Raw genomic sequence first — 144,179 nt, 5'->3', positions numbered from 1 at the left:
TATTACCTTTGTCACTGTAATGTTAATTGAGCTATGAAGTATCTAATTGCAGATTTCCAGAAAACTGTGCTAACAAACTGATCACGAAGGGAAACGTGTAACTCTGTGAGTTGCATTCACACATGGCAATGCAGTTTCTCAGAAAGCTTCCCTTTAGTTATTATGTGAGGATAATTCCTTTATCACCATGGGCCCCAATATTCTCCCAAATATCACTTTGCAGATTCCACGAAAAGAGTGATAGCAAACTGCTTCTTGAGGCAGAGGTTGTAACTCTGTGAGATGAACTCACAGATCAGAAAGAAGTTTCTCAGAAAGCTTCTTTCACGTTTTGAACGGATGAAATTTCCTTTATCAGCGTAGGCCTCAATGTGATCCAAAGACGCCCTTCTCAGTTTTCCCAAAAACAGTGTTAAAGGACTGCTCCATGAAACATAAATGTTACTCTGTGAGATGAATTCACACATCATCAAGAAGTTTCTTAGAAAGCTTCTTTCTAGTTTTCATCTGTGGATATTTCCTTTGTCCCTGGAATGTTCCTTGCGCTATGAAGTATCTAATTGAAGATCTCCAGAAAACTGTGCTAACAAACTGGTCACTGAAGGGAAACGTGTAACTCTGTGAGTTGCATTCACACATGGCAATGCAGTTTCTCAGAACGCTTCTCTTTAGTTATTAAGTGAGGATATTTCCTTTATCACCACTGGCCCCTATAGGCTCCCAAATATCACTTTGCAGATTCCACGAAAAGAGTGTTAGCAAACTGCTCCTTGAGGCAGAGGTTGTAACTCTGTGAGATGAACTCATAGATCAGAAAGAAGTTTCTCACAAAGCTTCTTTCACGTTTTGAACGGATGAAATTTCCTTTAACAGCGTAGTCCTCAATGTGATCCAAAGGAGGCCTTTTCAGTTTCCCCAAAGACAGTGTTAATGGATTGCTCCACGAAACATAAGTGTAACTCTGTGAGATGAATTCACACATCACCAAGAACTTTCTAAGAAAGCTTCTTTCTAGTTTTCATCTTTGGATATTTCCTTTGTCACTGTAATGTTCATTGCGCTATGAAGTATCTAATTGAAGATCTCCAGAAAACTGTGCTAACAAACTGATCACTGAAGAGAAACGTGTAACTCTGTGAGTTGCATTCACACATGGCAATGCAGTTTCTCAGAAAGCTTCTCTTTAGTTATTATGTGAGGACATTTCCTTTACCACCCTGTGCACCTATAGGCTCCCAAATATCACTTTGCAGATTCCACGAGAAGAGGGTTAGCAACCTTCTTCTTGAGGCAGAGGTTGTAACTCTGTGAGATGAACTCACAGATCAGAAAGAAGTTTCTCAGAAAGCTTCTTTCACGTTTTCAACGGATGAAATTTCCTTTATCAGCGTAGGCCTCAATGTGATCCAAACAAGCCCTTCTCAGATTCCTCAAAGACAGTGTTAATGGACTGCTCCACGAAACATAAGTGTAACTCTGTGAGATGAATTCACACATCACCAAGAAGTTTCTAAGAACGCTTCTTTCTAGTTTTCATCTGTGGATATTTCCTTTGTCACTGTAATGTTCATTGCGCTAGGAAGTATCTAATTGCAGATCTCCAGAATACTGTGTTAACAAACTGATCACTGAAGAGAAACGTGTAACTCTGTGAGTTGCATTCACACATGGCGATGCAGTTTTTCAGAAAGCTTCTCTTTAGTTATTATGAGAGGATATTTCCTTTATCACCCTGGGCCCCTATAGGCTCCCAAATATCACTTTGCAGATTCCACGAGAAGAGTGTTAGCAAACATCTTCTTGAGGCAGAGGTTGTAACTCTGTGAGATGAACTCACAGATCAGAAAGAAGTTTCTTAGAAAGCTTCTTTCACGTTTTGAACGGATGAAATTTCCTTTATCAGTGTAGGCCTCAATGTGATCCAAAGAAGTCCTTCTCAGATTCCTCAAAGACAGTGTTAATGGACTGCTCCACAAAACATAAGTGTAACTCTGTGAGATGAATTCACACATCACCAAGAAGTTTCTAAGAAAGTTTCTTTCTAGTTTTCATCTGTGGATATTTCCTTTGTCACTGTAATGTTCATTGCGCTATGAAGTATCTAATTGCAAATCTCCAGAATACTGTGCTAACAAACTGATCACTGAAGAGAAACGTGTAACTCTGTGAGTTGCATTCACACATGGCAATGCAGTTTCTCAGAAAGCTTCTCTTTAGTTATTATGTGAGGATATTTCCTTTATCACCATGGGCCACTATAGGCTCCCAAGTATCACTTTGCAGATTCCACGAAAAGAGTGTTAGCAAACTGCTTCTTGAGGCAGAGGTTGTAACTCTGTGAGATGAACTCACAGATCAGAAAGAAGTTTCTCAGAAAGCTTCTTTCACGTTTTGAACGGATGAAATTTCCTTTATCCGCGTAGGCCTCAATGTGATCCAAAGAAGCCCTTCTCAGTTTCTCCAAAGACAGTGTTAATGGAATGCTCCACGAAACATAAGTGTAACTCTGTGAGATGAATTCACACATCACCAAGAAGTTTCTAAGAAAGCTTCTTTCTAGTTTTCATCTGTGGATATTTCCTTTGTCACTGTAAAGTTCATTGCGCTATGAAGTATCTAATTGCAGATCTCCAGAAAACTGTGCTAACAAACTGATCACTGAAGAGAAACGTGTAACTCTGTGAGTTGCATTCACACATAGCAATGCAGTTTCTCAGAAAGCTTCTCTTTAGTTATTATGTGAGCATATTTCCTTCATCACCATGGGCCCCTATAGACTCCCAAATATCACTTTGCAGATTCCACGAGAAGAGTGTTAGCAAACTTCTTCTTGAGGCAGAGGTTGTAACTCTGTGAGATGAACTCACAGGTCAGAAAGAAGTTTCTTAGAAAGCTTCTTTCACGTTTTGAACGGATGAAATTTCCTTTATCAGCGTAGGCCTCAATGTGATCCAAAGAAGCCCTTCTCAGATTCCTCAAAGACAGTGTTAATGGACTGCTCCACAAAACATAAGTGTAACTCTGTGAGATGAATTCACACATCACCAAGAACTTTCTAAGAAAGCTTCTTTCTAGTTTTCATCTGTGGATATTTCCTTTGTCACTGTAATGTTCATTGCGCTATGAAGTATCTAATTGCAGATCTCCAGAAAACTGTGCTAACATACTGATTACTGAAGAGAAACGTGTAACTCTATGAGTTGCATTCACACATGGCAATGCAGTTTCTCAGAAAGCTTCTCTTTAGTTATTATGTGAGGATATTTCCTTTATCACCATGGGCCCCAATATGCTCCCAAATATCACTTTGCAGATTCCACGAGAAGAGTGTTAGCAAACTTCTTCTTGAGGAAGAGGTTGTAACTCTGTGAGATGAACTCACAGATCAGAAAGAAGTTTCTCACAAAGCTTCTTTCACGTTTTGAACGGTTGAAATTTCCTTTATCAGCGTAGGCCTCAATGTGATCCAAAGAAGCCCTTCTCGGTTTCTCCAAAGACAGTGTTAATGTACTGCTCCACGAAACATAAGTGTAACTCTGTGAGATGAATTCACACATCACCAAGACGTTTCTAAGAACGCTTCTTTCTAGTTTTCATCTGTGGATATTTCCTTTGTCACTGTAATGTTCATTGCGCTATGAAGTATCTAATTGCAGATCTCCAGAAAACTGTGCTAACAAACTGATCACTGAAGAGAAACGTGTAACTCTATGAGTTGCATTCACACATGGCAATGCAGTTTCTCAGAAAGCTTGTCTTTCGTTATTATGTGAGGATATTTCCTTTATCACCATGGGCCCCTATAGGCTCCCAATATCACTTTGCAGATTCCACGAGAAGAGTGTTAGCAAACTTCTTCTTGAGGCAGAGGTTGTAACTCTCTGAGATGAACTCACAGATCAGAAAGAAGTTTCTCAGAAAGCTTCTTTCACGTTTGGAACGGATGAAATTTCCTTTATCAGCGTAGGCCTCAATGTGATCCAAAGAAGCCCTTCTCAGATTCCTCAAAGACAGTGTCAATGGACTGCTCCATGAAACATAAGTGTAACTCTGTGAGATGAATTCACACATCACCAAGAAGTTTCTACGAAAGCTTCTTTCTAGTTTTCATCTGTGGATATTTCCTTTTTCACTGTAATGTTCATTGCGCTATGAAGTATCTAATTGCAGATTTCCAGAAAACTGTGCTACCAAACTGATCACTGAAGAGAAACGTGTAACTCTGTGAGTTGCATTCACACATGGCAATGCAGTTTCTCAGAAAGCTTCTCTTTAGTTATTATGTGAGGATATTTCCTTGATCCTATTGAGCCAAAATAGGCTCCCCAATATCACTTTGCAGATTCCACGAGAAGAGTGTTAGCAAACTTCTTCTTGAGGAAGAGGTTGTAACTCTTTGAGATGAACTCACAGATCAGAAAGAAGTTTCTCAGAAAGCTTCTTTCACGTTTTGAACGGATGAAATTTCCTTTATCAGCGTAGGCCTCAATGTGATCCAAAGAAGCCCTTCTCAGTTTCTCCAAAGACAGTGTTAATGCACTGCTCCACGAAACATAAGTGTAACTCTGTGAGATGAATTCACACATCACCAAGAAGTTTCTAAGAAAGCTTCTTTCTTATTTTCATCTGAGGATATTTCCTTTGTCACTGTAATGTTCATTGCGCTACGAAGAATCTAATTGCAGATTTCCAGAAAGCTGTGCTGGCAATGCAGTTTCTCAGAAAGCTTCTCTTTAGTTATTATGTGAGGATATTTCCTTTATCACCATGGGCCCCTATAGGCTCCCAAATATCACTTTGCAGATTCCACGAAAAGAGTGTTAGCAAAATGCTTCTTGAGGCAGAGGTTGTAACTCTGTGAGATGAACTCACAGATCAGAAAGAAGTTTCTCAGAATGCTTCTTTCACCTTTTGAATGGATGAAATTTCCTTTATCAGCGTGGGGATCAATGTGATCCAAAGAAGCCCTTCTTAGTTTCCCCAAAGACAGTGTTAATGGACTGCTCCACGAAACGTAAGTGTAACTCTGTGAGATGAATTCACACATCACCAAGAAGTTTCTAAGAAAGCTTCTTTCTAGTTTTCATCTGTGGATATTTCCTTTGTCATTGTAATGTTCATTGCGCTATGAAGTATCTAATTGCAGATTTCCAGAAAACTGTGCTAACAAACTGATCACTGAAGAGAAACTTGTAACTCTGTGAGTTGCATTCACACATGGCAATGCAGTTTCTCAGAAAGCTTCTCTTTAGTTTTTATGTGATGATATTTCCTTTATCACCATGGGCCCCAATAGGCTCCCAAATATCACTTTGCAGATTCCACGAAAAGAGTGTTAGCAAACTGCTTCTTGAGGCAGAGGTTGTAACTCTGTGAGATGAACTCACAGATCAGAAAGAAGTTTCTCAGAAAGCTTCTTTCACGTTTTGAATGGATGAAATTTCCTTTATCAGCGTAGGCCTCAATGTGATCCAAAGAAGCCCTTCTCAGTTTCCCGAAAGACAGTGTTAATGGACTGCTCTACGAAACATAAGTGTAACTGTGTGAGATGAATTCACACATCACCAAGAAGTTTCTAAGTATGCTTCTTTCTAGTTTTCATCTGTGGATATTTCCTTTGTCACTGTAATGTTCATTGCGCTATGAAGTATCTAATTGCAGATCTCCAGAAAACTGTGCTAACAAACTGATCACTGAAGAGAAACGTGTAACTCTGTGAGTTGCATTCACACATGGCAATGCAGTTTCTCACAAAGCTTCTCTTTAATTATTATGTGAGGATATTTCCTTTATCACCATGGGCCCCAATAGGCTCCCAAATATCACTTTGCAGATTCCACGAAAAGAGTGTTAGCAAACTGCTTCTTGACACAGAGGTTGTAACTCTGTGAGATGAACTCACAGATCAGAAAGAAGTCTCTCAGAAAGCTTCTTTCACGTTTTGAATGGATGAAATTTCCTTTTTCAGCGTAGGCCTCAATGTGATCCAAAGAAGCCCTTCTCAGTTTCCCCAAAGACAGTGTTAATGGACTGCTCCACGAAACATAAGTGTAACTCTGTGAGATGAATTCACACATCACCAAGAAGTTTCTAAGAAAGCTTCTTTCTAGTTTTCATCTGTGGATATTTCCTTTGTCACTGTAATGTTCATTGCGCTATGAAGTATCTAATTGCAGATCTCCAGAAAACTGTGTTAACAAACTGATCACTGAAGAGAAACGTGTAACTCTGTGAGTTGCATTCACACATGGCAATGCAGTTTCTCAGAAAGCTTCTCTTTAGTTATTATGTGAGGATATTTCCTTTATCACCATGGGCCCCTATAGGCTCCCAAATATCACTTTGCAGATTCCACGAGAGGAGTGTTAGCAAACTTCTTCTTGAGGCAAAGGTTGTAACTCTGTGAGATGAACTCACAGATCAGAAAGAAGTTTCTCAGAAAGCTTCTTTCACGTTTTGAACGGATGAAATTTCCTTTATCAGCGTAGGCCTCAATGAGATCCAAAGGAGCCCTTCTCAGTTTCCCCAAAGACAGTGTTAATAGACTGCTCCACGAAACATAAGTGTAACTCTGTGAGATTAATTCACACATCACCAAGAAGTTTCTAAGAAAGCTTCTTTCTAGTTTTCATCTGTGGATATTTCCTTTGTCACTGTAATGTTCATTGCGCTATGAAGTATCTAATTGCAGATTTCCAGAAAACTGTGCTAACAAACTGATCACTGAAGAGAAACTTGTAACTCTGTGAGTTGCATTCACACATGGTAATGCAGTTTCTCGGAAATCTTCTCTTTAGTTATTATGTGAGGATATTTCCTTTATCACCATGGGCCCCTATAGGCTCCCAAATATCACTTTGTAGATTCCACGAGAGGAGTTTTAGCAAACTTCTTCTTGAGGCAGAGGTTGTAACCCTGTGAGATGAACTCACAGATCAGAAAGAAGTTTCTCAGAAAGCTTCTTTCACGTTTTGAACGGATGAAATTTCCTTTATCAGTGTAGGCCTCAATGTGATCCAAAGAAGCCCTTCTCAGATTCCTCAAAGACAGTGTTAATGGACTGCTCCACGAAACATAAGTGTAACTCTGTGAGATGAATTCACACATCACCAAGAAGTTTCTAAGAAAGCTTCTTTCTAGTTTTCATCTGTGGATATTTCCTTTGTCACTGGAACGTTCATTGCGCTATGAAGTATCTAATTGCAGATTTCCAAAACACTGTGATGGCAATGCAGTTTCTCAGAAAGCTTCTATTTAGTTATTATGTGAGGATATTTCCATTATCACCATGGGCCCCAATAGGCTCCCAAATATCTCTTTGCAGATTCCACGAAAAGAGTGTTAGCAAACTGCTTCTGGAGGCAGAGTTTGTAACTCTGTGAGATGTACTCAAAGATCAGAAAGAAGTTTCTCAGAAAGCTTCTTTCACGTTTTGAACAGATGAAATTTCCTTTATCAGCGTAGGCCTCAATGTGATCCAAAGAAGCCCTTCTCTGTTTCCCCAAAGACAGTGTTAATGGACTGCTCCACGAAACATAAGTGTAACTCTGTGAGATGAATTCACACATCACCAAGAAGTTTCTAAGAAAGCTTCTTTCTAGTTTTCATCTGTGGATATTTCCTTTGTCACTGTAATGTTCATTGCGCTAGGAAGTATCTAATTGCAGATCTCCAGAAAACTGGGCTAACAAACTGATCACTGAAGAGAAACGTGTATCTCTGTGAGTTGCATTCACACACGGCAATGCAGTTTCTCAGAAAGCTTCTCTTTAGTTATTATGTGAGGATATTTCCTTTATCAAAGTGGGCCCCTTAGGCTTCCAAATATCACTTTGCAGATTCCACGAGAAGAGGGTTAGCAAGCTTCTTCTTGAGACAGAGGTTGTAACTCTATGAGATGAACTCACAGATCAGAAAGAAGTTTCTCAGAAAGCTTCTTTCACGTTTTTAACGGATGAAATTTCCTTTATCAGCGTAGGCCTCAATGTGATCCTAAGAAGCCCTTCCTAGATTCCTCAAAGACAGTGTTAATGGGGTGCTCCACAAAACATAAGTGTAACTCTGTGAGATGAATTCACACATCACCAAGAAGTTTCTAAGAAACATTCTTTCTAGTTTTCATCTGTGGATATTTCCTTTGTCACTGGTACGTTCATTGCGCTATGAAGTATCTAATTGCAAATTTCCAGAACACTGTGCTGGCGATGCATTTTCTCAGAAACCTTCTCTTTAGATATTATGTGAGGATATTTTCTTTATCACCATGGGCCCCAATAGGCTCCCAAATATCACTTTGCAGATTCCAAGGAAAGAGTGTTAGCAAACTGCTTCTTGAGGCAGAGGTTGTAACTCTGTGAGATGAACTCACAGATCAGAAAGAAGGTTCTCAGAAAGCTTCTTTCACGTTTTGAATGGATGAAATTTCCTTTATCAGCGTAGGCCTCAATGTGATCCAAAGAAGCCCTTCTCAGTTTCCCCAAAGACACTGTTAATGGACTGCTCCACGAAACATAAGTGTAACTGTGTGAGATGAATTCACACATCACCAAGAAGTTTCTAAGTATGCTTATTTCTAGTTTTCATCTGTGGATATTTCCTTTGTCACTGTAATGTTCATTGCGCTATGAAGTATCTAATTGCAGATCTCCAGAAAACTGTGCTAACAAACTGATCACTGAAGAGAAACGTGTAACTCTGTGAGTTGCATTCACACATGGCAATGCAGTTTCTCAGAAAGCTTCTCTTTAGTTATTATGTGAGGATATTTCCTTTATCACCATGGGCCCTTATAGTCTCCCAAATATCACTTTGCAGATTCCACGAGAAGAGTGTTAGCAAACTTCTTCTTGAGGCAGAGGTTGTAACCCTGTGAGATGAACTCACAGATCAGAAAGAAGTTTCTCAGAAAGCTTCTTTCACGTTTTGAACGGATGAAATTTCCTTTATCAGTGTAGGCCTCAATGTGATCCAAAGAAGCCCTTCTCAGATTCCTCAAAGACAGTTTTACTGGACTGCTCCACGAAACATAAGTGTAACTCTGTGTGATGAATTCACACATCACCAAGAAGTTTCTAAGAAAGCTTCTTTCTAGTTTTCATCTGTGGATATTTCCTTTGTCACTCGAATGGTCATTGCGCTATGAAGTATCTAATTGCAGACTTCCAGAACACTGTGATGGCAATGCAGTTTCTCAGAAAGCTTCTCTTTAGTTATTATGTGAGGATATTTCCTTTATCACCATGGGCCCCAATAGGCTCCCAAATATCACTTTGCAGATTCCACGAAAAGAGTGTTAGCAAACTGCTTCTGGAGGCAGAGTTTGTAACTCTGTGAGATGTACTCACAGATCAGAAAGAAGTTTCTCAGAAAGCTTCTTTCACGTTTTGAACAGATGAAATTTCCTTTATCAGCGTAGGCCTCAATGTGATCCAAAGAAGCCCTTCTCAGTTTCCCCAAAGACAGTGTTAATGGACTGCTCCACTTAACATAAGTGTAACTCTGTGAGATGAATTCACACATCACCAAGAAGTTTCTAAGAAAGCTTCTTTCTAGTTTTCATCTGTGGATATTTCCTTTGTCACTGTAATTTTCATTGCGCTATGAAGTATCTAATTGCAGATCTCCAGAAAACTGTGCTAACAAACTGATCACTGAAGAGAAACGTGTAACTCTGTGAGTTGCATTCACACATGGCAATGCAGTTTCTCAGAAAGCTTCTCTTTAGTTATTATGTGAGGATATTTCCTTTATCACCATGGGCCCCTATAGGCTCCCAAATATCACTTTGCAGATTCCACGAGAGGAGTGTTAGCAAACTTCTTCTTGAGGCAAAGGTTGTAACTCTGTGAGATGAACTCACAGATCAGAAAGAAGTTTCTCAGAAAGCTTCATTCACGTTTTGAACGGATAAAATTTCCTTTATCAGCATAGGCCTCAATGAGATCCAAAGGAGCCCTTCTCAGTTTCCCCAAAGACAGTGTTAATAGACTGCTCCACGAAACATAAGTGTAACTCTGTGAGATTAATTCACACATCACCAAGAAGTTTCTAAGAAAGCTTCTTTCTAGTTTTCATCTGTGGATATTTCCTTTGTCACTGTAATGTTCATTGCGCTATGAAGTATCTAATTGCAGATTTCCAGAAAACTGTGCTAACAAACTGATCACTGAAGAGAAACGTGTAACTCTGTGAGTTGCATTCACACTTGGCAATGCAGTTTCTCACAAAGCTTCTCTTTAATTATTATGTGAGGATATTTCCTTTATCACCATGGGCCCCAATAGTCTCCCAAATATCACTTTGCAGATTCCACGAAAAGAGTGTTAGCAAAATGCTTCTTGACACAGAGGTTGTAACTCTGTGAGATGAACTCACAGATCAGAAAGAAGTCTCTCAGAAAGCTTCTTTCACGTTTTGAATGGATGAAATTTCCTTTATCAGCGTAGGCCTCAATGTGATCCAAAGAAGACCTTCTCAGATTCCTCAAAGACAGTGTTAATGGACTGCTCCACGAAACATAAGTGTAACTCTGTGAGATGAATTCACACATCACCAAGAAGTTTCTAAGAAAGCTACTTTCTAGTTTTCATCTGTGGATATTTCCTTTGTCACTGTAATGTTCTTTGCGCAATGAAGTATCTAATTGCAGATTTCCAGAAAACTGTGCTGGCAATGCAGTTTCTCAGAAAGCTTCTCTTTAGGTATTATGTGAGGATATTTCCTTTATCACCATGGGCCCCTAAAGTCTCCCAAATATCACTTTGCAGATTCCACGAGAAGAGTGTTAGCAAACTTCTTCTTGAGGCAGAGGTTGTAACTCTGTGAGATGAACTCACAGATCAGAAAGAAGTTTCTCAGAAAGTTTCTTTCATGTTTTGAACAGATGAAATTTCCTTTATCAGCGTAGGCCTCAATGTGATCCAAAGAAGCCCTTCTCAGTTTCCCCAAAGACAGAGTTAATGGAATGCTCCAAGAAACATAAGTGTAACTCTGTGAGCTGAATTCACACATCACCAAGAAGTTTTAAGAAAGCTTCTTTCTAGTATTCATCCGTGGATATTTCTTTTGTCACTGTAATGTTCATTGCGCTATGAAGTATCTAATTGCAGATCTCCAGAAAACTGTGCTAACAAACTGATCACTGAAGAGAAACGTGTAACTCTGTGAGTTGCATTCACACAAGGCAATGCAGTTTCTCAGATAGCTTCTCTTTAGTTATTATGTGAGGATATTTCCTTTATCACCATGGGCCCCTAAAGGCTCCCAAATATCACTTTGCAGATTCCACGAGAAGAGTGTTAGCAAACTTCTTCTTGAGGCAGAGGTTGTAACTCTGTGAGATGAACTCACAGATCAGAAAGAAGTTAATCAGAAAGCTTCTTTCACGTTTTGAACGGATGAAATTTCCTTTATCAGCGTAGGCCTCAATGTGATCCAAAGAAGCCCTTCTCAGATTCCTCAAAGACAGTGTTAATGGACTGCTCCACAAAACATAAGTGTAACTCTGTGAGATGAATTCACACATCACCAAGAAGTTTCTAAGAAAGCTTCTTTCTAGTTTTCATCTGTGGATATTTCCTTTGTCACTGTAATGTTCATTGCGCTATGAAGTATCTAATTGCAGATCTCCAGAAAACTGTGCTAACAAACTGATCACTGAAGAGAAACGTGTAACTGTATGAGTTGCTTTCACACATGGCAATGCAGTTTCTCAGAAAGCTTCTCTTTAGTTATTATGTGAGGATATTTCCTTTATCACCTTTGGCACCAATAGGCTCCCAAATATCACTTTGCAGATTCCACGAAAAGAGTGTTAGCAAAGTGCTTCTTAAGGCAGAGTTTGTAACTCTGTGAGATGAACTCACAGATCAGAAAGAAGTTTCTCAGAAAGCTTCTTTCACGTTTTGAACGGAAGAAATTTCCTTAATCAGCGTAGGCCTCAATGTGATCCAAAGAAGACCTTCTCAGTTTCCCCAAAGACAGTGTTAATTGACTGCTCCAAGAAACATAAGTGTAACTCTGTGAGATGAATTCACACATCACCAAGAAGTTTCTAAGAAAGCTTCTTTCTAGTTTTCATCTGTGGATATTTCCTTTGTCACTGTAATGTTCATAGCGCTATGAAGTATCTAATTGCAGATCTCCAGAAAACTGTGCTAACAAACTGATCACTGAAGAGAAACGTGTAACTCTGTGAGTTGCATTCACACATGGCAATGCAGTTTCTCAGAAAGCTTCTCCTTAGTTATTATGTGAGGATATTTCCTTTATCACCATGGGCCCCTATAGGCTCCCAAATATCACTTTGCAGATTCCACGAGAAGAGGGTTAGCAACCTTCTTCTTGAGGCAGAGGTTGTAACTCTGTGAGATGAACTCACAGATCAGAAAGAATTTTCTCAGAAAGCTTCTTTTCACGTTTTCAACGGATGAAATTCCCTTATCAGCGTGGGCCTCAATGTGATCCAAAGAAGCCCTTCTCAGATTCCTCAAAGACAGTGTTAATGGACTGCTCCACAAAACATAAGTGTAACTCTGTGAGATGAATTCACACATCACCAAGAAGTTTCTAAGAAACCTTCTTTCTAGTTTTCATCTGTGGATATTTTCTTTGTCACTGTAATGTTCATTGCGCTATGAAGTATCTAATTGCAGATCTCCAGAAAACTGAGCTCACAAACTGATCACTGAAGAGAAACGTGTAACTCTGTGTGTTGCATTCACACATGGCAATGCAGTTTCTCAGAAAGCTTCTCTTTAGTTATTATGTGAGGATATTTCCTTTATCACCATGGGCCCCTGTAGGCTCCCAAAAATCACTTTGCAGATTCCACGAGAAGAGTGTTAGCAAACTTCTTCTTGAGGCAGAGGTTGTAACCCTGTGCGATGAACTGACAGATCAGAAAGAAGGTTCTCAGAAAGCTTCTTTCACGTTTTGAACGGATGAAATTTCCTTTATCAGCGTAGGCCTCAATGTGATCCAAAGAAGCCCTTCTCAGATACCACAAAGACAGTGTTAATGGACTGCTCCACGAAACATAAGTGTAACTCTGTGAGATGAATTCACACATCACCAAGAAGTTTCTAAGAAAGCTTCTTTCTAGTTTTCATCTGTGGATATTTCCTTGGTCACTGTAATGTTCATTGCGCTATGAAGTATCTGATTGCAGATCTCCAGAAAACTGTGCTAACAAACTGATCACTGAAGAGAAACGTGTAACTCTCTGAGTTGCATTCACACATGGCAATGCAGTTTCTCAGAAAGCTTCTCTTTAGTTATTATGTGAGGATATTTCCTTTATCACCATGGGCCCCAGTAGGCTCCCAAATATCACTTTGCAGATTCCACGATAAGAGTGTTAGCAAACTGCTTCTTGAGGCAGAGGTTGTAACTCTGTGAGATGAACTCACAGATCAGAAAGAAGTTTCTCAGAAAGCTTCTTTCACGTTTTGAACGGATGAAATTTCCTTTATCAGCGTAGGCCTCAATGTGATTCAAAAAGCCCTTCTCAGTTTCCCCAAAGACAGTGTTAATGGACTGCTCCACGAAACATAAGTGTAACTCTGTGAGATGAATTCACACATCACAAAGAAGTTTCCAAGAAAACTTCTTTCTAGTTTTCATCGGTGGATATTTCCTTTGTCACTGTAATGTTCATTGCGCTATGAAGTATCTAATTGCAGATTTCCAGAAAACTGTGCTAACAAACTGATCACTGAAGAGAATCGTGTAACTCTGTGAGTTGCATTCACACATGGCAATGCAGTTTCTCAGAAAGCTTCTCTTTAGTTATTATGTGAGGATATTTCCTTGATCCTATTGAGCCAAAATAGGCTCCCAAATATCACTTTGCAGATTCCACGAGAAGAGTGTTAGCAAACTTCTTCTTGAGGAAGAGGTTGTAACTCTTTGAGATGAACTCACAGATCAGAAAGAAGTTTCTCAGAAAGCTTCTTTCACGTTTTGAACGGATGAAATTTCCTTTATCAGCGTAGGCCTCAATGTGATCCAAAGAAGCCCTTCTCAGTTTCTCCAAAGACAGTGTTAATGCACTGCTCCACGAAACATAAGTGTAACTCTGTGAGATGAATTCACACATCACCAAGAAGTTTCTAAGAAAGCTTCTTTCTTATTTTCATCTGAGGATATTTCCTTTGTCACTGTAATGTTCATTGCGCTACGAAGAATCTAATTGCAGATTTCCAGAAAACTGTGCTGGCAATGCAGTTTCTCAGAAAGCTTCTCTTTAGTTATTATGTGAGGATATTTCCTTTATCACCATGGGCCCCTATAGGCTCCCAAATATCACTTTGCAGATTTCACGAAAAGAGTGTTAGCAAAATGCTTCTTGAGGCAGAGGTTGTAACTCTGTGAGATGAACTCACAGATCAGAAAGAAGTTTCTCAGAATGCTTCTTTCACCTTTTGAATGGATGAAATTTCCTTTATCAGCGTGGGGATCAATGTGATCCAAAGAAGCCCTTCTTAGTTTCCCCAAAGACAGTGTTAATGGACTGCTCCACGAAACGTAAGTGTAACTCTGTGAGATGAATTCACACATCACCAAGAAGTTTCTAAGAAAGCTTCTTTCTAGTTTTCATCTGTGGATATTTCCTTTGTCATTGTAATGTTCATTGCGCTATGAAGTATCTAATTGCAGATTTCCAGAAAACTGTGCTAACAAACTGATCACTGAAGAGAAACTTGTAACTCTGTGAGTTGCATTCACACATGGCAATGCAGTTTCTCAGAAAGCTTCTCTTTAGTTTTTATGTGAGGATATTTCCTTTATCACCATGGGTCCCAATAGGCTCCCAAATATCACTTTGCAGATTCCAAGAAAAGAGTGTTAGCAACCTGCTTCTTGAGGCAGAGGTTGTAACTCTGTGAGATGACACACAGATGAGAAAGAAGTTTCTCAGAAAGATTCTATCACGTTTTGAACGGATGAAATTTCCTTTATCAGCGTAGGCCTCAATGAGATCCAAAGGAGCCCTTCTCAGTTTCCCCAAAGACAGTGTTAATAGACTGCTCCACGAAACATAAGTGTAACTCTGTGAGATGAATTCACACATCACCAACAAGTTTCTAAGAAAGCTTCTTTCTAGTTTTCATCTTTGGATATTTCCTTTGTCACTGTAATGTTCATTGCGCTATGAAGTATCTAATTGCAGATCTCCAGAAAACTGGGCTAACAAACTGATCACTGAAGAGAAACGTGTAACTCTGTGAGTTGCATTCACACACGGCAATGCAGTTTCTCAGAAAGCTTCTCTTTAGTTATTATGTGAGGATATTTCCTTTATCACCGTGGGCCCCTTAGGCTTCCAAATATCACTTTGCAGATTCCACGAGAAGAGGGTTAGCAAGCTTCTTCTTGAGACAGAGGTTGTAACTCTATGAGATGAACTCACAGATCAGAAAGAAGTTTCTCAGAAAGCTTCTTTCACGTTTTTAATGGATGAAATTTCCTTTATCAGCGTAGGCCTCAATGTGATCCTAAGAAGCCCTTCCTAGATTCCTCAAAGACAGTGTTAATGGGGTGCTCCACAAAACATAAGTGTAACTCTGTGAGATGAATTCACACATCACCAAGAAGTTTCTAAGAAACATTCTTTCTAGTTTTCATCTGTGGATATTTCCTTTGTCACTGGTATGTTCATTGCGCTATGAAGTATCTAATTGCAAATTTCCAGAACACTGTGCTGGCGATGCATTTTCTCAGAAACCTTCTCTTTAGATATTATGTGAGGATATTTCCTTTATCACCATGGGCCCCAATAGGCTCCCAAATATCACTTTGCAGATTCCACGAAAAGAGTGTTAGCAAACTGCTTCTTGAGGCAGAGGTTGTAACTCTGTGAGATGAACTCACAGATCAGAAAGAAGTTTCTCAGAAAGCTTCTTTCACGTTTTGAATGGATGAAATTTCCTTTATCAGCGTAGGCCTCAATGTGATCCAAAGAAGCCCTTCTCAGTTTCCCGAAAGACAGTGTTAATGGACTGCTCCACGAAACATAAGTGTAACTGTGTGAGATGAATTCACACATCACCAAGAAGTTTCTAAGTATGCTTCTTTCTAGTTTTCATCTGTGGATATTTCCTTTGTCACTGTAATGTTCATTGCGCTATGAAGTATCTAATTGCAGATCTCCAGAAAACTGTGCTAACAAACTGATCACTGAAGAGAAACGTGTAACTCTGTGAGTTGCATTCACACATGGCAATGCAGTTTCTCACAAAGCTTCTCTTTAATTATTATGTGAGGATATTTCCTTTATCACCATGGGCCCCAATAGGCTCCCAAATATCACTTTGCAGATTCCACGAAAAGAGTGTTAGCAAACTGCTTCTTGACACAGAGGTTGTAACTCTGTGAGATGAACTCACAGATCAGAAAGAAGTCTCTCAGAAAGCTTCTTTCACGTTTTGAATGGATGAAATTTCCTTTTTCAGCGTAGGCCTCAATGTGATCCAAAGAAGCCCTTCTCAGTTTCCCCAAAGACAGTGTTAATGGACTGCTCCACGAAACATAAGTGTAACTCTGTGAGATGAATTCACACATCACCAAGAAGTTTCTAAGAAAGCTTATTTCTAGTTTTCATCTGTGGATATTTCCTTTGTCACTGTAATGTTCATTGCGCTATGAAGTATCTAATTGCAGATCTCCAGAAAACTGTGTTAACAAACTGATCACTGAAGAGAAACGTGTAACTCTGTGAGTTGCATTCACACATGGCAATGCAGTTTCTCAGAAAGCTTCTCTTTAGTTATTATGTGAGGATATTTCCTTTATCACCATGGGCCCCTATAGGCTCCCAAATATCACTTTGCAGATTCCACGAGAGGAGTGTTAGCAAACTTCTTCTTGAGGCAGAGGTTGTAACTCTGTGAGATGAACTCACAGATCAGAAAGAAGTTTCTCAGAAAGCTTCTTTCACGTTTTGAACGGATGAAATTTCCTTTATCAGCGTAGGCCTCAATGAGATCCAAAGGAGCCCTTCTCAGTTTCCCCAAAGACAGTGTTAATAGACTGCTCCACGAAAAATAAGTGTAACTCTGTGAGATGAATTCACACATCACCAAGAAGTTTCTAAGAAAGCTTCTTTCTAGTTTTCATCTGTGGATATTTCCTTTGTCACTGTAATGTTCATTGCGCTATGAAGTATCTAATTGCAGATTTCCAGAAAACTGTGCTAACAAACTGATCACTGAAGAGAAACTTGTAACTCTGTGAGTTGCATTCACACATGGTAATGCAGTTTCTCGGAAATCTTCTCTTTAGTTATTATGTGAGGATATTTCCTTTATCACCATGGGCCCCTATAGGCTCCCAAATATCACTTTGTAGATTCCACGAGAGGAGTGTTAGCAAACTTCTTCTTGAGGCAGAGGTTGTAACCCTGAGAGATGAACTGACAGATCAGAAAGAAGGTTCTCAGAAAGCTTCTTTCACGTTTTGAACGGATGAAATTTCCTTTATCAGCGTAGGCCTCAATGTGATCCAAAGAAGACCTTCTCAGATACCACAAAGACAGTGTTAATGGACTGCTCCACGAAACATAAGTGTAACTCTGTGAGATGAATTCACACATCACCAAGAAGTTTCTAAGAAAGCTTCTTTCTAGTTTTCATCTGTGGATATTTCCTTGGTCACTGTAATGTTCATTGCGCTATGAAGTATCTGATTGCAGATCTCCAGAAAACTGTGCTAACAAACTGATCACTGAAGAGAAACGTGTAACTCTCTGAGTTGCATTCACACATGGCAATGCAGTTTCTCAGAAAGCTTCTCTTTAGTTATTATGTGAGGATATTTCCTTTATCACCATGGGCCCCAGTAGGCTCCCAAATATCACTTTGCAGATTCCACGATAAGAGTGTTAGCAAACTGCTTCTTGAGGCAGAGGTTGTAACTCTGTGAGATGAACTCACAGATCAGAAAGAAGTTTCTCAGAAAGCTTCTTTCACGTTTTGAACGGATGAAATTTCCTTTATCAGCGTAGGCCTCAATGTGATTCAAAAAGCCCTTCTCAGTTTCCCCAAAGACAGTGTTAATGGACTGCTCCACGAAACATAAGTGTAACTCTATGAGATGAATTCACACATCACAAAGAAGTTTCCAAGAAAACTTCTTTCTAGTTTTCATCGGTGGATATTTCCTTTGTCACTGTAATGTTCATTGCGCTATGAAGTATCTAATTGCAGATTTCCAGAAAACTGTGCTAACAAACTGATCACTGAAGAGAAACGTGTAACTCTGTGAGTTGCATTCACACATGGCAATGCAGTTTCTCAGAAAGCTTCTCTTTAGTTATTATGTGAGGATATTTCCTTGATCCTATTGAGCCAAAATAGGCTCCCAAATATCACTTTGCAGATTCCACGAGAAGAGTGTTAGCAAACTTCTTCTTGAGGAAGAGGTTGTAACTCTTTGAGATGAACTCACAGATCAGAAAGAAGTTTCTCAGAAAGCTTCTTTCACGTTTTGAACGGATGAAATTTCCTTTATCAGCGTAGGCCTCAATGTGATCCAAAGAAGCCCTTCTCAGTTTCTCCAAAGACAGTGTTAATGCACTGCTCCACGAAACATAAGTGTAACTCTGTGAGATGAATTCACACATCACCAAGAAGTTTCTAAGAAAGGTTCTTTCTTATTTTCATCTGAGGATATTTCCTTTGTCACTGTAATGTTCATTGCGCTACGAAGAATCTAATTGCAGATTTCCAGAAAACTGTGCTGGCAATGCAGTTTCTCAGAAAGCTTCTCTTTAGTTATTATGTGAGGATATTTCCTTTATCACCATGGGCCCCTATAGGCTCCCAAATATCACTTTGCAGATTCCACGAAAAGAGTGTTAGCAAAATGCTTCTTGAGGCAGAGGTTGTAACTCTGTGAGATGAACTCACAGATCAGAAAGAAGTTTCTCAGAATGCTTCTTTCACCTTTTGAATGGATGAAATTTCCTTTATCAGCGTGGGGATCAATGTGATCCAAAGAAGCCCTTCTTAGTTTCCCCAAAGACAGTGTTAATGGACTGCTCCACGAAACGTAAGTGTAACTCTGTGAGATGAATTCACACATCACCAAGAAGTTTCTAAGAAAGCTTCTTTCTAGTTTTCATCTGTGGATATTTCCTTTGTCATTGTAATGTTCATTGCGCTATGAAGTATCTAATTGCAGATTTCCAGAAAACTGTGCTAACAAACTGATCACTGAAGAGAAACTTGTAACTCTGTGAGTTGCATTCACACATGGCAATGCAGTTTCTCAGAAAGCTTCTCTTTAGTTTTTATGTGAGGATATTTCCTTTATCACCATGGGTCCCAATAGGCTCCCAAATATCACTTTGCAGATTCCAAGAAAAGAGTGTTAGCAACCTGCTTCTTGAGGCAGAGGTTGTAACTCTGTGAGATGACACACAGATGAGAAAGAAGTTTCTCAGAAAGATTCTATCACGTTTTGAACGGATGAAATTTCCTTTATCAGCGCAGGCCTCAATGAGATCCCAAGGAGCCCTTCTCAGTTTCCCCAAAGACAGTGTTAATAGACTGCTCCACGAAACATAAGTGTAACTCTGTGAGATGAATTCACACATCACCAAGAAGTTTCTACGAAAGCTTCTTTCTAGTTTTCATCTTTGGATATTTCCTTTGTCACTGTAATGTTCATTGCGCTATGAAGTATCTAATTGCAGATCTCCAGAAAACTGGGCTAACAAACTGATCACTGAAGAGAAACGTGTAACTCTGTGAGTTGCATTCACACACGGCAATGCAATTTCTCAGAAAGCTTCTCTTTAGTTATTATGTGAGGATATTTCCTTTATCAAAGTGGGCCCCTTAGGCTTCCAAATGTCACTTTGCAGATTCCACGAGAAGAGGGTTAGCAAGCTTCTTCTTGAGACAGAGGTTGTAACTCTATGAGATGAACTCACAGATCAGAAAGAAGTTTCTCAGAAAGCTTCTTTCACGTTTTTAACGGATGAAATTTCCTTTATCAGCGTAGGCCTCAATGTGATCCTAAGAAGCCCTTCCTAGATTCCTCAAAGACAGTGTTAATGGGGTGCTCCACAAAACATAAGTGTAACTCTGTGAGATGAATTCACACATCACCAAGAAGTTTCTAAGAAACATTCTTTCTAGTTTTCATCTGTGGATATTTCCTTTGTCACTGGTACGTTCATTGCGCTATGAAGTATCTAATTGCAATTTTCCAGAACACTGTGCTGGCGATGCATTTTCTCAGAAACCTTCTCTTTAGATATTATGTGAGGATATTTTCTTTATCACCATGGGCCCCAATAGGCTCCCAAATATCACTTTGCAGATTCCAAGAATAGAGTGTTAGCAAACTGCTTCTTGAGGCAGAGGTTGTAACTCTGTGAGATGAACTCACAGATCAGAAAGAAGGTTCTCAGAAAGCTTCTTTCACGTTTTGAATGGATGAAATTTCCTTTATCAGCGTAGGCCTCAATGTGATCCAAAGAAGCCCTTCTCAGTTTCCCCAAAGACAGTGTTAATGGACTGCTCCACGAAACATAAGTGTAACTGTGTGAGATGAATTCACACATCACCAAGAAGTTTCTAAGTATGCTTATTTCTAGTTTTCATCTGTGGATATTTCCTTTGTCACTGTAATGTTCATTGCGCTATGAAGTATCTAATTGCAGATCTCCAGAAAACTGTGCTAACAAACTGATCACTGAAGAGAAACGTGTAACTCTGTGAGTTGCATTCACACATGGCAATGCAGTTTCTCAGAAAGCTTCTCTTTAGTTATTATGTGAGGATATTTCCTTTATCACCATGGGCCCTTATAGGCTCCCAAATATCACTTTGCAGATTCCACGAGAAGAGTGTTAGCAAACTTCTTCTTGAGGCAGAGGTTGTAACCCTGTGAGAAGAACTCACAGATCAGAAAGAAGTTTCTCAGAAAGCTTCTTTCACGTTTTGAACGGATGAAATTTCCTTTATCAGTGTAGGCCTCAATGTGATCCAAAGAAGCCCTTCTCAGATTCCTCAAAGACAGTTTTACTGGACTGCTCCACGAAACATAAGTGTAACTCTGTGTGATGAATTCACACATCACCAAGAAGTTTCTAAGAAAGCTTCTTTCTAGTTTTCATCTGTGGATATTTCCTTTGTCACTCGAATGGTCATTGCGCTATGAAGTATCTAATTGCAGACTTCCAGAACACTGTGATGGCAATGCAGTTTCTCAGAAAGCTTCTCTTTAGTTATTATGTGAGGATATTTCCTTTATCACCATGGGCCCCAATAGGCTCCCAAATATCATTTTGCAGATTCCACGAAAAGAGTGTTAGCAAACTGCTTCTGGAGGCAGAGTTTGTAACTCTGTGAGATGTACTCACAGATCAGAAAGAAGTTTCTCAGAAAGCTTCTTTCACGTTTTGAACAGATGAAATTTCCTTTATCAGCGTAGGCCTCAATGTGATCCAAAGAAGCCCTTCTCAGTTTCCCCAAAGACAGTGTTAATGGACTGCTCCACTTAACATAAGTGTAACTCTGTGAGATGAATTCACACATCACCAAGAAGTTTCTAAGAAAGCTTCTTTCTAGTTTTCATCTGTGGATATTTCCTTTGTCACTGTAATTTTCATTGCGCTATGAAGTATCTAATTGCAGATCTCCAGAAAACTGTGCTAACAAACTGATCACTGAAGAGAAACGTGTAACTCTGTGAGTTGCATTCACACATGGCAATGCAGTTTCTCAGAAAGCTTCTCTTTAGTTATTATGTGAGGATATTTCCTTTATCACCATGGGCCCCTATAGGCTCCCAAATATCACTTTGCAGATTCCACGAGAGGAGTGTTAGCAAACTTCTTCTTGAGGCAAAGGTTGTAACTCTGTGAGATGAACTCACAGATCAGAAAGAAGTTTCTCAGAAAGCTTCTTTCACGTTTTGAACGGATGAAATTTCCTTTATCAGCGTAGGCCTCAATGTGATCCAAAGAAGCCCTTCTCAGTTTCCCCAAAGACAGTGTTAATGGACTGCTCCACGAAACATAAGTGTAACTCTGTGAGATGAATTCACACATCACCAAGAAGTTTCTAAGAAAGCTTCTTTCTAGTTTTCATCTGTGGATATTTCCTTTGTCATTGTAATGTTCATTGCGCTATGAAGTATCTAATTGCAGATTTCCAGAAAACTGTGCTAACAAACTGATCACTGAAGAGAAACTTGTAACTCTGTGAGTTGCATTCACACATGGCAATGCAGTTTCTCAGAAAGCTTCTCTTTAGTTTTTATGTGAGGATATTTCCTTTATCACCATGGGTCCCAATAGGCTCCCAAATATCACTTTGCAGATTCCAAGAAAAGAGTGTTAGCAACCTGCTTCTTGAGGCAGAGGTTGTAACTCTGTGAGATGACACACAGATGAGAAAGAAGTTTCTCAGAAAGATTCTATCACGTTTTGAACGGATGAAATTTCCTTTATCAGCGTAGGCCTCAATGAGATCCAAAGGAGCCCTTCTCAGTTTCCCCAAAGACAGTGTTAATAGACTGCTCCACGAAACATAAGTGTAACTCTGTGAGATGAATTCACACATCACCAACAAGTTTCTAAGAAAGCTTCTTTCTAGTTTTCATCTTTGGATATTTCCTTTGTCACTGTAATGTTCATTGCGCTATGAAGTATCTAATTGCAGATCTCCAGAAAACTGGGCTAACAAACTGATCACTGAAGAGAAACGTGTAACTCTGTGAGTTGCATTCACACACGGCAATGCAGTTTCTCAGAAAGCTTCTCTTTAGTTATTATGTGAGGATATTTCCTTTATCACCGTGGGCCCCTTAGGCTTCCAAATATCACTTTGCAGATTCCACGAGAAGAGGGTTAGCAAGCTTCTTCTTGAGACAGAGGTTGTAACTCTATGAGATGAACTCACAGATCAGAAAGAAGTTTCTCAGAAAGCTTCTTTCACGTTTTTAACGGATGAAATTTCCTTTATCAGCGTAGGCCTCAATGTGATCCTAAGAAGCCCTTCCTAGATTCCTCAAAGACAGTGTTAATGGGGTGCTCCACAAAACATAAGTGTAACTCTGTGAGATGAATTCACACATCACCAAGAAGTTTCTAAGAAACATTCTTTCTAGTTTTCATCTGTGGATATTTCCTTTGTCACTGGTATGTTCATTGCGCTATGAAGTATCTAATTGCAAATTTCCAGAACACTGTGCTGGCGATGCATTTTCTCAGAAACCTTCTCTTTAGATATTATGTGAGGATATTTCCTTTATCACCATGGGCCCCAATAGGCTCCCAAATATCACTTTGCAGATTCCACGAAAAGAGTGTTAGCAAACTGCTTCTTGAGGCAGAGGTTGTAACTCTGTGAGATGAACTCACAGATCAGAAAGAAGTTTCTCAGAAAGCTTCTTTCACGTTTTGAATGGATGAAATTTCCTTTATCAGCGTAGGCCTCAATATGATCCAAAGAAGCCCTTCTCAGTTTCCCGAAAGACAGTGTTAATGGACTGCTCCACGAAACATAAGTGTAACTGTGTGAGATGAATTCACACATCACCAAGAAGTTTCTAAGTATGCTTCTTTCTAGTTTTCATCTGTGGATATTTCCTTTGTCACTGTAATGTTCATTGCGCTATGAAGTATCTAATTGCAGATCTCCAGAAAACTGTGCTAACAAACTGATCACTGAAGAGAAACGTGTAACTCTGTGAGTTGCATTCACACATGGCAATGCAGTTTCTCACAAAGTTTCTCTTTAATTATTATGTGAGGATATTTCCTTTTTCACCATGGGCCCCAATAGGCTCCCAAATATCACTTTGCAGATTCCACGAAAAGAGTGTTAGCAAACTGCTTCTTGACACAGAGGTTGTAACTCTGTGAGATGAACTCACAGATCATAAAGAAGTCTCTCAGAAAGCTTCTTTCACGTTTTGAATGGATGAAATTTCCTTTTTCAGCGTAGGCCTCAATGTGATCCAAAGAAGCCCTTCTCAGTTTCCCCAAAGACAGTGTTAATGGACTGCTCCACGAAACATAAGTGTAACTCTGTGAGATGAATTCACACATCACCAAGAAGTTTCTAAGAAAGCTTATTTTTAGTTTTCATCTGTGGATATTTCCTTTGTCACTGTAATGTTCATTGCGCTATGAAGTATCTAATTGCAGATCTCCAGAAAACTGTGTTAACAAACTGATCACTGAAGAGAAACGTGTAACTCTGTGAGTTGCATTCACACATGGCAATGCAGTTTCTCAGAAAGCTTCTCTTTAGTTATTATGTGAGGATATTTCCTTTATCACCATGGGCCCCTATAGGCTCCCAAATATCACTTTGCAGATTCCACGAGAGGAGTGTTAGCAAACTTCTTCTTGAGGCAGAGGTTGTAACTCTGTGAGATGAACTCACAGATCAGAAAGAAGTTTCTCAGAAAGCTTCTTTCACGTTTTGAACGGATGAAATTTCCTTTATCAGCGTAGGCCTCAATGAGATCCAAAGGAGCCCTTCTCAGTTTCCCCAAAGACAGTGTTAATAGACTGCTCCACGAAAAATAAGTGTAACTCTGTGAGATGAATTCACACATCACCAAGAAGTTTCTAAGAAAGCTTCTTTCTAGTTTTCATCTGTGGATATTTCCTTTGTCACTGTAATGTTCATTGCGCTATGAAGTATCTAATTGCAGATTTCCAGAAAACTGTGCTAACAAACTGATCACGGAAGAGAAACTTGTAACTCTGTGAGTTGCATTCACACATGGTAATGCAGTTTCTCGGAAATCTTCTCTTTAGTTATTATGTGAGGATATTTCCTTTATCACCATGGGCCCCTATAGGCTCCCAAATATCACTTTGTAGATTCCACGAGAGGAGTGTTAGCAAACTTCTTCTTGAGGCAGAGGTTGTAACCCTGAGAGATGAACTGACAGATCAGAAAGAAGGTTCTCAGAAAGCTTCTTTCACGTTTTGAACGGATGAAATTTCCTTTATCAGCGTAGGCCTCAATGTGATCCAAAGAAGACCTTCTCAGATACCACAAAGACAGTGTTAATGGACTGCTCCACGAAACATAAGTGTAACTCTGTGAGATGAATTCACACATCACCAAGAAGTTTCTAAGAAAGCTTCTTTCTAGTTTTCATCTGTGGATATTTCCTTGGTCACTGTAATGTTCATTGCGCTATGAAGTATCTGATTGCAGATCTCCAGAAAACTGTGCTAACAAACTGATCACTGAAGAGAAACGTGTAACTCTCTGAGTTGCATTCACACATGGCAATGCAGTTTCTCAGAAAGCTTCTCTTTAGTTATTATGTGAGGATATTTCCTTTATCACCATGGGCCCCAGTAGGCTCCCAAATATCACTTTGCAGATTCCACGATAAGAGTGTTAGCAAACTGCTTCTTGAGGCAGAGGTTGTAACTCTGTGAGATGAACTCACAGTTCAGAAAGAAGTTTCTCAGAAAGCTTCTTTCACGTTTTGAACGGATGAAATTTCCTTTATCAGCGTAGGCCTCAATGTGATTCAAAAAGCCCTTCTCAGTTTCCCCAAAGACAGTGTTAATGGACTGCTCCACGAAACATAAGTGTAACTCTGTGAGATGAATTCACACATCACAAAGAAGTTTCCAAGAAAACTTCTTTCTAGTTTTCATCGGTGGATATTTCCTTTGTCACTGTAATGTTCATTGCGCTATGAAGTATCTAATTGCAGATTTCCAGAAAACTGTGCTAACAAACTGATCACTGAAGAGAAACGTGTAACTCTGTGAGTTGCATTCACACATGGCAATGCAGTTTCTCAGAAAGCTTCTCTTTAGTTATTATGTGAGGATATTTCCTTGATCCTATTGAGCCAAAATAGGCTCCCAAATATCACTTTGCAGATTCCACGAGAAGAGTGTTAGCAAACTTCTTCTTGAGGAAGAGGTTGTAACTCTTTGAGATGAACTCACAGATCAGAAAGAAGTTTCTCAGAAAGCTTCTTTCACGTTTTGAACGGATGAAATTTCCTTTATCAGCGTAGGCCTCAATGTGATCCAAAGAAGCCCTTCTCAGTTTCTCCAAAGACAGTGTTAATGCACTGCTCCACGAAACATAAGTGTAACTCTGTGAGATGAATTCACACATCACCAAGAAGTTTCTAAGAAAGCTTCTTTCTTATTTTCATCTGAGGATATTTCCTTTGTCACTGTAATGTTCATTGCGCTACGAAGAATCTAATTGCAGATTTCCAGAAAACTGTGCTGGCAATGCAGTTTCTCAGAAAGCTTCTCTTTAGTTATTATGTGAGGATATTTCCTTTATCACCATGGGCCCCTATAGGCTCCCAAATATCACTTTGCAGATTCCACGAAAAGAGTGTTAGCAAAATGCTTCTTGAGGCAGAGGTTGTAACTCTGTGAGATGAACTCACAGATCAGAAAGAAGTTTCTCAGAATGCTTCTTTCACCTTTTGAATGGATGAAATTTCCTTTATCAGCGTGGGGATCAATGTGATCCAAAGAAGCCCTTCTTAGTTTCCCCAAAGACAGTGTTAATGGACTGCTCCACGAAACGTAAGTGTAACTCTGTGAGATGAATTCACACATCACCAAGAAGTTTCTAAGAAAGCTTCTTTCTAGTTTTCATCTGTGGATATTTCCTTTGTCATTGTAATGTTCATTGCGCTATGAAGTATCTAATTGCAGATTTCCAGAAAACTGTGCTAACAAACTGATCACTGAAGAGAAACTTGTAACTCTGTGAGTTGCATTCACACATGGCAATGCAGTTTCTCAGAAAGCTTCTCTTTAGTTTTTATGTGAGGATATTTCCTTTATCACCATGGGTCCCAATAGGCTCCCAAATATCACTTTGCAGATTCCAAGAAAAGAGTGTTAGCAACCTGCTTCTTGAGGCAGAGGTTGTAACTCTGTGAGATGACACACAGATGAGAAAGAAGTTTCTCAGAAAGATTCTATCACGTTTTGAACGGATGAAATTTCCTTTATCAGCGCAGGCCTCAATGAGATCCCAAGGAGCCCTTCTCAGTTTCCCCAAAGACAGTGTTAATAGACTGCTCCACGAAACATAAGTGTAACTCTGTGAGATGAATTCACACATCACCAAGAAGTTTCTACGAAAGCTTCTTTCTAGTTTTCATCTTTGGATATTTCCTTTGTCACTGTAATGTTCATTGCGCTATGAAGTATCTAATTGCAGATCTCCAGAAAACTGGGCTAACAAACTGATCACTGAAGAGAAACGTGTAACTCTGTGAGTTGCATTCACACACGGCAATGCAATTTCTCAGAAAGCTTCTCTTTAGTTATTATGTGAGGATATTTCCTTTATCAAAGTGGGCCCCTTAGGCTTCCAAATGTCACTTTGCAGATTCCACGAGAAGAGGGTTAGCAAGCTTCTTCTTGAGACAGAGGTTGTAACTCTATGAGATGAACTCACAGATCAGAAAGAAGTTTCTCAGAAAGCTTCTTTCACGTTTTTAACGGATGAAATTTCCTTTATCAGCGTAGGCCTCAATGTGATCCTAAGAAGCCCTTCCTAGATTCCTCAAAGACAGTGTTAATGGGGTGCTCCACAAAACATAAGTGTAACTCTGTGAGATGAATTCACACATCACCAAGAAGTTTCTAAGAAACATTCTTTCTAGTTTTCATCTGTGGATATTTCCTTTGTCACTGGTACGTTCATTGCGCTATGAAGTATCTAATTGCAAATTTCCAGAACACTGTGCTGGCGATGCATTTTCTCAGAAACCTTCTCTTTAGATATTATGTGAGGATATTTTCTTTATCACCATGGGCCCCAATAGGCTCCCAAATATCACTTTGCAGATTCCAAGAATAGAGTGTTAGCAAACTGCTTCTTGAGGCAGAGGTTGTAACTCTGTGAGATGAACTCACAGATCAGAAAGAAGGTTCTCAGAAAGCTTCTTTCACGTTTTGAATGGATGAAATTTCCTTTATCAGCGTAGGCCTCAATGTGATCCAAAGAAGCCCTTCTCAGTTTCCCCAAAGACAGTGTTAATGGACTGCTCCACGAAACATAAGTGTAACTGTGTGAGATGAATTCACACATCACCAAGAAGTTTCTAAGTATGCTTATTTCTAGTTTTCATCTGTGGATATTTCCTTTGTCACTGTAATGTTCATTGCGCTATGAAGTATCTAATTGCAGATCTCCAGAAAACTGTGCTAACAAACTGATCACTGAAGAGAAACGTGTAATCTGTGAGTTGCATTCACACATGGCAATGCAGTTTCTCAGAAAGCTTCTCTTTAGTTATTATGTGAGGATATTTCCATTATCACCATGGGCCCTTATAGGCTCCCAAATATCACTTTGCAGATTCCACGAGAAGAGTGTTAGCAAACTTCTTCTTGAGGCAGAGGTTGTAACACTGTGAGATGAACTCACAGATCAGAAAGAAATTTCTCAGAAAGCTTCTTTCACGTTTTGAACGGATGAAATTTCCTTTATCAGTGTAGGCCTCAATGTGATCCAAAGAAGCCCTTCTCAGATTCCTCAAAGACAGTTTTACTGGACTGCTCCACGAAACATAAGTGTAACTCTGTGTGATGAATTCACACATCACCAAGAAGTTTCTAAGAAAGCTTCTTTCTAGTTTTCATCTGTGGATATTTCCTTTGTCACTCGAATGGTCATTGCGCTATGAAGTATCTAATTGCAGACTTCCAGAACACTGTGATGGCAATGCAGTTTCTCAGAAAGCTTCTCTTTAGTTATTATGTGAGGATATTTCCTTTATCACCATGGGCCCCAATAGGCTCCCAAATATCATTTTGCAGATTCCACGAAAAGAGTGTTAGCAAACTGCTTCTGGAGGCAGAGTTTGTAACTCTGTGAGATGTACTCACAGATCAGAAAGAAGTTTCTCAGAAAGCTTCTTTCACGTTTTGAACAGATGAAATTTCCTTTATCAGCGTAGGCCTCAATGTGATCCAAAGAAGCCCTTCTCAGTTTCCCCAAAGACAGTGTTAATGGACTGCTCCACTTAACATAAGTGTAACTCTGTGAGATGAATTCACACATCACCAAGAAGTTTCTAAGAAAGCTTCTTTCTAGTTTTCATCTGTGGATATTTCCTTTGTCACTGTAATTTTCATTGCGCTATGAAGTATCTAATTGCAGATCTCCAGAAAACTGTGCTAACAAACTGATCACTGAAGAGAAACGTGTAACTCTGTGAGTTGCATTCACACATGGCAATGCAGTTTCTCAGAAAGCTTCTCTTTAGTTATTATGTGAGGATATTTCCTTTATCACCATGGGCCCCTATAGGCTCCCAAATATCACTTTGCAGATTCCACGAGAGGAGTGTTAGCAAACTTCTTCTTGAGGCAAAGGTTGTAACTCTGTGAGATGAACTCACAGATCAGAAAGAAGTTTCTCAGAAAGCTTCTTTCACGTTTTGAACGGATGAAATTTCCTTTATCAGCGTAGGCCTCAATGAGATCCAAAGGAGCCCTTCTCAGTTTCCCCAAAGACAGTGTTAATAGACTGCTCCACGAAACATAAGTGTAACTCTGTGAGATGAATTCACACATCACCAAGAAGTTTCTAAGAAAGCTTCTTTCTAGTTTTCATCTGTGGATATTTCCTTTGTCACTGTAATGTTCATTGCGCTATGAAGTATCTAATTGCAGATTTCCAGAAAACTGTGCTAACAAACTGATCACTGAAGAGAAACGTGTAACTCTGTGAGTTGCATTCACACTTGGCAATGCAGTTTCTCACAAAGCTTCTCTTTAATTATTATGTGAGGATATTTCCTTTATCACCATGGGCCCCAATAGGCTCCCAAATATCACTTTGCAGATTCCACGAAAAGAGTGTTAGCAAAATGCTTCTTGACACAGAGGTTGTAACTCTGTGAGATGAACTCACAGATCAGAAAGAAGTCTCTCAGAAAGCTTCTTTCACGTTTTGAATGGATGAAATTTCCTTTATCAGCGTAGGCCTCAATGTGATCCAAAGAAGACCTTCTCAGATTCCTCAAAGACAGTGTTAATGGACTGCTCCACGAAACATAAGTGTAACTCTGTGAGATGAATTCACACATCACCAAGAAGTTTCTAAGAAAGCTACTTTCTAGTTTTCATCTGTGGATATTTCCTTTGTCACTGTAATGTTCTTTGCGCTATGAAGTATCTAATTGCAGATTTCCAGAAAACTGTGCTGGCAATGCAGTTTCTCAGAAAGCTTCTCTTTAGGTATTATGTGAGGATATTTCCTTTATCACCATGGGCCCCTAAAGTCTCCCAAATATCACTTTGCAGATTCCACGAGAAGAGTGTTAGCAAACTTCTTCTTGAGGCAGAGGTTGTAACTCTGTGAGATGAACTCACAGATCAGAAAGAAGTTTCTCAGAAAGCTTCTTTCATGTTTTGAACAGATGAAATTTCCTTTATCAGCGTAGGCCTCAATGTGATCCAAAGAAGCCCTTCTCGGTTTCCCCAAAGACAGAGTTAATGGAATGCTCCAAGAAACATAAGTGTAACTCTGTGAGCTGAATTCACACATCACCAAGAAGTTTTAAGAAAGCTTCTTTCTAGTATTCATCCGTGGATATTTCTTTTGTCACTGAAATGTTCATTGCGCTATGAAGTATCTAATTGCAGATCTCCAGAAAACTGTGCTAACAAACTGATCACTGAAGAGAAACGTGTAACTCTGTGAGTTGCATTCACACAAGGCAATGCAGTTTCTCAGATAGCTTCTCTTTAGTTATTATGTGAGGATATTTCCTTTATCACCATGGGCCCCTAAAGGCTCCCAAATATCACTTTGCAGATTCCACGAGAAGAGTGTTAGCAAACTTCTTCTTGAGGCAGAGGTTGTAACTCTGTGAGATGAACTCACAGATCAGAAAGAAGTTAATCAGAAAGCTTCTTTCACGTTTTGAACGGATGAAATTTCCTTTATCAGCGTAGGCCTCAATGTGATCCAAAGAAGCCCTTCTCAGTTTCCCCAAAGACAGTGTTAATGGACTGCTCCACGAAACATAAGTGTAACTCTGTGAGATGAATTCACACATCACAAAGAAGTTTCCAAGAAAACTTCTTTCTAGTTTTCATCGGTGGATATTTCCTTTGTCACTGTAATGTTCATTGCGCTATGAAGTATCTAATTGCAGATCTCCAGAAAACTGTGCTAACAAACTGATCACTGAAGAGAAACGTGTAACTGTATGAGTTGCTTTCACACATGGCAATGCAGTTTCTCAGAAAGCTTCTCTTTAGTTATTATGTGAGGATATTTCCTTTATCACCTTTGGCACCAATAGGCTCCCAAATATCACTTTGCAGATTCCACGAAAAGAGTGTTAGCAAACTGCTTCTTAAGACAGAGGTTGTAACTCTGTGAGATGAACTCACAGATCAGAAAGAAGTTTCTCAGAAAGCTTCTTTCACGTTTTGAACGGAAGAAATTTCCTTAATCAGCGTAGGCCTCAATGTGATCCAAAGAAGACCTTCTCAGTTTCCCAAAGACAGTGTTAATTGACTGCTCCAAGAAACATAAGTGTAACTCTGTGAGATGAATTCACACATCACCAAGAAGTTTCTAAGAAAGCTTCTTTCTAGTTTTCATCTGTGGATATTTCCTTTGTCACTGTAATGTTCATAGCGCTATGAAGTATCTAATTGCAGATCTCCAGAAAACTGTGCTAACAAACTGATCACTGAAGAGAAACGTGTAACTCTGTGAGTTGCATTCACACATGGCAATGCAGTTTCTCAGAAAGCTTCTCCTTAGTTATTATGTGAGGATATTTCCTTTATCACCATGGGCCACTATAGGCTCCCAAATATCACTTTGCAGATTCCACGAGAAGAGTGTTAGCAAACTTCGTCTGAGGCAGAGGTTGTAAATCTGTGAGATGAACTCACAGATCAGAAAGAAGTTTCTCAGAAAACTTCTATCACGTTTTGAACGGATGAAATTTGCTTTATCAGCGTAGGCCTCAATGTGATCCTAAGACGCCCTTCTCAGATACCACAAAGACAGTGTTAATGGACTGCTCCACGAAACATAAGTGTAACTCTGTGAGATGAATTCACACATCACCAAGAAGTTTCTAAGAAAGCTTCTTTCTAGTTTTCATCTGTGGATATTTCCTTTGTCACTGTAATGTTCATTGCGCTATGAAGTATCTAATTGCAGATTTCCAGAAAACTGTGCTGGCAATGCAGTTTCTCAGAAAGCTTCTCTTTAGTTATTATGTGAGGATATTTCCGTTATCACCATGGGCCCCAATAGGCTCCCAATATCACTTTGCAGATTCCACGAAAAGAGTGTTAGCAAACTGCTTCTTGAGGCAGAGGTTGTAACTCTGTGAGATGAACTCACAGATCAGAAAGAAGTTTCTCAGAAAGCTTCTTTCACGTTTTGAACGGTAGAAATTTCCTTTATCAGCGTAGACCTCAATGTGATCCAAAGAAGCCCTTCTCAGATTCCTTAAAGACAGTGTTAAAGGACTGCTCCACGAAACATAAGTGTAAATCTGTGAGATGAATTCACACATCACCAAGAAGTTTCTAAGAAAGCTTCTTTCTAGTTTTCATCTGTGGATATTTCCTTTGTCACTGTAATGTTCATTGCGCTAGGAAGTATCTAATTGCACATCTCCTGAAAACTGTGCTAACAAACTGATCACTGAAGAGAAACGTGTAACTCGGTGAGTTGCATTCGCAGATGGCAATGCAGTTTCTCAGAAAGCTTCTCTTTAGTGATTATGTGAGGATATTTCCTTTATCACCATGGGCCCCAATAGGCTCCCAAATATCTCCTTGCAGATTCCACGAAAAGAGTGTTAGCAAACTTCTTCTTGAGGCAGAGGTTGGAACTCTGTGAGATGAACTCACAGATCAGAAAGACGTTTCTCAGAAAGCTTCTTTCACCTTTTGAACGGATGAAATTTCCTTTATCAGCGTAGGCCTCAATGTGATCCAAAGAAGACCTTCTCAGATTCCTCAAAGACAGTGTTAATGGACTGCTCCACGAAACATAAGTGTAACTCTGTGAGATGAATTCATACATCACCAAGAAGTTTCTAAGAAAGCTTCTTTCTAGTTTTCATCTGCGGATATTTCCTTTGTCACTGTAATGTTCATTGCGCTATGAAGTATCTAATTGCAGATTACCAGAAAACTGTGCTGAAAATGCAGTTTCTCAGAAAGCTTCTCTTTAGTTATTATGTGAGAATATTTCCTTTATCACCATGGGCCCCAATAGGCTCCCAAATATCACTTTGCAGATTCCACGAAAAGAGTGTTAGCAAACTGCTTCTTGAGGCAGAGGTGGTAACTCTGTGAGATGAACTCACAGATCAGAAATAGGTTTCTCAGAAAGCTTCTTTCAGGTTTTGAACGGAAGAAATTTCCTTTATCAGCGTAGGCCTCAATGTGATCAAAAGAAGACCTTCTCAGTTTCTCCAAATACAGTGTTAATGGACTACTCCACGAAACATAAGTGTAACTCTGTGAGATGAATTCACACATCACCAAGAAGTTTCTAAGAAAGCTTCTTTCTAGTTTTCATCTGTGGATATTTCCTTTGTCACTGTAATGTTCATTGCGCTATGAAGTATCTAATTGCAGATCTCCAGAAAACTGTGCTATAAAACTGATCACTGAAGAGAAACGTGTAACTCTGTGAGTTGCATTCACACATGGCAATGCAGTTTCTCAGAAAGCTTCTCTTTAGTTATTATGTGAGGATACTTCCTTTATCATCTTGGGCCCCTATAGGCTCCCAAATATAACTTTGCAGATTCCACGAGAAGAATGTTAGCAACCTGCTTCTTGAGGCAGAGGTTGTAACTCTGTGAGATGAACTCACAGATCAGAAAGAAGTTTCTCAGAAAGCTTCTTTCACGTTTTGAACGGATGAAATTTCCTTTATCAGCGTAGGCCTCAATGTGATCCAAAGAAGCACTTCTCAGTTTCCCCAAAGACAGTGTTAATGGACTGCTTCACGCAAAATAAGTGTAACTCTGTGAGATGAATTCACACATCACCAAGAAGTTTCTAAGAAAGCTTCTTTCTAGTTTTCATCTGTGGATATTTCCTTTGTCACTGTAATGTTCATTGCGCTATGAAGGATCTAATTGCAGATTTCCAGAAAACTGTGCTAACAAACTGATCACTGAAGAGAAACGTGTAACTCTGTGAGTTGCATTCACACATGCAATGCAGTTTCTCAGAAAGCTTCTCTTTAGTTATTATGTGAGGATATTTCCTTTATCACCATGGGCCCCTATAGGCTCCCAAATATCACTATGCAGATTCCACGAGAAGAGTGTTAGCAAACTGTTTCTTGAGGCAGAAGTTGTAACTCTGTGAGATGAACTCACAGATCAGAAAGAAGTTTCTCAGAAAGGTTCTTTCACGTTTTGAACGGATGTAATTTCCTTTATCAGCATTGGCCTCAATGTGATCCAAAGAAGCCCTTCTCAGATACCTCAAAGATGGTGTTAATGGACTGCTCCACGAAACATAAGTGTAACTCTGTGAGATGAATTCACACATCACCAAGAAGTTTCTAAGAAAGCTTCTTTCTAGTTTTCATCTGTGGATATTTCCTTTGTCACTGTAATGTTCATTGCGCTATGAAATATCTTATTGCAGACTTCCAGAAAACTGTGCTGGCAATGCAGTTTCTCAGAAAGCTTCTCTTTAGTTATTATGTGAGGATATTTCCTTTATCACCATGGGCCCCAATAGGCTCCCAAATATCACTTTGCAGATTCCACGAATAGAGTGTTAGCAAACTGTTTCTTGAGGCAGAGGTTGGAACTCTGTGAGATGAACCCATAGATCAGAAAGAAGTTTCCCAGAAAGCTTCTTTCACGTTTTGAACGAATGAAATTTCCTTTATCAGCGTAGGCCTCAATGTGATCCAAAGAAGCCCTTCTCAGATTCCTCAAAGGCAGTGTTAATGGACGGCTCCACGAAACAGAAGTGTAACTCTGTGAGATGAATTCAAACATCACCAAGAAGTTTCTAAGAAAGCTTCTTTCTAGTTGTCATCTGTGAATATTTCCTTTGTCACTGTAATGTTCATTGCGCTATGTTGTATCAAATTGCAGATTTCCAGAAAACTGTGCTAACAAACTGATCACTGAAGAGAAACGTGTAACTCTGTGAGTTGCATTCACACATGGCAATGCAGTTTCTCAGAAAGCTTCTCTTTAGTTATTATGTGAGGATATTTGCTTTATCACCATGGGCCCCAATAGGCTCCCAAATATCACTTGGCAGATTCCACGACAAGAGTGTTAGCAAAGTTCTTCTTGAGGCAGAGGTTGTAACTCTGTGAGATGAACTCACAGAGCAGAAAGAAGTTTGTCAGAAAGCTTCTTTCACGTTTTGAACGGATGAAATTTCCTTTATCAGCGTTGGCCTCAATGAGATCCAAAGAAGCCTTTCTCAGATTCCTCAAAGACAGTGTTAATGGACTGCTCCACGAAACATAAGTGTAACTCGGTGAGATGAATTCACACATCAACAAGAAGTTTCTAAGAAAGCTTCTTTCTACTTTTCATCTGTGGATATTTCCTTTGTCACTGTAATGTTCATTGCGCTATGAAGTATCTAATTGCAGATCTCCAGAAAACTGTGCTAAGAAACTGATCACTGAAGAGAAAGGTGTAACTCTGTGAGTTGCATTCACACATGGCAATGCAGTTTCACAGAAAGCTTCTCTTTAGTTATTATGTGAGGACATTTCCTTATTCACCGTGTCCCCCAATAGGCTCCCAAATATCACTTTGCAGATTCCACGAAAAGAGTGTTAGCAAACTTTTTCTTGAGGCAGAGGTTGTAACTCTGTGAGATGAACTCACAGATCAGAAAGAAGTTTCTCAGAAAGCTTCTTTCACCTTTTGAACGGATGAAATTTCCTTTATCAGCGTAGGCCTCAATGTGATCCAAAGAAACCCTTCTCAGATTCCTCAAAGACAGTGTTAAAGGACTGCTCCACGAAACAGAAGCATAACTCTGTGAGATGAATTCACACATCACCAAGAAGTTTCTAAGAAAGCTTCTTTCTAGTTTTCATCTGTGCATATTTCCTTAGTCACTGTAATGTTCATTGTGCTATGAAGTATCTAATTGCAGATTCCCAGAAAACTGTGCTGGCAATGCAGTTTCTCAGAAAGCTTCTCTTTAGTAATTATGTGAGGATATTTCCTTTATCACCATGGGCCCCAATAGGCTCCCAAATATCACTTTGCAGATTCCACGACTAGAGTGTTAGCAAACTGCTTCTTGAGGCAGAGGTTGGAACTCTGTGAGATGAACTCACAGATCAGAAAGAAGTTTCTCAGAAAGCTTCTTTCACGTTTTGAACGGATGAAATTTCCTTTATCAGCGTAGGCCTCAATGTGATCCAAAGAAGCCCTTCTCAGATTCCTCAAAGACAGTGTTAATGGACTGCTCCACGAAACATAAATGTAACTCTGTGAGATGAATTCACACATCACCAAGAAGTTTCTAGGAAAGCTTCTTTCTAGTTTTCATCTGTGGATATTTCCTTTGTCAATGTAATGTTCATTGCGTTATGAAGTATCTAATTGCAGATCTCCAGAAAACTGTGCGAACAAACTGATCACTGAAGAGGAACGTGTAACTCTGTGAGTTGCATTCACACACGGCAATGCAGTTTCTCAGAAAGCTTCTCTTTAGTTATTATGTGAGGATAATTCCTTTATCACCATATGCCCCAATAGGCTCCCAAATATCACTTTGCAGATTCCACGAAAAGAGTGTTAGCAAACTGCTTCTTGAGGCAGAAGTTGTAACTCTGTGAGATGAACCCACAGATCAGAAAGAAGTTTCTCAGAAAGCTTCTTTCACGTTTTGAACGGATAAAATTTCATTTATCAGCGTAGGCCTCAATGTGATCCAAAGAAGCCCTTCTCAGTTTCTCCAAAGACAGTGTTAATGGACTGCTCCACGAAACATAAGTGTAACTCTGTGAGATGAATTCACACATCACCAAGAAGTTTCTAAGAAAGCTTCTTTCTAGTTTTCATCTGTGGATATTTCCTTTGTCACTGTAATGTTCATTGCGCTATGGAGTATCTAATTGCAGATTTCCAGAAAACTGTGCTAACAAACTGATCACTGAAGAGGAACGTGTAACTCTGTGAGTTGCATTCACACATGGCAATGCAGTTTCTCAGAAAGCTTCTCTTTACTAATTATGTGAGGACATTTCCTTTATCACCATGGGCCACTAGAGGCTCCCAAATATCAGTTTGCAGATTCCACGAAAAGAGTGTTAGCAAACTGCTTCTTGAGGCAGAGGTTGTAACTCTGTGAGATGAACCCATAGATCAGAAAGAAGTTTCCCAGAAAGCTTCTTTCACGTTTTGAACGGATGAAATTTCCTTTATCAGCGTAGGCCTCAATGTGATCCAAAGAAGCCCTTCTCAGATTCCTCAAAGACAGTGTTAATGGACTGCTCCACGAAACAGAAGTGTAACTCTGTGAGATGAATTCACACATCACCAAGAAGTTTCTAACAAAGCTTCTTTCTAGTTTTCATCTGTGGATATTTCCTTTGATACTGTCATGTTCATTGTGCTATGAAGTATCTAATTGCAGATTTCCAGAAAACTGTGCTGGCAATGCAGTTTCTCAGAAAGCTTTTCTTTAGTTATTATGTGAGGACATTTCCTTTATCACCATGTCCCCCAATAGGCTCCCTAACATCACCTTGCGGATTCCACGAAAAGAGTGTTAGCAAACTGCTTCTGGAGGCAGAGGTTGTAACTCTGTGAGATGAACTCACAGATCAGAAAGAAGTTTCTCAGAAAGCTTCTATCACGTTTTGAACGGATGAAATTTCCTTTATCAGCGCAGGCCTCAATGTGATCCCAAGAAGCCCTTCTCAGATTCCTCAAAGACAGTGTTAATGGACTGCTCCATGAAACATAAGTGTAACTCTGTGAGATGAATTCACACATCACCAAGAAGTTTCTAAGAAAGCTTCTTTCTAGTTGTCATCTGTGGATATTTCCTTTGTCACTGTAATGTTCATTGCGCTATGAAGTATCTAATTGAAGATTTCCAGAAAACTGTGCTAACAAACTGATCACTAAAGAGAAACGTGTAACACTGTGAGTTGTATTCACACATGGCAATGCAGTTTCTCAGAAAGCTTCTCTTTAGTTATTATGTGAGGATATTTCCTTTATCACCATGGGCCCCAATAGGCTCCCAAATATCACTTTGCAGATTCCACGAATAGAGTGTTAGCAAACTGCTTCTTGAGGCAGAGGTTGTAACTCTGTGAGATGAACTCACAGAACAGAAAGAAGTTTCTCAGAAAGCTTCTTTCACGTTTTGAACGGATGAAATTTCCTTTATCCGCGTAGGCCTCAATGTGATCCAAAGAAGCCCTTCTCAGTTTCCCCAAAGACAGTGTTAATGGACTGCTCCACGAAACATAAGTGTAACTCTGTGAGATGAATTCACAGATCACCAAGAAGTTTCTAAGAAAGCTTCTTTCTAGTTTTCATCTGTGGATGTTTCCTTTGTCACTGTAATGTTCATTGCGCTATGGAGTATCAAATTGCAGATCTCCAGAAAACTGTGCTAACAAACTGATCACTGAAGAGAAACGTGTAACTCTGTGAGTTGCATTCACACATGGCAATGCAGTTTCTCAGAAAGCTTCTCTTTAGTTATTATGTGAGGATATTTCTTTATCACCATGGGCCCCTATAGGCTCCCAAATATCACGTTGCGGATTCCACGAGAAGAGTGTTAGCAAACTTCTTCTTGAGGCAGAGGTTGTAACTCTGTGAGATGAACTCACAGATCAGAAAGAAGTTTCTCAGAAAGCTTCTTTCACGTTTTGAACGGATGAAATTTCCTTTATCAGCGTAGGCCTCAATGTGATCCAAAGAAGCCCTTCTCAGATTCCTCAAAGACAGTGTTAATGGACTGCTCCATGAAACATAAATGTAACTCTGTGAGATGAATTCACACATCACCAAGAAGTTTCTAGGAAAGCTTCTTTCTAGTTTTCATCTGTGGATATTTCCTTTGTCACTGTAAAGTTCATTGCGCTGTGAAGTATCTAATTGCAGATCTCCAGAAAACTGTGCGAACAAACTGATCACTGAAGAGAAACGTGTAACTGTATGAGTTGCATTCACACATGGCAATGCAGTTTTTCAGAAAGCTTCTCTTTAGTTATTATGTGAGGATAATTCCTTTATCACCATATGCCCCAATAGGCTCCCAAATATCACTTTGCAGATTCCACGAAAAGAGTGTTAGCAAACTGCTTCTTGAGGCAGAGGTTGTAACTCTGTGAGATGAACTCACAGATCAGAAAGAAGTTTCTCTGAAAGCTCCTTTCAGGTTATGAATGGATGAAATTTCCTTTATCAGCGTAGGCCTCAATGTGATCCCAAGAAGCCCTTCTCAGTTTCCCCAAAGACAGTGTTAATCGACTGCTCCACGAAACATAAGTGTAACTCTGTGAGATGAATTCACACATCACCAAGAAGTTTCTAAGAAAGCTTCTTTCTAGTTTTCATCTTGGATATTTCCTTTGTCACTGTAATGTTCATTGCGCTATGAAGTATCTAATTGCAGATCTCCAGAAAACTGTGCTAACAAACTGATCACTGAAGAGAAACGTGTAACTCTGTGAGTTGCATTCACACATGGCAATGCAGTTTCTCAGTAAGCTTCTCTTTAGTTATTATGTGAGGATATTTCCTTTATCACCATGGGCCCCAATAGGCTCCCAAATATCACTTTGCAGATTCCACGAAAAGAGTGGTAGCAAACTGCTTCTTGAGGCAGAGGTTGTAACTCTGTGAGATGAACCCACAGATCAGAAAGAAGTTTCTCAGAAAGCTTCTTTCACGTTTTGAACGGATGAAATTTCCTTTATAAGCGTAGGCCTCAATGTGATCCAAAGAAGCCCTTCTCAGTTTCCCCAAAGACAGTGTTAATGGACTGCTCCACGAAACATAAGTGTAACTCTGTGAGATGAATTCACACATCACCAAGAAGTTTCTAAGAAAGCTTCTTTCTAGTTTTCATCTGTGGATATGTCCTTTGTCACTGTAAAGTTCATTGCGCTATGAAGTATCTAATTGCAGATTTCCAGAAAACTGTGCTGGCAATGCAGTTTCTCAGAATGCTTCTCTTTAGTTATTATGTGAGGATATTTCCTTTATCACCATGGGCCCCAATATGCTCCCAAATATCACTTTGCAGATTCCACGAAAAGAGTGTTAGCAAACTGCTTCTTGAGGCAGAGGTTGTAACTCTGTGAGATGAACTCACAGATCAGAAAGAAGTTTCTCAGAAAGCTTCTTTCGCGTTTTGAACGGATGAAATTTCCTTCATCAGCGTAGGCCTCAATGTGATCCGAAGAAGCCCTTCTCAGTTTCCCCAAAGACAGTGTTAATGGACTGCTCCACGTAACATAAGTGTAACTCTGTGAGATGAATTCACACATCACTAAGAAGTTTCTAAGAAAGCTTCTTTCTAGTTTTCATCTGTGGATATTTCCTTTGTCACTGTAATGTTCACTGCGCTATGAAGTATCTAATTGCAGATCTCCAGAAAACTGTGATAACAAACTGATCACTGAAGAGAAACGTGTAACTCTGTGAGTTGCATTCACACATGGCAATTCAGTTTCTCAGAAAGCTTCTCTTTAGTTATTATGTGAGGATATTTCCTTTATCACCATGGGTCCCAATTGGCTCCCAAATATCACTTTGCAGATTCCACTGAAAGAGTGTTAGCAAACTGCTTCTTTAGGCAGAGGTTGTAACTCTGTGAGATGAACTCACAGATCAGAAAGAAGTTTCTCAGAAAGCTTCTTTCACGTTTTGAACGGATGAAATTTCCTTTCTCAGCGTCGGCCTCAATGGGATCCAAAGAAGCCCTTCTCAGATTAATCAAAGACAGTGTTAATGGACTGCTCCACGAAACATAAGTGTAACTCTGTGAGATGAATTCACACATCACCAAGAAGTTTCTAAGAAAGCTTCTTTCTAGTTTTCATCTGTGGATATTTCCTTTGTCACTGTAATGTTCATTGAGCTATGAAGTATCTAATTGCAGATTTCCAGAAAACTGTGCTGGCAATGCAGTTTCTCAGAAAGCTTCTCTTTAGTTATTATGTGAGGATATTTCCTTTATCACCATGGGCCCCAATAGGCTCCCAAATATCACTTTGCAGATTCCACGAAAAGAGTGTTAGCAAACTGCTTCTTGAGGCAGAGGTTGTAACTCTGTGAGATGAACTCACAGATCAGAAGGAAGTTTCTCAGAAAGTTTCTTTCACGTTTTGAACAGATGAAATTTCCTTCATCAGCGTAGGCCTCAATGTGATCCAAAGAAGCCCTTCTCAGTTTCCCCAAAGACAGTGTTAATGGACTGCTCCACGAGACATAAGTGTAACTCTGTGAGATGACTTCACACATCACTAAGAAGTTTCTAAGAAAGCTTCCTTCTAGTTTTCATCTGTGGATATTTCCTTTGTCACTGTAATGTTCATTGCGCTATGAAGTGTCTAATTGCAGATCTCCAGAAAACTGTGCTAACAAACTGATCACTGAAGAGAAACGTGTAACTCTGTGAGTTGCATTCACACATGGCAATGCAGTTTCGCAGAAAGCTTCCCTTTAGTTTTTATGTGAGGACATTTCCTTTATCACCATGGGCCCCTATAGGCTCCCAAATATCACTTTGCAGATACCACGAGAGGAGTGTTAGCAAACTTCTTCTTGAGGCAGAGGTTGTAACACTGTGAGATGAACTCACAGATCAGAAAGAAGTTTCTCAGAAAGCTTCTTTCACGTTTTGAACGGATGAAATTTCCTTTATCAGCGTAGGCCTCAATGTGATCCAAAGAAGCCCTTCTCAGATTCCTCAAAGACAGTGTTAATGGACTGCACCACGAAACATAAGTGTAACTCTGTGAGATGAATTCACACATCACCAAGAAGTTTCTAGGAAAGCTTCTTTCTAGTTTTCATCTGTGGATATTTCCTTTGTCACTGTAATATTCATTGCGCTATGAAGTATCTAATTGCAGATCTCCAGAAAACTGTGCGAACAAACTGATCACTGAAGAGAAACCTGTAACTCTATGAGTTGCATTCACACATGGTAATGCAGTTTCTCAGAAAGCTTCTCTTTAGTTATTATGTGAGGATATTCCTTTATCACCGTGGGCCCCAATAGGCTCCCAAATATAACTTTGCAGATTCCACGAAAAGAGTGTTAGCAAACTGCTTCTTGAGGCAGAGGTTGTAACTCTGTGAGATGAACTCACAGATCAGAAAGAAGTTTCTCAGAAAGCTTCTTTCACGTTTTGAACGGATGAAATATCCTTTATCACTGTAGGCCTCAATGTGATCCAAAGAAGCCCTTCTCAGATTCCTCAAAGACAGTGTTAATGGACTGCTCCACGAAACATAAGTGTAACTCTGTGAGATGAATTCACACATCACCAAGAAGTTTCTAAGAAAGCTGCCTTCTAATTTTCACCTTTGGATATTTCCTTTGTCACTGTAATGTTCATTGCGCTATGAAGTGTCTAATTGCAGATTTCCAGAAAACTGTGCTGGCAATGCAGTTTCTCAGAAAGCTTCTCTTTAGTTATTATGTGAGGATATTTCCTTTATCACCATGGGCCCCTATAGACTCCCAAATATCACTTTGCAGATTCCACGAAAAGAGTGTTAGCAAACTGCTTCTTGAGGCAGAGGTTGTAACTCTGTGAGATGAACTCACAGATCAGAAAGAAGTTTCTCAGAAAGCTTCTTTCACGTTTTGAACGGATGAAATTTCCTTCATCAGCGTAGGCCTCAATGTGATCCAAAGAAGCCCTTCTCAGTTTCCCCAAAGACAGTGTTAATGGACTGCTCCACGAGACATAAGTGTAACTCTGTGAGATGAATTCACACATCACCAAGAAGTTTCTAAGAAAGCTTCTTTCTAGTTTTCATCTGTGGATATTTCCTTTGTCACTGTAATGTTCATTGCACTATGAAGTATCTAATTGCAGATCTCCAGAAAACTGTGCTAACAAATTGATCACTGAAGAGGAACGTGTAACTCTCTGAGTTGCATTCACACATGGCAATGCAGTTTCTCAGAAAGCTTCTCTTTACTTATTATGAGAGGATATTTCCTTTATCACCATGGGCCCCTATAGGCTCCCAAATATCAGTTTGCAGATTCCACGAAAAGAGTGTTAGCAAACTGCTTCTTGAGGAAGAGGTTGTAACTCTGTGAGATGAACCCATAGATCATAAAGAAGTTTCTCAGAAAGCTTCTTTCACGTTTTGAACGGATGAAATTTCCTTTATCAGCGTAGGCCTCAATGTGATCCAAAGAAGCCCTTCTCAGATTCCTCAAAGACAGTGTTAATGGACTGCTCCACGAAACATAAATGTAACTCTGTGAGATGAATTCACACATCACCAAGAAGTTTCTAAGAAAGCTTCTTTCTAGTTTTCATCTGTGGATAATTCCTTTGTCACTGTAAGGTTCATTGCGCTATGAAGTATCTAATTGCAGATTTCCAGAAAACTGTGCTGGCAATGCAGTTTCTCAGAAAGCTTCTCTTTACTTATTATGTGAGGATATTTCCTTTATCACCATGGGCCCCAATAGGCTCCCAAATATCACTTTGCAGATTCCACGAAAAGAGAGTTAGCAAACTGCTTCTTGAGGCAGAGGTTGTAACTCTGTGAGATGAACTCACAGATCAGAAAGAAGTCCTTCAGAAAGCTTCTATCACGTTTTGAACGGATGAAATTTCCTTTATCAGCGTAGACCTCCATGTGATCCAAAGAAGCCCTTCTCAGATTCCTCAAAGACAGTGTTAATGGACTGCTCCACGAAACATAAGTGTAACTCTGTGAGATGAATTCACATTTCACCAAGAAGTTTCTAAGAAAGCTTCTTTCTAGTTTTCATCTGTGGATATGTCCTTTGTCACTGTAAAGTTCATTGCGCTATGAAGTATCTAATTGCAGATTTCCAGAAAACTGTGCTGGCAATGCAGTTTCTCAGAAAGCTTCTCTTTCGTTATTATGTGAGGATATTTCCTTTATCACGATGGGCCCCAATAGGCTCCCAAATATCACTTTGCAGATTCCACGAAAAGAGTGTTAGCAAACTGCTTCTTGAGGCAGAGGTTGTAACTCTGTGAGATGAGCTCACAGATCAGAAAGAAGTTTCTCAGAAAGCTTCTTTCATGTTTTGAACGGATGAAATTTCCTTCATCAGCGTAGGCCTCAATGTGATCCAAAGAAGCCCTTCTCATTTTCCCCAAAGACAGTGTTAATGGACTGCTCCACGAGACATAAGTGTAACTCTGTGAGATGAATTCACACATCACCAACAAGTTTCTAAGAAAGTTTCTTTCTAGTTTTCATCTGTGGATATTTCCTTTGTCACTGTAATATTCATTGCGCTATGAAGTATCTAATTGCAGATCTCCAGAAAACTGTGCTAACAAACTGATCACTGAAGAGAAACGTGTAACTCTCTGAGTTGCATTCACACATGGCAATGCAGTTTCTCAGAAAGCTTCTCTTTAGTTATTATGTGAGGATATTTCCTTTATCACCATGGCCGCTATAGGCTCCCAAATATCACTTTGAAGATTCCACGAGAAGAGTGTTAGCAAACTTCTTCTTGAGGCAGAGGTTGTAACTCTGTGAGATGAACTCACAGATCAGAAAGAAGTTTCTCAGAAAGCTTCTTTCACGTTTTGAACGGATGAAATTTCCTTTATCAGCGTAGGCCTCATGTGATCCAAAGAAGCCCTTCTCAGATTCCTCAAAGACAGTGTTAATGGACTGCTCCACGAAACATAAGTGTAACTCTGTGAGATGAATTCACACATCACCAAGAAGTTTCTAGGAAAGCTTCTTTCTAGTTTTCATCTCTGGATATTTCCTTTGTCACTGTAATGTTCATTGCGCTATGAAGTATCTAATTGCAGATCTCCAGAAAACTGTGCGAACAAACTGATCACTGAAGAGAAACGTGTAACTCTATGAGTTGCATTCACACATGGCAATTCAGTTTCTCAGAAAGCTTCTCTTTAGTTATTATGTGAGGATAATTCCTCTATCACCATATGCCCCAATAGGCTCCCAAATATCACTTTGCAGATTCCACGAAAAGAGTGTTAGCGAACTGCTTCTTGAGGCAGAGGTTGTAACTCTGTGAGATGAACTCACAGATCAGAAAGAAGTTTCTCAGAATGCTTCTTTCACGTTTTGAACGGAAGAAATTTCCTTTATCAGCGTAGGCCTCAAAGTGATCCAAAGAAGACCTTCTCAGTTTCCCCAAAGACTGTGTTAATGGACTGCTCCACGAAACATAATTATAACTGTGTGAGATGAATTCACACATCACCAAGAAGTTTCTAGGAAAGCTTCTTTCTAGTTTTCATCTGTGGATATATCCTTTGTCACTGTAATGTTCATTGCGCTATGAAGTATCTAATTGTAGATCTGCAGAAAACTGTGCAAACAAACTGATCACTGAAGAGAAACGTGTAACTCTCTGAGTTGCATTCACACATGGCAATGCATTTTCTGAGAAAGCTTCTCTTTAGTTATTATGTGAGGATATTTCCTTTATCACCATGGGCCCCTATAGGCTCCCAAATATCACTTTGCAGATTCCACGAGAAGAGTGTTAGCAAACTTCTTCTTGAGGCAGAGGTTGTAACTCTGTGAGATGAACTCACAGATCAGAAAGAAGTTTCTCAGAAAGCTTCTTTCACGTTTTGAACGGATGAAATTTCCTTTATCAGCGTAGGCCTCAATGTGATCCAAAGAAGCCCTTCTCAGATTCCTCAAAGACAGTGTTAATGGACTGCTCCACGAGACATAAGTGTAACTCTGTGAGATGAATTCACACATCACCAAGAAGTTTCTAAGAAAGCTTCTTTCTAGTTTTCATCTGTGGATATGTCCTTTGTCACTTTAAAGTTCATTGCGCTATGAAGTATCTAATTGCAGATTTCCAGAAAACTGTGCTGGCAATGCAGTTTCTCAGAAAGCTTCTCTTTAGTTATTATGTGAGGATATTTCCTTTATCACCATGGGCCCCAATATGCTCCCAAATATCACTTTGCAGATTCCACGAAAAGAGTGTTAGCAAACTGCTTCTTGAGGCAGAGGTTGTAACTCTGTGAGATGAACTCACAGATCAGAAACAAGTTTCTCAGAAAGCTTCTTTCGCGTTTTGAACGGATGAAATTTCCTTCATCAGCGTAGGCCTCAATGTGATCCGAAGAAGCCCTTCTCAGTTTCCCCAAAGACAGTGTTAATGGACTGCTCCACGAGACATAAGTGTAACTCTGTGAGATGAATTCACACATCACCAAGAAGTTTCTAAGAAAGCTTCTTTCTAGTTTTCATCTGTGGATATTTCCTTTGTCACTGTAATGTTCATTGCGCTATGAAGTATCTAATTGCAGATTTCCAGAGAACTGTGCTAACAAACTGATCACTGAAGAGAAACGTGTAACTCTGTGAGTTGCATTCAGACATGGCAATGCAGTTTCACAGAAAGCTTCCCTTTAGTTTTTATGTGAGGACATTTCCTTTATCACCATGGGCCCCTATAGGGTCCCAAATATCACTTTGCAGATACCACGAGAGGAGTGTTAGCAAACTGCTTCTTGAGGCAGAGGTTGTAACTCTGTGAGATGAACTCACAGATCAGAAAGAAATTTCTCAGAAAGCTTCTTTCACGTTTTGAACGGATGAAATTTCCTTTATCAGTGTAGGCCTCAATGTGATCCAAGGAAGCCCTTCTCAGATTCCTCAAAGACAGTGTTAATGGACTGCTCCACGAAACATAAGTGTAACTCTGTGAGATGAATTCACACATCACCAAGAAGTTTCTAGGAAAGCTTCTTTCTAGTTTTCATCTGTGGATATTTCCTTTGTCACTGTAATGTTCATTGCGTATGAAGTATCTAATTGCAGATCTCCAGAAAACTGTGCGAACAAACTGATCACTGAAGAGAAACGTGTAACTCTATGAGTTGCATTCACACATGGCAATGCAGTTTCTCAGAAAGCTTCTCTTTAGTTATTATGTGAGGATAATTGCTTTATCACCATGTGCCCCAATAGGCTCCCAAATATCACTTTGCAGATTCCACGAAAAGAGTGTTAGCAAACTGCTTCTTGAGGAAGAGGTTGTAACTCTGTGAGATGAACCCATAGATCATAAAGAAGTTTCTCAGAAAGCTTCTTTCACGTTTTGAACGGATGAAATTTCCTTTATCAGCGTAGGCCTCAATGTGATCCAAAGAAGCCCTTCTCAGATTCCTCAAAGACAGTGTTAATGGACTGCTCCACGAAACATAAGTGTAACTCTGTGAGATGAATTCACACATCACCAAGAAGTTTCTAAGAAAGCTTCTTTCTAGTTTTCATCTGTGGATAATTCCTTTGTCACTGTAATGTTCATTGCGCTATGAAGTATCTAATTGCAGATTTCCAGAAAACTGTGCTGGCAATGCAGTTTCTCAGAAAGCTTCTCTTTACTTATTATGTGAGGATATTTCCTTTATCACCATGGGCCCCAATAGGCTATCAAATATCATTTTGCAGATTCCACGAAAAGAGTGTTAGCAAACTGCTTCTTGAGGCAGAGGTTTAACTCTGTGAGATGAACTCACAGATCAGAAAGAAGTTTCTCAGAAAGCTTCTTTCACGTTTTGAACGGATGAAATTTCCTTCATCAGCGTAGGCCTCAATGTGATCCAAAGAAGCCCTTCTCATTTTCCCCAAAGACAGTGTTAATGGACTGCTCCACGAGACATAAGTGTAACTTTGTGAGATGAATTCACACATCACCAAGAAGTTTCTAGGAAAGCTTCTTTCTAGTTTTCATCTGTGGATATTTCCTTTGTCACTGTAATGTTCATTGCGCTATGAAGTATCTAATTGCAGATCTCCAGAAAACTGTTCGAACAAACTGATCACTGAAGAGAAACGTGTAACTCTGTGAGTTGCATTCACACATGGCAATGCAGTTTCAGAGAAAGCTTCCCTTTAGTTTTTATGTGAGGATATTTCCTTTATCACCATATGCCCCAATAGGCTCCCAATTATCACTTTGCAGATTCCACGAGAGGAGTGTTAGCAAACTTCTTCTTGAGGCAGAGGTTGTAACTCTGTGAGATGAACTCACAGATCAGAAAGAAGTTTCTCAGAAAGCTTCTTTCACGTTTTGAACGGATGAAATTTCCTTTATCAGCGTAGGCCTCAATGTAATCCAAAGACGCCCTTCTCAGATTCCTCAAAGACAGTGTTAATGAACTGCTCCACGAAACATAAGTGTAACTCTGTGAGATGAATTCACACATCACCAAGAAGTTTCTAGGAAAGCTTCTTTCTAGTTTTCATCTCTGGATATTTCCTTTGTCACTGTAATGTTCATTGCGCTATGAAGTATCTAATTGCAGATCTCCAGAAAACTGTGCGAACAAACTGATCACTGAAGAGAAACGTGTAACTCTATGAGTTGCATTCACACATGACAATGCAGTTTCTCAGAAAGCTTCTCTTTAGTTATTATGTGAGGATAATTCCTTTATCACCATATGCCCCAATAGGCTCACAATATCACTTTGCAGATTCCACGAAAAGAGTGTTAGCAAACTGCTTCTTGAGGCAGAGGTTGTAACTCTGTGAGATGAACTCACAGATCAGAAAGAAGTTTCTCAGAATGCTTTTTTCACGTTTTGAACGGAAGAAATTTCCTTTATCAACGTAGGCCTCAAAGTGATCCAAAGAAGACATTCTCAGTTTCCCCAAAGACAGTGTTAATGGACTGCTCCACGAAACATAAGTGTAACTCAGTGAGATGAATTCACACATCACCAACAAGTTTCTAAGAAAGCTTCTTTCTAGTTTTCATCTGTGGATATTTCCTTTGTCACTGTAATGTTCATTGCACTATGAAGTATCTAATTGCAGATCTCCAGAAAACTGTGCTAACAAACTGATCACTGAAGAGAAACGTGTAACTCTGTGAGTTGCATTCACACATGGCAATGCAGTTTCTCAGAAAGCTTCTCTTAAGTTATTATGTGAGGATATTTCCTTTGTCACCAGGGGCCCCTATAGGCTCCCAAATATTACTTTGCAGATTCCACGAGAAGAGTGTTAGCTAACTGCTTCTTGAGGCAGAGGTTGTAACTCTGTGAGATGAACTCACAGATCAGAAAGAAGTTTCTCAGAAAGCTTCTTTCACGTTTTGAACGGATGAAATTTCCTTTATCACTGTAGGCCTCAATGTGATCCAAAGGAGCCCTTCTCAGATCCCTCAAAGACAGTGTTAATGGACTGCTCCACGAAACAAAGTGTAACTCTGTGAGATGAATTCACACATCACCAAGAAGTTTCTAAGAAAGCTGCTTTCTAATTTTCATCTTTGGATATTTCCTTTGTCACTGTAATGTTCATTGCGGTATGAAGTGTCTAATTGCCGATTTCCAGAAAACTGTGCTGGCAATGCAGTTTCTCAGAAAGCTTCTCTTTAGTTATTATGTGAGGATATTTCCTTTATCACCATGGGCCCCAATAGGCTCCCAAATATCACTTTGCAGATTCCACGAAAAGAGTGTAGCAAACTTCTTCTTGAGGCAGAGGTTGTAACTCTGTGAGATGAACTCACAGATCAGAAAGAAGTTTCTCAGAAAGCTTCTTTCACGTTTTGAACGGATGAAATTTCCTTTATCACCGTAGGCCTCAATGGGATCCAAAGAAGCCCTTCTCAGATTCCTCAAAGACAGTGTTAATGGACTGCTCCACGAAACATAAGTGTAACTCTGTGAGATGAATTCACACATCACCAAGAAGTTTCTAGGAAAGCTTCTTTCTAGTTTTCATCTGTGGATATGTCCTTTGTCACTGTAAAGTTCATTGCGCTATGAAGTATCTAATTGCAGACTTCCAGAAAACTGTGCTGGCAATGCAGGTTCTCAGAATGCTTCTCTTTAGTTATTATGTGAGGATATTTCCTTTATCACCATGGGGCCCAATACGCTCCCAAATATCACTTTGCAGATTCCACGAAAAGAGTTTAGCAAACTTCTTCTTGAGGCAGAGGTTGTAACTCTGTGAGATGAACTCACAGATCAGAAAGAAGTTTCTCAGAAAGCTTCTTTCACGTTTTGAACGGATGAAATTTCCTTTATCAGCGTAGGCCTCAATGTGATCCAAAGAAGCCCTTCTCAGTTTCCCCAAAGACAGTGTTCATCGACGGCTCCACGAAACATAAGTGTAACTCTCTGAGATGAATTCACACATCACCAAGAAGTTTCTAAGAAAGCTTCTTTATAGTTTTCATCTGTGGATATTTCCTTTGTCACTGCAATGTTCATTGCGCTATGAAGTATCTAATTGCAGATCTCCAGAAAACTGTGCTAACAAACTGATCCCTGAAGAGATACCTGTAACTCTGTGAGATGATTTCACACATGGCAATGCAGTTTCTCAGAAAGCTTCTCTTTAGTTATTATGTGAGGATATTTCCTTTATCACCGTGTTCCCCTATAGGCTCCCAAATATCACATTGCAGATTCCACGAGAAGAGTGTTAGGAAATTTCTTCTTGAGGCAGAGTTTGTAACTCTGTGAGATGAACTCACAGATCAGAAAGAAGTTTCTCAGAAAGCTTCTTTCACGTTTTCAACGGATGAAATTTCCTTTATCAGCGTAGGCCTCAATGTGATTCGAAGAAGCCCTTCTCAGTTTCCCCAAAGACAGTGTTAATGGACTGCTCCACGACACATAAGTGTAACTCTGTGAGATGAATTCACACATCACCAAGAAGTTTCTAAGAAGGCTTCTTTCTAGTTTTCATCTGTGGATATTTCCATTGTCACTGTAATGTTCATTGCATTATGAAGTATGTAATTGCAGACCTCCAGAAAACTGTGCTAACAAACTGATCACTGAAGAGAAACGTGTAACTCTGTGAGTTGCATTCAAACATGGCAATGCAGTTTCTCAGAAAGCTTCTCTTTAGTTATTATGTGAGGATATTTCCTTTATCACCATGGGCCCCTATAGGCTCCCAAATATCACTTTCCAGATTCCACGAGAAGAGTGTTAGCAAACTTCGTCTTGAGGCAGAGGTTGTAAATCTGTGAGATGAACTCACAGATCAGAAAGAAGTTTCTCAGAAAGCTTCTTTCACGTTTTGAACGGAGGAAATATCCTTTATCAGCGTAGGCCTCAATGTGATTCAAAGAAGCCCTTCTCAGTTTCCCCAAAGACAGTGTTAACGGACTGCTCCACGAAACATAAGTGTAACTCTGTGAGATGAATTCACACATCACCAAGAACTTTCTAAGAAACCTTCTTTCTAGTTTTCATCTGTGGATATTTCCTTTGTCACTGTAATGTTCTTTGCGCTATGAAGTATCTAATTGCACATTTCCAGAAAACTGTGCTAACAAACTGATCACTGAAGAGAAACGTGTAACTCTGTGAGTTGCATTCACACATGGCAATGCAGTTTCTCAGAAAGCTTCTCTTTAGTTATTATGTGAGGATATTTCCTTTATCACCATGGGCCCCAATAGGCTCCCAAATATCACTTTGCAGATTCCACGAAAAGAGTGTTAGCAAACTTCTTCTAGAGGCAGAGGTTGTAACTCTGTGAGATGAACTCACAGATCAGAAAGAAGTTCCTCAGAAAGCTTCTTTCACGTTTTGAACGGATGAAATTTCCTTTATCAGCGTAGGCGTCAATGTGATCCAAAGAAGCCCTTCTCAGATTCCTCAAAGACAGTGTTAATGGACTGCTCAACGAAAAATAACTGTAACACTGTGAGATGAATTCACACATCACCAAGTAGTTTCTAAGAAAGCTTCTTTCTAGTTTTCATCTGTGGATATTTCCTTTGTCACTGTAATGTTCATTGCGCTATGAAGAATCTAATTGCAGATCTCCAGAAAACTGTGCAAACAAACTGATCACTGAAGAGAAACGTGTAACTCTGTGAGTTGCATTCACACATGGCAATGCAGTTTCTCAGAAAGCTTCTCTTTAGTTATTATGTGGGAATAATTCCTTTATCACCATGGGCCCCAATAGGCTCCCAAATATCCCTTTGCAGTTTCCACGAAAAGAGTGTTAGCAAACTGCTTCTTGCGGCAGACGTTGTAACTCTGTGATATGAACTCACAGATCAAAAAGAAGTTTCTCAGAAAGCTTCTTTCACGTTTTGAACGGATGAAATTTCCTTTATCAGCGTAGGCGTCAATGTGATCCAAAGAAGCCCTTCTCAGATTCCTCAAAGACAGTGTTAATGGACTGCTCCATGAAACATAAGTGTAACTCTGTGAGATGAATTCACACATCACCAAGAAGTTTCTAAGAAAGCTTCTTTCTAGTTTTCATCTGTGGATATTTCCTTTGTCACTGTAATGTTCATTGCGCTATGAAGTATCTAATTGCAGATCTCCAGAAAAGTGTGCTAACAAACAGATCACTGAAGAGAAACGTGTAACTCTGTGAGTTGCATTCACACATGGCAATGCAGTTTCTCAGAAAGCTTCTCTTTAGTTATTATATGAGGATATTTCCTTTATCACCATGGGCCCCTGTAGGCTCCCAAATATCACTTTGCAGATTGCACGAGTAGAGTGTCAGCAAACTTCTTCTTGAAGCAGAGGTTGTAACTCTGTGAGATGAACTCACAGATCAGAAAGAAGTTTCTCAGAAAGCTTCTTTCACGTTTTGAACGGATGAAATTTCCTTTATCAGCGTAGGCCTCAATGTGATCCAAAGAAGCCCTTCTCCGATTCCTCAAAGACAGTGTTAATGGACCGCTCCACGAAACATAAGTGTAACTCTGTGAGATGAATTCACACATCACCAAGAAGTTTCTAAGAAAGCTTCTTTCTAGTTTTCATCTGGGAATATTTCCTTTTTCACTGTAATGTTCATTGCGCTATGAAGTATCTTATTGCAGATCTCCAGAAAACTGTGCTAACAAACTGATCACTGAAGAGAAACGTGTATCTCTGTGAGTTGCATTCACACATGGCAATGCAGTTTCTCAGAATGTTTCTCTTTAGTTATTATGTGAGGAGTATTCCTTTATCACCATGTTCCCCAATAGGCTCCCAAATATCACTTTGCAGTTTCCACGAAAAGAGTGTTAGCAAACTGCTTCTTGACGCAGACTTTGTAACTCTGTGAGATGAACTCACAGATCAGAAAGAAGTTTCTCAGAAAGCTTCTTTCACGTTTTGAACGGATGAAATTTCCTTTATCAGCGTAGGCGTCAATGTGATCCAAAGAAGCCCTTCTCAGATTCCCCAAAGACAGTGTTAATGGACTGCTCCACGAAACATAAGTGTAACTCTGTGAGATGAATTCACACATCACCAAGAAGTTTCTAAGAAAGCTTCTTTCTAGTTTTCATCTGTGGATATTTCCTTTGTCACTGTAATGTTCATAGCGCTATGAAGTATCTAATTGCAGATTTCCAGAAAACTGTGCTAACAAACTGATCACTGAAGAGAAACGTGTAACTCTGTGAGTTGCATTCACACATGGCAATGCAGTTTCTCAGAAAGCTTCTCTTTAGTTATTATGTGAGGATATTTCCTTTACCAGCATGAGCCCCAATAGGCTCCCAAATATCACTTTGCAGATTCCACGAAAAGAGTGTTAGCAAACTGCTTCTTGAGGCAGAGGTTGTAACTCTGTGAGATGAGCTCACAGAGCAGAAAGAAGTTTCTCAGAAAGCTTCTTTCACGTTTTGAACGGATGAAATTTCCTTTATCAGCATAGGCCTCAATATGATCCAAAGAAGCCCTTCTCAGTTTCCCCAAAGACAGTGTTAATGGACTGCTCCAGGAAACATAAGTGTAACTCTGTGAGATGAATTCGCACATCACCAAGAAGTTTCTAAGAAAGCTTCTTTCTAGTTTTCATCTGTGGATATTTCCTTTGTCACTGTAATGTTCATTGCGCTACGAAGTATCTAATTGCAGATCTCCAGAAAACTGTGATAACAAACTGATCACTGAAGAGAAACGTGTAACTCTATGAGTTGCATTCACAAATGGCAATGCAGTTTCTCAGAAAGCTTTTCTGTAGTTATTATGTGAGGATATTTCCTTTATCACCATGGCCCCCTATAGGCTCCCAAATATCACTTTGCAGATTCCATGAGAAGAGTGTTAGCAAACTTCTTCTTGAGGCAGAGGTTGTAACTCTGTGAGATGAACTCACAGATCAGAAAGAAGTTTCTCAGAAAGCTTCTTTCACGTTTTGAAGGGAAGAAATTTCCTTTATCAGCGTAGGCCTCAATGTGATCCAAAGAAACCCTTCTCAGATTCCTCAAAGACAGTGTTAATGGACTGCTCAACGAAAAATAACTGTAACTCTATGAGATGAATTCAGACATCACCAAGAAGTTTCTAAGAAAGCTTCTTTCTAGTTTTCATCTGTGGATATTTCCTTTGTCACTGTAATGTTCATTGCGCTATGAAGTATCTAATTGTAGATCTCCAGAAAACTGTGCTAACAAACTGATCACTGAAGAGAAACGTGTAACTCTGTGAGTTGCATTCACACATGGCAATGCAGTTTCTCAAAAAGCTTCTCTTTAGTTATTATGTGGGAATAATTCCTTTATCACCATGGGCCCCAATAGGCTCCCAAATATCACTTTGCAGTTTCCACGAAAAGAGTGTTAGCAAACTGCTTCTTGCGGCAGACGTTGTAACTCTGTGAGATGAACTCAGATCAAAAAGAAGTTTCTCAGAAAGCTTCTTTCACGTTTTGAACGGATGAAATTTCCTTTATCAGCGTAGGCGTCAATGTGATCCAAAGAAGACCTTCTCAGATTCCCCAAAGACAGTGTTAATGGACTGCTCCACGAAACATAAGTGTAACTCTGTGAGATGAATTCACACATCACCAAGAATTTTCTATGAAAGCTTCTTTCTAGTTTTCATCTGTGGATATTTCCTTTGTCACTGTAATGTTCATTGCGCTATGAAGTATCTAATTGCAGATCTCCAGAAAACTGTGCTAACAAACTGATCACTGAAGAGAAACGTGTATCTCTGTGAGTTGCATTCACACATGGCAATGCAGTTGCTCAGAAAGTTTCTCTTTAGTTATTATGTGAGGATAATTCCTTTATCACCATGTTCCCCAATAGGCTCCCAAATATCACTTTGCAGTTTCCACGAAAAGAGTGTTAGCAAACTGCTTCTTGACGCAAACGTTGTAACTCTGTGAGATGAACTCACAGATCAGAAAGAAGTTTCTCAGAAAGCTTCTTTCACGTTTTGAACTAATGAAATTTCCTTTATCAGCGTAGGCCTCAATGTGATCCAAAGAAGCCCTTCTCAGATTCCTCAAAGACAGTGTTAATGGACCGCTCCACGAAACATACGTGTAACTCTGTGAGATGAATTCACACATCACCAAGAAGTTTCTAAGAAAGCTTCTTTCTAGTTTTCATCTGTGGATATTTCCTTTGTCACTGTAATGTTCATTGCGCTACGAAGTATCTAATTGCAGATCTCCAGAAAACTGTGATAACAAACTGATCACTGAAGAGAAACGTGTATCTCTATGAGTTGCATTCACAAATGGCAATGCAGTTTCTCAGAAAGCTTTTCTGTAGTTATTATGTGAGGATATTTCCTTTATCACCATGGGCCCCTATAGGCTCCCAAATATCACTTTGCAGATTCCATGAGAAGAGTGTTAGCAAACTTCTTCTTGAGGCAGATTTTGTAACTCTGTGAGATGAACTCACAGATCAGAAAGAAGTTTCTCAGAAAGCTTCTTTCACGTTTTGAACTAATGAAATTTCCTTTATCAGCGTAGGCCTCAATGTGATCCAAAGAAGCCCTTCTCAGATTCCTCAAAGACAGTGTTAATGGACCGCTCCACGAAACATACGTGTAACTCTGTGAGATGAATTCACACATCACCAAGAAGTTTCTAAGAAAGCTTCTTTCTAGTTTTCATCTGGGGATATTTCCTTTGTCACTGTTATGTTCATTGCGCTATGAAGTATCTAATTGCAGATCTCCAGAAAACTGTGCTAACAAACTGATCACTGAAGAGAAACGTGTATCTCTGTGAGTTGCATTCACACATGGCAATGCAGTTGCTCAGAAAGTTTCTCTTTAGTTATTATGTGAGGATAATTCCTTTATCACCATGTTCCCCAATAGGCTCCCAAATATCACTTTGCAGTTTCCACGAAAAGAGTGTTAGCAAACTGCTTCTTGACGCAAACGTTGTAACTCTGTGAGATGAACTCACAGATCAGAAAGAAGTTTCTCAGAAAGCTTCTTTCACGTTTTGAACGGATGAAATTTCCTTTATCAGCGTAGGCGTCAATGTGATCCAAAGAAGCCCTTCTCAGATTCCCCAAAGACAGTGTTAATGGACTGCTCCACGAAACATAAGTGTAACTCTGTGAGATGAATTCACACATCACCAAGAACTTTCTAAGAAAGCTTCTTTCTAGTTTTCATCTGTGGATATTTCCTTTGTCACTGTAATGTTCATAGCGCTATGAAGTATCTAATTGCAGATTTCCAGAAAACTGTGCTAACAAACTGATCACTGAAGAGAAACGTGTAACTCTGTGAGTTGCATTCACACATGGCAATGCAGTTTCTCAGAAAGCTTCTCTTTAGTTATTATGTGAGGATATTTCCTTTATCACCATGAGCCCCAATAGGCTCCCAAATATCACTTTGCAGATTCCACGAAAAGAGTGTTAGCAAACTGCTTCTTGAGGCAGAGGTTGTAACTCTGTGAGATGAACTCAAGGAGCAGAAAGAAGTTTCTCAGAAAGCTTCTTTCACGTTTTGAACGGAAGAAATTTCCTTTATCAGCGTAGGCCTCAATATGATCCAAAGAAGCCCTTCTCAGTTTCCCCAAAGACAGTGTTAATGGACTGCTCAACGAAACATAAGTGTAACTCTGTGAGATGAATTCCCACATCACCAAGAAGTTTCTAAGAAAGCTTCTTTCTAGTTTTCATCTGTGGTTATTTCCTTTGTCACTGTAATGTTCATTGCGCTACGAAGTATCTAATTGCAGATCTCCAGAAAACTGTGATAACAAACTGATCACTGAAGAGAAACGTGTAACTCTATGAGTTGCATTCACACATGGCAATGCAGTTTCTCAGACAGCTTGTTTTAGTTATTATGTGAGGATATTTCCTTTATCACCATGGGCCCCAATAGGCTCCCAAATATCACTTTGCAGATTCCACGAAAAGAGGGTTAGCAAACTGCTTCCTGAGACAGAGGTTGTAACTCTGTAAGATGAACTCACAGATCAGAAAGAAGTTTCTCAGAAAGCTTCTTTCACGTTTTGAACGGATGAAATTTCCTTTATCAGCGTAGGCCTCAATGTGATCCAAAGAAACCCTTCTCAGATTCCTCAAAGACGGTGTTAATGGACTGCTCCACGAAACATAAGTGTAACTCTGTGAGATGAATTCACACATCACCAAGAATTTTCTATGAAAGCTTCTTTCCAGTTTTCATCTGTGGATATTTCCTTTGTCACTGTATTGTTCATTGCGCTATGAAGTATCTAATTGCAGATCTCCAGAAAACTGTGCTAACAAACTGATCACTGAAGAGAAACGTGTAACTCTGTGAGTTGCATTCATACATGGCAATGCAGTTTCTCAGAATGCTTCTCTTTAGTTATTATGTGAGGATATTTCCTTTATCACCATGGGCCCCAATAGGCTTCCAAATATTACTTTGCAGATTCCACGAAAAGAGTGTTAGCAAACTGCTTCTTGAGACAGAGGTTGTAACTCTGTGAGATGAACTCACAGATCAGAAAGAGTTTCTCAGAAAGCTTCTTTCACGTTTTGAACGGATGGAATTTCCTTTATCAGCGTGGGCCTCAATGTGATCCAAAGAAGCCCTTCTCAGTTTCCCCAAAGACAGTGTTAATGGACTGCTCCACGAAACATAAGTGTAACTCTGTGAGATGAATTCGCACATCACCAAGAAGTTTCTAAGAAAGCTTCTTTCTAGTTTTCATCTGTGGATATTTCCTTTGTCACTGTAATGTTCATTGCGCTATGAAGTATCTAATTGCAGATCTCCAGAAAACTGTGCTAACAAACTGATCACTGAAGAGAAACGTGTAACTCTGTGAGTTGCATTCACACATGGCAATGCAGTTTCTCAGAAAGCTTCTCTTTAGTTATTATTTGAGGATATTTCCTTTATCACCATGGGCCCCTATAGGCTCCCAAATATCACTTTGCAGATTGCACGAGAAGAGTGTTAGCAAACTTCTTCTTGAGGCAGAGGTTGTAACTCTGTGAGATAACTCACAGATCAGAAAGAAGTTTCTCAGAAAGCTTCTTTCACGTTTTGAACGGATGAAATTTCCTTTATCAGCGTAGGCCTCAATGTGATCCGAAGAAGCCCTTCTCAGATTCCTCAAAGACAGTGTTAATGGACCGCTCCACGAAACATAAGTGTAACTCTGTGAGATGAATTCACACACCACCAAGAAGTTTCTAAGAAAGCTTCTTTCTAGTTTTCATCTGGGGATATTTCCTTTGTCACTGTAATGTTCATTGCGCTATGAAGTATCTAATTGCAGATCTCCAGAAAACTGTGCTAACAAACTGATCCCTGAAGAGAAACGTGTATCTCTGTGAGTTGCATTCACACATGGCAATGCAGTTTCTCAGAAAGCTTCTCTTTAGTTATTATGTGAGGATATTTCCTTTATCACCATGGGCCCCAATAGGCTTCCAAATATCACTTTGCAGATTCCACGAAAAGAGTGTTAGCAAACTGCTTCTTGAGACAGAGTTTGTAACTCTGTGAGATGAACTCACAGATCAGAAAGAAGTTTCTCAGAAAGCTTCTTTCACATTTTGAACGGATGAAATTTCCTTTATCAGCGTAGGCCTCAATGTCATCCAAAGAAGCCCTTCTCAGTTTCCCCAAAGACAGTGTTAATGGACTGCCCCACGAAACATAAGTGTAACTCTGTGAGATGAATTCACACATCACCAAGAAGTTTCTAAGAAAGCTTCTTTCCAGTTTTCATCTGTGGATATTTCCTTTGTCACTGTAATGTTCATTGCGCTATGAAGTATCTAATTGCAGATTTCCAGAAAACTGTGCTAACAAACTGATCACTGAAGAGAAACGTGTAACTCTGTGAGTTGCATTCACACATGGCAATGCAGTTTCTCAGAAAGCTTCTCTTTAGTTATTATGTGAGGATATTTCCTTTATCACCATGAGCCCCAATAGGCTCCCAAATATCACTTTGCAGATTCCACGAAAAGAGTGTTAGCAAACTCCTTCTTGAGGTAGAGGTTGTAACTCGGTGAGATGAACTCACAGAGCAGAAAGAAGTTTCTCAGAAAGCTTCTTTCACGTTTTGAACGGATGAAATTTCCTTTATCAGCGTAGGCCTCAATATGATCCAAAGAAGCCCTTCTCAGTTTCCCCAAGGACAGTGTTAATGGACTGCTCCACGAAACATAAGTGTAACTCTGTGAGATGAATTCGCACATCACCAAGAAGTTTCTAAGAAAGCTTCTTTCTAGTTTTCATCTGTGGATATTTCCTTTGTCACTGTAATGTTCATTGCGCTACGAAGTATCTAATTGCAGATCTCCAGAAAACTGTGATAACAAACTGATCACTGAAGAGAAACGTGTAACTCTATGAGTTGCATTCACAAATGGCAATGCAGTTTCTCAGAAAGCTTTTCTGTAGTTATTATGTGAGGATATTTCCTTTATCAACATGGGCCCCTATAGGCTCCCAAATATCACTTTGCAGATTCCATGAGAAGAGTGTTAGCAAACTTCTTCTTGAGGCAGAGGTGGTAACTCTGTGAGATGAACTCACAGATCAGAAAGAAGTTTCTCAGAAAGCTTCTTTCACGTTTTGAACGGATGAAATTTCCTTTATCAGCGAAGGCCTCAATGTAATCCAACGAAGCCCTTCTCAGTTTCCCCAAAGACAGTGTTAATGGACTGCTCCACGAAACATAAGTGTAACTCTGTGAGATGAATTCACACATCACCAAGAAGTTTCTAAGAAAGCTTCTTTCTAGTTTTCATCTGTGGATATTTCCTTTGTCACTGTAATGTTCATTGCGCTATGAAGTAACTAATTGCAGATCTCCAGAAAACTGTGCTAACAAACTGATCACTGAAGAGAAACGTGTAACTCTGTGAGTTGCATTCACACATGGCAATGCAGTTTCTCAGAAAGCTTCTCTTTAGTTATTATGTGAGGATATTTCCTTTATCACCATGGGCCCCAATAGGCTCCAAATATCACTTTGCAGATTCCACGAAAAGAGTGTTAGCAAACTGCTTCTTGAGACAGAGTTTGTAACTCTGTGAGATGAACTCACAGATCAGAAAGAAGTTTCTCAGAAAGCTTCTTTCACGTTTTGAACGGATGAAATTTCCTTTATCAGCGTAGGCCTCAATGTGATCCAAAGAAGCCCTTCTCAGTTTCCTCAAAGACAGTGTTAATGGACTGCTCCACGAAACATAAGTGTAACTCTGTGAGATGAATTCACACATCACCAAGAAGTTTCTAAGAAAGCTTCTTTCTAGTTGTCATCTGTGGATATTTCCTTTGTCACTGTAATGTTCATTGCGCTATGAAGTATCTAATTGCAGATTTCCAGAAAACTGTGCTAACAAACTGATCACTGAAGAGAAACGTGTAACTCTGTGAGTTGCATTCACACATGGCAATGCAGTTTCTCAGAAAGCTTCTCTTTAGTTATTATGTGAGAATATTTCCTTTATCACCATGGGCCCCAATAGGCTTCCAAATATCACTTTGCAGATTCCACGAAAAGAGTGTTAGCAAACTTCTTCTAGAGGCAGAGGTTGTAACTCTGTGAGATGAACTCACAGATCAGAAAGAAGTTTCTCAGAAAGCTTCTTTCACGTTTTGAAGGGATGAAATTTCCTTTATCAGTGTAGGCCTCAATGTGATCCAAAGAAAGCCTTCTCAGATTCCTCAAAGACAGTGTTAATGGACTGCTCAACGAAAAATAACTGTAACTCTGTGAGATGAATTCACACATCACCAAGAAGTTTCTAAGAAAGCTTCTTTCTAGTTTTCATCTGTGGATATTTCCTTTGTCACTGTAATGTTCATTGCGCTATGAAGTATCTAATTGCAGATCTCCAGAAAACTGTGCTAACAAACTGATCACTGAAGAGAAATGTGTAACTCTGTGAGTTGCATTCACACATGGCAATGCAGTTTCTCAGAAAGCTTCTCTTTAGTTATTATGTGGGAAAAATTCCTTTATCACCATGGGCCCCAATAGGCTCCCAAATATCACTTTGCAGTTTCCACGAAAAGAGTGTTAGCAAACTGCTTCTTGCGGCAGACTTTGTAACTCTGTGAGATGAACTCACAGATCAAAAAGAAATTTCTCAGAAAGCTTCTTTCACGTTTTGAACGGATGAAATTTCCTTTATCAGCGTAGGCGTCAGTGTGATCCAAAGAAGCCCTTCTCAGATTCCCCAAAGACAGTGTTAATGGACTGCTCCATGAAACATAAGTGTAACTCTGTGAGATGAATTCACACATCACCAAGAAGTTTCTAAGAAAGCTTCTTTCTAGTTTTCATCTGTGGATATTTCCTTTGTCACTGTAATGTTCATTGCGCTATGAAGTATCTAATTGCAGATCTCCAGAAAAGTGTGCTAACAAACTGATCACTGAAGAGAAACGTGTAACTCTGTGAGTTGCATTCACACATGGCAATGCAGTTTCTCAGAAAGCTTCTCTTTAGTTATTATGTGAGGATATTTCCTTTATCACCATGGGCCCCCATAGGCTCCCAAATATCACTTTGCAGATTGCACGAGAAGAGTGTTAGCAAACTTCTTCTTGAGGCAGAGGTTGTAACTCTGTGAGATAAACTCACAGATCAGAAAGAAGTTTCTCAGAAAGCTTCTTTCACGTTTTGAACGGATGAAATTTCCTTTATCAGCGTAGGCCTCAATTTGATCCAAAGAAGCCCTTCTCAGATTCCTCAAAGAGAGTGTTAATGGACCGCTCCACGAAACATAAGTGTAACTCTGTGAGATGAATTCACACATCACCAAGAAGTTTCTAAGAAAGCTTCTTTCTAGTTTTCATCTGTGGATATTTCCTTTGTCACAGTAATGTTCATTGCGCTACGAAGTATCTAATTGCAGATCTCCAGAAAACTGTGATAACAAACTGATCACTGAAGAGAAACGTGTAACTCTGTGAGTTGCATTCACAAATGGCAATGCAGTTTCTCAGAAAGCTTTTCTGTAGTTATTATGTGAGGATATTTCCTTTATCACCATGGGCCCCTATAGGCTCCCAAATATCACTTTGCAGATTCCATGAGAAGAGTGTTAGCAAACTTCTTCTTGAGGCAGAGGTTGTAACTCTGTGAGATGAACTCACAGATCAGAAAGAAGTTTCTCAGAAAGCTTCTTTCACGTTTTGAACGGATGAAATTTCCTTTATCAGCGTAGGCCTCAATGTGATCCAAAGAAGCCCTTCTCAGTTTCCCCGAAGACAGTGTTAATGGACTGCTCCACGAAACATAAGTGTAACTCTGTGAGATGAATTCACACATCACCAAGAAGTTTCTAAGAAAGCTTCTTTCTAGTTTTCATCTGTGGATATTTCCTTTGTCACTGTAATGTTCATTGCGCTATGAAGTATCTAATTGCAGATCTCCAGAAAACTGTGCTAACAAACTGATCACTGAAGAGAAACGTGTTACTCTGTGAGTTGCATTCACACATGGCAATGCAGTTTCTCAGAAAGCTTCTCTTTAGTTATTATGTGAGGATATTTCCTTTATCACCATGGGCCCCTATAGGCTCCCAAATATCACTTTGCAGATTCCAGGAGAAGAGTGTTAGCAAACTGCTTCTTGAGGCAGAGGTTGTAACTCTGTGAGATGAACTCACAGATCAGAAAGAAGTTTCTCAGAAAGCTTCTTTCACGTTTTGTACGGATGAAATTTCCTTTATCAGCGTAGGCCTCAATGTGATCCAAAGAAGCCCTTCTCAGATTCCTCAAAGACAGTGTTAATGGACTGCTCCACGAAACATAAGTGTAACTCTGTGAGATGAATTCACACATCACCAAGATGTTTCTAAGAAAGCTTCTTTCTACTTTTCATCTGGGGATATTTCCTTTGTCACTGTAATGTTCATTGCGCTGTGAAGTATCTAATTGCAGATTTTCAGAAAACTGTGCTAACAAACTGATCACTGAAGAGAAACGTGTAACTCTGTGAGTTGCATTCACACATGGCAATGCAGTTTCTCAGAAAGCTTCTCTTTAGTTATTATGTGAGGATATTTCCTTTAACACCAGGGCTCCCAATTGGCTCCAATATATCACTTTGCAGATTCCACGAAAAGAGTGTTAGCAAACTGCTTCTTGTGGCAGAGGTTGTAACTCTGTGAGATGAACTCACAGATCAGAAAGAAGTTTCTCAGAAAGCTTCTTTCACGTTTTCAACGGATGAAATTTCCTTTATCTGCGTAGGCCTCAATGTGATCCAAAGAAGCCCTTCTCAGTTTCCCCAAAGACAGTGTTAATGGACTGCTCCATGAAACATAAGTGTAACTCTGCGAGATGAATTCACACATCACCAAGAAGTTTCTAAGAAAGCTTCTTTCTAATTTTCATCTGTGGATATTTCCCTTGTCACTGTAATGTTCACTGCGCTAGGAAGTATCTAATTGCAGATCTCCAGAAAACTGTGCTAACAAACTGATCACTGAAGAGAAACGTGTAACTCTGTGAGTTGCATTCACACATGGCAATGCAGTTTCACAGAAAGCTTCTCTTTAGTTATTATGTGAGGATATTTCCTTTATCACCATGAGCCCCAATAGGCTCCCAAATGTCACTTCGCAGATTCCACGAAAAGAGTGTTAGCAAACTGCTTCTTGAGGCAGAGGTTGTAACTCTGTGAGATGAACTCACAGAGCAGAAAGAAGTTTCTCAGAAAGCTTCTTTCACGTTTTGAACGGATGAAATTTCCTTTATCAGTGTAGGCCTCAATGTGATCCAAAGAAACCCTTCTCAGATTCCTCAAAGACAGTTTTAATGGACTGCTCAACGAAAAATAACTGTAACTCTGTGAGATGAATTCACACATCACCAAGAAGTTTCTAAGAAAGCTTCTTTCTAGTTTTCATCTGTGGATATTTCCTTTGTCACTGTAATGTTCATTGCGCTATGAAGTATCTAATTGCAGATCTCCAGAAAACTGTGCTAACAAACTGATCACTGAAGAGAAATGTGTAACTCTGTGAGTTGCATTCACACATGGCAATGCAGTTTCTCAGAAAGCTTCTCTTTAGTTATTATGTGAGGATATTTCCTTTATCACCATGGGCCCCCATAGGCTCCCAAATATCACTTTGCAGATTGCACGAGAAGAGTGTTAGCAAACTTCTTCTTGAGGCAGAGGTTGTAACTCTGTGAGATAAACTCACAGATCAGAAAGAAGTTTCTCAGAAAGCTTCTTTCACGTTTTGAACGGATGAAATTTCCTTTATCAGCGTAGGCCTCAATTTGATCCAAAGAAGCCCTTCTCAGATTCCTCAAAGAGAGTGTTAATGGACCGCTCCACGAAACATAAGTGTAACTCTGTGAGATGAATTCACACATCACCAAGAAGTTTCTAAGAAAGCTTCTTTCTAGTTTTCATCTGTGGATATTTCCTTTGTCACTGTAATGTTCATTGCGCTATGAAGTATCTAATTGCGGATCTCCAGAAAAGTGTGCTAACAAACTGATCACTGAAGAGAAACGTGTAACTCTGTGAGTTGCATTCACACATGGCAATGCAGTTTCTCAGAAAGCTTCTCTTTAGTTATTATGTGAGGATATTTCCTTTATCACCATGGGCCCCCTTAGGCTCCCAAATATCACTTTGCAGATTGCACGAGAAGAGTGTTAGCAAACTTCTTGAGGCAGAGGTTGTAACTCTGTGAGATAAACTCACAGATCAGAAAGAAGTTTCTCAGAAAGCTTCTTTCACGTTTTGAACGGATGAAATTTCCTTTATCAGCGTAGGCCTCAATTTGATCCAAAGAAGCCCTTCTCAGATTCCTCAAAGACAGTGTTAATGGACCGCTCCACGAAACATAAGTGTAACTCTGTGAGATGAATTCACACATCACCAAGAAGTTTCTAAGAAAGCTTCTTTCTAGTTTTCATCTGTGGATATTTCCTTTGTCACTGTAATGTTCATTGCGCTATGAAGTATCTAATTGCAGATCTCCAGAAAAGTGTGCTAACAAACTGATCACTGAAGAGAAACGTGTAACTCTGTGAGTTGCATTCACACATGGCAATGCAGTTTCTCAGAAAGCTTTTCTGTAGTTATTATGTGAGGATATTTCCTTTATCACCATGGGCCCCTATAGGCTCCCAAATATCACTTTGCAGATTCCATGAGAAGAGTGTTAGCAAACTTCTTCTTGAGGCAGAGGTTGTAACTCTGTGAGATGAACTCACAGATCAGAAAGAAGTTTCTCAGAAAGCTTCTTTCACGTTTTGAACGGATGAAATTTCCTTTATCAGCGTAGGCCTCAATGTGATCCAAAGAAGCCCTTCTCAGTTTCCCCGAAGACAGTGTTAATGGACTGCTCCACGAAACATAAGTGTAACTCTGTGAGATGAATTCACACATCACCAAGAAGTTTCTAAGAAAGCTTCTTTCTAGTTTTCATCTGTGGATATTTCCTTTGTCACTGTAATGTTCATTGCGCTATGAAGTATCTAATTGCAGATCTCCAGAAAACTGTGCTAACAAACTGATCACTGAAGAGAAACGTGTAACTCTGTGAGTTGCATTCACACATGGCAATGCAGTTTCTCAGAAAGCTTCTCTTTAGTTATTATGTGAGGATATTTCCTTTATCACCATGGGCCCCTATAGGCTCCCAAATATCACTTTGCAGATTCCAGGAGAAGAGTGTTAGCAAACTGCTTCTTGAGGCAGAGGTTGTAACTCTGTGAGATGAACTCACAGATCAGAAAGAAGTTTCTCAGAAAGCTTCTTTCACGTTTTGTACGGATGAAATTTCCTTTATCAGCGTAGGCCTCATTGTGATCCAAAGAAGCCCTTCTCAGATTCCTCAAAGACAGTGTTAATGGACTGCTCCACGAAACATAAGTGTAACTCTGTGAGATGAATTCACACTTCACCAAGATGTTTCTAAGAAAGCTTCTTTCTACTTTTCATCTGGGGATATTTCCTTTGTCACTGTAATGTTCATTGCGCTGTGAAGTATCTAATTGCAGATTTTCAGAAAACTGTGCTAACAAACTGATCACTGAAGAGAAACGTGTAACTCTGTGAGTTGCATTCACACATGGCAATGCAGTTTCTCAGAAAGCTTCTCTTTAGTTATTATGTGAGGATATTTCCTTTATCACCAGGGCTCCCAATTGGCTCCAATATATCACTTTGCAGATTCCACGAAAAGAGTGTTAGCAAACTGCTTCTTGTGGCAGAGGTTGTAACTCTGTGAGATGAACTCACAGATCAGAAAGAAGTTTCTCAGAAAGCTTCTTTCACGTTTTGAACGGATGAGATTTCCTTTATCAGCGTAAGCCTCAATGTGATCCAAAGAGGCCCTTCTCAGATTCCTCAAAGACAGTGTTAATGGACTGCTCCACGAAACATAAGTGTAACTCTGTGAGATGAATTCACACATCACCAAGAAGTTTCTAAGAAAGCTTCTATCTAGTTTTCATCTGTGGATATTTCCTTTGTCACTGTAATGTTCATTGCGCTATGAAGTATCTAATTGCAGATTTCCAGAGAACTGTGCTAACAAACTGATCTCTGAAGAGTAACGTGTAACTCTGTGAGTTGCATTCACACATGGCAATGCAGTTTCTCAGAAAGCTTCTCTTTAGTTATTATGTGAGGATATTTCCTTTATCACCATGGGCCCCTATAGGCTTCCAAATATCACTTTGCAGGTTCCACCAGAAGAGGGTTAGTAACCTTCTTCTTGAGGCAGAGGTTGTAACTCTGTGAGATGAACTCACAGATCAGAAAGAAGTTTCTCAGAAAGCTTCTTTCACGTTTTGAACGGATGAAATTTCCTTTATCAGCGTAGCCCTCAATGTGATCCAAAGAAGCCCTTCTCAGATTCCTCAAAGACAGTGTTAATGGACTGCTCCACGAAACATAAGTGTAACCCTGTGAGATCAATTCACACATCACCAAGAAGTTTCTAAGAAAGCTTCTTTCTAGTTTTCATCTGTGGATATTTCCTTTGTCACTGTAATGTTCATTGCGCTATGAAGTTTCTAATTGCAGATCTGCAGAAAACTGTGATAACAAACTGATCACTGAAGAGAAACGTGTAACTCTGTGAGTTGCATTCACACATGGCAATGCAGTTTCTCAGAAAGCTTCTCTTTAGTTATTATGTGAGGATATTTCCTTTATCACCATGGGACCCAATAGGCTCCCAATTATCACTTGGCAGATTCCAGGAGAAGAGTGTTAGCAAACTTCTTCTTGAGGCAGAGGTTGTAACTCTGTGAGATGAACTCACAGATCAGAAAGAAGTTTCTCAGAAAGCTTCTTTCACGTTTTGAACGGATGAAATTTCCTTTATCTGCGTAGGCCTCAATATGATCCAAAGATGCCCTTCTCAGATTCCTCAAAGACAGTGTTAATGGACTGCTCCACGAAACATAATGTAACTCTGTGAGATGAATTCACACATCACGAAGAAGTTTCTAAGAAAGCTTCTTTCTAGTTTTCATCTGTGGATATTTCCTTTTTCACAGTAATGTTCATTGCGCTATGAAGTATCTAATTGCTTATTTCCAAAAAACTGTGCTGGCAATGCAGTTTCTCAGAAAGCTTCTCTTTAGTTATTATGTGAGGATATTTCCTTTATCACCATGGGCCCCAACAGGCTCGCAAATATCACTTTGCAGAATCCAAGAAAAGAGTGTTAGCAAACTGGTTCTTGAGGCAGAGGTTGTAACACTGTGAGATGAACTCACAGATCAGAAAGAAGTTTCTCAGAAAGCTTCTTTCACGTTTTGAACGGAAGAAATTTCCTTTTTCAGCGTAGGCCACAATGTGATCCAAAGAAGCCCTTCTCAGATTCCTCAAAGACAATGTTAATGGACTGCTCCACGAAACATAAGTGTAACTCTGTGAGATGAATTCACACATCACCAAGAAGTTTCTAACAAAGCTTCATTCTAGTTTTCATCTGTGGATATTTCCTTTGTCACTGTAATGTTCACTGGGCTAGGAAGTATCTAATTGCAGATTTCCAGAAAACTGTGCTAACAAACTGATCACTGAAGAGAAACGTGTAACTCTGTGAGTTGCATTCACACATGGCAATGCAGTTTCTCAGAAAGCTTCTCTTTAGTTATTATGTGAAGATATTTCCTTTATCACCATGGGCCCCAATAGGCTATAATATCTCACTTTGCAGATTCCACGAAAAGAGTGTTAGCAAACTGCTTCTTGAGGCAGAGGTTGTAACTCTATGAGATGAACTCACAGATCAGAAAGAAGTTTCTCAGAAAGCTTCTTTCACGTTTTGAACGGATGAAATTTCCTTTATCAGCGTAGGCCTCAATGTGATCCAAAGAAGCCCTTCTCAGTTTCCCCAAAGACAGTGTTAATGGACTGCTCCACGAAACATAAGTGTAACTCTGTGAGATGAGTTCACACATCACCAAGAAGTTTCTAAGAAAGCTTCTTTCTAGTTTTCATCTGTGGATATTTCCTTTGTCACTGTAATGTTCATTGCGCTATGAAGTATCTAATTGCAGATTTCCAGAAAACTGTGCTAACAAACTGATCACTGAACAGAAACGTGTAACTCTGTGAGTTGCATTCACACATGGCACTGCAGTTTCTCAGAAATCTTCTCTTTAGTTATTATGTGAGGATATTTCCTTCATCATCATGGGCCCCAATAGACTCCCAAATATCACTTTGCAGATTCCACGAAAAGAGATTTAGCAAACTGCTTCTTGAGGCAGAGGTTGTAACTCTGTGAGATGAACTCACAGATCAGAAAGAAGTTTCTCAGAAAGCTTCTTTCACGTTTTGAACTGATGAAATTTCCTTTATCACCGTAGGCCTCAATGTGATCCAAAGAAGCACTTCTCAGATTCCTCAAAGACAGTGTTAATGGACTGCTCCACGAAACGTTATTGTAATTCTGTGAGATGAATTCACACATCACCAAGAAGTTTCTAAGAAAGCTTCTTTCTAGTTTTCATCTGTGGATATTTCCTTTGTCACTGTAATGTTCATTGCGCAATGAAGTATCTAATTGCAGATTTCCAGAAAACTGTGCTAACAAACTGATCACTGAAGAGAAATGTGTAACTCTGTAAGTTGCATTCACATATGGCAATGCAGTTTCTCAGAAAGCTTCTCTTTAGTTATTATGTGAGGATATTTCCTTTATCACCATGGGCCCCAATAGGCTCCCAAATATCACTTTGCAGATTCCACGAAAAGAGTATTAGCAAACTGCTTCTTGAGGCAGAGTTTGCAACTCGGTGAGATGAACTCACAGATCAGAAAGAAGTTTCTCAGAAAGCTTCTTTTACGTTTAGAATGGAAGAAATTTCCTTTATCAGCGTAGGCCTCAATGTGATCCAAAGAAGACCTTCTCAGTTTCCCCAAAGACAGTGTTAATGGACTGCTCCACGAAACATAAGTGTGACACTGTGAGATGAATTCACACATCACCAAGAAGTTTCTAAGAAAGCTTCTTTCTAGTTTTCATCTGTGGATATTTCCTTTGTCACTGTAATGTTCACTGCGCTATGAAGTATCTAATGGCAGATCTCCACAAAACTGTGCTAACAAACTGATCACTGAAGAGAAACGTGTAACTCTGTGAGTTGCATTCACACATGGCAATGTAGTTTCTCAGAAAGCTTCTCTTTAGTTATTATGTGAGGATATTTCCTATATCACCATGGGCCCCAATAGGCTCCCAAATATCACTTTGCAGATTCCACGAGAAGAGTGTTAGCAAACGTCTTCTTGAGGCAGAGTTTGTAACTCTGTGAGATGAACTCACAGATCCAGAAGAAGTTTCTCAGAAAGCTTCTTTCACGTTTTGAACGGATGAAATTTCCTTTATCAGCGTAGGCCTCAATGTGATCCAAAGAAGCCCTTCTCAGTTTCCCCAAAGACAGTGTTAATGGACTGCTCCACGAAACATAAGTGTAACTCCGTGAGATGAATTCACCCATCACCAAGAAGTTTCTAAGAAAGCTTCTTTCTAGTTTTCATCTGTGGATATTTCCTTTGTCACTGTAATGTTCATTGCGCTAGGAAGTATCTAATTGCAGATTTCCAGAAAACTGTGCTAACAAACTGATCACTGAAGAGAAACGTGTAACTCTGTGAGTTGCATTCACACATGGCAATGCAGTTTCTCCGAAATCTTCTCTTTAGTTATTATGCGAGGATATTTCCTTTATCACCATGGGCCCCAATAGGCTCCCAAATATCACTTTGCAGATTCCACAAAAAGAGTGTTAGCAAATTGCTTGTTGAGGCAGAGGTTGTAACTCTGTGAAATGAACTCACAGATCAGAAAGAAGTTTCTCACAAACCTTCTTTCACGTTTCGAACGGATGAAATTTCCTTTATCAGCGTAGGCCTCCATGTGATCCAAAGAAGCCCTTCTCAGATTCCTCAAAGACAGTGTTAATGGACTGCTCCACGAAACATAAGTGTAACTCTGTGAGATGAATTCACACATCACCAAGAAGTTTTTAAGAAAGCTTCTTTCTAGTTTTCATCTGTGGATATTTCCTTTGTCACTGTAAAGTTCATTGTGCTATGAAGTATCTAATTGCAGATTTCCAGAAAACCGTGCTGGAAATGCAGTTTCTCAGAAAGCTTCTCTTTAGTTATTATGTGAGGATATTTCCTTTATCACCATGGGCCCCAATAGGCTCCCAAATATCACTTTGCAGATTCCACGAAAAGAGTGTTAGCAAACTGCTTCTTGAGACAGAGGCTGTAACTCTGTGAGATGAACTCACAGATCAGAAAGAAGTTTCTCAGAAATCTTCTTTCACGTTTTGAACGGATGAAATTTCCTTTATCAGCGTAGGCCTCAATGTGATCCAAGGATGCTCTTGTCAGATTCCTTAAAGACAGTGTTAATGGACTGCTCCACGAAACATAAGTGTAACTCTGTGAGATGAATTCACACATCACCAAGAAGTTTCTAAGAAACTTCTTTCTAGTTTTCATCTGTGGATATTTCCTTTGTCACTGTAATGTTCATTGCGCTATGAAGTATCTAATTGCAGATTTCCAGAAAACTGTGCTGGCAATGCAGTTTCTCAGAAAGCTTCCCTTTAGTTATTATGTGAGGATATTTCCTTTATCACCATGGGCCCCAATAGGCTCCCAAATATCACTTTGCAGATTCCACGAGAAGAGTGTTAGCAAACATCTTCTTGAGGCAGAGGTTGTAACTCTGTGAGATGAACTCACAGATCCAGAAGAAGTTTCTCAGAAAGCTTCTTTCACGTTTTGAACGGATGAAATTTCCTTTATCAGCGTTGGCCTCAATGTGATCCAAAGAAGCCCTTCTCAGTTTCCCCAAAGACAGTGTTAATGGACTGCTCCACGAAACATAAGTGTAACTCTGTGAGATGAATTCACACATCACCAAGAAGTTTCTAAGAAAGCTTCTTTCTAGTTTCCATCTGCGGATATTTCCTTTGTCACTGTAACGTTCATTGCGCTATGAAGTATCTAATTGCAGATCTCCAGAAAACTGTGCTAACAAACTGATCAATGAAGAGAAACGTGTAACTCTGTGTGTTGCTTTCACACATGGCAATACAGTTTCTCAGAAAGCTTCTCTTTAGTTATTATGTGAGGATATTTCCTTTATCACCATCGGCCCTTATGGGCTCCCAAATATCACTTTGCAGATTCCACGAGAAGAGTGTTAGCAAACTTCTTCTTGAGGCAGAGGTTGTAACACTGTGAGATGAACTCACAGATCAGAAAGAAGTTTCTCAGAAAGCTTCTTTCACGTTTTGAACGAATGAAATTTCCTTTATCAGCGTAGGCCTCAATGTGATCCAAAGAAGCCCTTCTCAGTTTCCCCAAAGACAGTGTTAATGGACTGCTCCTCGAAACATAAGTGTAACTCTGTGAGATGAATTCACACATCAACAAGAAGTTTCTAAGAAAGCTTCTTTCCAGTTTTCATCTGTGGATATTTCCTTTGTCACTGTAATGTTCATTGCGCTATGAAGTATCTAATTGCAGATTTCCAGAAAACTGTGCTACCAAACTGATCACTGAAGAGAAACGTGTAACTCTGTGAGTTGCATTCACACATGGCAGTGCAGTTTCTCAGAAAGATTCTCTTTAGTTATTATGTGAGGATATTTCCTTTATCACCATGGGCCCCAATAGGCTCCCAAATATCACTTTGCAGATTCCACGAAAAGAGTGTTAGCAAACTGCTTCTTGAGGCAGAGGTTGTAACTCTGTGAGATGAACTCACAGATCAGAAAGAAGTTTCTCAGAAAGCTTCTTTCCCGTTTTGAACGGATGAAATTTCCTTTATCAGCGTAGGCCTCAATGTGATCCAAAGAAGCCCTTCTCAGATTCCTCAAAGACAGTGTTAATGGACTGCTCCACGAAACATAAGTGTAACTCTGTGAGATGAATTCACACATCACCAAGAAGTTTCTAAGAAAGCTTCTTTATAGTTTTCATCTGTGGATATTTCCTTTGTCACTGTAATGTTCATTGCGCTATGAAGTATCTAATTGCAGATCCTCAGAAATCTGTGCTAACAAACTGATCACTGAAGAGAAACGTGTAACTCTGTGAGTTGCATTCACACATGGCAATGTAGTTTCTCAGAAAGCTTCTCTTTAGTTATTATGTGAGGATATTTCCTTTATCACCATGGGCCCAAAAAGGCTCCCAAATGTCACTTTGCAAATTCCACGGAAGGAGTGTTAGCAAACTGCTTCTTGAGACAGAGGTTGTAACTCTGTGAGATGAACTCACAGATCAGAAAGAAGTTTCTCAGAAAGCTTCTTTCACGTTTTGAACGGATGAAATTTCCTTTATCAGCGTAGGCCTCAATGTGATCCAAAGAAGCCCTTCTCAGTTTCCCCAAAGACAGTGTTAATGGACTGCTCCACGAAACATAAGTGTAACTCTGTGAGATGAATTCACACATCACCAAGAAGTTTCTAAGAAAGCTTCTTTCTAGTTTTCATCTGTGGATATTTCCTTTGTCACTGTAATGTTCATTGCGCTATGAATTATCTAATTTCAGATATCCAGAAAACTGTGCTAACAAACTGATCACTGAAGAGAAACGTGTACCTCTGTGAGTTGCATTCACACATGGCAATCCAGTTTCTCAGAAAGCTTCTCTTTACTTATTATGTGAGGATATTTCCTTTATCACCACGGGCCCCTATAGGATCCCAAATATCACTTTGCAGATTCCATGAGAAGAGTGTTAGCAAACTTCTTCTTGAGGCAGAGTTTGTAACTCTGTGAGATGAACTCACAGATCAGAAAGAAGTTTCTCAGAAAGCTTCTTTCACGTTTTGAACGGATGAAATTTCCTTTATCAGCGTAGGCCTCAATGAGATCCAAAGAAGCCCTTCTCAGATTCCTCAAAGACAGTGTTAATGGACTGCTAAAGAAACATAAGTGTAACTCTGTGAGATGAATTCACACATCACCAAGAAGTTTCTAAGAAAGCTTCTTTCTTGTTATCATCTGTGGATAGTTCCTTTGTCACTGTAATGTTCATTGCGCTATGAAGTATCTAATTGCAGATCTCCAGAAAACTGTGCTAACAAACTGATCACTGAAGAGAAACGTGTAACTCTGTGAGTTGCATTCAGACATGGCAATGCAGTTTCTCAGAAAGCTTCTCTTTAGTTATTATGTGAGGATAATTCCTTTATCAACATGGGCCCCAATAGGCTCCCAAATATCACTTTGCAGATTCCACGAAAAGAGTGTTAGCAAACTGCTTCTTGAGGCAGAGGTTGTAACTCGGTGAGATGAACTCACAGATCAGAAAGAAGTTTCTCAGAAAGCTTCTTTCACGTTTTGAACGGATGAAATTTCCTATATCAGCGTAGGCCTCAATGTGATCCAAAGAAGCCCTTCTCAGATTCCTCAAAGACAGTGTTAATGGACTGCTAAACGAAACATAAGTGTAACTCTGTGAGATGAATTCACACATCACCAAGAAGTTTCTAAGAAAGCTTCTTTCTAGTTTTCATCTGTGGATATTTCTTTTGTCAGTGTAATGTTCATTGCGCTATGAAGTATCTAATTGCAAATCTCCAGAAAACTGTGCTAACAAACTGATCACTGAAGAGAAACGTGTAACTCTGTGAGTTGCATTCACACATGGCAATGCAGTTTCTCAGAAAGCTTCTCTTTACTTATTATGTGAGGATATTTCCTTTATCACCATGGCTCCCAATTGGCTCCGAAATATCACTTTGCAGATTCCACGAAAAGAGTGTTAGCAAACTGCTTCTTGAGGCAGAGGTTGTAACTCTGTGAGATGAACTCACAGATCAGAAAGAAGTTTCTCAGAAAGCTTCTTTCACGTTTTGAACGGATGAAATTTCCTTTATCTGCGTAGGCCTCAATGTGATCCAAAGAAGCCCTTCTCAGTTTCCCCAAAGACAGTGTTAATGGCCTGCTCCACGAAACATAAGTGTAACTCTGTGAAATGAATTCACACATCACCAAGAAGTTTCTAAGAAAGCTTCTTTCTATTTTTCATCTGTGGATATTTCCTTTGTCACTGTAATGTTCGTTGCGCTGTGAAGTATCTAATTGCAGATCTCCAGAAAACTGTGCTAACAAACTGATCACTGAAGAGAAACGTGTAACTCTGTGAGTTGCATTCACACATGGCAATGCAGTTTCTCAGAAAGCTTCTCTTTAGTTATTATGTGAGGATATTTCCTTTATCACCATGGGCCCCTATAGGCTCCCAAATATCACTTTGCAGATTCCACGAGAAGAGTGTTAGCAAACTTCTTCTTGAGGCAGAGGTTGTAACTCTATGAGATGAACTCACAGATCAGAAAGAAGTTTCTCAGAAAGTTTCTTTCACGTTTTGAACGGATGAAATTTCCTTTATCAGCGTAGGCATCAATGTGATCCAAAGAAGCCCTTCTCAGATTCCTCAAAGACAGTGTTAATGGAGTGTTACACGAAACATTAGTGTAACTCTGTGAGATGAATTCACACATCACCAAGAAGTTTCTAAGAAAGCTTCTTTCCAGTTTTCATCTGTGGATATTTCCTTTGTCACTGTAATGTTCATTGCGCTATGAAGTATCTAATTGCAGATTTCCAGAAAACTGTGCTAACAAACTGATCACTGAAGAGAAACGTGTAACTCTGTGAGTTGCATTCACACATGGCAATGCAGTTTCTCAGAAAGCTTCTCTTTAGTTATTATGTGAGGATATTTCCTTTATCACCATGGCTCCGAATTGGCTCCGAAATATCACTTTGCAGATTCCACGAAAAGAGTGTTAGCAAACTGCTTCTTGAAGCAGAGGTTGTAACTCTGTGAGATGAACTCACAGAGCAGAAAGAAGTTTCTCAGAAAGCTTCTTTCACGTTTTGAACGGATGAAATTTCCTTTATCTGCGTAGGCCTCAATGTGATCCAAAGAAGCCCTTCTCAGATTCCCCAAAGACAGTGTTAATGGCCTGCTCCAAGAAACATAAGTGTAACTCTGTGAGATGAATTCACACATCATCAAGAAGTTTCTAAGAAAGCTTCTTTCTATTTTTCATCTGTGGATATTTCGTTTGTCACTGTAATGTTCATTGCGCTATGAAGTATCTAATTGCAGATCTCCAGAAAACTGTGCTACCAAACTGATCACTGAAGAGAAACGTGTAACTCTGTGAGTTGCATTCACACATGGCAATGCAGTTTCTCAGAAAGCTTCTCTTTAGTTATTATGTGAGGATATTTCCTTTATCACCATGGGCCCCAATAGGCTCCCAAATATGACTTTACAGATTCCACGAAAAGTGTGTTAGCAAACTGGTTCTTGAGGCAGAGGTTGTAACTCTGTGAGATGAACTCACAGATCAGAAAGAAGTTTCTCAGAAAGCTTCTTTCACGTTTTGAACGGATGAAATTTCCTTTATCATCGTAGGCCTCAATGTGATCCAAAGAAGCCCTTCTCAGATTCCTCAAAGAGAGTGTTAATGGACTGCTAAATGAAACATAAGTGTAACTCTGTGAGATGAAGTCACACATCACCAAGAAGTTTCTAAGAAAGCTTCTTTCTTGTTTTCATCTGTGGATAGTTAATTTGTCACTGTAATGTTCATTGCGCTATGAAGTATCTAATTGCAGATCTCCAGAAAACTGTGCTAACAAACTGATCACTGAAGAGAAACGTGTAACTCTGTGAGTTGCATTCACACATGGCAATGCAGTTTCTCAGAAAGCTTCTCTTTAGTTATTATGTGAGGATAATTCCTTTATCTCCATGGGCCCCAATAGGCTCCCAAATATCACTTTGCAGATTCCACGAAAAGAGTGTTCGCAAACTGCTTCTTGAGGCAGAGGTTGTAACTCTGTGAGATGAACTCACAGATCAGAAAGAAGTTTCTCAGAAAGCTTCTTTCACGTTTTGAACGGATGAAATTTCCTTTATCAGCGTAGGCCTCAGTGTGATCCAAAGAAACCCTTCTCATATTCCCCGAAGACAGTGTTAATGGACTGCTCCATGAAACATAAGTGTAACTCTGTGAGATGAATTCACACATCACCAAGAAGTTTCTAAGAAAGCTTCTTTCTATTTTTCATCTGTGGATATTTCTTTTGTCATTGTAATGTTCATTGCGCTATGAAGTATCTAATTGCAAATCTCCAGAAAACTGTGCTAACAAACTGATCACTGAAGAGAAACGTGTAACTCTGTGTGTTGCATTCACACATGGCAATGCAGTTTCTCAGAAAGCTTCTCTTTACTTATTATGTGAGGATAATTCATTTATCACCATGGGCCCCTATAGGCTCCCAAATATCACTTTGCAGATTCTACGAGAAGAGTGTTAGCAAACTTCTTCTTGAGGCAGAGGTTGTAACTCTGTGAGATGAACTCACAGATCAGAAAGAAGTTTCTCAGAAAGCTTCTTTCACGTTTTGAACGGATGAAATTTCCTATATCAGCGTAGGCCTCAATGTGATCCAAAGAAGCCCTTCTCAGATTCCTCAAAGACAGTGTTAATGGACTGCTAAACGAAACATAAGTGTAACTCTGTGAGATGAATTCACACATCACCAAGAAGTTTCTAAGAAAGCTTCTTTCTAGTTTTCATCTGTGGATATTTCCTTTGTCACTGTAATGTTCATTGCGCTATGAAGTATCTAATTGCAGATTTCCAGAAAACTGTGCTAACAAACTGATCACTGAAGAGAAACGTCTAACTCTGTGCGTTGCATTCACACATGGCAATGCACTTTCTCAGAAAGCTTCTCTTTAGTTTTTATGAGAGGATATTTCCTTTATCACCATGGGCCCCTATAGGCTCCCAAATATCACTTTGCAGATTCCACGAGACGAGTGTTAGCAAACTTCTTCTTGAGTCAGAGGTTGTAAATCTGTGAGATGAACTCACAGATCAGAAAGAGGTTTCTCAGAAAGCTTCTTTCACGTTTTGAACTGATGAAATTTCCTTAATCAACGTAGGCCTCAATGTGATCCAAAGAAGCCCTTCTCAGATTCCTCAAAGACAGTGTTAATGGACTGCTCCACGAAACATAAGTGTAACTCTGTGAGATGAATTCACACATCACCAAGAAGTTTCTAAGAAAGCTTCTTTCTAGTTTTCATCTGTGTATATTTCCTTTGTCACTGTAATGTTCATTGCGCTCTGAAGTATCTAATTGCAGATCTCCAGAAAACTGTGCTAACAAACTGATCACTGAAGAGAAACTTGTAACTCTGTGAGTTGCATTCACACATGACAATGCAGTTTCTAAGAAAGCTTCTCTAGTTATTATGTGAGGATATTTCCTTTATCACCATGGGCCCCTATAGTCTCCCAAATATGACTTTGCAGATTCCACGAAAAGAGTGTTAGCAAACTGCTTCTTGAGGCAGAGGTTGTAACTCTGTGAGGTGAACTCACAGATCAGAAAGAAGTTTCTCAGAAAGCTTCTTTCACGTTTTGAACGGTTGAAATTTCCTTTATCAGCGTAGGCCTCAATGTGATCCAAAGAAGCCCTTCTCAGATTCCTCAAAGATAGTGTTAATGGACTGCTCTCACGAAACATAATTGTAACTCTGTTTGATGAATTCACACATCACCAAGAAGTTTCTAAGAAAGCTTCTTTCTAGTTTTCATCTGTGGATATTTCCTTTGTCACTGTAATATTCATTGCGCTATGAAGTATCTAATTGCAGATTTCCAGAAAACTGTGCTAACAAACTGATCACTGAAGAGAAACGTGTAACTCTGTGAGTTGCATTCACACATGACAATGCACTTTCTCAGAAAGCTTCTCTTTAGTTTTTATGTGAGGATATTTCCTTTATCTCCATGGGCCCCTCTAGGCTCCCAAATATCACTTTGCAGATTCCACGATAAGAGTGTTAGCAAACTGCTTCTTCAGGCAGAGGTTGTAACTCTGTGAGATGAACTCACAGATCAGAAAGAAGTTTCTCAGAAAGCTTCTTTCACGTTTTGAACGGATGAAATTTCCTTTATCAGCGTAGGCCTCAATGTGATCCAAAGAAGCCCTTCTCAGATTCCTCAAAGACAGTGTTAATGGACTGCTCCACGAAACATAAGTGTAACTCTCTGAGATGAATTCACACATCACCAAGAATTTTCTAAGAAAGCTTCTTTCTAGTTTTCATCTGTGGATATTTCCTTTCTCACTGTAATGTTCATAGCGCTATGAAGTATCTAATTGCAAATCTCCAGAAAACTGTGCTAACAAACTGATCACTGAAGAGAAACGTGTAACTCTGTGAGTTTCATTCACACATGGCAATGCAGTTTCTCAGAAAGCTTCTCTTTAGTTATTATGTGAGGATATTTCCTTTATCACCATGGGCCCCTATAGGCTCCCAAATATCACATTGCAGATTCCACGAAAAGAGTATTAGCAAACTGCTTCTTGAGGCAGACGTTGTAACTCTGTGAGATGAACTCACAGATCAGAAAGAAGTTTCTCAGAAAGCTTCTTTCACGTTTTGAACGGATGAAATTTCCTTTATCAGCGTAGGCCTCAATGTGATCCAAAGAAGCCCTTCTCAGATTCCCCAAAGACAGTGTTAAGGGACTGCTCCACGAAACATAAGTATAACTCTGTGAGATGAATTCACACATCACCAAGAAGTTTCTAAGAAAGCTTCTTTCTAGTTTTCATCTGTGGATATTTATTTTGTCACTGTAATGTTCATTGCGCTATGAAGTATCTAATTGCAGATCTCCAGAAAACTGTGCTAACAAACTAATCACTGAAGAGAAACGTGTAACTCTGTGAGTTGCATTCACACATGGCAATGCAGTGTCTCAGAAAGCTTCTCTTTACTTATTATGTGAGGATATTTCCTTTATCACCATGGGCCCCTATATGCTCCCAAATATCACTTTGCAGATTCTAGGAGAAGAGTGTTAGCAAACTTCTTCTTGAGGCAGAGGTTGTAACTCTGTGAGATGAACTCACAGATCAGAAAGAAGTTTCTCAGAAAGCTTCTTTCACGTTTTGAACCGATGAAATTTCCTTTATCAGCGTAGGCTTCAATGTGATCCAAAGAAGCCCTTCTCAGATTCCTCAAACACAGTGTTAATGGACTGCTCCACGAAACATAAGTGTAACTCTGTGAGATGAATTCACACATCACCAAGAAGTTTCTAAGAAAGCTTCTCTCTAGTTTTCATCTGTGGATAGTTCCTTTGTCACTGTAATGTTCATTGCGCTATGAAGTATCTAATTGCAGATCTCCAGAAAACTGTGCTAACAAACTGATCACTGAAGAGAAACGTGTAACTCTGTGAGTTGCATTCACACATGGCAATGCAGTTTCTCAGAAAGCTTCTCTTTAGTTCTTATGTGAGGATATTTCCTTTATCACCATGGGCCCCTATAGGCTCCCAAATATCACTTTGCAGATTCTAGGAGAAGAGTGTTAGCAAACTTCTTCTTGAGGCAGAGGTTGTAACTCTGTGAGATGAACTCACAGATCAGAAAGAAGTTTCTCAGAAAGCTTCTTTCACGTTTTGAACCGATGAAATTTCCTTTATCAGCGTAGGCTTCAATGTGATCCAAAGAAGCCCTTCTCAGATTCCTCAAAGACAGTGTTAATGGACTGCTCCACGAAACATAAGTGTAACTCTGTGAGATGAATTCACACATCACCAAGAAGTTTCTAAGAAAGCTTCTCTCTAGTTTTCATCTGTGGATAGTTCCTTTGTCACTGTAATGTTCATTGCGCTATGAAGTATCTAATTGCAGATCTCCAGAAAACTGTGCTAACAAACTGATCACTGAAGAGAAACGTGTAACTCTGTGAGTTGCATTCACACATGGCAATGCAGTTTCTCAGAAAGCTTCTCTTTAGTTATTATGTGAGGATATTTCCTTTATCACCATGGGTCCCAATAGGCTCCCAAATATCACTTTGCAGATTCCACGAAAAGAGTGTTAGCAAACTGCTTCTTGAGGCAGAGGTTGTAACTCTGTGAGATGAACTCACAGATCAGAAAGAAGTTTCTCAGAAAGCTTCTTTCACGTTTTGAACGGATGAAATTTCCTTTATCAGCGTAGGCCTCAATGTGATCCAAAGAAGCCCTTCTCAGTTTCCCCAAAGACAGTGTTAATGGACTGCTCCACGAAACATAAGTGTAACTCTGTGAGATGAATTCACACATCACCAAGAAGTTTCTAAGAAAGCTTCTTTCTAGTTTTCATCTGTGGATATTTCCTTTGTCACTGTAATGTTCATTGCGCTATGAAGTATCTAATTGCAGATTTCCAGAAAACTGTGCTAACAAACTGATCACTGAAGAGAAACGTGTAACTCTGTGAGTTGCATTCACACATGGCAATGCAGTTTCTCAGAAAGCTTCTCTTTAGTTATTATGTGAGGATATTTCCTTTATCACCATGGGCCCCTATAGGCTCCCAAATATCACTTTGCAGATTCCACGAAAAGAGTGTTAGCAAACTGCTTCTTGAGGCAGAGGTTGTAACTCTGTGAGATGAACTCACAGATCAGAAAGAAGTTTCTCAGAAAGCTTCTTTCACGTTTTGAACGGATGAAATTTCCTTTATCAGCGTAGGCCTCAATGTGATCCAAAGAAGCCCTTCTCAGATTCCTCAAAGACAGTGTTAATGGACTGCTCCACGAAACATAAGTGTAACTCTGTGAGATGAATTCACACATCACCAAGAAGTTTCTAAGAAAGCTTCTTTCTAGTTTTCATCTGTGGATATTTCCTTTGTCACTGTAATGTTCATTGCGCTATGAAGTATCTAATTGCAGATTTCCAGAAAACTGTGCTAACAAACTGATCACTGAAGAGAAACGTGTAACTCTGTGAGTTGCATTCACACATGGCAATGCACTTTCTCAGAAAGCTTCACTTTAGTTATTATGTGAGGATATTTCCTTTATCACCATGGGCCCCTATAGGCTCCCAAATATCACTTTGCAGATTCCACGAGAAGAGTGTTAGCAAACTTCTTCTTGAGGCAGAGGTTGTAACTCTGTGAGATGAACTCACAGATCAGAAAGAAGTTTCTCAGAAAGCTTCTTTCACGTTTTGAACGGATGAAATTTCCTTTATCAGCGTAGGCCTCAAAGTGACCCAAAGAAAGCCCTTCTCAGTTTCCCCAAAGACAGTGTTAACGGACTGCTCCACGAAACATAAGTGTAACTCTGTGAGATGAATTCACACATCACCAAGAAGTTTCTAAGAAAGCTTCTTTCTAGTTTTCATCTGTGGATATTTCCTTTGTCACTGTAATGTTCATTGCGCTATGAAGTATCTAATTGCAGATCTCCAGAAAACTGTGCTAACAAACTGATCACTGAAGAGAAACGTGTAACTCTGTGAGTTGCATTCACACATGGCAATGCAGTTTCTCAGAAAGCTTCTCTTTAGTTATTATGTGAAGATAATTCCTTTATCACCCTGGGCCCCATTAGGCTCCCAAATATCACTTTGCAGATTCCACGAAAAGAGTGTTAGCAAACTGCTTCTTGAGGCAGAGGTTGTAACTCTGTGAGATGAACTCACAGATCAGAAAGAAGTTTCTCAGAAAGTTTCTTTCACGTTTTGAACGGATGAAATTTCCTTTATCAGCGTAGGCCTCAATGTGATCCAAAGAAGCCCTTCTCAGTTTCCCCAAAGACAGTGTTAATGGACTGCCCCACGAAACATAAGTGTAACTCTGTGAGATGAATTCACACATCACCAAGAAGTTTTGAAGAAAGCTTCTTTCTACTTTTCATCTGTGGTATTTCCTTTGTCACTGTAATGTTCATTGCGCTATGAAGTATCTAATTGCAGATTTCCAGAAAACTGTGCTAACAAGCTGATCACTGAAGAGAAACGTGTAACTCTGTGAGTTGTATTCACACATGGCAATGCAGTTTCTCAGAAAGCTTCTCTTTAGTTATTATGTGAGGATATTTCCTTTATCAAAATGGGCCCCTATGGGCTCCCAAATATCACTTTGCAGATTCCAGGAGAAGAGTGTTAGCAAACTTCTTCTTGAGGCAGAGTTTGTAACTCTGTGAGATGAACTCACAGATCAGAAAGAAGTTTCTCAGAAAGCTTCTTTCACGTTTTGAACGGATGAAATTTCCTTTATCAGCGTAGGCCTCAATGTGATCCAAAGAAGCCCTTCTCAGTTTCCCCAAAGACAGTGTTAATGGACTGCTCCACGAAACATAAGTGTAACTCTGTGAGATGAATTCACACATCACCAAGAAGTTTCTAAGAAAGCTTCTTTCTAGTTTTCATCTCTGGATATTTCCTTTGTCACTGTAATGTTCATTGCGCTATGAAGTATCTAATTGCAGATTTCCAGAAAACTGTGCTAACAAACTGATCACTGAAGAGAAACGTGTAACTCTGTGAGTTGCATTCACACATGGCAATGCAGTTTCTCAGAAAGCTTCTCTTTAGTTATTATGTGAGGATATTTCCTTTATCACCATGGGCCCCTAATAGGCTCCCAAATATCACTTTGCAGATTCCACGAGAAAGAGTGTTAGCAAACTGCTTCTTGAGGCAGAGGATGTAACTCTGTGAGATGAACTCACAGATCAGAAAGAAGTTTCTCAGAAAGCTTCTTTCACGTTTTGAACGGATGAAATTTCCTTTATCAGCGTAGGCCTCAATGTGATCCAAAGAAGCCCTTCTCATATTCCCCAAAGACAGTGTTAATGGACTGCTCCACGAAACATAGGTGTAACACTGTGAGATGAATTCACACATCACCAAGAGGTTTCTAAGAAAGCTTCTTTCTAGTTTTCATCTGTGGATATTTCCTTTGTCACTGTAATGTTCATTGCGCTATGAAGTATATAATTGCAGATCTCCAGAAAACTGTGCTAACAAACTGATCACTGAAGAGAAACGTGTAACTCTGTGAGTTGCATTCACACATGGCAATGCAGTTTCTCAGAAAGCTTCTCTTTAGTTATTATGTGAGGATATTTCCTTTATCACCATGGGCCACTATAGGCTCCCAAATATCACTTTGCAGATTCCACGAGAAAAGTGTTAGCAAACTGCTTCTTGAGGCAGACGTTGTAACTCTGTGAGATGAACTCACAGATCAGAAAGAAGTTTCTCAGAAAGCTTCTTTCACGTTTTGAAAGGATGAAATTTCCTTTATCAGCGTAGGCCTCTATGTGATCCAAAGAAGCCCTTCTCAGTTTCCCCAAAGACAGTGTTAATGGACTGCTCCACGAAACATTAGTGTAACTCTGTGAGATGAATTCACACATCATCAAGAAGTTTCTAAGAAAGCTTCTTTCTAGTTTTCATCTGTGGATATTTCCTTTGTCACTGTAATGTTCATTGCGCTATGAAGTATCTAATTGCAGATCTCCAGAAAACTGTGCTAACAAACTGATCACTGAAGAGAAACGTGTAACTCTGTGAGTTGCATTCACACATGGCAATGCAGTTTCTCAGAAAGCTTCTCTTTAGTTATTATGTGAGGATATTTCCTTTATCACCATGGGCCCCTATAGGCTCCCAAATATCACTTTGCAGATTCCACGAAAAGAGTGTTAGCAAGCTGCTTCTTGAGGCAGAGGTTGTAACTCTGTGAGATGAACTCACAGATCAGAAAGAAGTTTCTCAGAAAGCTTCTTTCACGTTTTGAACGGATGAAATTTCCTTTATCAGCGTAGGCCTCAATGTGATCCAAAGAAGCCTTCTCAGTTTCCCCAAAGACAGTGTTAATGGACTGCTCCACGAAACATAAGTGTAACTCTGTGAGATGAATTCACACATCACCAAGAAGTTTCTAAGAAAGCTTCTTTCTAGTTTTCATCTGTGGATATTTTATTGTCACTGTAATGTTCATTGCGCTATGAAGTATATAATTGCAGATCTCCAGAAAACTGTGCTAACAAACTGATCACTGAAGAGAAACGTGTAACTCTGTGAGTTGCATTCACACATGGCAATGCAGTTTCTCAGAAAGCTTCTCTTTAGTTATTATGTGAGGATATTTCCTTTATCACCATGGGCCACTATAGGCTCCCAAATATCACTTTGCAGATTCCACGAGAAAAGTGTTAGCAAACTGCTTCTTGAGGCAGAGGTTGTAACTCTGTGAGATGAACTCACAGATCAGAAAGAAGTTTCTCAGAAAGCTTCTTTCACGTTTTGAACGGATGAAATTTCCTTTATCAGCGTAGGCCTCAATGTGATCCAAAGAAGCCCTTCTCAGTTTCCCCAAAGACAGTGTTAATGGACTGCTCCACGAAACATAAGTGTAACTCTGTGAGATGAATTCACACATCACCAAGAAGTTTCTAAGAAAGCTTCTTTCTAGTTTTCATCTGTGGATATTTCCTTTGTCACTGTAATGTTCATTGCGCTATGAAGTATCTAATTGCAGATCTCCAGAAAACTGTGCTAACAAACTGATCACTGAAGAGAAACGTGTAACTCTGTGAGTTGCATTCACACATGGCAATGCAGTTTCTCAGAAAGCTTCTCTTTAGTTATTATGTGAGGATATTTCCTTTATCACCATGGGCCCCTATAGGCTCCCAAATATCACTTTGCAGATTCCACGAAAAGAGTGTTAGCAAACTGCTTCTTGAGGCAGAGGTTGTAACTCTGTGAGATGAACTCACAGATCAGAAAGAAGTTTCTCAGAAAGCTTCTTTCACCGTTTTGAACGGATGAAATTTCCTTTATCAGCGTAGGCCTCAATGTGATCCAAAGAAGCCCTTCTCAGATTCCTCAAAGACAGTGTTAATGGACTGCTCACGAAACATAAGTGTAACTCTGTGAGATGAATTCACACATCACCAAGAAGTTTCTAAGAAAGCTTCTTTCTAGTTTTCATCTGTGGATATTTCCTTTGTCACTGTAATGTTCATTGCGCTATGAAGTATCTAATTGCAGATTTCCAGAAAACTGTGCTAACAAACTGATCACTGAAGAGAAACGTGTAACTCTGTGAGTTGCATTCACACATGGCAATGCAGTTTCTCAGAAAGCTTCTCTTTAGTTATTATGTGAGGATATTTCCTTTATCACCATGGGCCCCTATAGGCTCCCAAATATCACTTTGCAGATTCCACGAGAAGAGTGTTAGCAAACTTCTTCTTGAGGCAGAGGTTGTAACTCTGTGAGATGAACTCACAGATCAGAAAGAAGTTTCTCAGAAAGCTTCTTCACGTTTTGAACGGATGAAATTTCCTTTATCAGCGTAGGCCTCAATGTGATCCAAAGAAGCCCTTCTCAGTTTCCCCAAAGACAGTGTTAATGGACTGCTCCACGAAACATAAGTGTAACTCTGTGAGATGAATTCACACATCACCAAGAAGTTTCTAAGAAAGCTTCTTTCTAGTTTTCATCTGTGGATATTTCCTTTGTCACTGTAATGTTCATTGCGCTATGAAGTATCTAATTGCAGATCTCCAGAAAACTGTGCTAACAAACTGATCACTGAAGAGAAACGTGTAACTCTGTGAGTTGCATTCACACATGGCAATGCAGTTTCTCAGAAAGCTTCTCTTTAGTTATTATGTGAGGATATTCCTTTATCACCATGGGCCCCATAGGCTCCCAAATATCACTTTGCAGATTCCACGAAAAGAGTGTTAGCAAACTGCTTCTTGAGGCAGAGGTTGTAACTCTGTGAGATGAACTCACAGATCAGAAAGAAGTTTCTCAGAAAGCTTCTTTCACGTTTTGAACGGATGAAATTTCCTTTATCAGCGTAGGCCTCAATGTGATCCAAAGAAGCCCTTCTCAGTTTCCCCAAAGACAGTGTTAATGGACTGCTCCACGAAACATAAGTGTAACTCTGTGAGATGAATTCACACATCACCAAGAAGTTTCTAAGAAAGCTTCTTTCTAGTTTTCATCTGTGGATATTTCCTTTGTCACTGTAATGTTCATTGCGCTATGAAGTATCTAATTGCAGATTTCCAGAAAACTGTGCTAACAAGCTGATCACTGAAGAGAAACGTGTAACTCTGTGAGTTGCATTCACACATGGCAATGCAGTTTCTCAGAAAGCTTCTCTTTAGTTATTATGTGAGGATATTTCCTTTATCACATGGGCCCCTATAGGCTCCCAAATATCACTTTGCAGATTCCACGAGAAGAGTGTTAGCAAACTTCTTCTTGAGGCAGAGGTTGTAACTCTGTGAGATGAACTCACAGATCAGAAAGAAGTTTCTCAGAAAGCTTCTTTCACGTTTTGAACGGATGAAATTTCCTTTATCAGCGTAGGCCTCAATGTGATCCAAAGAAGCCCTTCTCAGTTTCCCCAAAGACAGTGTTAATGGACTGCTCCACGAAACATAAGTGTAACTCTGTGAGATGAATTCACACATCACCAAGAAGTTTCTAAGAAAGCTTCTTTCTAGTTTTCATCTGTGGATATTTCCTTTGTCACTGTAATGTTCATTGCGCTATGAAGTATCTAATTGCAGATTTCCAGAAAACTGTGCTAACAAACTGATCACTGAAGAGAAACGTGTAACTCTGTGAGTTGCATTCACACATGGCAATGCAGTTTCTCAGAAAGCTTCTCTTTAGTTATTATGTGAGGATATTTCCTTTATCACCATGGGCCCCTAATAGGCTCCCAAATATCACTTTGCAGATTCCACGAGAAAGAGTGTTAGCAAACTGCTTCTTGAGGCAGAGGTTGTAATTCTGTGAGATGAACTCACAGATCAGAAAGAAGTTTCATCAGAAAGCTTCTTTCACGTTTTGAACGGATGAAATTTCCTTTATCAGCGTAGGCCTCAATGTGATCCAAAGAAGCCCTTCTCAGATTCCCCAAAGACAGTGTTAATGGACTGCTCCACGAAACATAAGTGTAACTCTGTGAGATGAATTCACACATCACCAAGAAGGTTTCTAAGAAAGCTTCTTTCTAGTTTTCATCTGTGGATATTTCCTTTGTCACTGTAATGTTCATTGCGCTATGAAGTATCTAATTGCAGATCTCCAGAAAACTGTGCTAACAAACTGATCACTGAAGAGAAACGTGTAACTCTGTGAGTTGCATTCACACATGGCAATGCAGTTTCTCAGAAAGCTTCTCTTTAGTTATTATGTGAGGATATTTCCTTTATCACCATGGGCCCAATAGGCTCCCAAATATCACTTTGCAGATTCCACGAGAAAGAGTGTTAGCAAACTGCTTCTTGAGGCAGAGGTTGTAACTCTGTGAGATGAACTCACAGATCAGAAAGAAGTTTCTCAGAAAGCTTCTTTCACGTTTTGAAAGGATGAAATTTCCTTTATCAGCGTAGGCCTCTATGTGATCCAAAGAAGCCCTTCTCAGTTTCCCCAAAGACAGTGTTAATGGACTGCTCCACGAAACATTAGTGTAACTCTGTGAGATGAATTCACACATCATCAAGAAGTTTCTAAGAAAGCTTCTTTCTAGTTTTCATCTGTGGATATTTCCTTTGTCACTGTAATGTTCATTGTGCTATGAAGTATCTAATTGCAGATCTCCAGAAAACTGTGCTAACAAACTGATCACTGAAGAGAAACGTGTAACTCTGTGAGTTGCATTCACACATGGCAATGCAGTTTCTCAGAAAGCTTCTCTTTAGTTATTATGTGAGGATATTTCCTTTATCACCATGGGCCCCTATAGGCTCCCAAATATCACTTTGCAGATGCCACGAAAAGAGTGTTAGCAAACTGCTTCTTGAGGCAGAGGTTGTAGCTCTGTGAGATGAACTCACAGATCAGAAAGAAGTTTCTCAGAAAGCTTCTTTCACGTTTTGAACGGATGAAATTTCCTTTATCAGCGTAGGCCTCAATGTGATCCAAAGAAGCCCTTCTCAGTTTCCCCAAAGACAGTGTTAATGGACTGCTCCACGAAACATAAGTGTAACTCTGTGAGATGAATTCACACATCACCAAGAAGTTTCTAAGAAAGCTTCTTTCTAGTTTTCATCTGTGGATATTTCCTTTGTCACTGTAATGTTCATTGCGCTATGAAGTATCTAATTGCAGATCTCCAGAAAACTGTGCTAACAAACTGATCACTGAAGAGAAACGTGTAACTCTGTGAGTTGCATTCACACATGGCAATGCAGTTTCTCAGAAAGCTTCTCTTTAGTTATTATGTGAGGATATTTCCTTTATCACCATGGGCCACTATAGGCTCCCAAATATCACTTTGCAGATTCCACGAGAAAAGTGTTAGCAAACTGCTTCTTGAGGCAGAGGTTGTAACTCTGTGAGATGAACTCACAGATCAGAAAGAAGTTTCTCAGAAAGCTTCTTTCACGTTTTGAACGGATGAAATTTCCTTTATCAGCGTAGGCCTCAATGTGATCCAAAGAAGCCCTTCTCAGTTTCCCCAAAGACAGTGTTAATGGACTGCTCCACGAAACATAAGTGTAACTCTGTGAGATGAATTCACACATCATCAAGAAGTTTCTAAGAAAGCTTCTTTCTAGTTTTCATCTGTGGATATTTCCTTTGTCACTGTAATGTTCATTGCGCTATGAAGTATCTAATTGCAGATCTTCCAGAAAACTGTGCTAACAAACTGATCACTGAAGAGAAACGTGTAACTCTGTGAGTTGCATTCACACATGGCAATGCAGTTTCTCAGAAAGCTTCTCTTTAGTTATTATGTGAGGATATTTCCTTTATCACCATGGGCCCCTATAGGCTCCCAAATATCACTTTGCAGATTCCACGAAAAGAGTGTTAGCAAACTGCTTCTTGAGGCAGAGGTTGTAACTCTGTGAGATGAACTCACAGATCAGAAAGAAGTTTCTCAGAAAGCTTCTTTCACGTTTTGAACGGATGAAATTTCCTTTATCAGCGTAGGCCTCAATGTGATCCAAAGAAGCCCTTCTCAGTTTCCCCAAAGACAGTGTTAATGGACTGCTCCACGAAACATAAGTGTAACTCTGTGAGATGAATTCACACATCACCAAGAAGTTTCTAAGAAAGCTTCTTTCTAGTTTTCATCTGTGGATATTTCCTTTGTCACTGTAATGTTCATTGCGCTATGAAGTATCTAATTGCAGATCTCCAGAAAACTGTGCTAACAAACTGATCACTGAAGAGAAACGTGTAACTCTGTGAGTTGCATTCACACATGGCAATGCAGTTTCTCAGAAAGCTTCTCTTTAGTTATTATGTGAGGATATTTCCTTTATCACCATGGGCCCCTATAGGCTCCCAAATATCACTTTGCAGATTCCACGAAAAGAGTGTTAGCAAACTGCTTCTTGAGGCAGAGGTTGTAACTCTGTGAGATGAACTCACAGATCAGAAAGAAGTTTCTCAGAAAGCTTCTTTCACGTTTTGAACGGATGAAATTTCCTTTATCAGCGTAGGCCTCAATGTGATCCAAAGAAGCCCTTCTCAGTTTCCCCAAAGACAGTGTTAATGGACTGCTCCACGAAACATAAGTGTAACTCTGTGAGATGAATTCACACATCACCAAGAAGTTTCTAAGAAAGCTTCTTTCTAGTTTTCATCTGTGGATATTTCCTTTGTCACTGTAATGTTCATTGCGCTATGAAGTATCTAATTGCAGATCTTCCAGAAAACTGTGCTAACAAACTGATCACTGAAGAGAAACGTGTAACTCTGTGAGTTGCATTCACACATGGCAATGCAGTTTCTCAGAAAGCTTCTCTTTAGTTATTATGTGAGGATATTTCCTTTATCACCATGGGCCCCTAATAGGCTCCCAAATATCACTTTGCAGATTCCACGAGAAAGAGTGTTAGCAAACTGCTTCTTGAGGCAGAGGTTGTAACTCTGTGAGATGAACTCACAGATCAGAAAGAAGTTTCTCAGAAAGCTTCTTTCACGTTTTGAACGGATGAAATTTCCTTTATCAGCGTAGGCCTCAATGTGATCCAAAGAAGCCCTTCTCATATTCCCCAAAGACAGTGTTAATGGACTGCTCCACGAAACATAAGTGTAACTCTGTGAGATGAATTCACACATCACCAAGAGGTTTCTAAGAAAGCTTCTTTCTAGTTTTCATCTGTGGATATTTCCTTTGTCACTGTAATGTTCATTGCGCTATGAAGTATATAATTGCAGATCTCCAGAAAACTGTGCTAACAAACTGATCACTGAAGAGAAACGTGTAACTCTGTGAGTTGCATTCACACATGGCAATGCAGTTTCTCAGAAAGCTTCTCTTTAGTTATTATGTGAGGATATTTCCTTTATCACCATGGGCCACTATAGGCTCCCAAATATCACTTTGCAGATTCCACGAGAAAAGTGTTAGAAAACTGCTTCTTGAGGCAGAGGTTGTAACTCTGTGAGATGAACTCACAGATCAGAAAGAAGTTTCTCAGAAAGCTTCTTTCACGTTTTGAAAGGATGAAATTTCCTTTATCAGCGTAGGCCTCAATGTGATCCAAAGAAGCCCTTCTCAGTTTCCCCAAAGACAGTGTTAATGGACTGCTCCACGAAACATTAGTGTAACTCTGTGAGATGAATTCACACATCATCAAGAATTTTCTAAGAAAGCTTCTTTCTAGTTTTCATCTGTGGATATTTCCTTTGTCACTGTAATGTTCATTGTGCTATGAAGTATCTAATTGCAGATCTCCAGAAAACTGTGCTAACAAACTGATCACTGAAGAGAAACGTGTAACTCTGTGAGTTGCATTCACACATGGCAATGCAGTTTCTCAGAAAGCTTCTCTTTAGTTATTATGTGAGGATATTTCCTTTATCACCATGGGCCCCTATAGGCTCCCAAATATCACTTTGCAGATTCCACGAAAAGAGTGTTAGCAAGCTGCTTCTTGAGGCAGAGGTTGTAACTCTGTGAGATGAACTCACAGATCAGAAAGAAGTTTCTCAGAAAGCTTCTTTCACGTTTTGAACGGATGAAATTTCATTTATCAGCGTAGGCCTCAATGTGATCCAAAGAAGCCCTTCTCAGTTTCCCCAAAGACAGTGTTAATGGACTGCTCCACGAAACATAAGTGTAACTCTGTGAGATGAATTCACACATCACCAAGAAGTTTCTAAGAAAGCTTCTTTCTAGTTTTCATCTGTGGATATTTTATTGTCACTGTAATGTTCATTGCGCTATGAAGTATCTAATTGCAGATCTGCAGAAAACTGTGCTAACAAACTGATCACTGAAGAGAAACGTGTAACTCTGTGAGTTGCATTCACACATGGCAATGCAGTTTCTCAGAAAGCTTCTCTTTAGTTATTATGTGAGGATATTTCCTTTATCACCATGGGCCCCTAAAGGCTCCCAAATATCACTTTGCAGATTCCACGAGAAAAGAGTTAGCAAACTGCTTCTTGAGGCAGAGGTTGTAATTCTGTGAGATGAACTCACAGATCAGAAAGAAGTTTCACAGAAAGCTTCTTTCACGTTTTGAACGGATGAAATTTCCTTTATCAGCGTAGGCCTCAATGTGATCCAAAGAAGCCCTTCTCATATTCCCCAAAGACAGTGTTAATGGACTGCTCCACGAAACATAGGTGTAACACTGTGAGATGAATTCACACATCACCAAGAGGTTTCTAAGAAAGCTTCTTTCTAGTTTTCATCTGTGGATATTTCCTTTGTCACTGTAATGTTCATTGCGCTATGAAGTATATAATTGCAGATCTCCAGAAAACTGTGCTAACAAACTGATCACTGAAGAGAAACGTGTAACTCTGTGAGTTGCATTCACACATGGCAATGCAGTTTCTCAGAAAGCTTCTCTTTAGTTATTATGTGAGGATATTTCCTTCATCACCATGGGCCACTATAGGCTCCCAAATATCACTTTGCAGATTCCACGAGAAAAGTGTTAGAAAACTGCTTCTTGAGGCAGAGGTTGTAACTCTGTGAGATGAACTCACAGATCAGAAAGAAGTTTCTCAGAAAGCTTCTTTCACGTTTTGAACGGATGAAATTTCCTTTATCAGCGTAGGCCTCAATGTGATCCAAAGAAGCCCTTCTCAGTTTCCCCAAAGACAGTGTTAATGGACTGCTCCACGAAACATTAGTGTAACTCTGTGAGATGAATTCACACATCATCAAGAAGTTTCTAAGAAAGCTTCTTTCTAGTTTTCATCTGTGGATATTTCCTTTGTCACTGTAATGTTCATTGTGCTATGAAGTATCTAATTGCAGATCTCCAGAAAACTGTGCTAACAAACTGATCACTGAAGAGAAACGTGTAACTCTGTGAGTTGCATTCACACATGGCAATGCAGTTTCTCAGAAAGCTTCTCTTTAGTTATTATGTGAGGATATTTCCTTTATCACCATGGGCCCCAATAGGCTCCCAAATATCACTTTGCAGATGCCACGAAAAGAGTGTTAGCAAACTGCTTCTTGAGGCAGAGGTTGTAACTCTGTGAGATGAACTCACAGATCAGAAAGAAGTTTCTCAGAAAGCTTCTTTCACGTTTTGAACGGATGAAATTTCCTTTATCAGCGTAGGCCTCAATGTGATCCAAAGAAGCCCTTCTCAGTTTCCCCAAAGACAGTGTTAATGGACTGCTCCACGAAACATAAGTGTAACTCTGTGAGATGAATTCACACATCACCAAGAAGTTTCTAAGAAAGCTTCTTTCTAGTTTTCATCTGTGGATATTTCCTTTGTCACTGTAATGTTCATTGCGCTATGAAGTATCTAATTGCAGATCTCCAGAAAACTGTGCTAACAAACTGATCACTGAAGAGAAACGTGTAACTCTGTGAGTTGCATTCACACATGGCAATGCAGTTTCTCAGAAAGCTTCTCTTTAGTTATTATGTGAGGATATTTCCTTTATCACCATGGGCCACTATAGGCTCCCAAATATCACTTTGCAGATTCCACGAGAAAGAGTGTTAGCAAACTGCTTCTTGAGGCAGAGGTTGTAACTCTGTGAGATGAACTCACAGATCAGAAAGAAGTTTCTCAGAAAGCTTCTTTCACGTTTTGAACGGATGAAATTTCCTTTATCAGCGTAGGCCTCAATGTGATCCAAAGAAGCCCTTCTCAGTTTCCCCAAAGACAGTGTTAATGGACTGCTCCACGAAACATAAGTGTAACTCTGTGAGATGAATTCACACATCATCAAGAAGTTTCTAAGAAAGCTTCTTTCTAGTTTTCATCTGTGGATATTTCCTTTGTCACTGTAATGTTCATTGCGCTATGAAGTATCTAATTGCAGATTTCCAGAAAACTGTGCTAACAAACTGATCACTGAAGAGAAACGTGTAACTCTGTGAGTTGCATTCACACATGGCAATGCAGTTTCTCAGAAAGCTTCTCTTTAGTTATTATGTGAGGATATTTCCTTTATCACCATGGGCCCCAATAGGCTCCCAAATATCACTTTGCAGATTCCACGAAAAGAGTGTTAGCAAACTGCTTCTTGAGGCAGAGGTTGTAACTCTGTGAGATGAACTCACAGATCAGAAAGAAGTTTCTCAGAAAGCTTCTTTCACGTTTTGAACGGATGAAATTTCCTTTATCAGCGTAGGCCTCAATGTGATCCAAAGAAGCCCTTCTCAGTTTCCCCAAAGACAGTGTTAATGGACTGCTCCACGAAACATAAGTGTAACTCTGTGAGATGAATTCACACATCACCAAGAAGTTTCTAAGAAAGCTTCTTTCTAGTTTTCATCTGTGGATATTTCCTTTGTCACTGTAATGTTCATTGCGCTATGAAGTATCTAATTGCAGATCTCCAGAAAACTGTGCTAACAAACTGATCACTGAAGAGAAACGTGTAACTCTGTGAGTTGCATTCACACATGGCAATGCAGTTTCTCAGAAAGCTTCTCTTTAGTTATTATGTGAGGATATTTCCTTTATCACCATGGGCCCCTATAGGCTCCCAAATATCACTTTGCAGATTCCACGAAAAGAGTGTTAGCAAACTGCTTCTTGAGGCAGAGGTTGTAACTCTGTGAGATGAACTCACAGATCAGAAAGAAGTTTCTCAGAAAGCTTCTTTCACGTTTTGAACGGATGAAATTTCCTTTATCAGCGTAGGCCTCAATGTGATCCAAAGAAGCCCTTCTCAGATTCCCCAAAGACAGTGTTAATGGACTGCTCCACGAAACATAAGTGTAACTCTGTGAGATGAATTCACACATCACCAAGAAGTTTCTAAGAAAGCTTCTTTCTAGTTTTCATCTGTGGATATTTCCTTTGTCACTGTAATGTTCATTGCGCTATGAAGTATCTAATTGCAGATCTCCAGAAAACTGTGCTAACAAACTGATCACTGAAGAGAAACGTGTAACTCTGTGAGTTGCATTCACACATGGCAATGCAGTTTCTCAGAAAGCTTCTCTTTAGTTATTATGTGAGGATATTTCCTTTATCACCATGGGCCCCTATAGGCTCCCAAATATCACTTTGCAGATTCCACGAGAAAGAGTGTTAGCAAACTGCTTCTTGAGGCAGAGGTTGTAACTCTGTGAGATGAACTCACAGATCAGAAAGAAGTTTCTCAGAAAGCTTCTTTCACGTTTTGAACGGATGAAATTTCCTTTATCAGCGTAGGCCTCAATGTGATCCAAAGAAGCCCTTCTCAGATTCCCCAAAGACAGTGTTAATGGACTGCTCCACGAAACATAAGTGTAACTCTGTGAGATGAATTCACACATCACCAAGAGTTTCTAAGAAAGCTTCTTTCTAGTTTTCATCTGTGGATATTTCCTTTGTCACTGTAATGTTCATTGCGCTATGAAGTATCTAATTGCAGATCTCCAGAAAACTGTGCTAACAAACTGATCACTGAAGAGAAACGTGTAACTCTGTGAGTTGCATTCACACATGGCAATGCAGTTTCTCAGAAAGCTTCTCTTTAGTTATTATGTGAGGATATTTCCTTTATCACCATGGGCCCCAATAGGCTCCCAAATATCACTTTGCAGATTCCACGAGAAAGAGTGTTAGCAAACTGCTTCTTGAGGCAGAGGTTGTAACTCTGTGAGATGAACTCACAGATCAGAAAGAAGTTTCTCAGAAAGCTTCTTTCACGTTTTGAACGGATGAAATTTCCTTTATCAGCGTAGGCCTCAATGTGATCCAAAGAAGCCCTTCTCAGTTTCCCCAAAGACAGTGTTAATGGACTGCTCCACGAAACATAAGTGTAACTCTGTGAGATGAATTCACACATCACCAAGAAGTTTCTAAGAAAGCTTCTTTCTAGTTTTCATCTGTGGATATTTCCTTTGTCACTGTAATGTTCATTGCGCTATGAAGTATCTAATTGCAGATTCCAGAAAACTGTGCTAACAAACTGATCACTGAAGAGAAACGTGTAACTCTGTGAGTTGCATTCACACATGGCAATGCAGTTTCTCAGAAAGCTTCTCTTTAGTTATTATGTGAGGATATTTCCTTTATCACCATGGGCCCCTATAGGCTCCCAAATATCACTTTGCAGATTCCACGAGAAAGAGTGTTAGCAAACTGCTTCTTGAGGCAGAGGTTGTAACTCTGTGAGATGAACTCACAGATCAGAAAGAAGTTTCTCAGAAAGCTTCTTTCACGTTTTGAACGGATGAAATTTCCTTTATCAGCGTAGGCCTCAATGTGATCCAAAGAAGCCCTTCTCAGATTCCTCAAAGACAGTGTTAATGGACTGCTCCACGAAACATAAGTGTAACTCTGTGAGATGAATTCACACATCACCAAGAAGTTTCTAAGAAAGCTTCTTTCTAGTTTTCATCTGTGGATATTTCCTTTGTCACTGTAATGTTCATTGCGCTATGAAGTATCTAATTGCAGATCTCCAGAAAACTGTGCTAACAAACTGATCACTGAAGAGAAACGTGTAACTCTGAGGTGCATTCACACATGGCAATGCAGTTTCTCAGAAAGCTTCTCTTTAGTTATTATGTGAGGATATTTCCTTTATCACCATGGGCCACTATAGGCTCCCAAATATCACTTTGCAGATTCCACGAGAAAGAGTGTTAGCAAACTGCTTCTTGAGGCAGAGGTTGTAACTCTGTGAGATGAACTCACAGATCAGAAAGAAGTTTCTCAGAAAGCTTCTTTCACGTTTTGAACGGATGAAATTTCCTTTATCAGCGTAGGCCTCAATGTGATCCAAAGAAGCCCTTCTCAGTTTCCCCAAAGACAGTGTTAATGGACTGCTCCACGAAACATAAGTGTAACTCTGTGAGATGAATTCACACATCACCAAGAAGTTTCTAAGAAAGCTTCTTTCTAGTTTTCATCTGTGGATATTTCCTTTGTCACTGTAATGTTCATTGCGCTATGAAGTATCTAATTGCAGATCTCCAGAAAACTGTGCTAACAAACTGATCACTGAAGAGAAACGTGTAACTCTGTGAGTTGCATTCACACATGGCAATGCAGTTTCTCAGAAAGCTTCTCTTTAGTTATTATGTGAGGATATTTCCTTTATCACCATGGGCCCCTATAGGCTCCCAAATATCACTTTGCAGATTCCACGAAAAGAGTGTTAGCAAACTGCTTCTTGAGGCAGAGGTTGTAACTCTGTGAGATGAACTCACAGATCAGAAAGAAGTTTCTCAGAAAGCTTCTTTCACGTTTTGAACGGATGAAATTTCCTTTATCAGCGTAGGCCTCAATGTGATCCAAAGAAGCCCTTCTCAGTTTCCCCAAAGACAGTGTTAATGGACTGCTCCACGAAACATAAGTGTAACTCTGTGAGATGAATTCACACATCACCAAGAAGTTTCTAAGAAAGCTTCTTTCTAGTTTTCATCTGTGGATATTTCCTTTGTCACTGTAATGTTCATTGCGCTATGAAGTATCTAATTGCAGATTTCCAGAAAACTGTGCTAACAAACTGATCACTGAAGAGAAACGTGTAACTCTGTGAGTTGCATTCACACATGGCAATGCAGTTTCTCAGAAAGCTTCTCTTTAGTTATTATGTGAGGATATTTCCTTTATCACCATGGGCCCCTATAGGCTCCCAAATATCACTTTGCAGATTCCACGAGAAAGAGTGTTAGCAAACTGCTTCTTGAGGCAGAGGTTGTAACTCTGTGAGATGAACTCACAGATCAGAAAGAAGTTTCTCAGAAAGCTTCTTTCACGTTTTGAACGGATGAAATTTCCTTTATCAGCGTAGGCCTCAATGTGATCCAAAGAAGCCCTTCTCAGTTTCCCCAAAGACAGTGTTAATGGACTGCTCCACGAAACATAAGTGTAACTCTGTGAGATGAATTCACACATCACCAAGAAGTTTCTAAGAAAGCTTCTTTCTAGTTTTCATCTGTGGATATTTCCTTTGTCACTGTAATGTTCATTGCGCTATGAAGTATCTAATTGCAGATCTCCAGAAAACTGTGCTAACAAACTGATCACTGAAGAGAAACGTGTAACTCTGTGAGTTGCATTCACACATGGCAATGCAGTTTCTCAGAAAGCTTCTCTTTAGTTATTATGTGAGGATATTTCCTTTATCACCATGGGCCCCTATAGGCTCCCAAATATCACTTTGCAGATTCCACGAAAAGAGTGTTAGCAAACTGCTTCTTGAGGCAGAGGTTGTAACTCTGTGAGATGAACTCACAGATCAGAAAGAAGTTTCTCAGAAAGCTTCTTTCACGTTTTGAACGGATGAAATTTCCTTTATCAGCGTAGGCCTCAATGTGATCCAAAGAAGCCCTTCTCAGTTTCCCCAAAGACAGTGTTAATGGACTGCTCCACGAAACATAAGTGTAACTCTGTGAGATGAATTCACACATCACCAAGAAGTTTCTAAGAAAGCTTCTTTCTAGTTTTCATCTGTGGATATTTCCTTTGTCACTGTAATGTTCATTGCGCTATGAAGTATCTAATTGCAGATCTCCAGAAAACTGTGCTAACAAACTGATCACTGAAGAGAAACGTGTAACTCTGTGAGTTGCATTCACACATGGCAATGCAGTTTCTCAGAAAGCTTCTCTTTAGTTATTATGTGAGGATATTTCCTTTATCACCATGGGCCCCTATAGGCTCCCAAATATCACTTTGCAGATTCCACGAAAAGAGTGTTAGCAAACTGCTTCTTGAGGCAGAGGTTGTAACTCTGTGAGATGAACTCACAGATCAGAAAGAAGTTTCTCAGAAAGCTTCTTTCACGTTTTGAACGGATGAAATTTCCTTTATCAGCGTAGGCCTCAATGTGATCCAAAGAAGCCCTTCTCAGTTTCCCCAAAGACAGTGTTAATGGACTGCTCCACGAAACATAAGTGTAACTCTGTGAGATGAATTCACACATCACCAAGAAGTTTCTAAGAAAGCTTCTTTCTAGTTTTCATCTGTGGATATTTCCTTTGTCACTGTAATGTTCATTGCGCTATGAAGTATCTAATTGCAGATCTCCAGAAAACTGTGCTAACAAACTGATCACTGAAGAGAAACGTGTAACTCTGTGAGTTGCATTCACACATGGCAATGCAGTTTCTCAGAAAGCTTCTCTTTAGTTATTATGTGAGGATATTTCCTTTATCACCATGGGCCCCTATAGGCTCCCAAATATCACTTTGCAGATTCCACGAGAAGAGTGTTAGCAAACTGCTTCTTGAGGCAGAGGTTGTAACTCTGTGAGATGAACTCACAGATCAGAAAGAAGTTTCTCAGAAAGCTTCTTTCACGTTTTGAACGGATGAAATTTCCTTTATCAGCGTAGGCCTCAATGTGATCCAAAGAAGCCCTTCTCATATTCCTCAAAGACAGTGTTAATGGACTGCTCCACGAAACATAAGTGTAACTCTGTGAGATGAATTCACACATCACCAAGAAGTTTCTAAGAAAGCTTCTTTCTAGTTTTCATCTGTGGATATTTCCTTTGTCACTGTAATGTTCATTGCGCTATGAAGTATCTAATTGCAGATCTCCAGAAAACTGTGCTAACAAACTGATCACTGAAGAGAAACGTGTAACTCTGTGAGTTGCATTCACACATGGCAATGCAGTTTCTCAGAAAGCTTCTCTTTAGTTATTATGTGAGGATATTTCCTTTATCACCATGGGCCCCTATAGGCTCCCAAATATCACTTTGCAGATTCCACGAGAAAGAGTGTTAGCAAACTGCTTCTTGAGGCAGAGGTTGTAACTCTGTGAGATGAACTCACAGATCAGAAAGAAGTTTCTCAGAAAGCTTCTTTCACGTTTTGAACGGATGAAATTTCCTTTATCAGCGTAGGCCTCAATGTGATCCAAAGAAGCCCTTCTCAGTTTCCCCAAAGACAGTGTTAATGGACTGCTCCACGAAACATAAGTGTAACTCTGTGAGATGAATTCACACATCACCAAGAAGTTTCTAAGAAAGCTTCTTTCTAGTTTTCATCTGTGGATATTTCCTTTGTCACTGTAATGTTCATTGCGCTATGAAGTATCTAATTGCAGATCTCCAGAAAACTGTGCTAACAAACTGATCACTGAAGAGAAACGTGTAACTCTGTGAGTTGCATTCACACATGGCAATGCAGTTTCTCAGAAAGCTTCTCTTTAGTTATTATGTGAGGATATTTCCTTTATCACCATGGGCCCCTATAGGCTCCCAAATATCACTTTGCAGATTCCACGAAAAGAGTGTTAGCAAACTGCTTCTTGAGGCAGAGGTTGTAACTCTGTGAGATGAACTCACAGATCAGAAAGAAGTTTCTCAGAAAGCTTCTTTCACGTTTTGAACGGATGAAATTTCCTTTATCAGCGTAGGCCTCAATGTGATCCAAAGAAGCCCTTCTCAGTTTCCCCAAAGACAGTGTTAATGGACTGCTCCACGAAACATAAGTGTAACTCTGTGAGATGAATTCACACATCACCAAGAAGTTTCTAAGAAAGCTTCTTTCTAGTTTTCATCTGTGGATATTTCCTTTGTCACTGTAATGTTCATTGCGCTATGAAGTATCTAATTGCAGATTTCCAGAAAACTGTGCTAACAAACTGATCACTGAAGAGAAACGTGTAACTCTGTGAGTTGCATTCACACATGGCAATGCAGTTTCTCAGAAAGCTTCTCTTTAGTTATTATGTGAGGATATTTCCTTTATCACCATGGGCCCCTATAGGCTCCCAAATATCACTTTGCAGATTCCACGAAAAGAGTGTTAGCAAACTGCTTCTTGAGGCAGAGGTTGTAACTCTGTGAGATGAACTCACAGATCAGAAAGAAGTTTCTCAGAAAGCTTCTTTCACGTTTTGAACGGATGAAATTTCCTTTATCAGCGTAGGCCTCAATGTGATCCAAAGAAGCCCTTCTCAGTTTCCCAAAGACAGTGTTAATGGACTGCTCCACGAAACATAAGTGTAACTCTGTGAGATGAATTCACACATCACCAAGAAGTTTCTAAGAAAGCTTCTTTCTAGTTTTCATCTGTGGATATTTCCTTTGTCACTGTAATGTTCATTGCGCTATGAAGTATCTAATTGCAGATCTCCAGAAAACTGTGCTAACAAACTGATCACTGAAGAGAAACGTGTAACTCTGTGAGTTGCATTCACACATGGCAATGCAGTTTCTCAGAAAGCTTCTCTTTAGTTATTATGTGAGGATATTTCCTTTATCACCATGGGCCCCTATAGGCTCCCAAATATCACTTTGCAGATTCCACGAAAAGAGTGTTAGCAAACTGCTTCTTGAGGCAGAGGTTGTAACTCTGTGAGATGAACTCACAGATCAGAAAGAAGTTTCTCAGAAAGCTTCTTTCACGTTTTGAACGGATGAAATTTCCTTTATCAGCGTAGGCCTCAATGTGATCCAAAGAAGCCCTTCTCAGTTTCCCCAAAGACAGTGTTAATGGACTGCTCCACGAAACATAAGTGTAACTCTGTGAGATGAATTCACACATCACCAAGAAGTTTCTAAGAAAGCTTCTTTCTAGTTTTCATCTGTGGATATTTCCTTTGTCACTGTAATGTTCATTGCGCTATGAAGTATCTAATTGCAGATCTCCAGAAAACTGTGCTAACAAACTGATCACTGAAGAGAAACGTGTAACTCTGTGAGTTGCATTCACACATGGCAATGCAGTTTCTCAGAAAGCTTCTCTTTAGTTATTATGTGAGGATATTTCCTTTATCACCATGGGCCCCTATAGGCTCCCAAATATCACTTTGCAGATTCCACGAGAAAGAGTGTTAGCAAACTGCTTCTTGAGGCAGAGGTTGTAACTCTGTGAGATGAACTCACAGATCAGAAAGAAGTTTCTCAGAAAGCTTCTTTCACGTTTTGAACGGATGAAATTTCCTTTATCAGCGTAGGCCTCAATGTGATCCAAAGAAGCCCTTCTCAGTATTCCCCAAAGACAGTGTTAATGGACTGCTCCACGAAACATAAGTGTAACTCTGTGAGATGAATTCACACATCACCAAGAAGTTTCTAAGAAAGCTTCTTTCTAGTTTTCATCTGTGGATATTTCCTTTGTCACTGTAATGTTCATTGCGCTATGAAGTATCTAATTGCAGATCTCCAGAAAACTGTGCTAACAAACTGATCACTGAAGAGAAACGTGTAACTCTGTGAGTTGCATTCACACATGGCAATGCAGTTTCTCAGAAAGCTTCTCTTTAGTTATTATGTGAGGATATTTCCTTTATCACCATGGGCCACTATAGGCTCCCAAATATCACTTTGCAGATTCCACGAGAAAGAGTGTTAGCAAACTGCTTCTTGAGGCAGAGGTTGTAACTCTGTGAGATGAACTCACAGATCAGAAAGAAGTTTCTCAGAAAGCTTCTTTCACGTTTTGAACGGATGAAATTTCCTTTATCAGCGTAGGCCTCAATGTGATCCAAAGAAGCCCTTCTCAGTTTCCCCAAAGACAGTGTTAATGGACTGCTCCACGAAACATAAGTGTAACTCTGTGAGATGAATTCACACATCACCAAGAAGTTTCTAAGAAAGCTTCTTTCTAGTTTTCATCTGTGGATATTTCCTTTGTCACTGTAATGTTCATTGCGCTATGAAGTATCTAATTGCAGATCTCCAGAAAACTGTGCTAACAAACTGATCACTGAAGAGAAACGTGTAACTCTGTGAGTTGCATTCACACATGGCAATGCAGTTTCTCAGAAAGCTTCTCTTTAGTTATTATGTGAGGATATTTCCTTTATCACCATGGGCCCCTATAGGCTCCCAAATATCACTTTGCAGATTCCACGAGAAGAGTGTTAGCAAACTGCTTCTTGAGGCAGAGGTTGTAACTCTGTGAGATGAACTCACAGATCAGAAAGAAGTTTCTCAGAAAGCTTCTTTCACGTTTTGAACGGATGAAATTTCCTTTATCAGCGTAGGCCTCAATGTGATCCAAAGAAGCCCTTCTCAGTTTCCCCAAAGACAGTGTTAATGGACTGCTCCACGAAACATAAGTGTAACTCTGTGAGATGAATTCACACATCACCAAGAAGTTTCTAAGAAAGCTTCTTTCTAGTTTTCATCTGTGGATATTTCCTTTGTCACTGTAATGTTCATTGCGCTATGAAGTATCTAATTGCAGATCTCCAGAAAACTGTGCTAACAAACTGATCACTGAAGAGAAACGTGTAACTCTGTGAGTTGCATTCACACATGGCAATGCAGTTTCTCAGAAAGCTTCTCTTTAGTTATTATGTGAGGATATTTCCTTTATCACCATGGGCCCCTATAGGCTCCCAAATATCACTTTGCAGATTCCACGAGAAAGAGTGTTAGCAAACTGCTTCTTGAGGCAGAGGTTGTAACTCTGTGAGATGAACTCACAGATCAGAAAGAAGTTTCTCAGAAAGCTTCTTTCACGTTTTGAACGGATGAAATTTCCTTTATCAGCGTAGGCCTCAATGTGATCCAAAGAAGCCCTTCTCAGTTTCCCCAAAGACAGTGTTAATGGACTGCTCCACGAAACATAAGTGTAACTCTGTGAGATGAATTCACACATCACCAAGAAGTTTCTAAGAAAGCTTCTTTCTAGTTTTCATCTGTGGATATTTCCTTTGTCACTGTAATGTTCATTGCGCTATGAAGTATCTAATTGCAGATCTCCAGAAAACTGTGCTAACAAACTGATCACTGAAGAGAAACGTGTAACTCTGTGAGTTGCATTCACACATGGCAATGCAGTTTCTCAGAAAGCTTCTCTTTAGTTATTATGTGAGGATATTTCCTTTATCACCATGGGCCCCTATAGGCTCCCAAATATCACTTTGCAGATTCCACGAAAAGAGTGTTAGCAAACTGCTTCTTGAGGCAGAGGTTGTAACTCTGTGAGATGAACTCACAGATCAGAAAGAAGTTTCTCAGAAAGCTTCTTTCACGTTTTGAACGGATGAAATTTCCTTTATCAGCGTAGGCCTCAATGTGATCCAAAGAAGCCCTTCTCAGTTTCCCCAAAGACAGTGTTAATGGACTGCTCCACGAAACATAAGTGTAACTCTGTGAGATGAATTCACACATCACCAAGAAGTTTCTAAGAAAGCTTCTTTCTAGTTTTCATCTGTGGATATTTCCTTTGTCACTGTAATGTTCATTGCGCTATGAAGTATCTAATTGCAGATCTCCAGAAAACTGTGCTAACAAACTGATCACTGAAGAGAAACGTGTAACTCTGTGAGTTGCATTCACACATGGCAATGCAGTTTCTCAGAAAGCTTCTCTTTAGTTATTATGTGAGGATATTTCCTTTATCACCATGGGCCCCTATAGGCTCCCAAATATCACTTTGCAGATTCCACGAAAAGAGTGTTAGCAAACTGCTTCTTGAGGCAGAGGTTGTAACTCTGTGAGATGAACTCACAGATCAGAAAGAAGTTTCTCAGAAAGCTTCTTTCACGTTTTGAACGGATGAAATTTCCTTTATCAGCGTAGGCCTCAATGTGATCCAAAGAAGCCCTTCTCAGTTTCCCCAAAGACAGTGTTAATGGACTGCTCCACGAAACATAAGTGTAACTCTGTGAGATGAATTCACACATCACCAAGAAGTTTCTAAGAAAGCTTCTTTCTAGTTTTCATCTGTGGATATTTCCTTTGTCACTGTAATGTTCATTGCGCTATGAAGTATCTAATTGCAGATCTCCAGAAAACTGTGCTAACAAACTGATCACTGAAGAGAAACGTGTAACTCTGTGAGTTGCATTCACACATGGCAATGCAGTTTCTCAGAAAGCTTCTCTTTAGTTATTATGTGAGGATATTTCCTTTATCACCATGGGCCCCTATAGGCTCCCAAATATCACTTTGCAGATTCCACGAAAAGAGTGTTAGCAAACTGCTTCTTGAGGCAGAGGTTGTAACTCTGTGAGATGAACTCACAGATCAGAAAGAAGTTTCTCAGAAAGCTTCTTTCACGTTTTGAACGGATGAAATTTCCTTTATCAGCGTAGGCCTCAATGTGATCCAAAGAAGCCCTTCTCAGTTTCCCCAAAGACAGTGTTAATGGACTGCTCCACGAAACATAAGTGTAACTCTGTGAGATGAATTCACACATCACCAAGAAGTTTCTAAGAAAGCTTCTTTCTAGTTTTCATCTGTGGATATTTCCTTTGTCACTGTAATGTTCATTGCGCTATGAAGTATCTAATTGCAGATCTCCAGAAAACTGTGCTAACAAACTGATCACTGAAGAGAAACGTGTAACTCTGTGAGTTGCATTCACACATGGCAATGCAGTTTCTCAGAAAGCTTCTCTTTAGTTATTATGTGAGGATATTTCCTTTATCACCATGGGCCCCTATAGGCTCCCAAATATCACTTTGCAGATTCCACGAGAAAGAGTGTTAGCAAACTGCTTCTTGAGGCAGAGGTTGTAACTCTGTGAGATGAACTCACAGATCAGAAAGAAGTTTCTCAGAAAGCTTCTTTCACGTTTTGAACGGATGAAATTTCCTTTATCAGCGTAGGCCTCAATGTGATCCAAAGAAGCCCTTCTCAGTTTCCCAAAGACAGTGTTAATGGACTGCTCCACGAAACATAAGTGTAACTCTGTGAGATGAATTCACACATCACCAAGAAGTTTCTAAGAAAGCTTCTTTCTAGTTTTCATCTGTGGATATTTCCTTTGTCACTGTAATGTTCATTGCGCTATGAAGTATCTAATTGCAGATCTCCAGAAAACTGTGCTAACAAACTGATCACTGAAGAGAAACGTGTAACTCTGTGAGTTGCATTCACACATGGCAATGCAGTTTCTCAGAAAGCTTCTCTTTAGTTATTATGTGAGGATATTTCCTTTATCACCATGGGCCCCTATAGGCTCCCAAATATCACTTTGCAGATTCCACGAAAAGAGTGTTAGCAAACTGCTTCTTGAGGCAGAGGTTGTAACTCTGTGAGATGAACTCACAGATCAGAAAGAAGTTTCTCAGAAAGCTTCTTTCACGTTTTGAACGGATGAAATTTCCTTTATCAGCGTAGGCCTCAATGTGATCCAAAGAAGCCCTTCTCAGATTCCTCAAAGACAGTGTTAATGGACTGCTCCACGAAACATAAGTGTAACTCTGTGAGATGAATTCACACATCACCAAGAAGTTTCTAAGAAAGCTTCTTTCTAGTTTTCATCTGTGGATATTTCCTTTGTCACTGTAATGTTCATTGCGCTATGAAGTATCTAATTGCAGATCTCCAGAAAACTGTGCTAACAAACTGATCACTGAAGAGAAACGTGTAACTCTGTGAGTTGCATTCACACATGGCAATGCAGTTTCTCAGAAAGCTTCTCTTTAGTTATTATGTGAGGATATTTCCTTTATCACCATGGGCCCCTATAGGCTCCCAAATATCACTTTGCAGATTCCACGAGAAGAGTGTTAGCAAACTGCTTCTTGAGGCAGAGGTTGTAACTCTGTGAGATGAACTCACAGATCAGAAAGAAGTTTCTCAGAAAGCTTCTTTCACGTTTTGAACGGATGAAATTTCCTTTATCAGCGTAGGCCTCAATGTGATCCAAAGAAGCCCTTCTCAGTTTCCCCAAAGACAGTGTTAATGGACTGCTCCACGAAACATAAGTGTAACTCTGTGAGATGAATTCACACATCACCAAGAAGTTTCTAAGAAAGCTTCTTTCTAGTTTTCATCTGTGGATATTTCCTTTGTCACTGTAATGTTCATTGCGCTATGAAGTATCTAATTGCAGATCTCCAGAAAACTGTGCTAACAAACTGATCACTGAAGAGAAACGTGTAACTCTGTGAGTTGCATTCACACATGGCAATGCAGTTTCTCAGAAAGCTTCTCTTTAGTTATTATGTGAGGATATTTCCTTTATCACCATGGGCCCCTATAGGCTCCCAAATATCACTTTGCAGATTCCACGAAAAGAGTGTTAGCAAACTGCTTCTTGAGGCAGAGGTTGTAACTCTGTGAGATGAACTCACAGATCAGAAAGAAGTTTCTCAGAAAGCTTCTTTCACGTTTTGAACGGATGAAATTTCCTTTATCAGCGTAGGCCTCAATGTGATCCAAAGAAGCCCTTCTCAGTTTCCCCAAAGACAGTGTTAATGGACTGCTCCACGAAACATAAGTGTAACTCTGTGAGATGAATTCACACATCACCAAGAAGTTTCTAAGAAAGCTTCTTTCTAGTTTTCATCTGTGGATATTTCCTTTGTCACTGTAATAGTTCATTGCGCTATGAAGTATCTAATTGCAGATCTCCAGAAAACTGTGCTAACAAACTGATCACTGAAGAGAAACGTGTAACTCTGTGAGTTGCATTCACACATGGCAATGCAGTTTCTCAGAAAGCTTCTCTTTAGTTATTATGTGAGGATATTTCCTTTATCACCATGGGCCCCAATAGCCTCCCAAATATCACTTTGCAGATTCCACGAGAAGAGTGTTAGCAAACTGCTTCTTGAGGCAGAGGTTGTAACTCTGTGAGATGAACTCACAGATCAGAAAGAAGTTTCTCAGAAAGCTTCTTTCACGTTTTGAACGGATGAAATTTCCTTTATCAGCGTAGGCCTCAATGTGATCCAAAGAAGCCCTTCTCAGTTTGCCCAGAGACAGTGTTAATGGACTGCTCCATGAAACATAAGTGTAACTCTGTGAGATGAATTCACACATCACCAAGAAGTTTCTAAGAAAGCTTCTTTCTAGTTTTCATCTGTGGATATTTCCTTTATCACTGTAATGTTCATTGCGCTATGAAGTATCTAATTGCAGATTTCCAGAAAACTGTGCTAACAAACTGATCACTGAAGAGAAACGTGTAACTCTGTGAGTTGCATTCACACATGGCAATGCAGTTTCTCAGAAAGCTTCTCTTTAGTTATTATGTGAGGATATTTCCTTTATCACCATGGGCCACTATAGGCTCCCAAATAACACTTTGCAGATTCCACGAGAAGAGTGTTTGCAAACTGCTTCTTGAGGCAGAGGTTGTAACTCTGTGAGATGAACTCACAGATCAGAAAGAAGTTTCTCAGAAAGCTTCTTTCACGTTTTGAACGGATGAAAATTCCTTTATCAGCGTAGGCCTCAATGTGATCCAAAGAAGCCCTTCTCAGTTTCCCCAAAGACAGTGTTAATGGACTGCTCCACGAAACATAAGTGTAACTCTGTGAGATGAATTCATACATCACCAAGAAGTTTCTATGAAAGATTCTTTCCAGTTTTCATCTGTGGATATTTCCTTTGTCACTGTAATGTTCATTGCGCTATGAAGTATCTAATTGCAGATCTGCAGAAAACTGTGCTAACAAACTGATCACTGAAGAGAAACGTGTAACTCTGTGAGTTGCATTCACACATGGCAATGCAGTTTCTCAGAAAGCTTCTCTTTAGTTATTATGTGAGGATATTTCCTTTATCACCATGGGCCACTATAGGCTCCCAAATAACACTTTGCAGATTCCACGAGAAGAGTGTTAGCAAACTGCTTCTTGAGGCAGAGGTTGTAACTCTGTGAGATGAACTCACAGATCAGAAAGAAGTTTCTCAGAAAGCTTCTTTCACGTTTTGAACGGATGAAAATTCCTTTATCAGCGTAGGCCTCAATGTGATCCAAAGAAGCCCTTCTCAGTTTCCCCAAAGACAGTGTTAATGGACTGCTCCAGGGAACATAAGTGTAACTCTGTGAGATGAATTCACACATCACCAAGAAGTTTCTAAGAAAGCTTCTTTCTAGATTTCAACTGTGGATATTTCCTTTGTCACTGTAATGTTCATTGCGCTATGAAGTATCTAATTGCAGATCTGCAGAAAACTGTGCTAACAAACTGATCACTGAAGAGAAACGTGTAACTCTGTGAGTTGCATTCACACATGGCAATGCAGTTTCTCAGAAAGCTTCTCTTTAGTTATTATGTGAGGATATTTCCTTTATCACCATGGGCCACTATAGGCTCCCAAATAACACTTTGCAGATTCCACGAGAAGAGTGTTTGCAAACTGCTTCTTGAGGCAGAGGTTGTAACTCTGTGAGATGAACTCACAGATCAGAAAGAAGTTTCTCAGAAAGCTTCTTTCACGTTTTGAACGGATGAAAATTCCTTTATCAGCGTAGGCCTCAATGTGATCCAAAGAAGCCCATCTCAGTTTCCCCAAAGACAGTGTTAATGGACTGCTCCAGGAAACATAAGTGTAACTCTGTGAGATGAATTCACACATCACCAAGAAGTTTTAAGAAAGCTTCTTTCTAGTTTTCATCTGTGGATATTTCCTTTGTCACTGTAATGTTCATTGCGCTATGAAGTATCTAATTGCAGATCTCCAGAAAACTGTGCTAACAAACTGATCACTGAAGAGAAACGTGTAACTCTGTGAGTTGCATTCACACATGGCAATGCAGTTTCTCAGAAAGCTTCTCTTTAGTTATTATGTGAGGATATTTCCTTTATCACTATGGGCCCCAATAGGCTCCCAAATATCACTTTGCCGATTCCACGAAAAGAGTGTTAGCAAACTGCTTCTTGAGGCAGAGGTTGTAACACTGTGAGATGAACTCACAGATCAGAAAGAAGTTTCTCAGAAAGCTTCTTTCACGTTTTGAACAGATGAAATTTCCTTTATCAGCGTAGGCCTCAATGTGATCCAAAGAAGCCCTTCTCAGATTCCTCAAAGACAGTGTTAATGGACTGCTTCAGGAAACATAAGTGTAACTCTGTGAGATGAATTCACACATCACCAAGAAGTTTCTAAGAAATATTCTTTCCAGTTTTCATCTGTGGATATTTCCTTTGTCACTGTAATGTTCATTGCGCTATGAAGTATCTAATTGCAGATCTCCAGAAAACTGTGCTAACAAACTGATCACTGAAGAGAAACGTGTAACTCTGTGAGTTGCATTCACACATGGCAATGTAGTTTCTCAGAAAACTTCTCTTTAGTTATTATGTGAGGATATTTCCTTTATCACTATGGGCCCCAATAGGCTCCCAAATATCACTTTGCCGATTCCACGAAAAGAGTGTTAGCAAACTGCTTCTTGAGGCAGAGGTTGTAACTCTGTGAGATGAACTCACAGATCAGAAAGAAGTTTCTCAGAAAGCTTCTTTCACGTTTTGAACGGATGAAATTTCCTTTATCAGCGTAGGCCTCAATGTGATCCAAAGAAGCCCTTCTCAGTTTCCCCAAAGACAGTGTTAATGGACTGCTCCACGAAACATAAGTGTAACTCTGTGAGATGAATTCACACATCACCAAGAAGTTTCTAAGAAAGCTTCTTTCTAGATTTCATCTGTGGATATTTCCTTTGTCACTGTAATGTTCATTGCGCTATGAAGTATCTAATTGCAGATCTGCAGAAAACTGTGCTAACAAACTGATCACTGAAGAGAAACGTGTAACTCTGTGAGTTGCATTCACACATGGCAATGCAGTTTCTCAGAAAGCTTCTCTTTAGTTATTATGTGAGGATATTTCCTTTATCACCATGGGCCCCTAGAGGCTCCCAAATAACACTTTGCAGATTCCACGAGAAGAGTGTTTGCAAACTGCTTCTTGAGGCAGAGGTTGTAACTCTGTGAGATGAACTCACAGATCAGAAAGAAGTTTCTCAGAAAGCTTCTTTCACGTTTTGAACGGATGAAAATTCCTTTATCAGCGTAGTCCTCAATGTGATACAAAGAAGCCCATCTCAGTTTCCCCAAAGACAGTGTTAATGGACTGCTCCAGGAAACATTAGTGTAACTCTGTGAGATGAATTCACACATCACCAAGAAGTTTCTAAGAAAGCTTCTTTCTAGTTTTCATCTGGGGATATTGCCTTTATCACTGTAATGTTCATTGCCCTATGAAGTATCTAATTGCAGATCTGCAGAAAACTGTGCTAACAAACTGATCACTGAAGAGAAACGTGTAACTCTGCGAGTTGCATTCACACATGGCAATGCAGTTTCTCAGAAAGCTTCTCTTTAGTTATTATGTGAGGATATTTCCTTTATCACCATGGGCCACTATAGGCTCCCAAATAACACTTTGCAGATTCCACGAGAAGAGTGTTTGCAAACTGCTTCTTGGGGCAGAGGTTGTAACTCTGTGAGATGAACTCACAGATCAGAAAGAAGTTTCTCAGAAAGCTTCTTTCACGTTTTGAACGGATGAAAATTCCTTTATCAGCATAGGCTTCAATGTGATCCAAAGAAGACCTTCTCAGTTTCCCCAGAGACAGTGTTAATGGACTGCTCCAGGAAACATAAGTGTAACTCTGTGAGATGAATTCACACATCACCAAGAAGTTTCTAAGAAAGATTCTTTCCAGTTTTCATCTGTGGATATTTCCTTTGTCACTGTAATGTTCATTGCGCTATGAAGTATCTAATTGCAGATCTCCAGAAAACTGTGCTACAAACTGATCACTGAAGAGAAACGTGTAACTCTGTGAGTTGCATTCACACATGGCAATGCAGTTTATCAGAAAGCTTCTCTTTAGTTATTATGTGAGGATATTTCCTTTATCACCATGGGCCCCTATGGGCTCCCAAATATCACTTTGCAGATTCCAAGAGAAGAGTGTGAGCAAACTTCTTCTTGAGGCACAGGTTGTAACTCTGTGAGATGAACTCACAGATCAGAAAGAAGTTTCTCAGAAAGCTTCTTACACGTTTTGAACGGATGAAATTTCCTTTATCAGCGTAGGCCTCAATTTGATCTAAGGAAGCCCTTATCAGATTCCTCAAAGACAGTGTTAATGGACTGCTCCACGAAACATAAGTGTAACTCTGTGAGATGAATTCACACATCACCAAGAAGTTTCTAAGAAAGCTTCTTTCTATTTTTCATCTGTGGATATTTCCTTTGTCACTGTAATGTTCATTGCGCTATGAAGTATCTAATTGCAGATCTGCAGAAAACTGTGCTAACAAACTGATCACTGAAGAGAAACGTGTAACTCTGTGAGTTGCATTCACACATGTCAATGCAGTCTCTCAGAAAGCTTCTCTTTAGTTATTATGTGAGGATATTTCCTTTATCACCATGGGCCACTATAGGCTCCCAAATAACACTTTGCAGATTCCACGAGAAGAGTGTTTGCAAACTGCTTCTTGAGGCAGAGGTTGTAACTCTGTGAGATGAACTCACAGATCAGAAAGAAGTTTCTCAGAAAGCTTCTTTCACGTTTTGAACGGATGAAAATTCCTTTATCAGCGTAGGCCTCAATGTGATCCAAAGAAGCCCTTCTCAGTTTCCCCAAAGACAGTGTTAATGGACTGCTCCACGAAACATAAGTGTAACTCTGTGAGATGAATTCACACATCACCAAGAAGTTTCTAAGAAAGCTTCTTTCTAGTTTTCATCTGTGGATATTTCCTTTGACACTGTAATATTCATTGCGCTATGAAGTATCTAATTGCAGATCTGCAGAAAACTGTGCTAACAATCTAATCACTGAAGAGAAACGTGTAACTCTGTGAGTTGCATTCACACATGGCAATGCAGTTTCTCAGAAAGCTTCTCTTTAGTTATTATGTGAGGATATTTCCTTTATCACCATGGGACCCTATAGGCTCCCAAATATCACTTTGCAGATTCCACGAAAAGAGTGTTAGCAAACTGCTTCTTGAGGCAGAGGTTGTAACTCTGTGAGATGAACTCACAGATCAGAAAGAAGTTTCTCAGAAAGCTTCTTTCACGTTTTGAACGGATGAAATTTCCTTTATCAGCATAGGCCTCAATGTGATCCAAGGAAGCCCTTATCAGATTCCTCAAAGACAGTGTTAATGGACTGCTCCACGAAACATAAGTGTAACTCTGTGAGATGAATTCACACATCACCAAGAAGTTTCTAAGAAAGCTTCTTTCTAGTTTTCATCTGTGGATATTTCCTTTGTCACTCTAATATTCATTGCGCTATGAAGTATCTAATTGCAGATCTGCAGAAAACTGTGCTAACAAACTGATCACTGAAGAGAAACGTGTAACTCTGTGAGTTGCATTCACACATGGCAATGCAGTTTCTCAGAAAGCTTCTCTTTAGTTATTATGTGAGGATATTTCCTTTATCACCATGGGCCCCTATGGGCTCCCAAATATCACTTTGCAGATTCCAAGAGAAGAGTGTGAGCAAACTTCTTCTTGAGGCACAGGTTGTAACTCTGTGAGATGAACTCACAGATCAGAAAGAAGTTTCTCAGAAAGCTTCTTACACGTTTTGAACGGATGAAATTTCCTTTATCAGCGTAGGCCTCAATTTGATCTAAGGAAGCCCTTATCAGATTCCTCAAAGACAGTGTTAATGGACTGCTCCACGAAACATAAGTGTAACTCTGTGAGATGAATTCACACATCACCAAGAAGTTTCTAAGAAAGCTTCTTTCTATTTTTCATCTGTGGATATTTCCTTTGTCACTGTAATGTTCATTGCGCTATGAAGTATCTAATTGCAGATCTGCAGAAAACTGTGCTAACAAACTGATCACTGAAGAGAAACGTGTAACTCTGTGAGTTGCATTCACACATGGCAATGCAGTTTCTCAGAAAGCTTCTCTTTAGTTATTATGTGAGGATATTTCCTTTATCACCATGGGCCACTATAGGCTCCCAAATAACACTTTGCAGATTCCACGAGAAGAGTGTTTGCAAACTGCTTCTTGAGGCAGAGGTTGTAACTCTGTGAGATGAACTCACAGATCAGAAAGAAGTTTCTCAGAAAGCTTCTTTCACGTTTTGAACGGATGAAATTTCCTTTATCAGCATAGGCCTCAATGTGATCCAAGGAAGCCCTTATCAGATTCCTCAAAGACAGTGTTAATGGACTGCTCCACGAAACATAAGTGTAACTCTGTGAGATGAATTCACACATCACCAAGAAGTTTCTAAGAAAGCTTCTTTCTAGTTTTCATCTGTGGATATTTCCTTTGTCACTCTAATATTCATTGCGCTATGAAGTATCTAATTGCAGATCTGCAGAAAACTGTGCTAACAAACTGATCACTGAAGAGAAACGTGTAACTCTGTGAGTTGCATTCACACATGGCAATGCAGTTTCTCAGAAAGCTTCTCTTTAGTTATTATGTGAGGATATTTCCTTTATCACCATGGGCCCCTATGGGCTCCCAAATATCACTTTGCAGATTCCAAGAGAAGAGTGTGAGCAAACTTCTTCTTGAGGCACAGGTTGTAACTCTGTGAGATGAACTCACAGATCAGAAAGAAGTTTCTCAGAAAGCTTCTTACACGTTTTGAACGGATGAAATTTCCTTTATCAGCGTAGGCCTCAATTTGATCTAAGGAAGCCCTTATCAGATTCCTCAAAGAGAGTGTTAATGGACTGCTCCACGAAACATAAGTGTAACTCTGTGAGATGAATTCACACATCACCAAGAAGTTTCTAAGAAAGCTTCTTTCTATTTTTCATCTGTGGATATTTCCTTTGTCACTGTAATGTTCATTGCGCTATGAAGTATCTAATTGCAGATCTGCAGAAAACTGTGCTAACAAACTGATCACTGAATAGAAACGTGTAACTCTGTGAGTTGCATTCACACATGGCAATGCAGTTTCTCAGAAAGCTTCTCTTTAGTTATTATGTGAGGATATTTCCTTTATCACCATGGGCCACTATAGGCTCCCAAATAACACTTTGCAGATTCCACGAGAAGAGTGTTTGCAAACTGCTTCTTGAGGCAGAGGTTGTAACTCTGTGAGATGAACTCACAGATCAGAAAGAAGTTTCTCAGAAAGCTTCTTTCACGTTTTGAACGGATGAAAATTCCTTTATCAGCGTAGTCCTCAATGTGATCCAAAGAAGCCCTTCTCAGTTTCCCCAAAGACAGTGTTAATGGACTGCTCCACGAAACATAAGTGTAACTCTGTGAGATGAATTCACACATCACCAAGAAGTTTCTAAGAAAGCTTCTTTCTAGTTTTCATCTGTGGATATTTCCTTTGTCACTGTAATATTCATTGCGCTATGAAGTATCTAATTGCAGATCTGCAGAAAACTGTGCTAACAATCTAATCACTGAAGAGAAACGTGTAACTCTGTGAGTTGCATTCACACATGGCAATGCAGTTTCTCAGAAAGCTTCTCTTTAGTTATTATGTGAGGATATTTCCTTTATCACCATGGGACCCTATAGGCTCCCAAATATCACTTTGCAGATTCCACGAAAAGAGTGTTAGCAAACTGCTTCTTGAGGCAGAGGTTGTAACTCTGTGAGATGAACTCACAGATCAGAAAGAAGTTTCTCAGAAAGCTTCTTTCACGTTTTGAACGGATGAAATTTCCTTTATCAGCATAGGCCTCAATGTGATCCAAGGAAGCACTTATCAGATTCCTCAAAGACAGTGTTAATGGACTGCTCCACGAAACATAAGTGTAACTCTGTGAGATGAATTCACACATTACCAAGAAGTTTCTAAGAAAGCTTCTTTCTAGTTTTCATCTGTGGATATTTCCTTATTCACTGTAACGTTCATTGCGCTATGAAGAATCTAATTGCTGATCTCCAGAAAACTGTGCTAACAAACTGATCACTGAAGAGAAACGTGTAACTCTGTGAGTTGCATTCACACATGCAATGCAGTTTCTCAGAAAGCTTCTCTTTAGTTATTATGTGAGGCTAATTCCTTTATCACCATGGGCCCCATAGGCTCCCAAATATCACTTTGCAGATTCCACGAAAAGACTGTTAGCAAACTGCTTCCTGAGGCAGAGGTTGTAACTCTGTGAGATGAACTCACAGATCAGAAAGAAGTTTCTCAGAAAGCTTCTTTCACGTTTTGAACGGATTAAATTTCCTTTATCAGCGTAGGCCTCAGTGTGATCCAAAGAAGCCCTTCTCAGTTTCCCCAAAGAGAGTGTGAATGGACTGCTCCACGAAACATAAGTGTAACTCTGTGAGATGAATTCACACATCACCAAGAAGTTTCTAAGAAAGCTTCTTTCTAGTTTTCATCTGTGGATATTTCCTTTGTCACTGTAATGTTCATTGCGCTATGAAGTATCTAATTGCAGATCTCCAGAAAACTGTGCTAACAAACTGATCACTGAAGAGAAACGTGTAACTCTGTGAGTTGCATTCACACATGGCAATGTAGTTTCTCAGAAAGCTTCTCTTTAGTTATTATGTGAGGATATTTCCTTTATCACCATGGGCCCCTATAGGCTCCCAAATATCACTTTGCAGATTAACCGAAAAGACTGTTAGCAAACTGCTTCTTGAGGCAGAGGTTGTAACTCTGTGAGATGAACTCACAGATCAGAAAGAAGTTTCTCAGAAAGCTTCTTTCACGTTTTGAACGGATGAAATTTCCTTTATCAGCGTAGGCCTCAATGTGATCCAAAGAAGCCCTTCTCAGTTTCCCCAAAGACAGTGTTAATGGACTGCTCCACGAAACGTAAGTGTAACTCTGTGAGATGAATTCACACATCACCAAGAAGCTTCTAAGAAAGCTTCTTTCTAGTTTTCATCTGTGGATATTTCCTTTGTCACTCTAATATTCATTGCGCTATGAAGTATCTAATTGCAGATCTGCAGAAAACTGTGCTAACAATCTAATCACTGAAGAGAAACGTGTAACTCTGTGAGTTGCATTCACACATGGCAATGTAGTTTCTCAGAAAGCTTCTCTTTAGTTATTATGTGAGGATATTTCCTTTATCACCATGGGCCCCTATAGGCTCCCAAATATCACTTTGCAGATTAACCGAAAAGACTGTTAGCAAACTGCTTCTTGAGGCAGAGGTTGTAACTCTGTGAGATGAACTCACAGATCAGAAAGAAGTTTCTCAGAAAGCTTCTTTCACGTTTTGAACGGATGAAATTTCCTTTATCAGCGTAGGCCTCAATGTGATCCAAAGAAGCCCTTCTCAGTTTCCCCAAAGACAGTGTTAATGGACTGCTCCACGAAACATAAGTGTAACTCTGCGAGATGAATTCACACATCACCAAGAAGTTTCTATGAAAGCTTCTTTCTAGTTTTCATCTGTGGATATTTCCTTTGTCACGGTAATGTTCATTGCGCTATGAAGTATCTAATTGCAGATCTCCAGAAAACTGTGCTAACAAACTGATCACTGAAGAGAAACGTGTAACTCTGTGAGTTGCATTCACACATGGCAATGCAGTTTCTCAGAAAGCTTCTCTTTAGTTATTTTGTGAGGATATTTCCTTTATCACCATGGACCCCAATAGGCTCCCAAATAACACTTTGCAGATTCCACGAAAAGAGTGTTAGCAAACTGCTTCTTGAGGCAGAGGTTGTAACTCTGTGAGATAAACTCACAGATCAGAAAGAAGTTTCTCAGAAAGCTTCTTTCACGTTTTGAACGGATTAAATTTCCTTTATCAGCAGAGGCCTCAATGTGATCCAAAGAAGCCCTTCTCAGTTTCCCCAAAGACAGTGTTAATGGACTGCTTCACGAAACATAAGTGTAACTCTGTGAGATGAATTCACACATCACCAAGAAGTTTCTAAGAAAGCTTCTTTCTAGTTTTCTTTTTTTTTTTTTTTTTTTTTTTGAGACGGAGTCTTGCTCTGTCGCCTGGGCTGGAGTGCAGTGGCCGGATCTCAGCTCACTGCAAGCTCCGCCTCCCGGGTTCACGCCATTCTCCTGCCTCAGCCTCCCGAGTAGCTGGGACTACAGGCGCCCGCCAGGTCGCCCGGCTAGTTTTTTGTATTTTTAGTAGAGACGGGGTTTCACCATGTTAGCCAGGATGGTCTTGATCTCCTGACCTCGTGATCCACCCGTCTCGGCCTCCCAAAGTGCTGGGATTACAGGCTTGAGCCACCGCGCCCGGCTCTAGTTTTCATCTGTGGATATATCCTTTGTCACTGTAATGTACATTGCGCTATGAAGTATCTATTGCAGATCTGCAGAAAACTCTGCTAACAAACTGATCACTGAAGAGAAACGTGTAACTCTGTGTGTTGCATTCACACGTGGCAATGCAGTTTCTCAGAAAGCTTCTCTTTAGTTATTATGTGAGGATATTTCCTTTATCACCATGGGCCCCTATAGGCTCCCAAGTATCACATTCCAGATTCCACGAAAAGAGTGTTAGCAAACTGCTTCTTGAGGCAGAGGTTGTACCTCTGTGAGATGAACTCACAGATCAGAAAGAAGTTTCTCAGAAAGCTTCTTACACGTTTTGAAAGGATGAAATTTCCTTTATCAGCGTAGGCCTCAATTTGATCCAAGGAAGCCCTTATCAGATTCCTCAAAGACAGTGTTAATGGACTGCTCCACGAAACATAAGTGTAACTCTGTGAGATGAATTCACACATCACCAAGAAGTTTCTAAGAAAGATTCTTTCCAGTTTTCATCTGTGGATATTTCCTTTGTCACTGTAATGTTCATTGCGCTATGAAGTATATAATTGCAGATCTCCAGAAAACTGTGCTACAAACTGATCACTGAAGAGAAACGTGTAACTCTGTGAGTTGCATTCACACATGGCAATGTAGTTTCTCAGAAAACTTCTCTTTAGTTATTATGTGAGGATATTTCCTTTATCACCATGGGCCCCTATAGGCTCCCAAATATCACTTTGCAGATTCCAAGAAAAGAGTGTTAGCAAACTGCTTCTTGAGGCAGAGGTTGTAACTCTGTGAGATGAACTCACAGATCAGAAAGAAGTTTCTCAGAAAGCTTCTTTCACGTTTTGAACGGATGAAATTTCCTTTATCAGCGTAGGCCTCAATGTGATCCAAAGAAGCCCTTCTCAGTTTCCCCAAAGACAGTGTTAATGGACTGCTCCACGAAACATAAGTGTAACTCTGTGAGATGAATTCACACATCACCAAGAAGTTTCTAAGAAAGCTTCTTTCTAGTTTTCATCTGTGGATATTTCCTTATTCACTGTAATGTTCATTGCGCTATGAAGAATCTAATTGCTGATCTCCAGAAAACTGTGCTAACAAACTGATCACTGAAGAGAAACGTGTAACTCTGTGAGTTGCATTCACACATGTCAATGCAGTCTCTCAGAAAGCTTCTCTTTAGTTATTATGTGAGGATATTTCCTTTATCACCATGGGCCACTATAGGCTCCCAAATATCACTTTGCAGATTCCACGAAAAGACTGTTAGCAAACTGCTTCCTGAGGCAGAGGTTGTAACTCTGTGAGATGAACTCACAGATCAGAAAGAAGTTTCTCAGAAAGCTTCTTTCACGTTTTGAACGGATTAAATTTCCTTTATCAGCGTAGGCCTCAATGTGATCCAAAGAAGCCCTTCTCAGTATCCCCAAAGAGAGTGTTAATGGACTGCTCCACGAAACATAAGTGAAACTCTGTGAGATGAATTCACACATCACCAAGAAGTTTCTAAGAAAGCTTCTTTCTAGTTTTCATCTGTGGATATTTCCTTTGTCACTGTAATGTTCATTGCGCTATGAATTATCTAACTGCAGATTTCCAGAAAACTGTGCTAACAAACTGATCACTGAAGGGAAACGTGTAACTCTGTGAGTTGCATTCACACATGGCAATGCAGTTTCTCAGAAAGCTTCTCTTTAGTGATTATGTGAGGATAATTCCTTTATCACCATGGGCCCCAATAGGCTCCCAAATATCACTTTGCAGATTCCACGAAAAGAGTGTTAGCAAACTGCTTCTTGAGGCAGAGTTTGTAACTCTGTGAGATGAACTCACAGATCAGAAAGAAGTTTCTCAGAAAGCTTCCTTCACGTTTTGAACGGATGAAATTTCCTTAAACAGCGGAGGCCTCAATGTGATCCAAAGAAACCCTTCTCAGTTTCCCCAAAGACAGTGTTAACGGACTGCTCCACGAAACATAAGTGTAACTCTGTGAGATGAATTCACACATCACCAAGAAGTTTCTAAGAAAGCTTCTTTCTAGTTTTCATCTGTGGATATTTCCTTTGTCACTGTAATGTTCATTGCGCTATGAAGTATCTAATTGCAGATCTCCAGAAAACTGTGCGAACAAACTGATCACTGAAGAGAAACGTGTAACTCCGTGAGTAGCATTCACACATGGCAATGCAGTTTCTCAGAAAGCTTCTCTTTAGTTATTATGTGAGGATATTTCCTTTATCACCATGGGCCCCTATAGGCTCCCAAATATCACTTTGCAGATTCCACGAGAAGAGTGTTAGCAAACTTCTTCTTGAGGCAGAAGTTGTAACTCTATGAGATGAACTCACAGATCAGAAAGAAGTTTCTCAGAAAGCTTCTTTCACGATTTGAACGGATGAAATTTCCTTTATCAGCGTAGGCCTCAATGTGATCCAAAGAAGCCCTTCTCAGATTCCCCAAAGACAGTGTTAAGGGACTGCTCCACGAAACATAAGTGTAACTCTGTGAGATGAATTCACACATCACCAAGAAGTTTCTTAGAAACTTCTTTCTAGTTTTCATCTGTGGATATTTCCTTTGTCACTGTAATGTTCATTGAGCTATGAAGTATCTAATTGCAGATCTCCAGAAAACTGTGCTAGCAAACTGATCACTGAAGAGAAACGTGTAACTCTGTGAGTTGCATCCACACATCGCAATGCAGTTTCTCAGAAAGATTCTCTTTAGTTATTATTGGAGGATAGTTCCTTTATCACCATGGTCCCCTATAGGCTCCCAAATATCACTTTGCAGATTCCACGAAAAGAGTGTTAGCAAACTGCTTCTTGAGCCAGAGGTTGTAACTCTGTGAGATGAACTCACAGATCAGAAAGAAGTTTCTCAGAAAGCTTCTTTCACGTTTTGAACGGATGAAATTTCCTTTATCAGCGTAGGCCTCAATGTGATCCAAAGAAGCCCTTCTCAGATTCCTCAAAGACAGTGTTAATGGACTGCTCCACGAAACATAAGTGTAACTCTGTGAGATGAATTCACACATCCCCAAGAAGTTTCTAAGAAAGCTTCTTTCTAGTTTTCATCTGTGGATATTTCCTTTGTCACTGTAATGTTCATTGGGCTATGAAGTATCTAATTGCAGATCTCCAGAAAACTGTGGTAACAAACTGATCACTGAAGAGAAACGTGTAACTCGGTGAGTTGCATTCACACAAGGCAATGCAGTTTCTCAGAAAGCTTCTCTTAGTTATTATGTGAGGATAATTCCTTTATCACCCTGGGCCCCATTAGGCTCCCAAATATCACTTTGCAGATTCCACGAAAAGAGTGTTAGCAAACTGCTTCTTGAGGCAGAGGTTGTAACTCTGTGAGATGAACTCACAGATCAGAAAGAAGTTTCTCAGAAAGCTTCTTTCACGTTTTGAACGGATGAAATTTCCTTTATCAGCGTAGGCCTCAATGTGATCCAAAGAAGCCCTTCTCAGTTTCCCCAAAGACAGTGTTAATGGACTCTCCACGAAACATAAGTGTAACTCTGTGAGATGAATTCACACATCACCAAGAAGTTTCTAAGAAAGCTTCTTTCTAGTTTTCATCTCTGGATATTTCCTTTGTCACTGTAATGTTCATTGCGCTATGAAGTATCTAATTGCAGATTTCCAGAAAACTGTGCTAACAAACTGATCACTGAAAAGAAACGTGTAACTCTGTGAGTTGCATTCACCCATGGCAATGCAGTTTCTCAGAAAGCTTCTCTTTAGTTATTATGTGAGGATATTTCCTTTATCACCATGGGCCCCAATAGGCTCCCAAATATCACTTTGCAGATTCCACGAAAAGAGTGTTAGCAAACTGCTTCTTTAGGCAGAGGTTGTAACTCTGTGAGATGAACTCACAGACCAGAAAGAAGTTTCTCAGAAAACTTCTTTCAGGTTTTGAACGGATGAAATTTCATTATCAGCGTAGGCCTCAATGTGATCCAAAGAAGCCCTTCAGTTTCCCCAAAGACAGTGTTAATGGACTGCTCCTTGAAACATAAGTGTAAATCTGTGAGATGAATTCACACATCACCAAGAAGTTTCTAAGAAAGCTTCTTACTGGTTTTCATCTGTGGATATTTCCTTTGTCACTGTAATGTTCATTGCGCTATGAAGTATCTAATTGCAGATCTCCAGAAAACTATGCTAACAAACTGATCACTGAAGAGAAACGTGTAACTCTGTGAGTTGCATTCACACATGGCAATGCAGTTTCTCAGAAAGCTTCTCTTTAGTTATTTTGTGAGGATATTTCCTTTATCACCATGGACCCCAATAGGCTCCCAAATAACACTTTGCAGATTCCACGAAAGGAGTGTTAGCAAACTGCTTCTTGAGGCAGAGGTTGTAACTCTGTGAGATAAACTCACAGAGCAGAAAGAAGTTTCTCAGAAAGCTTCTTTCACGTTTTGAACGGATTAAATTTCCTTTATCAGCAGAGGCATCAATGTGATCCAAAGAAGCCCTTCTCAGTTTCCCCAAAGACAGTGTTAATGGACTGCTTCACGAAACATAAGTGTAACTCTGTGAGATGATTTCACACATCACCAAGAAGTTTCTAAGAAAGCTTCTTTCTAGTTTTCATCTGTGGATATTTCCTTTGTCACTGTAATGTACATTGCGCTATGAAGTATCTATTGCAGATCTGCAGAAAACTCTGCTAACAAACTGATCACTGAAGAGAAACATGTATCTCTGTGTGTTGCATTCACACGTGGCAATGCAGTTTCTCAGAAAGCTTCTCTTTAGTTATTATGTGAGGATATTTCCTTTATCACCATGGGCCCCTATAGGCTCCCAAGTATCACTTTGCAGATTCCACGAAAAGAGTGTTAGCAAACTGCTTCTTGAGGCAGAGGTTGTACCTCTGTGAGATGAACTCACAGATCAGAAAGAAGTTTCTCAGAAAGCTTCTTACACCTTTTGAACGGATGAAATTTCCTTTATCAGCGTAGGCCTCAATTTGATCCAAGGAAGCCCTTATCAGATTCCTCAAAGACAGTGTTAATGGACTGCTCCACGAAACATAAGTGTAACTCTGTGAGATGAATTCACACATCACCAAGAAGTTTCTAAGAAAGATTCTTTCCAGTTTTCATCTGTGGATATTTCCTTTGTCACTGTAATGTTCATTGCGCTATGAAGTATATAATTGCAGATCTCCAGAAAACTGTGCTACAATCTGATCACTGAAGAGAAACGTGTAACTCTGTGAGTTGCATTCACACATGGCAATGTAGTTTCTCAGAAAGCTTCTCTTTAGTTATTATGTGAGGATAATTCCTTTATCACCATGGGCCCCAATAGGCTCCCAAATATCACTTTGCAGATTCCACGAAAAGAGTGTTAGCAAACTGCTTCTTGAGGCAGAGTTTGTAACTCTGTGAGATGAACTCACAGATCAGAAAGAAGTTTCTCAGAAAGCTTCCTTCACGTTTTGAACGGATGAAATTTCCTTAATCAGCGTAGGCCTCAATATGATCCAAAGAAAACATTCTCAGTTTCCCCAAAGACAGTGTTAACGGACTGCTCCACGAAACATAAGTGTAACTCTGTGAGATGAATATACACATCACCAAGAAGTTTCTTAGAAACTTCTTTCTAGTTTTCATCTGTGGATATTTCCTTTGTCACTGTAATGTTCATTGCGCTATGAAGTATCTAATTGCAGATCTCCAGAAAACTGTGCTAGCAAACTGATCGCTGAAGAGAAACGTGTAACTCTGTGAGTTGCATCCACACATCGCAATGCAGTTTCTCAGAAAGATTCTCTTTAGTTATTATTGGAGGATAATTCCTTTATCACCATGGTCCCCTATAGGCTCCCAAATATCACTTTGCAGATTCCACGAAAAGAGTGTTAGCAAACTGCTTCTTGAGCCAGAGGTTGTAACTCTGTGAGATGAACTCACAGATCAGAAAGAAGTTTCTCAGAAAGCTTCTTTCACGTTTTGAACGGATGAAATTTCCTTTATCAGCGTAGGCCTCAATGTGATCCAAAGAAGCCCTTCTCAGATTCCTCAAAGACAGTGTTAATGGACTGCTCCACGAAACATAAGTGTAACTCTGTGAGATGAATTCACACATCACCAAGAAGTTTCTAAGAAAGCTTCTTTCTAGTTTTCATCTGTGGATATTTCCTTTGTCACTGTAATGTTCATTGTGCTATGAAGTATCTAATTGCAGATCTCCAGAAAACTGTGGTAACAAACTGATCACTGAAGAGAAAAGTGTAACTCTGTGAGTTGCATTCACACATGGCAATGCAGTTTCTCAGAAAGCTTCTCTTTAGTTATTATATGAGGATAATTCCTTTATCACCCTGGGCCCCATTAGGCTCCCAAATATCACTTTGCAGATTCCACGAAAAGAGTGTTAGCAAACTGCTTCTTGAGGCAGAGGTTGTAACTCTGTGAGATGAACTCACAGATCAGAAAGAAGTTTCTCAGAAAGCTTCTTTCACGTTTTGAACGGATGAAATTTCCTTTATCAGCGTAGGCCTCAATGTGATCCAAAGAAGCCCTTCTCAGATTCCTCAAAGACAGTGTTAATGGACTGCTCTACGAAACATAAGTGTAACTCTGTGAGATGAATTCACACATCACCAAGAAGTTTCTAAGAAAGCTTCTTTCTAGTTTTCATCTGTGGATATTTCCTTTGTCACTGTAATGTTCATTGCGCTATGAAGTATCTAATTGCAGATTTCCAGAAAACTGTGCTAAAAAACTGATCACTGAAAAGAAACGTGTAACTCTGTGAGTTGCATTCACCCATGGCAATGCAGTTTCTCAGAAAGCTTCTCTTTAGTTATTATGTGAGGATATTTCCTTTATCACCATGGGCCCCAATAGGCTCCCAAATATCACTTTGCAGATTCCACGAAAAGAGTGTTAGCAAACTGCTTCTTTAGGCAGAGGTTGTAACTCTGTGAGATGAACTCACAGATCAGAATGAAGTTTCTCAGAAAACTTCTTTAACGTTTTGAACGGATGAAATTTCCTTTATCAGCGTAGGCCTCAATGTGATCCAAAGAAGCCCTTCAGTTTCCCCAAAGACAGTGTTAATGGACTGCTCCTTGAAACATAAGTGTAAATCTGTGAGATGAATTCACACATCACCAAGAAGTTTCTAAGAAAGCTTCTTACTGGTTTTCATCTGTGGATATTTCCTTTGTCACTGTAATGTTCATTGCGCTATGAAGTATCTAATTGCAGATCTCCAGAAAACTGTGCTAACAAACTGATCACCGAAGAGAAACGTGTAACTCTGTGAGTTGCATTCACACATGGCAATGCAGTTTCTCAGAAAGCTTCTCTTTAGTTATTATGTGAGGATATTTCCTTTATCACCATGGGCCCCTATAGGCTCCCAAATATCACTTTGCAGATTCCACGAAAAGAGTGTTAGCAAATTGCTTCTTGAGGCAGAGGTTGTAACTCTGTGAGATGAACTCACAGATCAGAAAGAAGTTTCTCAGAAAGCTTATTTCACGTTTTGAACGGATGAAATTTCCTTTATCAGCGTAGGCCTCAATGTGATCCAAAGAAGCCCTTCTCAGATTCCTCAAAGACAGTGTTAATGGACTGCTCCACGAAACATAAGTGTAACTCTGTGAGATGAATTCACACATCACCAAGAAGTTTCGAAGAAAGCTTCTTTCTAGTTTTCATCTGTGGTATTTCCTTTGTCACTGTAATGTACATTGCGCTATGAAGTATCTATTTGCAGATTTCCAGAAAACTGTGCTAACAAGCTGATCACTGAAGAGAAACGTGTAACTCTGTGAGTTGCATTCACACATGGCAATGCAGTTTATCAGAAAGCTTCTCTTTAGTTATTATATGAGGATATTTCCTTTATCACCATGGGCCCCTAAAGGCTCCAAAATATCACTTTGCAGATTCCACGAGAAAAGAGTTAGCAAACTGCTTCTTGAGGCAGAGGTTGTAATTCTGTGAGATGAACTCACAAATCAGAAAGAAGATTCACAGAATGCTTCTTTCATGTTTTGAACGGATGAAATTTCCTTTATCAGCGTAAGCCTCAATGTGATCCAAAGAAGCCCTTCTCAGATTCCCCAAAGACAGTGTTAATGGACTGCTCCACGAAACATAGGTGTAACACTGTGAGATGAATTCACACATCACCAAGACCTTTCTAAGAAAGCTTCTTTCTAGTTTTCATCTGTGGATATTTCCTTTGTCACTGTAATGTTCATTGCGCTATGAAGTATCTAATTGCAGATCTCCAGAAAACTGTGCTAACAAACTGATCACTGAAGAGAAACGTGTAACTCTGTGAGTTGCATTCACACATGGCAATGCAGTTTCTCAGAAAGCTTCTCTTTAGTTATTATGTGAGGATATTTCCTTTATCACCATGGGCCAATATAGGCTCCCAAATATCACTTTGCAGATTCCACGAGAAAAGTGTTAGCAAACTGCTTCTTGAGGCATAGGTTGTAACTCCGTGAGATGAACTCACAGATCAGAAAGAAGTTTCTCAGAAAGCTTCTTTCACGTTTTGAACGGATGAAATTTCCTTTATCAGCGTAGGCCTCAATGTGATCCAAAGAAGCCCTTCTCAGATTCCTCAAAGACAGTGTTAATGGACTGCTCCACGAAACATAAGTGTAACTCTGTGAGATGAATTCACACATCACCAAGAAGTTTCGAAGAAAGCTTCTTTCTAGTTTTCATCTGTGGTATTTCCTTTGTCTCTGTAATGTACATTGCGCTATGAAGTATCTAATTGCAGATTTCCAGAAAACTGTGCTAACAACTGATCACTGAAGAGAAACGTGTAACTCTGTGAGTTGCATTCACACATGGCAATGCAGTTTATCAGAAAGCTTCTCTTTAGTTATTATATGAGGATATTTCCTTTATCACCATGGGCCCCTAAAGGCTCCAAAATATCACTTTGCAGATTCCACGAGAAAAGAGTTAGCAAACTGCTTCTTGAGGCAGAGGTTGTAATTCTGTGAGATGAACTCACAAATCAGAAAGAAGATTCACAGAATGCTTCTTTCATGTTTTGAACGGATGAAATTTCCTTTATCAGCGTAGGCCTCAATGTGATCCAAAGAAGCCATTCTCAGATTCCCCAAAGACAGTGTTAATGGACTGCTCCACGAAACATAGGTGTAACACTGTGAGATGAATTCACACATCACCAAGACCTTTCTAAGAAAGCTTCTTTCTAGTTTTCATCTGTGGATATTTCCTTTGTCACTGTAATGTTCATTGCGCTATGAAGTATCTAATTGCAGATCTCCAGAAAACTGTGCTAACAAACTGATCACTGAAGAGAAACGTGTAACTCTGTGAGTTGCATTCACAAATGGCAATGCAGTTTCTCAGAAAGCTTCTCTTTAGTTATTATGTGAGGATATTTCCTTTATCACCATGGGCCAATATAGGCTCCCAAATATCACTTTGCAGATTCCACGAGAAAAGTGTTAGCAAACTGCTTCTTGAGGCATAGGTTGTAACTCCGTGAGATGAACTCACAGATCAGAAAGAAGTTTCTCAGAAAGCTTCTTTCACGTTTTGAACGGATGAAATTTCCTTTATCAGCGTAGGCCTCAATGTGATCCAAAGAAGCCCTTCTCAGTTTCCCCAAAGACAGTGTTAATGGACTGCTCCACGAAACATAAATGTAACTCTGTGAGATCAATTCACACATCACCAAGAAGTTTCTTAGAAACTTCTTTCTAGTTTTCATCTGTGGATATTTCCTTTGTCACTGTAATGTTCATTGCGCTATGAAGTATCTAATTGCAGATCTCCAGAAAACTGTGCTAACAAACTGATCACTGAAGAGAAACGTGTAACTCTGTGAGTTGCATCCACACATCGCAATGCAGTTTCTCAGAAAGATTCTCTTTAGTTATTATCGGAGGATAATTCCTTTATCACCATGGTCCCCTATAGGCTCCCAAATATCACTTTGCAGATTCCACGAAAAGAGTGTTAGCAAACTGCTTCTTGAGCCAGAGGTTGTAACTCTGTGATATGAACTCACAGATCAGAAAGAAGTTTCTCAGAAAGCTTCTTTCACGTTTTGAACGGATGAAATTTCCTTTATCAGCGTAGGCCTCAATGTGATCCAAAGAAGCCCTTCTCAGTTTCCCCAAAGACAGTGTTAATGGACTCTGCACGAAACATAAGTGTAACTCTGTGAGATGAATTCACACATCACCAAGAAGTTTCTACGAAAGCTTCTTTCTAGTTTTCATCTGTGGATATTTCCTTTGTCACTGTAATGTTCATTGCGCTATGAAGTATCTAATTGCAGATTTCCAGAAAACTGTGCTAACAAACTGATCACTGAAAAGAAACGTGCAACTCTGTGAGTTGCATTCACCCAGGGCAATGCAGTTTCTCAGAAAGCTTCTCTTTAGTTATTATGTGAGGATATTTCCTTTATCACCATGGGCCCCAATAGGCTCCAAAATATCACTTTGCAGATTCCACGAAAAGAGTGTTAGCAAACTGCTTCTTTAGGCAGAGGTTGTAACTCTGTGAGATGAACTCACAGATCAGAAAGAAGTTAATCAGAAAACTTCTTTCACGTTTTAAACGGATGGAATTTCCTTTATCAGCGTAGTCCTCAATGTGATCCAAAGAAGCCCTTCAGTTTCCCCAAAGACAGTGTTAATGGACTGCTCCTTGAAACATAAGTGTAACTCTGTGAGATGAATTCACACATCACCAAGAAGTTTCTAAGAAAGCTTCTTACTGGTTTTCATCTGTGGATATTTCCTTTGTCACTGTAATGTTCATTGCGCTATGAAGTATCTAATTGCAGATTTCCAGAAAACTGTGCTAACAAGCTGATCACTGAAGAGAAACGTGTAACTCTGTGAGTTGCATTCACACATGGCAATGCAGTTTCTCAGAAAGCTTCTCTTTAGTTATTATGTGAGGATATTTCCTTTATCACCATGGGCCAATATAGGCTCCCAAATATCACTTTGCAGATTCCACGAGAAAAGTGTTAGCAAACTGCTTCTTGAGGCAGAGGTTGTAACTCCGTGAGATGAACTCACAGATCAGAAAGAAGTTTCTCAGAAAGCTTCTTTCACGTTTTGAACGGATGAAATTTCCTTTATCAGCGTAGGCCTCAATGTGATCCAAAGAAGCCCTTCTCAGTTTCCCCAAAGACAGTGTTAATGGACTGCTCCACGAAACATAAATGTAACTCTGTGAGATGAATTCACACATCATCAAGAAGTTTCTAAGAAAGCTTCTTTCTAGTTTTCATCTGTGGATATTTCCTTTGTCACTGTAATGTTCATTGTGCTATCAAGTATCTAATTGCAGATCTCCAGAAAACTGTGCTAACAAACTGATCACTGAAGAGAAACGTGTAACTCTGTGAGTTGCATTCACACATGGCAATGCAGTTTATCAGAAAGCTTCTCTTTAGTTATTATGTGAGGATATTTCCTTTATCACCATGGGCCCCTATAGGCTCCCAAATATCACTTTGCAGATGCCACGAAAAGAGTGTTAGCAAACTGCTTCTTGAGGCAGAGGATGTAACTCTGTGAGATGAACTCACAGATCAGAAAGAAGTTTCTCAGAAAGTTTCTTTCACGTTTTGAACGGATGAAATTTCCTTTATCAGCGTAGGCCTCAATGTGATCCAAAGAAGCCCTTCTCAGTTTCCCCAAAGACAGTGTTAATGGACTGCTCCACGAAACATAAGTGTAACTCTGTGAGATGAATTCACACATCATCAAGAAGTTTCTAAGAAAGCTTCTTTCTAGTTTTCATCTGTGGATATTTCCTTTGTCACTGTAATGTTCATTGCGCTATGAAGTATCTAATTGCAGATCTCCAGAAAACTGTGCTAACAAACTGATAACTGAAGAGAAACGTGTAACTCTGTGAGTTGCATTCACACACGGCAATGCAGTTTCTCAGAAAGCTTCTCTTTAGTTATTATGTGAGGATATTTCCTTTATCACCATGGGCCCTATAAGGCTCCCAAATATCACTTTGCAGATTCCACGAGAAAAGAGTGTTAGCAAACTGCTTCTTGAGGCAGAGGTTGTAATCTGTGAGATGAACTCACAGATCAGAAAGAAGTTTCTCAGAAAGCTTCTTTCACGTTTTGAACGGATGAAATTTCCTTTATCAGCGTAGGCCTCAATGTGATCCAAAGAAGCCCTTCTCATATTCCCCAAAGACAGTGTTAATGGACTGCTCCACGAAACATAAGTGTAACATCTGTGAGATGAATTCACACATCACCAAGAAGGTTTCTAAGAAAGCTTCTTTCTAGTTTTCATCTGTGGATATTTCCTTTGTCACTGTAATGTTCATTGCGCTATGAAGTATCTAATTGCAGATCTCCAGAAAACTGTGCTAACAAACTGATCACCGAAGAGAAACGTGTAACTCTGTGAGTTGCATTCACACATGGCAATGCAGTTTCTCAGAAAGCTTCTCTTTAGTTATTATGTGAGGATATTTCCTTTATCACCATGGGCCCCTATAGGCTCCCAAATATCACTTTGCAGATTCCCCGAAAAGAGTGTTAGCAAATTGCTTCTTGAGGCAGAGGTTGTAACTCTGTGAGATGAACTCACAGATCAGAAAGAAGTTTCTCAGAAAGCTTCTTTCACGTTTTGAACGGATGAAATTTCCTTTATCAGCGTAGGCCTCAATGTGATCCGAAGAAGCCCTTCTCAGATTCCTCAAAGACAGTGTTAATGGACTGCTCCACGAAACATAAGTGTAACTCTGTGAGATGAATTCACACATCACCAAGAAGTTTCGAAGAAAGCTTCTTTCTAGTTTTCATCTGTGGATATTTCCTTTGTCACTGTAATGTTCATTGCGCTATGAAGTATCTAATTGCAGATTTCCAGAAAACTGTGCTAACAAGCTGATCACTGAAGAGAAACGTGTAACTCTGTGAGTTGCATTCACACATGGCAATGCAGTTTATCAGAAAGCTTCTCTTTAGTTATTATATGAGGATATTTCCTTTATCACCATGGGCCCCTAAAGGCTCCCAAATATCACTTTGCAGATTCCACGAGAAAAGAGTTAGCAAACTGCTTCTTGAGGCAGAGGTTGTAATTCTGTGAGATGAACTCACAAATCAGAAAGAAGTTTCACAGAAAGTTTCTTTCATGTTTTGAACGGATGAAATTTCCTTTATCAGCGTAGGCCTCAATGTGATCCAAAGAAGCCCTTCTCAGATTCCCCAAAGACAGTGTTAATGGACTGCTCCACGAAACATAGGTGTAACACTGTGAGATGAATTCACACATCACCAAGACGTTTCTAAGAAAGCTTCTTTCTAGTTTTCATCTGTGGATATTTCCTTTGTCACTGTAATGTTCATTGCGCTATGAAGTATCTAATTGCAGATCTCCAGAAATCTGTGCTAACAAACTGATCACTGAAGAGAAACGTGTAACTCTGTGAGTTGCATTCACACATGGCAATGCAGTTTCTCAGAAAGCTTCTCTTTAGTTATTATGTGAGGATATTTCCTTTATCACCATGGGCCAATATTGGCTCCCAAATATCACTTTGCAGATTCCACGAGAAAAGTGTTAGCAAACTGCTTCTTGAGGCAGAGGTTGTAACTCCGTGAGATGAACTCACAGATCAGAAAGAAGTTTCTCAGAAAGCTTCTTTCACGTTTTGAACGGATGAAATTTCCTTTATCAGCGTAGGCCTCAATGTGATCCAAAGAAGCCCTTCTCAGTTTCCCCAAAGACAGTGTTAATGGACTGCTCCACGAAACATAAAGTGTAACTACTGTGAGATGAATTCACACATCATCAAGAAGTTTCTAAGAAAGCTTCTTTCTAGTTTTCATCTGTGGATATTTCCTTTGTCACTGCAATGTTCATTGTGCTATCAAGTATCTAATTGCAGATCTCCAGAAAACTGTGCTAACAAACTGATCACTGAAGAGAAACGTGTAACTCTGTGAGTTGCATTCACACATGGCAATGCAGTTTCTCAGAAAGCTTCTCTTTAGTTATTATGTGAGGATATTTCCTTTATCACCATGGGCCCCTATAGGCTCCCAAATATCACTTTGCAGATGCCACGAAAAGAGTGTTAGCAAACTGCTTCTTGAGGCAGAGGATGTAACTCTGTGAGATGAACTCACAGATCAGAAAGAAGTTTCTCAGAAAGTTTCTTTCACGTTTTGAACGGATGAAATTTCCTTTATCAGCGTAGGCCTCAATGTGATCCAAAAAGCCCTTCTCAGTTTCCCCAAAGACAGTGTTAATGGACTGCTCCACGACACATAAGTGTAACTCTGTGAGATGAATTCACACATCATCAAGAAGTTTCTAAAAAAGCTCCTTTCTAGTTTTCATCTGTGGATATTTCCTTTGTCACTGTAATGTTCATTGCGCTATGAAGTATCTAATGGCAGATCTCCAGAAAACTGTGCTAACAAACTGATCACTGAAGAGAAACGTGTAACTCTGTGAGTTGCATTCACACATGGCAATGCAGTTTCTCAGAAAGCTTCTCTTTAGTTATTATGTGAGGATATTTCCTTTATCACCATGGGCCCCTAAAGGCTCCCAAATATCACTTTGCAGATTCCACGAGAAAAGAGTTAGCAAACTGCTTCTTGAGGCAGAGGTTGTAATTCTGTGAGATGAACTCACAAATCAGAAAGAAGTTTCACAGAAAGCTTCTTTCACGTTTTGAACGGATGAAATTTCCTTTATCAGCGTAGGCCTCAATGTGATCCAAAGAAGCCCTTCTCATATTCCCCAAAGACAGTGTTAATGGACTGCTCCACGAAACATAGGTGTAACACTGTGAGATGAATTCACACATCACCAAGAGGTTTCTAAGAAAGCTTCTTTCTAGTTTTCATCTGTGGATATTTCCTTTGTCACTGTAATGTTCATTGCGCTATGAAGTATCTAATTGCAGATCTCCAGAAAACTGTGCTAACAAACTGATCACTGAAGAGAAACGTGTAACTCTGTGAGTTGCATTCACACATGGCAATGCAGTTTCTCAGAAAGCTTCTCTTTAGTTATTATGTGAGGATATTTCCTTTATCACCATGGGCCACTATAGGCTCCCAAATATCACTTTGCAGATTCCACGAGAAAAGTGTTAGCAAACTGCTTCTTGAGGCAGAGGTTGTAACTCTGTGAGATGAACTCACAGATCAGAAAGAAGTTTCTCAGAAAGCTTCTTTCACGTTTTGAACGGATGAAATTTCCTTTGTCAGCGTAGGCCTCAATGTGATCCAAAGAAGCCCTTCTCAGTTTCCCCAAAGACAGTGTTAATGGACTGCTCCACGAAACATTAGTGTAACTCTGTGAGATGAATTCACACATCATCAAGAAGTTTCTAAGAAAGCTTCTTTCTAGTTTTCATCTGTGGATATTTCCTTTGTCACTGTAACGTTCATTGTGCTATGAAGTATCTAATTGCAGATCTCCAGAAAACTGTGCTAACAAACTGATCACTGAAGAGAAACGTGTAACTCTGTGAGTTGCATTCACACATGGCAATGCAGTTTCTCAGAAAGCTTCTCTTTAGTTATTATGTGAGGATATTTCCTTTATCACCATGGGCCCCTATAGGCTCCCAAATATCACTTTGCAGATGCCACGAAAAGAGTGTTAGCAAACTGCTTCTTGAGGCAGAGGTTGTAGCTCTGTGAGATGAACTCACAGATCAGAAAGAAGTTTCTCAGAAAGCTTCGTTCACGTTTTGAACGGATGAAATTTCCTTTTCAGCGTAGGCCTCAATGTGATCCAAAGAAGCCCTTCTCAGTTTCCCCAAAGACAGTGTTAATGGACTGCTCCACGAAACATAAGTGTAACTCTGTGAGATGAATTCACACATCACCAAGAAGTTTCTAAGAAAGCTTCTTTCTAGTTTTCATCTGTGGATATTTCCTTTGTCACTGTAATGTTCATTGCGCTATGAAGTATCTAATTGCAGATCTCCAGAAAACTGTGCTAACAAACTGATCACCGAAGAGAAACGTGTAACTCTGTGAGTTGCATTCACACATGGCAATGCAGTTTCTCAGAAAGCTTCTCTTTAGTTATTATGTGAGGATATTTCCTTTATCACCATGGGCCAATATAGGCTCCCAAATATCACTTTGCAGATTCCACGAGAAAAGTGTTAGCAAACTGCTTCTTGAGGCAGAGGTTGTAACTCCGTGAGAAGAACTCACAGATCAGAAAGAAGTTTCTCAGAAAGCTTCTTTCACGTTTTGAACGGATGAAATTTCCTTTATCAGCGTAGGCCTCAATGTGATCCAAAGAAGCCCTTCTCAGTTTCCCCAAAGACAGTGTTAATGGACTGCTCCACGAAACATAAATGTAACACTGTGAGATGAATTCACACATCATCAAGAAGTTTCTAAGAAAGCTTCTTTCTAGTTTTCATCTGTGGATATTTCCTTTGTCACTGCAATGTTCATTGTGCTATCAAGTATCTAATTGCAGATCTCCAGAAAACTGTGCTAACAAACTGATCACTGAAGAGAAACGTGTAACTCTGTGAGTTGCATTCACACATGGCAATGCAGTTTCTCAGAAAGCTTCTCTTTAGTTATTATGTGAGGATATTTCCTTTATCACCATGGGCCCCTATAGGCTCCCAAATATCACTTTGCAGATGCCACGAAAAGAGTGTTAGCAAACTGCTTCTTGAGGCAGAGGATGTAACTCTGTGAGATGAACTCACAGATCAGAAAGAAGTTTCTCAGAAAGTTTCTTTCACGTTTTGAACGGATGAAATTTCCTTTATCAGCGTAGGCCTCAATGTGATCCAAAGAAGCCCTTCTCAGTTTCCCCAAAGACAGTGTTAATGGACTGCTTCACGAAACATAAGTGTAACTCTGTGAGATGAATTCACACATCACCAAGAAGTTTCTCAGAAAGCTTCTTTCTTGTTTTCATCTGTGGATATTTCCTTTGTCACTATAATGTTCATTGCGCTATGAAGTATCTAATTGCAGATCTGCAGAAAACTGTGCTAACAAACTGATGACTGAAGACAAACGTGTAACTTTGTGAGTTGCATTCACACATGGCAATGCAGTTTCTCAGAAAGCTTCTCTTTAGTTATTATGTGAGGATATTTCCTTTATCACCATGAGCCCCTATAGGCTCCCAAATATCACTTTGCAGATGCCACGAAAAGAGTGTTAGCAAACTGCTTCTTGAGGCAGAGGATGTAACTCTGTGAGATGAACTCACAGATCAGAAAGAAGTTTCTCAGAAAGCTTCTTTCACGTTTTGAACGGATGAAATTTCCTTTATCAGCGTAGGCCTCAATGTGATCCAAAGAAGCCCTTCTCAGTTTCCCCAAAGACAGTGTTAATGGACTGCTCCACGAAACATAAGTGTAACTCTGTGAGATGAATTCACACATCATCAAGAAGTTTCTAAGAAAGCTTCTTTCTAGTTTTCATCTGTGGATATTTCCTTTGTCACTGTAATGTTCATTGCGCTATGAAGTATCTAATTGCAGATCTCCAGAAAACTGTGCTAACAAACTGATCACTGAAGAGAAACGTGTAACTCTGTGAGTTGCATTCACACATGGCAATGCAGTTTCTCAGAAAGCTTCTCTTTAGTTATTATGTGAGGATATTTCCTTTATCACCATGGGCCCCTAAAGGCTCCCAAATATCACTTTGCAGATTCCACGAGAAAAGAGTTAGCAAACTGCTTCTTGAGGCAGAGGTTGTAATTCTGTGAGATGAACTCACAAATCAGAAAGAAGTTTCACAGAAAGCTTCTTTCACGTTTTGAACGGATGAAATTTCCTTTATCAGCGTAAGCCTCAATGTGATCCAAAGAAGCCCTTCTCAGTTTCCCCAAAGACAGTGTTAATGGACTGCTCCACGAAACATAGGTGTAACACTGTGAGATGAATTCACACATCACCAAGAAGTTTCTAAGAAAGCTTCTTTCTAGTTTTCATCTGTGGATATTTCCTTTGTCACTGTAATGTTCATTGCGCTATGAAGTATATAATTGCAGATCTCCAGAAAACTGTGCTAACAAACTGATCACTGAAGAGAAACGTGTAACTCTGTGAGTTGCATTCACACATGACAATGCAGTTTCTCAGAAAGCTTCTCCTTAGTTATTATGTGAGGATATTTCCTTTATCACCATGGGCCACTATAGGTTCCCAAATATCACTTTGCACATTCCACGACAAAAGTGTTAGCAAACTGCTTCTTGAGGCAGAGGTTGTAACTCTGTGAGATGAACTCACAGATCAGAAAGAAGTTTCTCAGAAAGCTTCTTTCACGTTTTGAACGAATGAAATTTCCTTTATCAGCGTAGGCCTCAATGTGATCCAAAGAAGCCCTTCTCAGTTTCCCCAAAGACAGTGTTAATGGACTGCTCCACGAAACATAAGTGTAACTCTGTGAGATGAATTCACACATCACCAAGAAGTTTCTAAGAAAGCTTCTTTCTAGTTTTCATCTGTGGATATTTCCTTTCTCACTGTAATGTTCATTGTGCTATGAAGTATCTAATTGCAGATCTCCAGAAAACTGTGCTAACAAACTGATCACTGAAGAGAAACGTGTAACTCTGTGAGTTGCATTCACACATGGCAATGCAGTTTCTCAGAAATTTTCTCTTTAGTTATTATGTGAGGATATTTCCTTTATCACCATGGGCCCCTATAGGCTCCCAAATATCACTTTGCAGATGCCACGAAAAGAGTGTTAGCAAACTGCTTCTTGAGGCAGAGGTTGTAGCTCTGTGAGATGAACTCACAAATCAGAAAGAAGTTTCTCAGAAAGCTTCTTTCACGTTTTGAACGGATGAAATTTCCTTTTCAGCGTAGGCCTCAATGTGATCCAAAGAAGCCCTTCTCAGTTTCCCCAAAGACAGTGTTAATGGACTGCTCCACGAAACATAAGTGTAACTCTGTGAGATGAATTCACACATCACCAAGAAGTTTCTAAGAAAGCTTCTTTCTAGTTTTCATCTGTGGATATTTCCTTTGTCACTGTAATGTTCATTGCGCTATGAAGTATCTAATTGCAGATCTCCAGAAAACTGTGCTAACAAACTGATCACTGAAGAGAAACGTGTAACTCTGTGAGTTGCATTCACACATGGCAATGCAGTTTCTCAGAAAGCTTCTCTTTAGTTATGATGTGAGGATATTTCCTTTATCACCATGGGCCCCTATAGGCTCCCAAATATCACTTTGCAGATTCCCTGAAAAGACTGTTAGCAAACTGCTTCTTGAGGCAGAGGTTGTAACTGTGTAAGATGAACTCACAGATCAGAAAGAAGTTTCTCAGAAAGCTTCTTTCACGTTTTGAACGGATGAAATTTCCTTTATCAGCGTAGGCCTCAATGTGATCCAAAGAAGCCCTTCTCAGATTCCTCAAAGACAGTGTTAATGGACTGCTCCACGACACATAAGTGTAACTCTGTGAGATGAATTCACACATCACCAAGAAGTTTCTAAGAAAACTTCTTTCTAGTTTTCATCTGTGGATAGTTCCTTTGTCACTGTAATATTCATTGCGCTATGAAGAATCTAATTGCAGATCTCCAGAAAACTGTGCTAACAAACTGATCACTGAAGAGAAACGTGTAACTTTGTGAGTTGCATTCACACATGGCAATGCAGTTTCTCAGAAAGCTTCTCTTTAGTTATTATGTGAGGATATTTCCTTTATCACCATGGGCCCCTACAGGCTCCCAAATATCACTTTGCAGATGCCACGAAAAGAGTGTTAGCAAACTGCTTCTTGAGGCACAGGTTGTAGCTCTGTGAGATGAACTCACAAATCAGAAAGAAGTTTCTCAGAAAGCTTCTTTCACGTTTTGAACGGATGAAATTTCCTTTTCGGCGTAGGCCTCAATGTGATCCAAAGAAGCCCTTCTCAGTTTCCCCAAAGACAGTGTTAATGGACTGCTCCACGAAACATAAGTGTAACTCTGTGAGATGAATTCACACATCACCAAGAAGTTTCTAAGAAAGCTTCTTTCTAGTTTTCATCTGTGGATATTTCCTTTGTCACTGTAATGTTCATTGCGCTATGAAGTATCTAATTGCAGATCTCCAGAAAACTGTGCTAACAATCTGATCAATGAAGAGAAACGTGTAACTCTGTGAGTTGCATTCACACATGGCAATGCAGTTTCTCAGAAAGCTTCTCTTTAGTTATTATGTGAGGATATTTCCTTTATCACCATGGGCCCCTATAGGCTCCCAAATATCACTTTGCAGATTCCCCGAAAAGACTGTTAGCAAACTGCTTCTTGAGGCAGAGGTTGTAACTATGTAAGATGAACTCATAGATCAGAAAGAAGTTTCTCAGAAAGCTTCTTTCCCGTTTTGAACGGATGAAATTTCCTTTATCAGCTTAGGCCTCAATGTGACCCTTCTCAGTTTCCCCAAAGAGAGTGTTAATGGACTACTCCACGAAACATAAGTGTAACTCTGTGAGATGAATTCACACATCACCAAGAAGTTTCTAAGAAAGCTTCTTTCTAGTTTTCTTCTGTGGATATTTCCTTTGTCACTGTAATGTTCATTGTGCTATGAAGTATCTAATTGCAGATCTCCAGAAAACTGTGCTAACAAACTGATCACTGAAGAGAAACGTGTAACTCTGTGACTTGCATTCACACATGGCAATGCAGTTTCTCAGAAAGCTTCTCTTTAGTTATTATGTGAGGATATTTCCTTTATCACCATGGGCCCCTATGGGCTCCCAAATATCACTTTGCAGATTCCAAGAGAAGAGTGTGAGCAAACTTCTTCTTGAGGCACAGGTTGTAACTCTGTGAGATGAACTCACAGATCAGAAAGAAGTTTCTCAGAAAGCTTCTATCACGTTTTGAACGGATGAAATTTCCTTTATCAGCGTAGGCCTCAATGTGATCCAAAGAAGCCCTTCTCAGATTCCTCAAAGACAGTGTTAATGGACTGCTCCACGAAACATAAGTGTAACTCTGTGAGATGAATTCACACATCACAAAGAAGTTTCTATGAAAGATTCTTTCCAGTTTTCATCTGTGGATATTTCCTTTGTCAGTGTAATGTTCATTGCGCTATGAAGAATCTAATTGCAGATCTCCAGAAAACTGTGCTAACAAACTGATCACTGAAGAGAAAGGTGTAACTCTGTGAGTTGCATTCACACATGGCAATGCAGTTTCTCAGAAAGCTTCTCTTTAGTTATTATGTGAGGATATTTCCTTTATCACCATGGACCCCAATAGGCTCCCAAATAACACTTTGCAGATTACACGAAAAGAGTGTTAGCAAACTGCTTCTTGAGGCAGAGATTGTAACTCTGTGAGATAAACTCACAGATCAGAAAGAAGTTTCTCAGAAAGCTTCTTTCACGTTTTGAACGTATTAAACTTCCTTTATCAGGGGAGGCCTCAATGTGATCCAAAGAAGCCCTTCTCATGTTCCTCAAAGACAGTGTTAATGGACTGCTCCACGAAACATAAGTGTAACTCTGTGAGATGAATTCACACAGCACCAAGATGTTTCTAAGAAATATTCTTTCCAGTTTTCATCTGTGGATATTTCCTTTGTCACTGTAATGTTCATTGCGCTATGAAGTATCTAATAGCAGATCTCCAGAAAACTGTGCTAACAAACTGATCACTGAAGAGAAACGTGAAACTCTGTGAGTTGCATTCACACATGGCAATGTAGTTTCTCAGAAAACTTCTCTTTAGTTATTATGTGAGGATATTTCCTTTATCACTATGGGTCCCAATAGGCTCCCAAATATCACTTTGCCGATTCCACGAAAAGAGTGTTAGCAAACTGCTTCTTGAGGCAGAGGTTGTAACTCTGTGAGATGAACTCACAGATCAGAAAGAAGTTTCTCAGAAAGCTTCTTTCACGTTTTGAACGGATGAAATTTCCTTTATCAGCGTAGGCCTCAATGTGATCCAAAGAAGCCCTTCTCAGATTCCTCAAAGACAGTGTTAATGGACTGCTCCACGAAACATAAGTGTAACTCTGTGAGATGAATTCACACATCACCAAGAAGTTTCTAAGAAAGCTTCTTTCTAGATTTCATCTGTGGATATTTCCTTTGTCACTGTAATGTTCATTGCGCTATGAATTATGTAATTGCAGATCTGCAGAAAACTGTGCTAACAAACTGATCACTGAAGAGAAACGTGTAACTCTGTGAGTTGCATTCACACATGGCAATGCAGTTTCTCAGAAAGCTTCTCTTTAGTTATTATGTGAGGATATTTCCTTTATCACCATGGGCCACTATAGGCTCCCAAATAACACTTTGCAGATTCCACGAGAAGAGTGTTTGCAAACTGCTTCTTGAGGCAGAGGTTGTAACTCTGTGAGATGAACTCACAGATCAGAAAGAAGTTTCTCAGAAAGCTTCTTTCACGTTTTGAACGGATGAAAATTCCTTTATCAGCGTAGGCCTCAATGTGATCCAAAGAAGCCCATCTCAATTTCCCCAAAGACATTGTTAATGGACTGCTCCAGGAAACATAAGTGTAACTCTGTGAGATGAATTCACACATCACCAAGAAGTTTCTAAGAAAGCTTCTTTCTAGTTTTCATCTGTGGATATTTCCTTTGTCACTGTAATGTTCATTGCGCTATGAAGTATCTAATTGCAGATCTCCAGAAAACTGTGCTAACAAACTGATCACTGAAGAGAAACGTGTAACTCTGTGAGTTGCATTCACACATGGCAATGCAGTTTCTCAGAAAGCTTCTCTTTAGTTATTATGCGAGGATATTTCCTTTATCACCATGGACCACTACAGGCTCCCAAATATCACTTTGCAGATTCCACGAGAAAAGTGTTAGCAAACTGCTTCTTCAGGCAGAGCTTTTAAATCTGTGAGATGAACTCACAGATCAGAAAGAAGTTTCTCAGAAAGCTTCTTTCACGTTTTGAACGGATGAAATTTCCTTTATCAGCGTAGGCCTCAATGTGATCCAAAGAAGCCCTTTTCAGTTTCCCCAAAGACAGTGTTAATGGACTGCTCCACGAAACATAAGTGTAACTCTGTGAGATGAATTCAAACATCACCAAGAAGTTTCTATGAAAGATTCTTTCCAGTTTTCATCTGTGGATATTTCCTTTGTCACTGTAATGTTCATTGCGCTATGAAGTGTCTAATTGCAGATCTCCAGAAAACTGTGCTAACAAACTGATCACTGAAGAGAAACGTGTAACTCTGTGAGTTGCATTCACACATGGCAATGCAGTTTCTCAGAAAGCTTCTCTTTAGTTATTATGTGAGGATATTTCCTTTATCACCATGGACCCCAATAGGCTCCCAAATAACACTTTGCAGATTACACGAAAAGAGTGTTAGCAAACTGCTTCTTGAGGCAGAGATTGTAACTCTGTGAGATAAACTCACAGATCAGAAAGAAGTTTCTCAGAAAGCTTCTTTCACGTTTTGAACGTATTAAACTTCCTTTATCAGCGGAGGCCTCAATGTGATCCAAAGAAGCCCTTCTCATGTTCCTCAAAGACAGTGTTAATGGACTGCTCCACGAAACATAAGTGTAACTCTGTGAGATGAATTCACACATCACCAAGAAGTTTCTATGAAAGATTCTTTCCAGTTTTCTTCTGTGGATATTTCCTTTGTCACTGTAATGTTCATTGCGCTATGAAGTATCTAATTGCAGATCTCCAGAAAACTGTGCTAACAAACTGATCACTGAAGAGAAAGTTGTAACTCTGTGAGTTGCATTCACACATGACAATGCAGTTTCTCAGAAAGCTTCTCTTTAGTTATTATGTGAGGATATTTCCTTTATCACCATGGACCCCAATAGGCTCCCAAATAACACTTTGCAGATTCCACGAAAAGAGTGTTAGCAAACTGCTTCTTGAGGCAGAGATTGTAACTCTGTGAGATAAACTCACAGATCAGAAAGAAGTTTCTCAGAAAGCATCTTTCACGTTTTGAACGTATTAAACTTCCTTTATCAGCGGAGGCCTCAATGTGATCCAAAGAAGCCCTTCTCAGTTTCCCCAAAGACAGTGTTAATGGACTGCTTCACGAAACATAAGTGTAACTCTGTGAGATGAATTCACACATCACCAAGAAGTTTCTAAGAAAGCTTCTTTCTAGTTTTCATCTGTGGATATTTCCTTATTCACTGTAATGTTCATTGCGCTATGAAGAATCTAATTGCTGATCTCCAGAAAACTGTGCTAACAAACTGATCACTGAAGAGAAACGTGTAACTCTGTGAGTTGCATTCACACATGCAATGCAGTTTCTCAGAAAGCTTCTCTTTAGTTATTATGTGAGGCTATTCCTTTATCACCATGGGCCCCAAAGGCTCCCAAATATCACTTTGCAGATTCCACGAAAAGAGTGTTAGCAAACTGCTTCTTGAGGCAGAGGTTGTAACTCTGTGAGATGAACTAACAGATCAGAAAGAAGTTTCTCAGAAAGCTTCTTTCACGTTTTGAACGGATGAAATTTCCTTTATCAGCGTAGGCCTCAAGGTGATCCAAAGAAGCCCTTCTACAGTTCCCCAAAGACAGTGTTAATGGACTGCTCCACGAAACATAAGTGTAACTCTGTGAGATGAATTCACACATCACCAAGAAGTTTCTAAGAAAGCTTCTTTCTAGTTTTCATCTGTGGATATTTCCTTTGTCACTGTAATGTTCATTGCGCTATGAAGTATCTAATTGCAGATCTCCAGAAAACTGTGCTAACAAACTGATCACTGAAGAGAAACGTGTAATTCTGTGAGTTGCATTCACACATGGCAATGCAGTTTCTCAGAAAGTTTCTCTTTAGTTATTATGTGAGGATATTTCCTTTATCACCATGGGCCCCTATGGGCTCCCAAATATCACTTTGCAGATTCCAAGAGAAGAGTGTGAGCAAACATCTTCTTGAGGCACAGGTTGTAACTCTGTGAGATGAACTCACAGATCAGAAAGAAGTTTCTCAGAAAGCTTCTTTCACGTTTTGAACAGATGAAATTTCCTTTATCAGCGTAGGCCTCAATGTGATCCAAAGAAGCCCATCTCAATTTCCCCAAAGACATTGTTAATGGACTGCTCCAGGAAACATAAGTGTAACTCTGTGAGATGAATTCACACATCACCAAGAAGTTTCTAAGAAAGCTTCTTTCTAGTTTTCATCTGTGGATATTTCCTTTGTCACTGTAATGTTCATTGCGCTATGAAGTATCTAATTGCAGATCTCCAGAAAACTGTGCTAACAAACTGATCACTGAAGAGAAACGTGTAACTCTGTGAGTTGCATTCACACATGGCAATGCAGTTTCTCAGAAAGCTTCTCTTTAGTTATTATGTGAGGATATTTCCTTTATCACCATGGGCCCCTATAGGCTCCCAAATATCACTTTGCAGATTCCCCGAAAAGACTGTTAGCAAACTGCTTCTTGAGGCAGAGGTTGTAACTCTGTAAGATGAACTCACAGATCAGAAAGAAGTTTCTCAGAAAGCTTCTTTCACGTTTTGAACGGATGAAATTTCCTTTATCAGCGTAGGCCTCAATGTGATCCAAAGAAGCCCTTCTCAGTTTCCCCAAAGACAGTGTTAATGGACTGCTCCACGAAACATAAGTGTAACTCTGTGAGATGAATTCACACATCACCAAGAAGTTTCTAAGAAAGCTTCTTTCTAGTTTTCATCTGTGGATATTTCCTTTGTCACTGTAATGTTCATTGCGCTATGAAGTATCTAATTGCAGATCTCCAGAAAACTGTGCTAACAAACTGATCACTGAAGAGAAACGTGTAACTCTGTGAGTTGCATTCACACATGGCAATGCAGTTTCTCAGAAAGCTTCTCTTTAGTTATTATGTGAGGATATTTCCTTTATCACCATGGGCCCCTATGGGCTCCCAAATATCACTTTGCAGATTCCAAGAGAAGAGTGTTAGCAAACTTCTTCTTGAGGCACAGGTTGTAACTCTGTGAGATGAACTCACAGATCAGAAAGAAGTTTCTCAGAAAGCTTCTTTCACGTTTTGAACGGATGAAATTTCCTTTATCAGCGTAGGCCTCAATGTGATCCAAAGAAGCCCTTCTCAGATTCCTCAAAGACAGTGTTAATGGACTGCTCCACGAAAC

The sequence above is a fragment of the Rhinopithecus roxellana genome, chromosome 10 (genome assembly GCF_007565055.1).
Source record: "Rhinopithecus roxellana isolate Shanxi Qingling chromosome 10, ASM756505v1, whole genome shotgun sequence".
In the NCBI taxonomy this organism is placed as follows: domain Eukaryota; kingdom Metazoa; phylum Chordata; class Mammalia; order Primates; family Cercopithecidae; genus Rhinopithecus; species Rhinopithecus roxellana.
This window is presented reverse-complemented; position numbering follows the sequence as displayed.